Source organism: Armigeres subalbatus, chromosome 3 (assembly GCF_024139115.2).
Source record: "Armigeres subalbatus isolate Guangzhou_Male chromosome 3, GZ_Asu_2, whole genome shotgun sequence".
NCBI classification, from domain to species: Eukaryota; Metazoa; Arthropoda; class Insecta; order Diptera; family Culicidae; genus Armigeres; species Armigeres subalbatus.
Genome location: NC_085141.1, coordinates 122,250,977 through 122,388,395, shown reverse-complemented (window position 1 = coordinate 122,388,395; position 137,419 = coordinate 122,250,977). Strand labels below are relative to the sequence as shown.

The window sequence follows — 137,419 nt, the reverse complement described above, 5'->3', positions numbered from 1 at the left end:
ACTGAAAAAAAGGCTTTGGTAAAGCAGCACCCGACTGCATCCTTTTTCACAATTTAAAAATGAGTTTTCACATTAAGTAGAACAAACTGAAAATGGATACACCTGATCTGATGATAGGCTTCCATTACTACATTCTGATCAGACTTTGATTATGCTAATAATTTTAAAGTGATTTTAAACAGTAATCGCAGCTGTCTTCCAGTGCGGGCGGTTTAATTATGTTATGTGACATTTAGTTAGGCTTCTCCTAATTGCGTACAGTTTGAGAATGCTTCACGATGATCGTTGATTCGCCCCTTCATCACTACTACATGTTTTCATGAATGTCATTTATTTGGCGTTATTCAAGCTAGAAAGAAAACAAATATTTAATATTTTACCATTTGTGGTAGACATGCCAGGCTGTATGGCATAGTTTTGTTTTCAAATCTCCCACCACCTGCTCAATCTCCCTTTGTGGTCAAGGTTTAACCTTTAGTACAATCATTGTCCTTGTTGAGTGCCAGAAACTCAGATCAGAACATGAATGTTTGGAGGGAGACGAGCTGCCCTGGCAGACTCTTGTTACATGTTTATACTAGAAGCAATCTCGGGTTTACCTTGAGCCGACTTTTCCAAAGATCTTTTTTTTTTCTATCAAAGTTCATCAACAGAAAGTTATTAAGAAATTTTAGTGTTACGACCTCAACAGTAAGACCGTCTTCAGAGCCTCGTCCAGTCGAACACTGAAGACGGCCTTACTGATGAGATAATAATCAAGTGGTGGAAATGAATGAAATCCTATGTACTAACTCGACTAACGACAAGATGAGAGTTCATTTTTTCAACTGTATATCTCCAAATTAAGAATGAACTTTAATGCGGATAAGTCCACTTCACATGTATGCTAATTGACGTCTAATTACTGGTGAAGCTTTCTACTTTTGCCACTGTGCTAAAATTTATAGCAATGCTACTACCCGATTTTTGCCTCCGATTCTTTTATTCATCACCGATGGATGTTATTATTTTTGTGATGACATAACTGATCTGATCAAAGTATTTTTTTCCAATCTATTAAATTGATTTTAATCGTTTTGACAGGTCTACAGTTTTATAGCTGCAAGGAATAACTTTTGAATTTATATTGAGAACAGAATCACTTTCAAACTAACCACAACACTTTCATATGAATTTATTTGACTTTCATTTACAAGAAAATGTACTTATTTTCGTTAATAAAGTGCATTACTGAAATTCGGTAAGATTTTTTTTCCGAAGTCTCGGACATTGGAATCTCTACAATTGTACTGTACTGAGGTCGGAAAAATAATTTAAGTGTGCATCCAGTGCATCCAGCTTTCCACGGCCGCCATAATGGTGGATGCTATAAAAAGTTTGACATCAACTGCTTCCAGGCACTGAACTGAAACCATCGTCTAAAGCATTGATGTTCTTCGTCGTCAACGACAACCCAAAATTTGTCATTTTTTCGTCAACAATCTACTCGAGTATTTTACTTCACAATTTTCTCATTTCTCATATGATTACATATTTATTGCTAATGCTTTATTTCAGAAATTTCTGTTCAGACATAGCAGTGTGATGTGATTCTTTAAAATAATTTAGGATACTCTTGCCTGTCATCGCCAATCCATAGGGCAATTTTGTGGGGTAACATTAGAAGCAGTTTGTTGGATTCGCTCTCACTATCGCATGGCAGCTCGTCATTAAAGTAGAGAACCAACATTCTATCTAAAAGAGAATGTTTTTGTTGATTTGATTTGTAACTACTTCTGACCCCGGGAGTTCTGCCTTAGAAGGAGACGTGAAATAAGTTTTTGCCTTTTGAAAGTTTCCTGCCATGCGGTCACTTGGAGCAAACCGCATTACGTGTACCCTAGCATCACTTCCTCGCTGACAAAAGATGCCTATCTCCCATCAATACGGCGTGGTGTGGATAGAGTTGTCGAAGCCCCGGGCCAGCTGCAGCGTTTCCTGCAATATATCTACGCAATATATCCATTAATGACTCGCGACGGTCGGTCTTGAACTGACGAATAGCTCCAGCAAATCTCCAGCGATTCGATGCCTACAAAATCAAACCGCCAAAGATCGCCAGCTATTTGAGAATAACTTTCATCCCCATTCGGGAACTCCCGTCGGATCAATACCATCAGCTTCAGGCTTAGGCACGTCTCCTTCTGGGACGGAGCAGAACTCCCAGTGTCAAAAGTAGTTTCAAAACAAAGCAGCAAAGACCTTCTCCCCTAGCAGCACACATGTTCCACATAGATTTCAGTGACCGATTTCAGTCATAATCAAGTTGTGGCAACCATTTTTGTCTATCTTGTACTGATTGGGTCCCTTATGTGTAATGTTGGTTCCCACTTTACTGACGAGCTGCCATGCAATAGTAAGAGCAAATCCAGAACACCTCTTTTGACGATGCCTCACAAAATTTCCCTATGGATTGGCGAAGGTGTTGACTAGGGTATCCGAAATTAATTTTAAGAATCACTTCTTATTGCTTTGTCTGAACAAATTTTCTGATTTCTGATGCTTTATATTATCAATTAAAATGTAATCATGAAAAATGTAAAATTTGATACTCGATTAGATTGTTGACGAAAAATAACAAATTTTGAGTTGTCGTTGACGAAGAAAAAAAGTGAGTGCATGCTAAGACAATGATTTCAGTTCAGTGTCTGGAAGCAGTTGATGTCAAACTTTTTATAGCACGAGCGTGGAAAGCTGCATACCTCAATCTAAACTCTATGGATCTATTATGACAAGTTTGCAGCAAATCCATGCTCCAAAACGAAAAACGAATTGTGTATGTATCTTCAATGTAACCCCCACTGTCCGGCGGTGGTATTATGGAAGAAAGCTGTCTGTAATAACGTCAGCTTAGACCCGGGAGTTTGAAGTTGTAAGCTCTACTGCAGCTCCAGTGACTCATTTCAGACTGCCTGGTAATTCACGTCCAGTCCGAGGTCACTTTCACTTGCATTGTTTTTGCCACCACTATCAATTGAATAACGGATCCATAAGCAAACTTCCGGATTTTTGAATCCAGCGCGCATTTATTTTTGGAATCATATAAAAAACCACATTGAAACAATCTCACCAAATTGATCCAATTCCGGATAAGTGAACTGAGAAGCGAAGATCACTTCTAGTGTCTACGAACAATTCACTGCACTCTTCCAGAGCTATTCTGAGCAATTCGTTATTGACCCATGTATATCCACAGCATATTTACCCAAAAATATCCCCGTATATAAACTACACAAACGATTTCGCGCACTCAATTAGGAAGTACACTTCATTAAAGGACACCAATCGCATAAATTTCTTGTACGGATGCAAAATATTAACATCAGCCGAATCTACTTTGTGAAAGAGCAAAAATGTGACAGCAAATTCAAAAGCAAGCATCCACTCGCATGGATTGCTGCGATCGTGGTCCTAAATGAAAAACGAATTAGACTAAAAACATGATCAGCGTGTTCAATATTCTTTCACATATCGGTTGTTGGGGGTCATCTACATTATCTGCAGCCTGATATTCATATCGATTTTCGGATAAACTTGACAAATATTTGTCATTAAGACAAACAGTGGACTGCGGGCTTAAGTAATTCAACAATATGGAAATGAACTGGGGAATTTTCAACTGATGCAGTGTTCGTGTTCATAAAAATATGAATTGGTTAAGCTCAAGGTGAAAAACATCAGTAACAAATATCCATATTTCCTTCCAAGGACTTTATATCAACGGAACACATTTAATTTGGCAAAATGTTGAATAAAGTTGTTCAAAAATCAATTTTGCTCCTTCGAACATTTGAGCTAATTTGGACAAAATTTGAATGAACACAATGTTTCGTATTTATGTGATAAAACATGAAACTTATTTTCTGCAACATTTTTGCATCGTTGCACGAAGACGGCCATCGGTACAACAAAGAATGAAAAATGGTCGGCAAGATTGGCAAGCATCGAATGTATCCAATTTCATCCGCCACCATCGAAGCATTTCATTGTTTTCCCATTGAACTCATTCAATTTTCTGTGCTGTCTACTAAACCAACAACAACAACGGGTACTGCTCGATCCCGGTAGGGTGAATAGAACATAATGCCATCTCACAGCAAATGCTGTAAAATGCCCAATATTTTCATGACAATTTTTACAGGATATAGGGCTTCTGATCATTGAATTCATAACATGTATCCATATTAATATCCATAGAAAACAGAGATTCGAGCGCGAACTGTGCTGAGTACGAGAGATAGCAAGAAAAAAACTATGCAGATTAAGCCGAAATGGTCTCTTTTTTTAATGTTATTGATATAGGAGCATGTTATTAATTATGGAGCGAATACCCTATAAGATATATTTTTTCTGACAATTTGCTTTTGTCAGAGTGAGGAAACGCATGGTATATTGTAAAGATTTTGCCTCATAAAGTTATTAGATGTTTCATAATAACGTGGAAAATCTTAGATTTCTGATTTTTTTTTCAAATATGTCACTTCCTAGAGCAGCCTTTTCTCCCCCGGAAGCGTTGGAGTGTTCTTTCCCCTGCATGTCTCGATACTCGAGAAAATAATGTCAGTCAGTATAAACCGATTTCCAAGAATGGTTTTCTGCCAAGATTGACCCCACCATCTTTACGTTTCGTTCAATTAGGAGTATTTTCTTTGTATAAAAAAATCAGATATTGTGGATTGCAGCTCCCGATGATTGTACAATCAATAATAATTACGATTGCATTTTATATAATGTAATATTTTTCAAACATGGTTATTTTTGACTTTATTGACAAAAACTAACATATGTTTTCTATGATAATCATTATTAAAAAAAGATTTGAGGTTTTAATGATCATTTGAGTAATTATTGGCTCTACAATCATCCTCATCCCTATCTAAATTATCTAAATACCAAATAAACCAATTCATGAGAAAATATAATTGAATGCTTCAATATTTCAATGAGCCATAAATCAGTTTAACTTGAGTGAATACATTCTTTTGATATGTTGTTTGCATTGGCAATGAGGCCGTAAGATTTTGAAAGTGCAGTACTGTTTTAGAATATCTTTTGCAAAATACACTTTTTCAACTCACTGATCTGATATGGCAGCATAAAAAAATTATAATTGGCAACGCTTTATTATTGATAAAGGTGCTTCGAACATAAAAAAGTAAACTATCTAAAAAGTCGTTTTGTACTATTTCGAACACACACACTACTGGAAAAATACGCGCTGTTCAAAATAATATTAAATAATTGAAGACATCGTTTCAGAACACAGAAAAATGTGAACCAACACCTACATCACCGATTTGTCATACCAACATAGCAGCACAATTTCAATCGTCCTTAATGTGTATCTGTTCGTTCAGAACGAAGCTTTTATGCTAACAAAGAAGTGGTTCCGATCCGTTATCGTTTTCACATCCAATGATCTTGATGTTAAACTGTTGATTCTGATTGAAAAAGCATCGATAAACTTGTTGTGATTTAGTTTGAAATTAATTAGAGAGAACAGGGCGAGTTACAGTGACTGAGAGAATAGGGCCATCAAACGTTAAAATATCAACAGACACCACCGTTTCAGTTCAACATATTTTCGATTTCCTAACGTACAGAAAACCTGTTGGTGGTGGTACTTTCTTTAAAGATTTAGTGCAACTATGTGAAACGGCTTAAAAAGATTTATCTGACGATTTCCAAAAAGTTATGCTACAAAAGGTACAAAAATGGATGAAACAATACCTTCGTTAAGTTACATAAAGAGTTTATTGATTTAGTCTTTATATAAATTCTGAAGAACTGTTAATACTGATAACCACGAATAAATCAATATGGAAGACATTTAAACTCAATTCGGTTTATTCTAACAAATTGGTCATTAAGGTAAACAAGAAAAATACTGTTTTATTGACAGCTTAAGAAAGAGCCATCTAGAAAAGTAGTTATATGTATTCTGTAGCTCAAAGTTTGAAACGGCAACAAAATTCAAAGGAAAAACATAAGAAACTGGAACTCTTGGCAAACCAATCCTATTATTGTTTGGCTTCTGGAAATACGATATCTGAATAAATAACGCGCTAAATCAAACTAAGAAATATTCAATAATTGATAAAACAAAACAAAAGTTGAAGGGTTGAAGTCATAACGATTGAATGCTATGAGTAGAGGCATAAAACACACTATGATACTGTTATCACCAATATAAGGGACTGAAACGAATGAATCGAAAGAAACGAGTCCATGTTGTAATATAATAAGATAAATGATTCCCAATGTTTGCGAGAAAACAACTTAGAAAAAAAAACAGAGATGTAAAAAAGTGTAAACCAAACCAAAAAAAAACAGAATCTAACACACACACTGGCATTGATGCTAATTTATCGAAATATATATCCAAAACCTAATTGTACTTGTTGGAAACTAATGACAGCTAAAAATGTGCTATTCCTACGAAACGATGCAAACTGAGGAACTCACTGAAATAAACAAAAAGAGAGCAAAATCTGTATTGTATATATACACTTGAAAGTATTAAATAATAAAGTATTTAATTTTTAAGAGCAAAATGTTATTGATTCGACCCAGTAAAAAAAAGTCCCTTACATCATTTGTGGATGACCGTCATCTGCATCTAAAGTAGTTTTTGGTAAGTATTTAATTTACATTTTCAAATATTAAATTGGGTAGTGACCGTGCTGTGAGCTGTGACAATCACGGAGGTAGTAAGAAAACCACAACTTCAACAAAGAATCGGGTCCTTGTTGGATGTACTTTTTTACCACTTCAGTAGCACTATTCACTGAGCATTTTCGAGTTCTATCTTCGAAATAATACTACTTGTCACCAGGGGTGGCATTGCGCACCTCGACTCGAAACGAGCAAAACATGCAAACTGGCATACGAAAGAGCTGTCGAAAGAAGATGCGCAATGAGGCCCCAGATCAAGGGTAAGCATAGATTGCAGTGTCTAAATATTAAAACTCATCTCCTTTCAAACATTTAAACATAAACTAGTGCCATCTTGCACAGATTTCATTATCTATATTTTTCTATATTCTCTATATTCGCTACTAAGTACATGTGACCGGCCTTGCTCGGAATTGTCAATTCGATTTGATTTTATTTTAAAATCGAAAAATGATAAAACCAATCTGCAAACGTCTATTTGTAAAGAAGGAAAAACATTCACCATTGATGATGACCTGGGTCTTTGCCGCGTTGATAGATCTTCCAGCTGGTGCGGTACTCTGTCAGGGCATCCAGGCGTCGTAGAACTCACTACGAATCACAACCATAATAAATGTTGCGTATTTGAAGCCAAAATCACTTAAGAGCACGAAGGAAATGCAATCTTACTCAGGTAGAAGGTGAAGCGAGCATTACCGAACACCAGAGAACTGGTTCAGTGTAATAACAAATTAATTATTTTGTGCCTTCCTTAGCCATGCGGTAAGATGCGCGGTTACAAAGCAAGACCATGCTGAAGGTGGCTGGGTTAGATTCCCGGTCCGGTCTAGAAAATATTCGGGTAGGCAATTTTCCCGACTTCCCTGAGCATTAAAGTATCATCGCGTTAGCCTCTACAAATGCAAGACTAGTAACTTGGATTAGAAACCTCGCAGTTAATAACTGTGGAAATGCTTAATGAGTACTACGCTGCAAGGCGGCAGTGTCCCAGTGGAAGATGTAATGCCAATAATAAGAAGAAATTGATTATTTAAGAAATACAAAAGAAATAGTATCAATAGTAATTTGGAAGATTTCACTAATGAATTATTTTTAAATTATTGTTGTGCCTTCTCATGCAGCGTTTGGTTTAAACACGTAAAGAAGTAAACAAATGGCGGTTTATCAGGCATACCTATCAGAAGAACAATCTTAAGCAGGGTTCGTACTTTTCGTTTCGATGAGACGAAATAAAGCGATTTTTTTTTTGGGTGGGAGGAGTATCTTTCGTAATTTGTGGTGAAAAGCATCTTTCCCTCGCACCTCTTTTATCTAGAACGAACCTGGAAGATAAACGAAAATCGTGGCTACTTGGTGAAATTTTTTATTTGTTTCATCGTTTTTATATCTCACTAACCTTTCGCGAGAATTTTCGAGAAACAATATAAAAAAATGTGACTCTTTTTGCAATTGGTGTTGGTACGAGTGAGAAAACGAGCAAATCAACTTTTCGCGGCATGGGTAGTGAGGGAAAAAATGGTTATCTCTGATCAGACCTGTTTTTCATACCCACAAATCAATTTCTCAGCGAAAATCTGCGCGAATGAGGATTCTCTGCTCGTGAGAATGAGTGAGAAATACAATCCCTGATCCTAACTAACTAAGCTGGTTCAAAATGTAACGACCTCAGTAAGATGGATTATGGGAAAATACACATTTCTATGGAAACGTAGAAGCTCAGTAATTAACAATTTTGACGTTTCGTTTTACAGTGAGGGCAGTGAGCTTGAGCTCTTCATGACTTCTATAAAACCAGCATAAAACCAAAATGTTACTGGGGTTGATTATTACAGGATAAAACCAGTAAAAAAATACCGAGTTAGAATTATAAATTTAAGTGTGTAGCGTCAAGCCAAGGTAGTCGGCCTCATTGTACTATGGGCGGCTCCATACAAGTGGGTGTCCGATGATATTTTCAATTTATTTCTAAAATATGTAAAATGCATGTTTTGCAGGTCATTTATGCTTCTAAGATCTTCAAACTCAATGAAATATAGCAACTCGATTTCTTGCACTAATTGACAAACAAATATTATGTTTGCGTTTATAACCACACGTCTCCAGTAGCCTTGCGAGCAAAGGCGTAGGATTGCCAATCCGGAGATGGCGAGTTCGATTCTCGGTCCGGTCTAGGATGTTTTCGGGTTGGAAACATTCTCGACACCCTGGGCATAGTGTATCCATTGTACTTGCCACACAAGATACATAATCATGCAATGGCGGGCATAGAAAAGCTTTCAATTAATAACTGAGGAAATGCTAATAGAATACTAAGTTGAAAAGCAGGCCAAGTTCCAGTTGGAATGTAGAGCCATTGAAGAAGAAGAAGAACCACCCGCTATAAAGGTTATTAGTCAAATAAGGGATATCTGTACCTCGATGTTCTGTAACTCAATATTTTCCCTTACTCAATAAAATGCCAAGTTCCTTGAATCTGCGTTCTGCGAATCTGCATACTGCGTTCCCTTCGTAACTCGATATCGAAGTAATTTTCTAATACACTTTCACCTCGCTAACTTGATGTTGTCAGAATCAGTTCCCGATGTACACGGTGTCGGGACGTCGAAAAAAAAACTTAGATTGCAAGTGATGAAAGTCGAGTAATGAGAAGTTCATAGTGTAGAGCGAGAAGTGAGGAATGAGGCACTTCTCACAACTCATAAGAAATAAGACGTTAGAAGTAGGTAGTGAATTGAGAAATGAGAAATAAAAGGTGAGGATTGAGATGTGATGAGCGAAAAATCAAAAGTGAGAAGTGAAAAGTGGGAAAATCAAAAGTGGAAAGGAAGTGAGTAGTGAGAAGAAAAAGGAAAAAGTTGAAGGAGAAACTGAGAAGTAAGAAGTGAGAAGCTAAAAGTGAGAGGTAAGAAGTAGGAAATGAATAGTGAATAGTGAGAAGTGCGAAGCAAGAATTGAGAATTAATTAGTGAAAAGTGAGAACCGAGAAGTGCGAAGTGAATGAGAAGTGAGTAGCGAAAAGTGAGAAGTGAGAAATGAGAAGTGAGAAGGATGAAGTGAGAAGTGTGAACCAAGTAGTGAGAATTGGTATATGAGATGTAAGGTACCGTCATCGGGGGTGACAATGGGTCTGGGGGGTGAGAATGGGTCAGCGCCCTCACCGACAGTCTGGAGGTCGGATAACAAAACCGTTCAAAAAGGTCTCTTATAATTTAGTTTTCTTGTCCTCAGATACATTAAATCTATTCCACAAGTATTTTACCCTAGTAGCACAGTTCATATCGAATTGGTTGCAGCAACTCCAATGTGACTGGATTTGGTTGCATATGAGTCACAGTGTGCTACTTGGGTATGTAGTTGAAACAGTGACCCATTGTCACCCCCGACGGCGGTATGACAAGTGAGAAGAGAGATGTGAGCATTGAAAACTGTGAAATTTTTCCTTATTGCTACCAACTTTCTTCTTCCTTTTTCCCTCATTTTTTCTTCTCCTTTCTTTCTTTGCTTATTACCTTTTTCCTTTTCTTCTCTTCTGTTTTCCTTCTTTCTTTATTTAAATCTCCCTTCTTTCACCTTCACTACTCTCTTCTCACTCAGAACATCTCATTTCTCACTTTTTACTATTCATTTCGAACATCTCGCTTCAATTAATAAGGAAACAAATTATAGTTATTCGGCCTTATGGCTTTAGGCGTTCTGCCAAATGACCCTTTCGACCAAATGGCATTCGGTTAAATGACACAAAACCATGTTTCTACAAGCTATGAGAAGTTTTTGACAATTAATTTACAGTGGAACTTCCTTGAGTCGATGCAAGGGAGTGCGTGGGGCAGTACCAGGCGGGTTTTATGGGCGAACGTTTCACCACGGACCAAGTGTTCGCCATTGGCCAAGTACTGCAGAAATGCCGCGAATACCACGTTCCCACACATCATCTATTCATCGACTTCAAAGCCGCATATGATACAATCGATCGAGACCAGCTATGGCAGCCAATGCACGAACACGGATTTCCGGATAAACTGACACGGTTGATGGATCGGGTGATGTGCGTAGTTCGAGTTTCAGGGGGATTCTCGAGTCCCTTCGAAACGCGTAGAGGGTTACGGCAAGGTGATGGTCTTTCGTGTCTGCTATTCAATATCGCTTTGGAAGGGGTAATACGAAGAACAGGGATTAACACGAGAGGTACAATTTTCAATAAGTCCGTCCAGCTATTTGGCTTCGCCGGCGACATAGATATTATGGCACGTAACTTTGAGAAAATGGCATCAGACTGAAGAGGGAAGATAAGCGGATCGGACTAGTCATCAACACGTCGAATACGAAGTACATGATAGTAAGGGGTTCAAGAGAAGACAATGTGAGCCACCCACCTCGAGTTCGCATCGGTGGTGACGAAATCGAGGTGGTAGAAGAATTTGTGTACTTGGGCTCACTGGTGACTGCCGAAAATGATACCAGCAGAGAAATTCGGAGACGAATAGTGGCTGGAAATCGTACGTACTTTGGACTCCGCAAGACGCTCCGATCGAATAGAGTTCACCGCCGTACCAAATTGACAATCTACAAAACGCTCATTAGACCGGTAGCCCTCTACAGATACGAGACCTGGACGATGCTTATGGAGGACCAACGCGCACTTGGAGTTTTCTAACGAGCCTACCTTGTTTTCTGTATACCGTGTGCCACATTAAAAAATATTTTCTGGGCTACTGTGATGGTCCTTTCAAACAGATTTACAAGGATTTTCTGTTCTATATCTCGATATTTCCATGAGTAGATGGTTCCTTCAATATCGACTCATGGCGGTTTATTCCCTATCTCGATACCCTCCCTACTGGGTGGTCCCTTCAATATCGTGTAAGAGAGAATTTATTATATTGTCTATTCCGATAATTATAAATACACTTTGTTTATTGATTAATTCCATTTTTTTAAGTAATCTACTGTTTTATTGTTACATAGAGTTCAATATTCTGTTTTCGAGTTTTCCAGAATATTTCGAATATTTATCATGTTCTATATTTTTCCTATCCCATTGTTTCGAGGACTTTGCACAACATGTTTTCAGCTACAGTCAAACCTCCATGAGTCGATGTTCTACGACTCGATAGGGGCTGTCCATAAACCACGTAGACTCTTGAGGGGGAGGGAGGGGTTTTGAAAAAGTCTACGTTAGTCTACGAAGGGGGACGGGGGGGTATACCAAAAGTCTACGTAGACTTTTTTATTTATTTTTTATTTTTTGGGAAAACAACTTATACAGCAGCTATGTTCACTATTGTTTGATTTTTTTAGGATTTTCCAAGATTTTTTACAAGACTTTTTTTGGAATAATCTCTTGAATTTCTGTAGAAAAAAAAAGAATTTTACTGAACAATGGCTTAAAACTATTTGGATTCCCCCAGAAAATTTTTCTGTTTTGAGCAGGAAAATTCTCCGAAGTATTCTATAAAAACTTTCGTAAAAATTTCAAAATTTCCACTTGGATTTTATTGTAGATTCTACTAGAATATCTTTTGATTTTCGTAAGGAACTTCTTTAGAAACTACAAGTGATTCTTTAGAATTCTCACGAAAAATTATGTCGCACTTCAACGGGGAATTCACCGAAATTTCCGCCAGAAACCCTTCACTGGAGATTTTCTGGGAAGTCCCCGGGATTTTTTTTTCAATTTCGGAAATTCTTAGGAATTTTCGCGAGGAATTCTTTGGGTAGATAAGCCAAATTCTTTGAAATGTCGATGGGAAATTCTTCGTATGTTTCACGGCAATTTCTTCGGAAGTACTAATGCGAATTCTTTGGAATAATCGATGGAAAATCTGTGGAATTTCTAAAAAGGCTATTGAAAAGGTCCACGAGAAATTATTTGAATTTCCCACCAAAACTCTATGAGTTACCGCAAAAAAATTGCAATTTTTGTAAGAAAGCCTTTGTATTTTCAGGAAAAATCATTTGAAATTTTTACGAGAAATTCACCAAAATTACAACTGAAAATTTTCTATAATTTCCACCGCAAATTATTCGGAAAAGTCTTTGGAATGTCTATAGGTTGTTTTTTAAACATCCTCAGGAAAATTTTCCAAATCTGCAAGAACGTAGGTATCCATTCTAAAGTTTCACGGGAAATATTTCGGAATATTTATTTAAACTTAAAATTACCTCGGGAAATAATTCTAAATTTTCACGGAAATTTACTCGGAATAGTTTTGGAATTTAGAAGAAAATTCTTGGGATTTCAACGGATGGTTATTCAATTTGATATTGCTTGAAATTTTCAAGAAAAGCATCGGAATTTTCACGGAGAGTTCTTTGAAATACAGTGAACTCTCCCTTACTCGATATTGAAGGGACCATCGAGTTAGGGAGGTATCGAGATACGGAATATATTTATATTTGGCCGAATGCCATTTAGCCGAATAGTTTAAATTTGTTTCCTTATAAAGTGAATTGAAAAGTGAGATGTTCAGAGTGAATAGTGAACAGCGAGAACTAGGGAGTGAGAAATGAGATGTTCGAAATGAGTACAGAGTAGTGAGAAGTGAGTACTGAGAAATGGAAGTGAGTATTAAGTAGTGTGATATGTACAGTAACATGTGAGTAGAGGGAAGTGATACATGAGAAGTGAGGAGTGAGAAGTGAGATGTGATAGTTGCAAAGTGAGGATAATGTGATACAGTCAAACCTCCATGAGTCGATATTGAAGGGACCATCGACTCATGGAAATATCGAGATGTGGAATAGGAAATCTTTGGAAAGCTCTTTGGAGGGACCATCACAGTAACCCAGAAAATATTTTTTGATATGGAATAATTTGCTTCCACGAGTCGATATCGAGTCATAGAACATCGACTCATGGAGGTTTGACTGTATAAGTAGTTAGATAAACAGAAGCAAAGGGTGAGCAATGAGGGATGATAATTGGGTAGTGAGAAGTGAGATGTTGAGTAGTGAGAAGTGAGTGGAGGGACATAAGACATAAAGAAGAAGGAAGACACAAGAAGGAAGATGATAAAAAAGAAAGAAACAGAAAAAAATCGTTTCTCACTTCTCGTTCCTAGGCTCTCAGATTCAACTTCTTACTGCTACCTTCTCACACCTCATGTCCCATTACTTACTTCTTACTTCTCTCTTCTCACCTCCCTCTCTCCACTATTCACTTTTCATTTCGCACTTTTCACTATTCATTTCTCACTTCCCACATCTCACTTTTCAGTAATACTTCGCACTACAAATGTCGCACTTCTAACTTCTCACTTCCCACTATTAATTCACCACTACTCACTTCTTATCTCAAATTTCTCACTGCTCGCTTTTAACTTGTCACTTCTCACTATTAATTTCTCACTTCTCACTTCACACATCTCACTTCTCACTCCATACTTCTCATTTTTCACTTTTCACTTCTCACTTATACCTTCTTATATTTCACTTCTGACTACTCATTTTTAACTTATTACTTTTACTTCTAACATATAATTTTCCCTTCTTGCTTTTCAGTTCTCATTTCTCATTTCTCACGTCTCGCTTCTCATTTTTCACTTCTTCTAATTTCTTAAAATTTCTTGAAATATCTCACTGCTCACTATAAACTTTTCACTTCTCATGATTCATTTCTCACTTTTACTTCAAACATCTCACTTCTCGCTTCGTACTTCTCATTTTTTCCTTTTCACTTCTCACTTCTCACTTATAAATTCTTATATCTCACTTCTGACTTCTCATTTCTCACTTACCACTTATCACTTCTAACTTTTTCCTTACTACCCGACCAGTTAGTCATAACAAAATTTTATCACAATATTATATCAATATGCGTAACAAAAACAATACTTGCAATAATTTTGTTATAAATTCTCTGTCAAAAATGGAGGAAAGAGAATCTTATGATCATCATAACATGATTATAACATAATGTGTTGTTTATTTTCACCGAAAAAAATTGCTTACATTTTTGGTAGATATCCTATAGATATCCTATAGGAAGTGGAAAAAAACGAAGGTACCACCTCCAGTATAAATTTAACCTACATTCAAAGTTTAACCAGCTGGATAAAGTTAATTGGCTACATTATGGATAATCATAACGTTTTTAATAACATAATTTGTTATAGAATAACCTATTCTCACTACTTTTTATGTAACACATTCAGTTATATTTTTGTTCAATTAATAAAATATTTAGTAATATTTTTGCTAAAACTAGAAGATATTTTGTTACAATTTTTGGTATTTTAACTACTCATGGTACATGTTTTATAACAACCGCTGTTATAAAAATTTGCTGTAACAGAATAACAAGATCTGATATAAATCTGTTACTGTATACTGGTCGGGTACTTTTCACTTCTCACTTTTCTCTCCTCACTTCGAGCTTCTCACTTCAAACTTCTCACTTTTCATTTTCCAATCACCACCAATCACTTCTTACTTCGCCCTTCTCACTCCTCATTTCTCACTTTTCAAATCTCACTTCTCATTTCTCACTTCCCACTTCTCATTCTCACTTCTTCGCTTCGCTTTTCAATTCTAACTTCTTAGTTTATCGTGCATGTAACTGTTTCAGACAACATCGAGTTAGCGAGGTAAAAACACATTGGAAAATTACTTCGACTTAGAGAATATCGAGTAAGGGAGATATCGACTTACGGAGGGAACGCAGTATGCTAAATTCAAGGGACTTTGAATTTCATCGAGTAAGGGAATATATCGAGTTACAGAATAACGAGTTAGGGAGAGTTCACTGTATAAATATAAATATAACCGGGCAGCTTTAAAGCTTATCCAGCGGGATCTTCTACGAAAAATTCCACGAAATACTTATTGGAATGTAGACTTGACATTCTCGAAATTTCAACTCGAAATTTTTCAAAATTCTGAAAATTCTTCGGGTTTCTACATATTTGAACCGGAGTGGTGAATTATAGGTCAGATGCGTGACAGATGTTAAGCAGTGGCGTGCCGATGCAATCGTGTTGACAGCGGTGGTGCACACCTCTAGGAGGAGTCGAATCCAACAGAAATATAATTAATTGACTTTGGGATTTGGTTTCAGGAGCTGAGGATTAAATTTGAATCCGATTTTGATTGTCCAATCACATATGATATTTTGTAAAATTTGGAAAAGTCTACGTAGACTTCAAGGGGGTGGGGGAGGGGTTTCGGAAAAGTCTACGAAAGTCTACTAGGGGCTAGGGAGGGGTTTGAAAATTTGAAATTTCGGTCTACGTGGTTTGTGGACAGCCCCATATCGACTTATGGAAGCAAATTATTCCATATTAACAAATATTTTGTTACGTTTAGTATTGTTTGTAAGCTTTGAAGAATATTATTATGTGATTGAAAATCATTAATACTTGCAATCGACAATAAAACGAAACGCAAGCACCATCCCGCACACCTGCATAACGCACCAACAGTCGGTTTGAATGCGAATCGAAAATCCAGCCCTGCATCAAATATGCGGCGCAAAGCGGCGCGCCACTGCAGCAGTTTGACAGGAGCCACTGACACACGCACACCACGAACGGCAACATCGCAAGCCAGATCGAAGAGGAAATGAGTCTTCACTTTTTTCGGTACCTCCGTGCGAGAAGATCGTCGCCGCCACAACAAGGCGAAAAGTTGTAAAATCCCTTCGCGGGAATCACAGTGCGCGGTTTGTGAGTGATTTTCACCGGTGGTTTAATTCGGGAACCGAAATTCACCCGAAATCGTTCACCGTGAGGTAAATCCGGTTTCGAGACGCCGGCAACAAACGCACCAAAGGTAGGAGTTGTTTGATCGCACGCCACGATGCAGGCATAACCTCACTTCCATCGCAGGTCAGGAAAAAGTTCCAGAATCACGCAGGAAGGTAGACGGTCCAAGGAAGCACGGCACCGAACACAAGTTGACTTCAGTCAACGGGCCGCCAATCGAAGGGTAAAAGGTAATCCTATTGTATCGTTGCGCGACATAAGCCTAACCCCATGCGATTTGCAGATCACCCGAAGGTCAGAACAAAACCACGGGGAAGTGAACCAAACACACATCCGTCGGAGATCGGTTACAATTCCGTCAGAGCCAAAACACCCCATTCGCTGGGTAAGTTGTACTGCAAAAAACTGAATGAGCAAACAATTCATATAAGTTGCTTTGGTAGGGTGTTTCTATGGGAGCTGAGCTGCGCATGCTGAAGGACGATTTGTGCTTGTGTTGATCCGGTGACTGTCGCGTGGAATTGGTGAAAGGCGTGCGGCCTCGTCAGCATCTACTGCCTCGGAGGGATCCCATCCAGTATACGGTCGACTGGACGGCCAGAGGGATCTCCAGCAGAGGAGTCGCGCAGAGAAGGAAGTTTGCCAGCACGAAGAGGTCGGAGGCGCAGTTGTCCCAGTGATCCCGTCGTCGCCATCAAGGAGGGAATTGGCCGGTATTTCCACTGCTATTGCCGCCAGGAAAACCGTCCGTCTTAACCGCAAACGGAGGTCTGGAGACGAGACATCAAGCAGGAGCGATTGATGGCGAATCGTCGCAGATTATGGAGTTGTGCGAGGAGATGGGTGAGGCGAGACTAGCGTGTAAGAAGATGTGAATAGAGAAAGAGTAGAGGAGTTAGGCCCAGAAGTAGGAGGCTAGGAAAGGCAAATGATGAGGGCGGATGCCCTAAATACATGTATGAAAATTTAGATTTGTGGCGTTTTGGTTTTGGTTGGTGCTTTGGCCCTCCAGTTTTGTGCATTTTAGTCCGCTTTGGTAGTTCCGCTCTACCCGCTAACCGGAAACTCGCAATAATTTTCTGGGTTACTATGATGGTCCCTTCAAACAGCTTCCTAATGACTTTATATTCCTCATCTCGATATTTCCATGAGTCGATGGTCCCTTCAATATCGACTCATGGAGGTTTGACTGTATTACTTAAAAATTTGATCAATATTTATACTCAATATATCATATTTGGTTTTTATACCCATTTAACAAGCATTATAGATTTAAAAATTTAATAATTATCATCGGACGAGAATTAGAACATTTTTAAATTAATAGCGACTAGCCTCAAAAAACATGAAAAATGATTCCGAGCTCTCGTTTTCACTAATGTGATTTTTTTTTACTTTTTAGAGCAATGTGGTCTGTATAACCAGTGTCCGTTCAAACCCCAATATAAACCGTACCTGAAAATCGTCTGGTTCTAAAGCCACATCCCTACTAATGATGGTTTTTAATTGAATCCAAGTCCATTTTACACTATTTCGAGAAAACAATTAAAAACTGTTTTTGAACAAATTTGCACCGAATCTTTCGATTTCTTCGATACAGATCAATAGTTTTTGGCAAAACTCAACACCCTGGGGCACTTCAAAATACGTGGACAAATGTAGTTTCTCAAACAAACGAATTTTTTTCATACATTCCTAAACAAAAACTTTTTTTTCGTGTTTTTTGCCAGAAAACGTATTTTTGGACGAGAATTCAAAATATATAAAAATCTCATTTTGGCCAAAAATGTTACATATGCAGTTTTTCAAACAAATTGTTCGAAATAATTTGATTTTTCCGAATTTTTAGGTAATTGAAATAATTTTTCAGCTAGATCTCGTCGTTAATGCGAAGAGATAGCCATTATTGTGCATTTGTATTAAAAATTATATTGATTTAACAGTTATACGTTCATTTCTAGCTAATTTACCAAAAAAAAAACACGTCCCAAAAATAACCCATTCTGTGCAAAAAAAGGTCAAATACTAAAGAACAGGATGTAATCTATGGGAAGCGTTGACATTTTCATGAAACATCAAACCACATCAAACGCTATTTCAATTGCTGTCTTTTTTAGCGTTTTTATAATTATCGGAACGGTATATATGTGTCATAAGAATTCTCATAGCAATTTTTAGGTTATCGCTATAGACGAAGTTTATGTTTGCTACACATAAATATAATGATTGCATTTTTGTCCGTGTATGTCAAAAAATCAGATTTCGCCAAACTTAAACTCGGAATTCCTGAATCGAATCGACTGAAACTATTCATTTTTGAAATTCCGCACACTCTTAGTTGAAAAATAGTCCGCCAGGATTTTTTTCGGTCTTTTAATCTATGGATCAAAGTTAATTGACAATCGTTCAGTTAAGATAAAATTTCCACCCTCCAGTGAGCAAAATGGTTCACGATGAATGCTTCGTAGTTGGTTTTTAGCCTAATTCGTGACGAGAATGGATCCGCCGTCGGTAGTACCTGTCTTAACCCAATGACTGCTTTCCACATTGCTGGGTGATTCACATTCCTATATTAGCAACTGATTTGTCTCATTACGACATTCCTCCCTGCCTATCATCGATTCGAGGAAGTGAGACGTTAAACTTTAGAAAAGGAATTTCTTTTGCGTTCTTCTTTTACTTATATAATTATTGAACATCGTCGTATTGGAGATGTTTCGCAAAGAAGGATGTTCTAGGAACACCTTTAAGATTATATTTCTGACATAAAGTCTTTTTTTCTACATTTTGTATTTTTTCTGGTAGGTGCTCTTTCCATTCTTTGCGGCAATTAAAGTCATACAAGGGTTTTCATCTTTTTCAGAAATAGTTAAAAGTGCTATAAACCAGAAACAACAAACAAGTGCGACATTTAAAGCTGAGTAAATCAATACACGGTTGTACCGTGTCCATAATTATTTGATATCACATAGTAATGCCACTCCGCGCAGTGTCCAGTGTCGGGGGTTGAAATCCGTTTCGAAATCAATTGAGCCAACGTATTTCTGATCCGTTCGTTGGGGCTTGCGGTAAATAGGGCATTCATACAGTCTGGGATCTTTGCCGGCGGTCGTGTTAATCGCATAGATGTAGATCACTGGCATCTGCTCGTACAAAACCTTTGCCTTGGATTCGATGAGCTTACCGGATCGGCGCTCGAGGGACGCTCCTGGTTCAGCCCGGATTTAATGGGCGGTTGTATGGATTATAGAAAATATAAGCAAATTGCACAAGTAAATTAGTGTTTCCGCTCCTATTTGATTAAAACAAAACCTCGCTGAACACAGTAACAAGGAAATAAATGTGTACGGCCAGTCTTTGACCTTTGTCTATTGATATGCTAATTAGCTATAAAAACATTGAACAAATAGAAAAAGTGGTAACATACATACAGAACTTTTTATTTCTTGTTAAGTAACAAAATATTTAGAGACCTCGAACATATGGGTTCATTTGGCTTCGAAGCTTAAAGGAATTGAGTTTTCAACGAAGAAGGCGAATTAAAAACAAAACATTTTTTTTAAACCATTTACTGAATTAATTCTAAAGTATCAACTGTTATGGTATTAGGTTTGCGAGTAAATTTTAGTTAAATGAATTCCTAATCACATAATACTTCAGTGGTAGATCATTTGAAAAAAAAAACAAAAAAACTTAGTTTTCAATGTTTTTTTTTGTAAATAATTGCAATGATGCATAATAATCCCTATTTTTGTAACAGAATAGGAAACAGCACTTTTGGAATAAATAAAATATTTTAAATATTTCAACATATTCAAATTGACTGGCAAGCGTAGTCGTGAGAGTCCAATTTGTATACATACATTGATAGAGAGAAGCCGAACTATTTTTTGCCGCCAAATGACATTAACTAAAACTTAAGAAATTCGAAAATCCTTGTTCATCACTTTTCAAAATGCACATCCCACCGTTGAACTGAAGAAGGTCTCGACAGAAAAAAATATCATACAAATTTTATCGAATTAGCCGCATCTTAAATTGGCCAAATGGATAGGTTGAGAAGGTTCGAGGCCTTTGACGACAACAAATGACCAAATGTATCGGCAAATGATTGCCCACGAACGTAATGATTAATCAAAAATCAAACTCAGAGAGGAGTGTTATATCTATCAGTTACCTTCCAAAAATAGACCGTAAACGTAAACACCCTCCTGCGGTCCGTCGTGGATATCCTCCTTGTTGTAACGGGTTATCTGATTCTGCAGTACCACCGAGTCCAAAGCCCATCCCTTGTGGGCCCGAGTAACTTCCTGCGAAAAAAAAATGAAACGAAAGGATGTTCTTTTAAATATGATGTAAAGTTATACTGTCAAGTGGGATTCTACCCGTCAGTATTGTTGCCTATCGCATAATCGGAATTATCATTCCACTAATCGCCTTATCCGTCCCATTTCACGGCAGACCGTACCAGCAGCATCAGGAAAATCCCAAAGCACTCATTCTCACATACACACCGCACTCAACTCATGCATACTTTTCTCCCCTGAACCCGATACGTGGTCGATATTAATTTTCCTGACGTATATTTTGCGTGAATGAAATATCCAATTCGATATAATAGGTAGACGCTTCCCACGCGTTTCACAGTGGGAATATAGCAATGATATCCGAAAGAACTAGTGCAGGTGTAGGACGCATTTTTTTAACGAGTTCTATTTGAAAAACTGCTCTTCGATACATAGCAAATTTAAGCTTCGGATAGAAAATTACGCAAAGTACGGTTCTGATAAAACTGATCCTCAGTGATGTTCATGTTATTATTTCGACAACTTTACCTTCCGAATGACTCACTTTCAAAGTTTTAAAAACCGATTTCTCAGTGATCCACGAGCTGCAAACAAATAAATTGATAGACCACACAACATGGATATAAATTATGTGGAATCTTCAAAACTTCGAATAATTTTGGAAGTAATCACCTTTCTTCGGTGAGGTTTGAACCTACAAATCCTCATATGCCCAGTTCTCATACAGATATTGGTAGATGTTTTAAAGAATTGTAAAAAAGAATCTCATAAACTCTGTTGCCGTAGGACTACGTAGGTGTACGTAATGAATGAATGAGTTGTACGTAATGAATATTTGTAATCATAGTGTTGCGTTAAACATTGATATTGTGTTCAATCAAAGTTAATTACCGTTATTTCGGGGATTAAACCACCCGGCTTGGACATTAATTTACAATGTTCTGAAAACTCATATATAAATATGTACATTATGTGGAAGATATTGATTTGAAAAATGTATTGGAGGTAACCACTTTCCCTTCGATGGGACTCGAACCCACGACCCTCAATAGGTAGGGTTTTTAGGTAGAGAGTATTTAGTTTCATTGGAGGCATTGATAAAACATCAAAGCACACAAAAGTTGCATGAAGATGTCAAAAATCTTTTAAAAAAAATTTAAAAAAAATATTTACATTTACATTGATTAAAAAAAAAACATTTTAAAAAATAAATAAAATATACCTAAAGTTCTATTTCTAAGTTTATACCTGAAAGTCCTAATCCTTTTCTAAGTGCTCATCAAAGCGTCAGGAGAGAGTGTGAGAACAGCCGGGTAGCCACCACACAAACATAGCCTGCGCCCGTCAGTCTTGAAATTGATGTTGTAAAAGAGAGTCGCTGTTTGAAGTTCAAATTGTCTGCCGGTTATAAGTGTCTCAAACGGTTATTCCGATTTTGTCGTGTCTGAAAAGATGATCAGAAGAGACTACGTTCACCCTCGAGACTCTGCGCTGGCCGACGATCGTTCAATGATCTACGACAATACTTTCACAGTACCTACTAGCAAATATTTGTTGATGCAATGATTTAACATGTAGGCTTCGTCCTTGTTGGCTACGTAACTACATGGACTGTGATCCAGATCATAACGATCGAATAATTTCATCTTAGGGGTCGTACACTTATTAAGTAAGCACTTATGGAGGGAGGGGCGGTCTGCCATTTTCTTACGCTCCATACAAATAAAAAATGGTTTGTATGGGAAAAATCTTACATGGGGGGAGGAGATTGAAAAACCCTAAAAAATGCTTACGTTATTAGTGTGCGGTCCCTTATCATATAAATTAAGAACTACGGAAGTGCACTATTAAACAACAAATTTATCATTGGAATTAAATAAGAAGAGCGAAATTCAAAGGAAAATGTTTCACTTCTTTGATTTTTCAAAAAATCTTTTATCTTTGATCAAAGCTATCTTTGAAAAATTACGTTGAAAAATCGTCAAAATTAAGATAAATCGGGGAATGTGGTAACGCTGGAGGGAAGAGAAATGTACGATCACCATGTTATTGTTACAATAGTATTTTGTGAGCAACTCTCTGATTCGCTCATTCCTCGAGACCATGGCGCCCCATAATGTGCTCGAGTTCTTGGTTTCGATCTTTGCAATGAAGCGCATCTTCTTCTTCTTCTTATTGGCATTACATCCCCACACTGGGACAAAGCCGCCTTGCAGCTTAGTGTTCATTACGCACTTCCACAGTTATTAACTGCGAGGTTTCTAAGCCAAGTTACCATTTTTGCATTCGTATATCATGAGGCTAACACGATGATACTTTTATGCCCAGGGAAGTCGAAACAATTTCCAATCCGAAAATTGCCTAGACCGGCGCCGGGAATCGAACCCAGCCACCCTCAGCATGGTCTTGCTTTGTAGCCGCGCGTCTTACCGCACGGCTAAGGAGGGCCCCTAGGAGGGCAACCAGTAATAGGTTGTAACCAGTAACATCCAACTGGGAGCTACTTTCAGTTTCTTGATTCGGTTGACCTCCGAGTAGTTTGCACAATGCTAATAAATTTAAACAAATTATGATGAAAAATACCCTCCATTTCGTATAGCTACGTAGTCCTACGTCACCTTTGCGTACAACCTGATTGGGCTGCACCTTTGAGTTTTATACGTCCAAAATGTGTCGTTGTTTATGATAGGCTACTGAACCTATATTTGGCGCTGTAGGCATAAAACACGCTGATAAATTTTCACTCAATATGGACATGGGAAAAGTTTTTGTTAGAAAAACTTTTTTTCCTTAAATATGTCACAGGAACATTATTCCCAGAAAAGTTAGATAATTGAAATACCTATCTGCAGAAAAAATTTCATCGATTTCTGAGATGAGGTGTTTTTGTAATATCGATTTTAATTTTTAAAACAATTTTTTTTCAGTGTAGAAATCGGTTTTTTATTTTTTTGATATTTTTCCTAAAAACATCAGGGAATTTCACGACAGTCCGCCATACAACACTTTTTTGTAGGTCTTGTCATTCTAGAGTTACATCGTTTTTTAAAAAATCAATGAAAAAAAGTTAGACCCTTATCAAATGTTACTCTTGACAATTTTTGAAAAACTAAATATGCAGAGTGGTTTAGAAATACCATATCTTTATGTCCACCAAGTTTCATTCGATTCTGAGATGGTGCTGCCAGCCCCATAGAAGGGTTGGCGCGAAATTCGTCTATTTATGAAAATCACGCATAAAATTTTATCTCTAGAATATTGGATTTGGCACCCAATTTCAGGGTTGTTAAGACTAAGCGGATTTCGCGATTTTCGCGGATTTTGCGGTTTTCGCGGATTCGGCGCGGATTTAGATAACGATTTTAGGACTTTGTGCGGATTTACTTTTAGTATTTAAACAAAGGAGTATTTAAACAAATGAAATTCTATATCTAAGGACGTTTATTTGAAAATTAGTTTTATGTCTAATCTAGATGGGCTTTATTCTCGTTAGCAAATGTTTTCGAGAACAAAATTGACGTTTGTAGTTATTTACTAACATCAATTTTCGGATATTAACAAACCCTGTTTGAATTCCTTGGTTACGCTCTTGAGCATTGATTAAACAAATGCTATGAGGAGAGGGGCGCCACTTGTTGTCATTTTTAAACCATTCTGAAGCATTCTGAAACATGTCTGTTGAAGGACATGAACACCCGTCTTGTGCTTCCGCAGAAATTGTTTTTGATGTTGATTTTGAAAAAAAATGTTGAAAATTTTTGAAAAATTTTTCCCGGAAGAGTTTTTGCAGAGATTCCCGAGAAATTCCCGCAAGAATTCACGTTGCGATTTCCTTCGATGTTTATTTAGCTATGATCACAAGAATTTCTGTGAAAAATCTTGAAAATTTAACAACAGATTTTTCGGAAGTTTTTCAGCAGGAAGTCACCAACCAATTTCTGTTAGAATTTCCCAAGCGATTTCTGTAGGAATTAATTAGGGGTGTCAACATACAGTTTCCGAAAATTTCCTGCATGTTGTTTTTGAGGAATTCACAAAAATTTATGAAAAAATGAAATACCGCATCAATTTCCGGGGAACCTTTTGCAAGAATGGAAAATTTTCCACAGATGTTCTCGGAGAAACACCCGCAGACAATTTTGGAGCGACTTCTTAAGAAATTCCAAGAAGGACCATCTAGATGAGTTGTTATATCAACTGCTTTTTCCTTAATCCTATTTTCAATTTTGTACAAACATGTGTAACGTTGAAGTTAAAACATATACTTAAAATCAGTAATATTATAAAAACGAACTCGAAAAAAGACGTTCACTAAATTGTTGTAATGTTCAGCGTAATATTTAACATTGATATTTAACGTGTATTTGCTTAGAATTTAGTTTTGGGTCAAGACTACGCGCAGCAGCTGGAAGTGGCACTCCCAACGGAAGAGCAGCTAGGCGCAGCATCTCTTGAAGATGGCTGGAGAGATATTCGATCCGCCATTGGAAGCACCGCAACAGCTGCACTAGGCACGGTGGCTCCGGATCAGAGAAACGACTGGTATGACGGCGAATGTGAGCAGTTAGTTGAGGAGAAGAATGCAGCATGGGCGAGATTGCTGCAACACCGCACGAGGGCGAACAAGGCACGATACAAACGGGCGCGGAACAGACAAAACTCGATTTTCCGGAGGAGTAGGCAGCAGGAGGATCGAGTCCGTGAAGAGACGGAGGAACTGTACCGCGCTAATGACGCACGAAAGTTCTATGAGAAGTTGAACCGTTCACGTAAGGGCCACGTGCCACAGCCCGATATGTGTAAGGACATAAACGGGAACCTTCTTACGAACGAGCGTGAGGTGATCCAAAGGTGGCGGCAGCACTACGAAGAGCACCTGAATGGCGATGTGGCAGACAACGGTGGCGATATGGTAATGAACCTAGGAGCACGCGCGCAGGACATGCGACTTCCGGCTCCGAATCTCCAGGAAATCCAGGAGGAGATCGGCCGGCTGAAAAACAACAAAGCCCCTGGAGTTGACCGACTACCAGGAGAGCTGTTTAAACACGGTGGTGAGGCACTGGCTAGAGCGCTGCACTGGGTGATTACCAAGGTTTGGGAGGATGAGGTTCTGCCGCAGGACTGGATGGAAGGTGTCGTGTGTCCCATCTACAAAAAGGGCGATAAGCTGGATTGTAGCAACTACCGCGCAATCACATTGCTGAACGCCGCCTACAAGGTACTCTCCCAAATTTTATGCCGTCGACTAACACCAATTGCACAAGAGTTCGTGGGGCAGTACCAGGCGGGATTTATGGGTGAACGTTCTACCACAGACCAGGTGTTCGCCATACGTCAGGTATTGCAGAAATGCCGCGAATACAACGTGCCCACACATCATCTATTTATCGACTTCAAAGCCGCATATGATACAATCGATCGGGACCAGCTATGGCAGCTAATGCACGAAAACGGATTTCCGGATAAACTGATACGGTTGATCAAGGCGACGATGGATCGGGTGATGTGCGTAGTTCGAGTTTCAGGGGCATTCTCGAGTCCCTTCGAAACGCGTAGAGGGTTACGGCAAGGTGATGGTATTTCGTGTCTGCTATTCAACATCGCTTTGGAGGGAGTAATACGAAGGGCAGGGATTGACACGAGTGGTACGATTTTCACGAAGTCCGTCCAGTTATTTGGTTTCGCCGACGACATTGATATCATGGCACGTAACTTTGAGAGGATGGAGGAAGCCTACATCAGACTGAAAAGCGAAGCTAAACGGATTGGATTAGTCATCAACACGTCGAAGACGAAGTACATGATAGGAAGAGGCTCAAGAGAGGTTAATGTAAGCCACCCACCACGAGTTTCTATCGGTGGTGACGAAATCGAGGTGGTTGAAGAATTCGTGTACTTGGGCTCACTGGTGACCGCCGATAACGATACCAGCAGAGAAATTCGGAGGCGCATAGTGGCTGGAAATCGTACGTACTTTGGACTCCGCAAGACGCTTCGATCGAATAGAGTTCACCGCCGTACCAAACTGACTATCTACAAAACGCTTATAAGACCGGTAGTTCTCTACGGACACGAGACCTGGACGATACTCGTGGTGGACCAACGCGCACTTGGAGTTTTTGAAAGGAAAGTGTTGTGTACCATCTATGGTGGGGTGCAGATGGCGGACGGTACGTGGAGGAGGCGAATGAACCACGAGTTGCATCAGCTGTTGGGAGAACCATCCATCGTTCACACCGCGAAAATCGGAAGACTGCGGTGGGCCGGGCACGTAGCCAGAATGTCGGACAGTAATCCGGTGAAAATGGTTCTCGACAACGATCCGACGGGAACAAGGAGGCGAGGTGTACAGCGGGCAAGGTGGATCGATCAGGTGGAGGACGACTTGCGGAGGGTCCGCACGCAGGGTCCGACTGCGTGGTTGTCGAAGTGCAGCCATGGACCGAGCTGAATGGAGAAGTCTTTTATGTGCAGCACAGGCCACTCCGGCCTTAGTCTGATGATAAATAAATAAATTAGTTTTGGGTCGCGCGGATTTGGCGCAGAATGGATTTTCATGTCGCGCGGAAATGGCGTGGATTTGATTTTAGTCGGCGCGGATTTGGCGCGGAAAATATTTCAGGATCTCCGTAACAACCCTGCAATTTCTATCCCGAAAGGAATTGAAAACTTTAATATTGATCTCTATCATTGGCTCTCTGAAGAACCGTTTGTTTTTTGGACATTACATGCTGCATCATATGGCTTTTCTTCAGCCTGTCTCGGCTCATCACCGATGCCGGCCGGTCTCGACTCGACTCTGCTGCTGCTGCCGGTATCTGCTCAGCATTGCTGCTTTGTCGGGTCTGTATGGTGGACTGCTGCTGTACTGGCTAGGTTTCGGCTGATGATGACTTCATTCCCTGCTAAAAGGTGTGAGTGCTGTTCAAGCGATGATGCGGTTGCTTCGCTTGTCCCGGTCAGAATGAGAGGAAAAAATCGTGTTGCGCTATTTTATGGCTTCTCGGCAGACCCAGCGGCTGCTCATTCGCTGGTGTCTGCACCAATCAGAACGTGGTAATGGAATGATACAAGAATTATGCGGTACCCATATTTATAGGTTCCCTTGATCTCAATGTTTTTCATTGAAAACAGTTTCATGCCTATTGAAACAAGTTTTTCAGGTCTTATCAAGCATGGACATGAAAGGCATACTTGAAATCTGTCGATTGAGGGGCTTACCGCAGAAATTCGTCCACTGAGACGAACGCTATTAACGTTTAAAATCTTTCAACACAGCGTAACGCGGTCGATTTGAATATTTTGAAATGACACCCGGTATAGTAAAGAGAGACGTAAGTCCTACGTCAAAAAAATATGTAGAAAAACATTGTTTGATACTGACCGCACACAAAGCGAACGTGACTGAATGATCGTCCCATGTTATGAATTCTAAATCTTGTCACCTGCAATCCCATGTCCGGGTGTTTCCTTCCTTCTACTACTTACAATGTTGTCTCAGAAAAGAACACCCTACTTCCCACCTGAACTTCAATTCTAAGCTCGCTTGTCCGGCTTATTGGCCTGTATCAAGCGAAAAGTCCCGTTAAGAAATAGACGCCAGCAGCGAGCAACAAGCGTAAAAAAGAAGAAGCCCTTCTCGAACGCGTTGATGATGATGACGCTTTGGCTGACAAAGAAGCGGGATACAAGACACTAGCTGATTGGCCCACCAATTGGGAAGCAGAGAAGATTCAAAATTAAGTAGTATAAAAGAAAAGTGCATTCGCTCGCAGAGCATTCAATCTTTTTTATACCATCACTAGAAATTCGCGGTTATTTGAAAAGATCGTTTTCTTACTTTTTGCACTTAGCCGAAGCAAACAGCCTTAGAGGAGTCTCGTTTCAACCGTCTTCTAGTGCGGTTGGTTTTTGCGCTCTACTTTTGTGCGGTGATTCGCCTAAAAGTAGAACAATAGAACCAGTGCAGTGACCGCGGTCGAAACAAATGTGAAGTGTATAAAAAAGTGCTGCAGATCCGGAAAACGTGCGCATGTTTGTGCTTGCAAGGGCTGATCGATTGTTATCAAGGGCAATGCCCTTGCTAATATTGCGATCAAGGCTATGCAAATGCTCAAACATGTTCAGCGTCAGATTTATTGAGGAGAGGTAAGGTTTTGATGATCCGTAAATTTAACACGCACGCACTCACACAAACGCACACACATATTCACATTATACACACATACATATACACAAATACATACATATACTGATGGGGGGCAGCAGGGACTTTGTCCAAGGGCTTGACGACCCCTCCCCATGGCCACTGCGAGTTTGACCGGGACCATCGTCCCTAACCCCTAATCCCAAGGCGTCAAGCGACCCGTGCCGAGGGGATGCATGGCCAGGGGGGTGAAATAATAAGCTTGGCCTTTAACGGAGCCTGTGGGGTACCTGGGCACCCTCCACAGTAATTGTCCCTTACCGCGTCATGCTGGGCTCTGGCGTGGTGGACCTCTTTTCCCGAGCAACTCGTGGGACCAAAATGGAAAACCAAGTCAATTCTTCAATTAGTAGTAGTAGTGTAGGCGACAACCCCTTCGCAAGAGGTGGGTTGTTCAGGTCTCCACCAGGCCAGAGGCAATAGTCGGCAGCTCAGTGCGCAGCGCCAGTGTGGGTCACTCAACCTTCCTCTCGGCTATAAAACGCCGGTAGGGGTTATTGACGGCCTATGGCTTGTGGAGGCGATGAACCGCAAACGCGATGGGCTTTCGGCCTTCGAGGTGGCGACGGAACAGCTGGACGCCATCATCGACTTTGCGTCATCGAAGCATAATATCAGCAAGGACCTCAAGAGGAGCTTGCAGAAACTTCGAAAGTCGATGCTGGACGCCAAGCTGGAGAGGGCGGTCGGGACGGCCAAGTGTAAACCCGTGAAATCGGTGGAGTCGAGGTCTACCCAGACTGAGGCCCAAGGATTCGCGGACTCGGGCAAGGTCGAATCGACCGAAGGCGTGCCAGCGAAGACGGTGGTGCCAAAGTCTACCCAGACTGAGGCTCAAGTATTTGCGGGTACGTCGGGGTGACTGCTCCAACGGAGCAGACACAAAAACGGGGAGACAGTCTCCAGGGGATGAGCTCCCTGGGGCCGCTCCAAAACGCGGAGGGTTACTACCCCGAACAAGGGTAGTGGGGCTGGGAAGCTGAACCCCGGTCAGGTACCTCCAAAACCGGGGGAGGAAGGACCTGGAAAGGTCCGTCCACTCAGGAAAGACGGTGATAAGGGGTTACGGCAGGCTGAAAGTTCTCAGCCGCACCAGACCAGGGAAATAGAGGGGGGTGACGCCTCCTGGACCCTGGTCAAGAACAAGAGGAAACCGAAGACGTCAAGGGCCGAAAAGAAGGCCCAGGCGTATGAGGGTAGCAAGAAGTCTAGGGTAGGCGCCAATCGCTCCAGGGGCGATGCCCTAGTCATCACGGCGGACGAGGCTAAAAACTCTGATGTTTTGAAGGCGATGAGGAGTGACGTCAAGCTCGGTGAACTCGACGCCGACGTACGTCGAATAAGACGTACCCGGATGGGCGAGATGATACTCGAGCTGAAGCGGGGCGTCTCGCAAAAGGGCGCCGCCTACAAGAAGTTGGCGGAGGAGGTCCTAGGCGAGACGGTCAAGGTGAGGGCACTCACGACGGAGGTGAATCTAAGGGTTAAAGACCTGGACGAGATCACTGAAGTCGAAGAGCTCGTCACGGCACTGCGGCGACAGTGTGAAGTGGAGACGCCCACCGCAGCCGTTCGGCTACGGAAAGGTCCGGCAGGGACGCAGGTAGCATTGGTTCGGCTATCTGCAGCGGACGCCTCCAAGGTAGTCAAGTTAGGGAGCGTCAAGGTGGGATGGTCGGTATGCCCTGTGCGCATATACAAGCAACCCGAAGTTTGCTTCAAGTGCCTGGAACCGGGGCACAAGCAATGGGACTGCAAAGGCCCTGACAGAAGCAATCTCTGCCGACGCTATACAATGCTGACAATGCTGCACGAACCCTCCCAATTGTTTGATTTGTTCCAGCAAAGCTGTGAACAGCAAGCACCCCATGGGGGGTTCGATGTGCCCGGCGTTTAAGCGTGCTGCAAAATCAAAGTGCAGGTAACGCAGCTGGCTTGCTCGGCCTCGCCCGAGTGTTTGGTGTGCGCAGGTTTAGAGGAAACGGCGGAACATGTGTTGTTCGTGTGCTCACGTTTTCGCGCAATGTGTGACCACATGCTGCCACATGTGGTCTGGACACTACCCGAAAAACCTAGTTCGGAGGATGTGTAAAGATGAAGTTGGCTGGAACGCCGTTTTATCGGCTATCGCCCATATCGTCTCGGAGCTACACAGAAGGTGGCGCGTGTACTCAAGGATGGCTAGTTCAGGCGCAAATAAGAGGTGGTCCAAGGGATCGGAGTCGGCTTCATGGGTCATACCGGTGGTCATGCTCTGTGGTCGAACTCGATCCTTTTATCGAACAAGTGGCCGCGCGAAGAACAACATGGTATCGTCGCTTTCGCGGCGTCGGTCAACCGGGTGGGTTCCGAGCCCGTGGACGGAAAGGGGTCCTCGTCAAGGCTGGGGCAGGCGTAGGCCTCGCGTCGGCAAGTCCCTCTGTGTGCTGGCGAATAGGCCCTATCGCAGAAAGGTCAATTTGGGGTGCACGCGGCATCATCATTCTTGATACCAGTCGTGCAGAGGGAAGCAGGCGCGAAGTCGACCCTGCCCACCTTCCGAGGACATAGGGCGTGGTAAGGCCACCTGGAAAGCCGGCAATGCGCTGGCACGATACCATGGTGTTCTTCTAAGAAAGCGAGTCACGATGTTCGATGCTGCAAGGACACGCAGCTAACCTCGAGGGTGCGTCATGCACTGGCCCCCCTTTGAAGCATTACTTTCTGGTTGTACCGAAGGGACGATGGGCTTGGCGGCAATGGAAACGGTTTAGCTGGTCGGGGATGCAGTCCTGCCTCCCTCATTGGAGGTGGCCCCTAACCCAGCACTTCCTGGTCAACCCAGGATGTCTGTTGAGCAGATTCCCCCTCCATTGTTTAGGAAGAAAAAAAAATAAAAAAATAAAATACATATACTGATGGACATGAGTGTTCGAATACTTTTGTCTATCAGTGTAGACATATTAACACACATACACACTCATATACACACATACACGCTCATATACATCGTACAAAAAACACGTACACGATTTTTATCATATATTAGGTATCTATATTATTGGAAGCGTTTGGTACGGGAGGTCCACGCTTTCTTCCTTTCCCCTCGATTCCAAGCTATTGAGTGACTTTAGGTATTCCTGAAGTCGCTCAATATCTAGGAGTCATCTCTGCGGTACATACTGCGTAGTTGGCCTGGCCATATGAAAAGAAAAATGACGAAATTCAGAAACCGTCATTTTCCAGGATGCTTTCAAGTATTGGCTACGCATGTATGAGATTAGATTAGATTAGATTAGCCGAAGCAAACAGCCTTATTAAAGGCTCTAAGAGTTAAAAATAATGTTCTCCTTCAGTCGCTATCGCACGGATTAGAAGGCCCTTCAGTGGAAGGGCTGAGATACAGTCTACATCTCCTGCTGAGCCAACTTGTGGTTTATTTCAGGCAGTCCTTCAGTGGGAAGGTTGCCACTGTCGAGGCTAATATTTCGTGACCGAACAGATACTTCCTAAATTTTTTTGATGGTTTTTGTTCGAGGTAGATTTGATTTCTGTGTCGGTTTGATGTGAAGATTTTGCCAAGGAATGGTATGCAACGCCGATTATTTATCCAAAATAGTTGATGTGAGAAATTTGGACATATTATGTATCTTAAAGGCATGGTCAAGTCAAGTCCTACGTCCACTTAGCGGTTATGTCAAAGACATTACCCACTGTTCGTTTTTTTGATAAAAGTACACTGTATTGCCAATTTTCAATATTTTTCAAGCACCTAGGGGGCAGCTCTTGGCGAGTTTTATCAAACTACCAAAAATTAGGAGAATCGGTTGAAAACTAAAAAAACGGCAGCCTTTTCAAAGTGGCCCAGAGCACAGACAAAAGGATAATGTAGTCAATCTATCGAAGGTTCTCTGTAGAATAAGGTTTAAGCAATATCGTTTTTAGAGGCATGTTCAGTTCAAAGATCAGCTTCAATAGTTGACGATTTAATCGAAAACAATAATCCTACGTTGGATACACAAAAACACGCTACAATGATTGTTTTTCGATTTACAAAACTCAAACAAGACAGTCTTCATGAAAAAATCGTAAAATTGTTCATGCTCCCATTGTCCCATTTGCTCCTTAGCGTGCAAGGGTTGCTCTAGCGTAATCCAGCCAGAGCTCATCACGCACAATGAGAAAGAAGCTGGTACCATATCTCCGGTCTAATCATCTCCAACCGGTGCACATGAGGTCGGTCTAGCGCTCTCTATACCAATACGTTCGATAAATCATGCATGAGAGAAGACAGTCTCTGCGGAGATGGCTAAATAAAACGACTGACAACAACCAACGTCGACGATGAAAGCCGAGTGACAGGTCGTTCTTCTGGAAAGGCCTAGAGAGCTAAGACAACCGACTAAATACCATTGAACGATCCTGCTAATTAGAAGGCAAAGCCGTTGGCCTACGGTATGCTTCATACAGAATAATATGCAATGCCATCAGCATCCTATAGGTGAACGGTGGGTGGATGGGGCACTGAGTAGCCCGGGAGCAGATTAGATATGACATCGATGATGATGCTTTGGAGTTTAAAATGATATCATAAAGAGAATCACTAAATTGAATTAACCAGCGAAAATTGAGTTCATTTGCGTCTGTATCTGATAGAGCATATACCTTGTCGATTATGGGCATAATTTTATGAGCAGGAAGTATTTGACATAAACTGTAAAAAATATGCAGTATGAGCAGCTCCTTCTCTAGTTTAGCAAAATTTTTAGAATTACATGTGTATTGGATTCTGAAAAGTAGAATTAATGAATATAATGGAAAAATAAATAAGGCCGATACAAATATTTAAAAACAATTATGTCTTCTCTTCGTTTTTTTTGCTCAAAAATAATTGGAAATAAAAATAAGCTTTAATTTGATCAATCAGGTCTAAAATCTTCTTCTCTTTAGGTCAAGCTAAGGCTGGATTGGCTTGTGTAATACAATGCAGTCATAATATGATAGCATGTGGCACGTGGTCCTTGCGTCAGCGGTTAAACTTTTCATAAAACCTCCGTGTGTTATTTGCATGGTTGACGGTCTCGATGTTTCTGCAGGCCCTTTACTAGTTCGGAAAATCGCGCCAGTTTGTATCGTAATTTTTTAATTCTGTGTTCATCATTTCCTTGCTCTTGCCTAACTTCGAACATGCGAACAAAATGCTTGTATTTTATTGTGTGAGAAGTAGGAAATGCTGAGGTTCACTGAGCTCAACGGTTTTCTGATTATCGGATAAAAAACATGTGCACGAGAAATGTTGTTGCTTTACGGTCATTGCGTCCTCATTTCATGTGATTTTGTATAATAATTTTAAACTTGTTATTATAAGAAGAGAAGTAAGAAAAAATAAGGAAGTAGGAACAAGGAAAAAGGGAGAAGGAATAAGAAAAAAATAATACATGCAAATAATAAGCAAAGGAAAAGGATAGAAAGGAGAAATAAAAGCAAAAGGAAAAGAAAAGGAAAAGAAAAGGAAAGGAAAAGAAAAGGAAAAGGAAAGGAAAAGAAAAGGAAAAGGAAAGGAAAAGGAAAGGAAAAGGAAAGGAAAAGGAAAGGAAAAGGAAAGGAAAAGGAAAGGAAAAGGAAAGGAAAAGGAAAGGAAAAGGAAAGGAAAAGGAAAGGAAAAGGAAAGGAAAAGGAAAGGAAAAGGAAAGGAAAAGGAAAGGAAAAGGAAAGGAAAAGGAAAGGAAAAGGAAAGGAAAAGGAAAGGAAAAGGAAAGGAAAAGGAAAGGAAAAGGAAAGGAAAAGGAAAGGAAAAGGAAAGGAAAAGGAAAGGAAAAGGAAAGGAAAAGGAAAGGAAAAGGGAAAAGAAAACCGTTAGAAAAAAATGGTTGAAAAAACAAGAAACATCATCAAACCATCATCATCTCCTTCGTGATAAAAATGTAGAAACGACTTAGTAAAATTATCACTCTATGTGCTTATTTGAAATAGGCATGCTGATACATTTACAACAACATAAACGTATCTAATACCGGAATTAGCATATCTAAAACCGCGAGGTGATAAATTAGAAAGAAACGGAAGACAAAGAAATAACCCGGTGGGTACTGCCTCCCCTATTCCATCTTAGTAAGATGGAATGCATTGCGAGATAAAAGTTTTTGGAAAAAGCATGGTGATAGATTTCGATTATGATAGAATAGGTGTTTTTTCAAATGTGGAATGTTTTAATTTTAAATTAGCTATACATTCTAGGGTACTATATGCTACATTACCTGTCTCATGGCTGTTAGGAATCCTTGAGGATTGAAGAATCCGGTCATCCAGAAAACCTATAAGTTCAATGATAAAAAATCAGAAAAAAAAAATATAAATCATTTTATTGGTAACCTACCTTTGGACGATCGCTGCTAATCCATGCACGGAATTGTTGATTTCGTTCCAACAGTTCAGTGTACCAGAATCCAAGCGTGGTAGATTCCCATGATATCTATATCGAACAAATCGAACAAACAATCAGATTATCTCGAACAATTATACTACTGATGTATCCCTTCGGCAGAGTGCCACAATCAGAAATCAAGACTATCAACAGATATCTATTTTTACACAAATTGGATTATAATTGCTCTGCACGCTCAGAAGAAAAATTGTTTTCTGAAAATGAAACTAAAGAAAGCTCATCTGATTATCTAAGTAGGATAAATGGATTATATTGCTGCATACAGGTGGCAACGTAAACAACAAGTAATGCAGATACTCAACAGAAAAAAAAAAACTTCTTTGGCTGAAACACAGATAATGTGGGCAACATATAGGTAGCTAGGTGCACTCGCCTCTTCGCCATTTATCAATTAGCGCTGAAGCAGTGGCTTTCGAATGAACTTGAACAAAACATTTGAAGCTTCCCCGCTCAATCCAAGAGTAAAGATTTCTCAACAGAAAAGTGTTACCTTCTGCCATTTTTCAGGAATCCGAGCGTCGTACATCGCATCCAGTGACTGTCGCAGGTAATGGCTCATCACAATCGTCCCGTCGATGGCCAGCTTCAGGTCGCACAGATTGGTGTAGACGGTGTTGATGACGCGCTGCACTCGGTCGATTTCTTGTCTGCAAATTAAAGTAACAAAAGCAACTCAGGGGGAAATATCAGGTTGTGTTCCACAGAAGGCATCATTAGTGTACGGGATGGGTGGATGTAGGTCAGGGATCGGAGGCACCCATTGGGAAACAATTAATAACCAGGGTGTATTGGGGTCGAGAAATCATACCCTAATTGGCGAAGCTGTAATCAGATGCATTGCATTCTGCCAGCGGCCAACGATACGATGGTTGACCTATATTTTGCGATATTGGAATGTGAAATGTTGAAACACAAACCAATTAGATAAATCATAAGACCATTCGAAAAGCTCAACTAGAATTATAAAGTGAATAAGGCTTCTGGAAAAGGAATGTATAAGGCAATAATGGATATGATTCCTAAAAACCATTTTTGATGCTGAACCCAATAGGGACACGGCAGGTATTTTCGTCTGTTCGTCATAGTCTCGAAAACCAATAAAAGAGACGCTTTTTTTGTAAAAATCATACGTACCAAATCGTAAGCTCAGGAAAAGCGTTCTGCTATAGTGGAGTTCTAGCAAATGTACGTTGCTTTCGTTGGGTTCAGCCCCTACGACGATGGACGGAAATACCTGCCGTGTCCCTATTATAAATTTAAAAAACAACTGAATAAAGATCAAAAAATCCTAGAAACAAAAATAATGCGTTTGCCTGGAATGAGGTAGTGGTGAATGTAAATATGTTCCTTCTTCAGGGGCCCCATACACGCTCCGACATGTTGTACATCTTCGCCTCCGTCCCCAGGAAATTTGGTTCGGTCGCAGTAACGCCCAACGGTCAACTGCCCACGGAACAACTTGCCCACAGACGCTCTGACTTTACTCTGACCGAACCAAATTTCCTGGGGGTGGAGTCCAAGTTGTACAACATGTCGGAGCGTGTATAGGGCCCCTTAGAATCGGGTGGGTACCCAAAAAATGAATGTTATTATTCTTTTTAAAATAAGTTGTGTATGTCCGGAATAAGCTAATGGAGGATGTGATCCATTCATTAGAAGAAGGCATTTGCACAAAGTAAAAAAATGGTATATAATAAGCAAAAAATAATATAAGAAATAAGAAAATTTTCGCGAAATTACATTTGGCTATTTGTAATTTTCTCGGCGACATTTGACGGGTTATACTTTTTTCAGAATAATTTTTGGTGAAATGCAATCCATTAAGCACATTTCGCGGAATGTACTTTTTTACCGAAAGTCATTCCGCGGAATGCCATTTGGCAGAATTCAGTTAGAATAATTATCATTGAAATATTTATCGATTTCTGCTTAATTACATGCAATCCGGGCTAAATTCTTTTGAATTGTGATTTAAATAATGAAGGACCTAATTATTTTTTTTGAATGACCGCATCCAGTCGGTATAACACAAAGTGAGAAAACAACGCCTTCTTAACATGGACATGTTTGTTCGGTATAAAGAAAAGCAAAAAGGTAGCCTCTTCTATAAATTAACGCATCTGCCCGGTATAAAGCAAAGGGAAAGGTTATGCCTACTTTGAATGGATGCATCTGCCCTAGAGATGGTCGGGTTTCACATTTTGTAAACCCGAAGCCGATTTGTAAATTTCTTTCAAACCCGGATCCGATCCAAACCCAGAATATTTTCTTTTGTCAAACCAGAAACCGACCCGTACCCGAGAGTTTTTGTATTCGTAAACCCGTACTTAACCCGTACCCGACATAATTTAATTATTCACGCTCACACTAAAGTTTTGCCCAGAAATTCAAACTAGATATTTTCTGATTTTTTTTAAATCGAAAAAAATGTAAGCCCAAACAACGAACAAGTTTAATAATTAACTAAACTGAATAAAATAATTTCCTTAACCCGTACCCGATCCGGACCCGACTTTTTTTATCTCACAAACCCGTATCCGACCCGAACCCGATATTGTACTAATTTTTCAAACCCGAATTCGACTCAAACACGTCGGGTTTGGGTTCGATTGGGGTTTCGGGTTTCAAAACCTGAAACCCGACCATCTCTACCCAACAAACATTTACTTGTTGAACTAACATCAGTGTGATGATTTAATTCAGCGCTGTGTTGAATTATGTCTGTGCTATTTCTTATCACAACTTCTGTTCAAGCTTTGTTCACACAATTTTGGCGAAGTTATACAACTACAACATCCCATTTTGAAAAACAACTTTATTAACTGATTCGTTAAATCTTTAATAAGCATTTTACTGAGCCTCAATTCAGCTAGATGTGAATTCTTCGAAAATAATACCGCATAGAAGGTAACATCAGTAAGATCTCCAATGAACGTATTTTGAAGCAATTGCTATTTTCATATAATCATTTTAAAATTTTCCTAAATCGGGTCTCGAACTGCTGTCATTTGATCATCCGCCGGTAACGTTGTCATCCGCGCCATCCTTGATTGGTTAGATATGGCTCACTCAATGCATAACATAAATAATCTTATAGCTGAATATGAATCATAATTGGACTCTTATTCAATAAGTCGATCTGTCAAACTACAGTTTGTTAATAACTGTTCAAGATTTTTATTTCAACCATTGTTCAGCCAGTCATAACCATCGCACACTAGGAAAAATACGTAAAAATAATGTCGATAAGCGATAAAATAAAATCCGTCCCCAATGCTATTTATGAATTTATGAAAATAAAATCAATGTATATTCGGCCTTCCTCAGAATCTCTTGATAATCGGTTGCGATATGATTGTCAAATGCTAAGATTATTCCAATTTCGCCGCAATAAAGATCAACATCCGTGCGATAATATTGGGATTCCACACATGAAATATTCAATAATTTTCCGATGTTATTCAACGGCGTTATGTTCGGCTTTTAGTAAATTTAGTTCCGCATCAATGCATGATTTTTTTATTGCTCCAGCAGTTTTGTTCGTTATAATCTCCGACAGTTTAATAAATCACGAAAATAAAAAGCATGTCTTGAAAATAAATCATTATTTTTCTATAAATCAAATTTCCCAGATCTAGAATCCAGATTTTCTCTCAAACTGAAAAAGCATCACTTGGTATAAGACGAGTTTGTACAATCCCATTGAATTCCACCACTTAAGTGTTTTAAGTTTTTTTTTGAAAAAGCATGTTTTTTCCCATTGTGCGATAGATCAGATAAATGTGAAATCCAATGGTTAAGAAGGACAAAGGTTAAGAAGGATGTCTAATGCCTGCTTATTAATTTACTATTCAAACTCAATTCGACCACCCTTTCAGAGCATCACATCATAGTCGAACAGAGAACTTTAAAAATCATTAGTTCAGTACATTGTTAAACTTCCCCAATGTGCTGCAACTTCAAATAAAGGTAGTAAACAAATAAAAAAGGCTATGTCGAATATTAGTTAGATTAAATACTGAAATGAAATCTGTCTAGCAAATTATTCAGCATCCATTTTATTCAGCTACAAAGATCACAAATAAACAATAATTCAACCTAGATGCTTATTTGTAGCTTGTCGTTGTTTGTTGGGTAGTCTTCACCGTATAAGGCAAAAGGAGTTGATAATGCCTTCTTTAAAAGAACGTGTCTGTTCAGCGTAAGGCGAAGTGAGGGGTAACGCCTTCTTTAAATGGATGCATCTGCCAGTATAAGGCGAAAGAAGTTGATAATGCCTTCTTTGCAAGAACGTGTCTGTCCAGCGTAAGGCGAAGGGAGAGGTAACGCCTTTTTTTAAATGGATGCATATGCCCAGTATAAGGCGAAAGAAGTTGATAATGCCTTCTTTGAATGGATGCGTCTGCCTGGTATAAGGCGAAAGGAGGGGTAATGCTTTCTTCAAGTAGATGCATCTGCCCGGTATAAGGCGAAGGGAAGGGTAACGCCTTTTTTAAATGGATGCATCTGCCCGGTATAATGCGAAAGGGGAAAGGGGCAAAAGAACGCGTTTGCCCGGTATAAGGTGGAGGGAGGGGTTTCTTCTTCTTCTTCAATGGATCTACATTCCAACTGGAACTTGGCCTGCTTTTTTTTTTAGCATTCTCTCAGTTATTAATTGAAATCTTTTCTGTGCCCGCCATTGCATGAGTATGTATCTTGTGTGGCAAGTACAATGGATACACTATGTCCAGGGTGTCGAGAATGTTTCCAACCCGAAAACATCCTAGACCGGACCGAGAATCGAACTTGCCATCTCCGGATTGGCAATCCTACGCCTTTGCTTGCAAGGCTACTGGAAACATTACTACCGGGAGGGGTAACGTCTAAAGGGATGCAGTCGCCCGGTATAGGGCGAAGGAGTTTATAATGCCTTCTTTAAAAGAACGCGTCTGCCCGGTATAAAGCGAAGGGAGGGGTAACGCCTTCTTTAAATGGATGCGTCTGCCTGGTATAAGGCGAAAGGAGTTCATAAAACCTTCTTTAATAGAACAAAGCTGCCCGTTATAAGGGGAAGGAATAAGTAATGCCTTCTTTAAATGGACGCTACCATTTCTCGGTATAAGGCGAAAGAAAGAAATCAGTACTGGAAAAGGTCGTGATCGTCATAAGACAGAGAGCAAAGCACCTTTTTCTATACCAGGCGACCAAATGAAAGAATCGTGGGTCCTTTGATCAATTTCGCATAAAAGACAGTCATGACAGTTGTGCTTTATTTAAAAAAATAAATTTCTGAGTTATTTTAATAGATACAGGCGAAGAATAGTGACTAGTCGATAAATTAATCATACTTCTTTAATTCACCGAGTTGAAAGTGGTAATAAACACAAAAATAAAGCAGATGTTTCATACTTTCATGCCCTATCACGGAACAAATATTTTTTGAGATTTTTGTAGCATGCCATTCATCCTTCGCGTTTCTATAGATGTTGAAAGGGCAGATATGTAAACATCGTGTGACATCTCTCATTGAAAATGAGAAATTCCAGTACTGGAAGAAATAAATGATTTTTCATTAAAACGTTCATCCGTAACAAAGTAAAGAGAGGAGATAATCTGTTCATTATATCTGACCCGTCTGTCAGATATAATAAAGGATTTGTAAAAGGCAACTGAAATTTTGAAAACAATTTCTACATAGTCTGCACAAACTTCGCAGCCTCCCGCGGAATAGTAGTTCGAAGCACCTTCTTTCCCCGCAAAAATATCCACAAGGCCACATGGAGATCACCTAACCAAGAAACGGAAAACCAAATCGTCCACGTTCTAATCGACGGTAAATTCTTCTCCGACATCACGAACGTTCGCACTTACCGCAGTGCGAATATTGAATCCGACCACTATCTCGTTGCAGTATGCCTGCCCTCAACTCTCGACGGTGTACAACACGCGTCGAAGACGGACGTCGTGGCTTAACATTGGGCGGTTTCAATATGGTAGACTAGCCCAAGGATACACGCAGCAGCTGGAAGTGACACTCCCAACGGAAGAGCAGCTAGGCGCTCTCTTGAAGATGGCTGGAGAGATATTCGATCCGTCATGGGTAGCACCTCTACCGCTGCACTTGGCACGGTGCCCCGGATCAGAGAAACGACTGGTATGACGGCGAATGTGAGCAGTTAGTGGAAGAGAAGAATGCAGCATGGGCGAGATTGCTGCAACACCGCACGAGGGCGAACGAGGCACGATATAAACGGGCGCGGAACAGACAAAACTCGATTTTCCGGAGGAAAAGCGCCAGCAGGAAGATCGAGACCGTGAAGAGACGGAGCAACTGTACCGCGCTAATAACGCACGAAAGTTCTATGAGAAGTTGAACCGTTCACGTTAGGACCACGTGGGGCAGCACCAGGTGGGTTTTATGGGCGAACGCTCCACCACGGAGGGGCCCTCCTTAGCCGTGCGGTAAGACGCGCGGCTACAAAGCAAGACCATGCTGAGGGTGGCTGGGTTTGATTCCCGGTGCCGGTCTAGGCAATTTTCGGATTGGAAATTGTCTCGACTTCCCTGGGCATAAAAGTATCATCGTGTTAGCCTCATGATATACGAATGCAAAAATGGTAACCTGGCTTAGAAAACTCGCAGTTAATAACTGTGGAAGTGCTTAATGAACACTAAGCTGCGAGGCGGCTCTGTCCCAGTGTGGGGATGTAATGCCAATAAGAAGAAGAAGAAAGCTCCACCACGGATCTGGTGTTTGCCTTTCGCCAAGTTCTGCAGAAATGCCGCGAATACAACGTGCCTACACATCATCTATTCATCGACTTCAAAGCCGCATATGATACAAACGATCGGGACGAGCTATGGCAGCTAATGCACGAACACGGATTTCCGAATAAACTGACACGGTTGATCAAAGCGACGATGGATCATGTGATGTGCGTAGTTCGAGTTTCAAGGGCATTCTCGAATCCCCTAACGGCAAGGTGATGGTCTTTCGTGTCTGCTATTCAACATCGTTTTGGAAGGGGTAATACAAAGAACAGGGATTAACACGAGTCGTACAATTTTCAATAAGTCCGTCCAGCTATTTGGCTTCGCCGACGGCATAGATATCATGGCACGTAACTTTGAGAACATGGAGGAAGCCTACATCAGACTGAAGAGGGAAGCCAAGCGGATCGGACTAGTCATCAACACGTCGAAGTACATGATAGGAAGGGGTTCAAGAGAAGACAATGTGAGCCACCCACCTGGTGACTGCCGAAAATGATACCAGCAGAGAAATTCGGAGACGCATAGTGGCTGGAAATCGTACGTACTTTGGACTCCGCAAGACGCTCCGATCGAATAGAGTTCGCCGCCGTACCAAACTGCCAATCTATAAAACGCTCATTAGACCGGTAGTCCTCTACGGACACGAGACCTGGATGATGCTCATTGAGGACCAACGCGCACTTGCAGTTTTCGAAAGGAAAGTGCTGCGTACAATCTATGGTGGGGTGCAGATGGCGGACGGTACGTGGAGGAGGCGAATGAACCACGAGTTGCATGAGCTGCTGGGAGAACCATCCATCGTTCACACTGCGAAAATCGGACGACTGCGGTGGGCCGGGCACGTTGCCAGAGTGTCGGACAGTAACCCGGTGAAAATGATTCTCGACAACGATCCGACGGGCACAAGAAGGCGAGGTGCGCAGCGGGCAAGGTGGATCGATCAGGTGGAAGATGACTTGTGGACCCCCCGTAGACTGCGTGGTTGGCGACATGTAGCCATGGACCGAGCCCAATGGAGAAGACTCTTATATACCGGACAGGCCACTTCGGCCTTAGTCTGAATAAATAAATAATAATTGCTTGAACCAGGCAGATGGGTTCATCATACCGATCAAACGAAACCATTAGAAGAGAGTAAAGAAAGTGGCAGTACAATGGATACACTTGTGCTCAAGCACCATAGGCTGAACCTGGAATCGAACTCGCAAACATCCGGATTGGAAATCCTACGTCTTTGCTTGCATAGCTAACTGGATATCCATCGCTATGTACCGCACACTAAAACAAGAGAGAAGCATTGGGCAATTGTTTTTGGGGAAAATTACATTCGGGGAAATTGCATTCGAGGAATTGGTTTACGGGGAATTATCGTACAATCGCGTGAGCATCTTTCGAAGACTGTCATAGCATTTTTTGGACTACTGAGCTCTGAGCCGTACCGCGGTCATGTCATACCTGCAAGACTAAGCTGCGCCGCATGGCGGACCATATGCTAATTTTCATTAGTCTAAGTTTGAAGACTAAGGACATATCTTTGTATAACATATATCAGATTGAACAGTTTTCTTTCCCGAGTCATTCTTTTCATTCCAGTTTTTTAGTTGCTGACCGCTGGTATGTCGAACAGTATTGATTTTACGCCCGGTGATTTCTTGAGTATTTTCAAAACTTCATTTATTCATTGATTGGAGATTATGTTTACCGATTTACTCCTCGTTCCAGTTCAAGACAGCAGCACGTACGGACGTGTTTTTTGCTCGCGCATTTTTTCCAAGTGTTTTTTCTCGTTCGTTTGCTGTTTACGTTTTCGCTTCGTCGCGTTGACGTTATTTTCTCCCGGACCCGTCATGGGAGACTCGGTGGCCGATTCGGTCGCTGGAAAAGTGCCTAAGCGCACTACTCTTGGAGGCGCGGGTAACCCCTCCAAGCAGCTTTTGCAGAGCAACGTGTTCTCGCCGTTGCCGCTTGATGGCGCCGGAAATCCGCTGAAAAAAAGGAAGAAGCAGCAATCGCAGCTGCCGCAGATGCAACCGGAGCGGAAGGAGAAGTGCCCGCCCGTGTTTGTGAAGGACGATCCGCCTGATTTACGCCCAAAAATTCGCCAGCTGATCGCTAATGGGCTGAAATGTACTTTTCGGCTCTGCACTACCGTTCTACGCATAATTGTCCCATGTTACGTTTGCTGAAAAAATCCAAACTCGAGTCAATTTGTCCCACTAATTTCAGAATCGAATGGATCTTGAAATTGAACAAATATTTTTGGGATGTTATGAGCGTAGGCAATACTATTTCAGGACATAAAACGAATCGCTACTTATTTAAACGGTTTTCAGTCTCAATTACCATCAAATAACAACTTAATTTTTTCAGTGGGACAAATTGACTCGAGTTTGAGATTTTTCATCAAAGGTAACATGGGACAACTATAGGTAGAACGGCAGTGCAGCGAGGGCGTGAAAGTGATGCCGGCAAACAAGGACCATCATCAATCCGTCGTGGAGTTCCTTGAGGTCCACAAGTATGAGTACTACACTCATGACCACCCCGGCACGAAGCCGCTCAAGGCTTTGCTGCGAGGACTTCACGACATGAAGGAGGAAGAGCTCCAAACAGAGCTTGAAAGTTGCGGACTGAAGCCAGTAGCCGTGCACAAGATCGCTCGTCACGACAAGGCAAGGAGATATCGCGACCAGCTTTACCTGGTCCATCTGGAGCACGGCTCCACCACGTGGAAGGACCTGAAGCTGGTCGGCGTTATAAATTACACCGTCTTTGTCTGGGAGCGATAACGGCCAGTGCACCGCGATGTCACGCAATGCACCAACTGCTTCAATTTCGGGCAGGGCACCAGGAACTGCCGCATGAAGCCGCGCTGCAACAAGTGTGGCGAACCCCATCCGACTGACGAGTGCGACAAAATGGAGGTGGCCGATCCCAAGTGCGCCAACTGTGGTGACAAACATCGGGCAACCACAAAGGGCTACCCAAAGCAAGCCGAGTTCCTGGACATCCGGAAGAAGGCTTCCACCAGGACCATTCCGAAGAAGAACCATGTTTCTGTAATCAACGAGGTGAACTTTCCAGCCATCCCGGCACCCCGTCGTGTGATTCCAATACTCCCACCACTACAGTCGCACAAGCGACTGGCAGCGGCAGCTGCATCGGTCCAAGTTCCAGCATCGTCGGCACCTTCCACCAGCGAATGGCCCCTGCTCCCTCCTCATGGGTTCCGTCGGCAGTCGGAGAACGAAGCCGTTCCACCGGAAGAATCTACCCCGCTGTACACTCCGGAGCAACTGATGCCGATCTTCGGGCAGCTCGGCTGCGCGGCTGCAAAACCCGCTTCAACCAGGTCTTCACTTTTGGCATGTTCATCATTGAAAATGGCTGCTAGGGTGGGCCTGGTCAACTGGAACGCGTGCTCGCTAAAGAGCAAAATAATTGAGCTGAAGGATTTCCTTGAGGAGAAGGAAATAGACGTGGCGTTCATCACTGAAACGCACCTGAAACCGGAGGTGAACGTCAACATCCCGGACATCAACTGTCGTCTGCATCCAAGCTTCCAGCTCAGTGTCATCGAGGCCATCGGTGTCGAAATCACCACTTTGGTCGGCACAATCGCGCTCATCGCGGCGTACTGTCCAACGCAAGCCAAAGCCGGCGATGGATCATCGGCTGCCCTTCGGAGGGACATCGTCAAGCTGACACGGAGACAAGGCCAGTATATCATTGCCGGCGACTTGAATGCCAAACATCAAGCCAGGGGCAACAGTCGAACAGCAATCGAAACGGCACCATCTGGAGCAACGACATGGAGGAAGGCCACTACACGATCTTGAGCCCGGATTCCCCCACTCGGCTGAGTCGGTCCGGTGTCCACGCATCCCTCGACCTCTACATAACAAACCTGAGTGACCACGTCTCGCAGCCGGTCGTCTACTAGGAGCTCAGTTCGGATCACTATCCGGCTCGGCAGGTAAGCAACTCCTTAAGCATCGATACACTTACCAAAGATTTGATTCGATTGCGGAATGTCACTCGCAGGCAGTTCCAGCGTACTGGACTGCCTGAACTTAAGGCACGCTGCAATCGAATCACAAAAATTATCCAGGCCAGAATGGTGGACCTCAAAAATAACGATTTCTCAAATAAGATCCGCACTCTCCCAGATTATGCTAAGTCGTTCTGGAAAATGAGCAAAATACTAAAATCCAAGCCTCGGCCCATTCCACCTTTGATCCCACTAGACAATAATGGCTCTAAGGATCGCTTGATAACTCCTGCAGAGAAGGTCGCTGAAATAGGTCGTCACTTCGTCAGCTCACACAATCTTGGGCAGAACATCATCAGTCCACACGAAGCAGCCGTCAACGAGCATGCTAACAACATCCATTTGATTCCCAACGATTTCTCGGAGGAGTTGGAGATCTCAGCTGACGAATTGACGGCCTATATCAAATCATCGAAGAACATAAAGTTCCCAGGCTTCGATAGCATCCTGAATCTCGAGCTCAACCACATGAGTGCTCCGTTCTTTGAGACCTCTCGCTGATCTTTAATCAGTGTCTCCGGCTCAGCTACATCCCATCGTCCTGGAAGTCAGCGAAAGTCATCCCCATCCGGAAGCCTGGGAAGGATCCTTCCTTCCCCAGAAGTTATCGTCCCATCAGCCTTCTCTCAGGGTTATCCAAGCTTTTCGAAAAAGCTATTCATCACCGGTTACTTGAGTCTGCCGAAAATCTCAACATCTTGCGCGAGGAACAGTTTGATTTCCGACGCGGTTGGTCAACTGTACACCAAAAGACTCGAGTTACCAACGTCCTCAGACGGAACAAGTTCGTCTCAAAAACATCCGCCATGGTCTTACTCGATGTCGAGAAGGTATTTGACAATGTATGGCATGATGGCCTGGTGTACAACAACGCTACAATCTTCCCAGCTACCTGGTGAAAATCATCAACAATTACCTGTCGGCAAGGACATTGCGGGTCTCAATCAGCGGAACGAGTTCCAATGCGTACAACATCGTCGCAGGCGTCCCCCAGGGCAGTATCCTTGGGCCCCTGCTTTTCAACCTGTTCACCTCCGACATGCCAGAACCTCCAGAAGGCGGCATTCTGTCTGTTTCTGTTCGCAGATGACACCTCCATCGTCTACAACGGTAGAGTGATCTGAGCGCTAGTGGCAAATCTCCGACGAGGCCTGGATGCCCTGACAGAGTAGCTCACCAGCTGGAAGATCTGTATCAACGTGGCGAAGACTCATGTCATCATTCCCCCTCCCCCCACTCTCTAAATCCTTCAAACATGTACCGCCTGGGGACTGTAGAATCATCCTCAATTTCATGACTGTGAGGCCGACTACCTTGGCTTGACTCTCGACAGCAAACTAATTCTTCGGCAACAGGTTGACAAAACGGTGACAAAGTGTAACGTTTTGTTGAAACGACTGTACTCTTTGATCAACCGCCGGTCGTCATTTTCCCTGAAAAATAAGCTTGCTATCAAGCAAATCATCCTCCCTGTGATCGAATATGGCATGCCGGTCTGGGAGAGCTGCGCTAAAACTCACCACCTCAAACTTCAACGGGTCCAAAACAAATTCCTGAGGATGATCCTCAACACCCCTCCCAGGACAAGAACATCTGAGGTCCACCGTCTGGCCGGAATAAAACCTTACATGAACGCTTTGGTGAGTGTAAAGAAAAGTTTAGGGTCCGTTGCTTGCATTCGGATCCGGCTCCAATTAGGGCGCTAGTTCCAATCTAGGTTATCAAATTTTTATTTTAAATATTAGTGTACACTGTACATAGTAGCTAGGTTATCAAATTTTAAAAACACACTAGCGCCTCCTGAAGGCCGTCATGGTACATTATATTTTAAAATTTAGGTAATAACATAAAAATAATAATGATAATAATTAAAATTCAAGTTGGAGGGCCAAGCCGGCCGATCACTGTGCATGTTTAAAAAATAATTGTAGAACAAAACATGTTTAAAAAAAGAAGAATTTTACTGCTACTACCGATTTACTCGTAGCTGTATATAATAAAACTAATCCAAGTTAAGTATGTTTAACTACACTTCGTTCTAGGTGATGCGATAAGGCTATTGGCAAACTCGAATTACGCGTGTATTACTAGTATGATAAAATTGAAATAAGTAAATAAATTTATTTAAACTTTTAAACCAAAAAAGAATTCAAACAGATCAACTTAGTTGCCCCAGAAGTAACAATCACTTTTGCTTTAGATTTAGTGTCCGATACAAATATTTAATAAAACAATATGCCCCCCCCCCTCGGATTTTTTTTGCCCAAAAATAATATTTTGTGGGGCAACAACAAAATAAAATTCGCACAATTTTAAAGATTTTCAAATCCGAGGTTTTTTGTATTTTTTTAAATATTTTTTTTTATTAGGCGACTTCGCTCGAGTTCCATGTCAATCATTTAGTCGATTGACGGCTTTCTTCAAAACCCATGAAACCGTTGCATTTTGACAATTTTCCTACTTTTTTTTTACGGTTTATCCCAAGACGAATCGATTAGGGAGGAAATCTTGCCAATCGATCCGTCCGTTTGTGAGTTCAATCGCCTCAAAGGAAATGTAAACTCATTTTTATATACAGAAGAAGATTACACTCACCTTAGGAAAATATTCATCGGCAACAACGCTCCCATCCTTGTCAACGACTCCTTCACTTCGAACGAAACGTACTGCGGAGGCAGCTTACGCAACATATCGCTTGCCAGCTGCCAGACTATCGACTCTCTGGTCTCACCAGCCCCACCACCACCTTCCTTCGGTTGCACACTCAGAATAGTATCCAGGATGCCCTTGGCCGTGTTGATTTGGTATGTGATATCTGCGTTCGGATGCAAGCCAAACACCTCCGGAGTATCCGTCGTTGGTAGCTGGTTGATGTAATCGATGTAGGTTTGAATGTTTCGCGAGTTCGGCACTCGGTAGCCTTTGTAGAACTCGAAACTCGGAGTAAGTAGATGTTCCGAAAACCACACCTGGGTGAAGGTGGTCAGTAGGCGTTTATCGAAGTCATCCGTAACTCTTCCTCCGTACATGACTTCGCCAAGCATGTAGCAAAGCGTCTGCCACGACACCCCTTTCTTGGGGTCCATTTCGTCCAAATGGTTCTGAATGAACTGTACACTAGCGGAGAAATCCGCTGCGTTGAATTCGTACGGTATGTTCCAACCCAAAGGTCCAAATTTGCGTCGCTCTTGGACGACGCAGTGCAGAAATGCCACCGTGTACAGCAACGGTGGCCACTGGGGTGCGGAAGTGTAATCTAGATAATCCTGTGTAAAAGTAAGATAACTACGTTTCAAACTGGCTCGAATGCCTTGCGGTGGTTCATTGGTAAATTTGATCGCCATCTGGAGCAATCCAATCGGGAAGTGCTGGTGCGTTTCGGTTGTTATCCAAAGGCGGAATGAATCCGCAACGTGCTCAGTTTCGATTAAGATATCAATAATTTCATTGCAGAATGTTAGGGAGAGGTGGACGTTCTGCAGCAATAGCCATCCTCCTGAGGCCATGCAATCCGTCATCATCTTACGAGCATGATATTCCTGACCTTGACCCATGGAAACTGTCTTTAAGACTATGCCTTTCGACTTAGCAAGTGCCGCTATTTGGACGGTCGGATCGGAACCGATCGACAAAATACAAACCAGAGGAGTTCGCGGCTCCGATTCTGACCAAGTTATGTCCAAATCCAATATGTGCATTTCTCCATATTCCTTTCCAAGGGAAACTTCAATGTAACGTCGGGCTTGCGACACCGTTCTATCTGGACTCCACGATCTGATCAGCAACAGCTTTCTAAACACATCCAACTCGTTTTCATAATCACATGGAATCACTTCCAACTCGGGTCGTTCAGTCTCATACCATATTCTCCAATCTCTTTCATTATATTCTATCTTTTTCAAGATTCCGCTAAATGTTTTCAGTTTACTAATTTCAACCAAGTTCAACCAAGTAATATCCAAAATCCATTTGAAAGGTTTTGCAGTGACTCCATTCAAATCCAACGAGGCACCTCCCTTAACGAATGCCATGAACTCATCATGGCTAATGTTTCCCTTTTGGTAGTCAATTTTAACCGCCAGCATGAGAGTGAATAGCTGTTTATGTCTTTCGTATAAACTACGGCTTGTAAAAGCCCATACCTCGTAGGTAAGGTACCGCAAAATGATGTTAATTCGTTCCTCGGTGATGTTGCTTTTGGTAGATTTAGTGATCGAGTTATCAAAGATAATCAAAAACTGCTTCAAGGAGTTTTGATACATGACATTGACGTTTGACATCTCCACGATCAAGAAATATAAAATAGATCCGCGGGCTGCTACCGCACGGAATTCTTCTCGGGCAATCATAATCTTTTTCTCTGTTACTTCGGCGATCTTCAACTTCTGGTTTACGTCTTCGGCGGTAGTTTTCGTTTCTTGGAGCACCTCTATCAAAGCTTCGTCATCTACCAGGGACCCTTCGGTAGATGTCAGACGGAGAAGGAGATTTGCTTCCAGTTCTTTCATACTGCGTTGGTTTTTCATAACGCTTTCGAATAGCTGCACTCGTTCCGATTCCAGATCGGCCTTCTCCATCAATATCACGCGACCCAGCAGTTGGTCCTCCAGGCCGCGCATGGTTACAGTGAAATCAATAATGGATGTTTTGGAACTGATTTCGGGGCTAAAAGCAGGGTTTGGTAATTTGGTGGTGATATACAACATAAAACCTGGCATCACATCGCACTCTTTATCACCGACGAGCACTTTCTCCATTGATCCAGATTTGATGAAGTTCTTCTCCAGCACATTATCAATGACAGGGTCCAACTCAATTCCAACATCTTCTATCAACAGTGGACGTCCGAGGGACAAGCTGTCCTCTAAATGGGTTCTGAAGTATTTGTGATTGAGCGATGTGATTTGAAGCTCATTTTGGTCTTCCTTACATTTGATCCAGATTTTTCCTTGACTCTGGGGGTCGATCAACAGCGGATAACTACTGGACTTTGTTACAATCAATGCGTTTTGAATAGATAACTCATCGTTTGGTAGACCCTGGAGATTCCACTCGGATATAGTGGCAGAGTCCGTCAACATTCCGATGATACTTAACCCTGTCGTATACGGAATGGTTCGAGTTCTCAAGATGTTCATCCATGTCTTGAATAGAGTTCCGCGGAATTCTTGGTTATATGGGCCACAGTAAGATAAAAATCCAGTTGCTAGGAGAACATCTCCTACAAGTTTTCCAAGTTGAATTTTGAATTCTTTGCTCTGCTGTGTCCAACGGGTTTTCTCCCCACCCAGTCCGTTGATCAACGCTGTGGCTGCAGTCATTTTGCGTAGACAACTGTTCGCCGCATCCGTCAACCGTTGCTTTTCGGAAACGGCTGCATCGTATTGGTCTTTCACTTTTTGCAGGGCAGCTTCGCGCTCAGCCAGCTGGTTCTCCGCCGCTGCCAAATCGTCCATGGCAATCTTCAGACGAGCTTCCTGCAGCATCAGGTTTGCCTTTAGTGGCAGTACTTCCTTGTTCACCCCATGGAAGAATGCCATAGCTTTGGTCCAGGATAGCAATCCTGCGACGTCGCCACACACCCTTCTGGCTGTGTCCATGTTGTAGTCCTCCATTCGGAAGTACGGCTGCAGGTGCTCAATCATTTCATCGTTGATGGTATCTTTCGGGTAATTTTGCAGTTGTAGTAAGAAAGTTGTGCTGGCCATCATCTTCAAAGATTCTTGCCAAGATGGCTTTGGTGATGGCGCACTAGTATCAGCAATAACCGGATGCAACTTACGCTGGAACATAATCAATACGCAGTCCATGATACGCATAATCAAGTGAGGCGGTCTGCCAAGCTTTCGAACTGTGGCTATATGTGCTGGCTTGATGGTATTGAGCGCGGCTTCTGCTTCTTCTAGTGCTGGCTTAGCTGCTTCTAATTTCTCTTCGGCAAATCCCTTTTCTGCCGCAATGTTTTGCACCAATGCTTCGGCCTTTTCTTTCACCACCTGCACTTGGTTTTTGAAGACTTCGGCCTGCATGGCTCGTTCCGTCACTTCCACCAATACGCGCTCGGCTTTAGCGGAAGCCTCAACCAAATCTTTCTCCATAACAGCGAGCTCTTGCTTCAGAATTTCGACTGACTCGGAAGCTTCGGCCAGCTTTTCCAGACCAGTATCCATCTTCTCCGCTCCGTCGCACAACTCCTTGTGTTTCTGAGTGTATATGTTCTTGTACCCTGCTATGAAATTTAAGTATGACTTTGGTGTTACGTGTGTTGCTCGTCGGAATCTTTGGTAGTACTCCAGAGAAGTCTGTGACACAACGTCTTGTATTGTCCCGAGTGCGCTCACCAGTTCATCTTTTACCTCTGGGGTGCACTCGATTGAAAAATCAGTCAAGAAATGTCTGGCGACGGCCACCAACGCATCTTTCGGCCAAGGTTGGAACCAGTCGACCGTGCAACCTGATACCAACGCAGGAAACCGCATAATTCTGCGTCGGAAAGTCTCGCCGACAGGGGAAAAGCAGAATACCACATGAAGATGGTGACATACACGTTGCAGGAAGTATTCCATCACCGTTTCTTGTGTCACGTTCTTCTTCTGGTTCTCCCGCTTCATTGTCGGAGTCAGTTCGGACACGATCTCGGTCTGTTCGTCTCGGTTGAATAAGTTCGATATTACTCCCGATGAAAGTATGTTGTTCAAATATTCTAGGAAGCTTTCTTCCTTTACGTCCAGGTCGGTAAACAGGAAAGTGGTCCCCTTGCCCTGTACTCCACATGAGCGGTATAGCAGTTTCAAATCCTCAAGGAAGTTTGCTACGTTATAGGAGCGTGTTAAACTGATCTGGAAAGTTTTATATCCAGCGATGAACGATGCGAGCTTAGTAAGCGACTGTTTTCCAGACCCGCCGACGCCTACCAGCATCACGTTTCCTCTCGGGTGACGAATGATCCTCGATATTTTCACCAAGTGTAGCATCGCATCTGGGAAGAATACCAGGTCCATCCCAGTTCCACGAATCATTTCATTGAACTGTAGTAGAAACATTTTTAGACGTTCTCGCAGAATACTAAAATCTGACACTGGCTCGTAAACCTTCGGCAATTCCATATCTGTTTCCTCGCCTTCCTCTCCGGTTGGCTCAGGAGCATCTCGCATAAAGTCGACGAACACCGGACTCGGTCCGGCCATCTCTCTGTACTCGGGCCCAATGTCTGTCTCTAGCACCTGAAGCATCTGATTCAGGAACCAATCCGTGTCTGACATCGATACAAAACGATCAGCGAACACCCGGGTACATTCATTCTTCCAGAGTAAGATCAAAACCGATTCGCAGGTGATCACCGTAGACAAGGTGCCGATCATTCCTTGCCATATTCGTGATAGGTCCCTCAAGCTAAATACGTAGTGGAATTTAGCAGGCGTTGGCAGTAGCTGCTCTCTTGTGCGCTGCCATAGGACTCGAGTGAGCGGCACCAGCCGTTTAACAAGCTTGCGCACCTCCAATGAAAATCCTCGTTTTACATTGTAGTGACCCTCGCCGAGTGTTCTGAAGATCGTATCTATCGACGTATTATCCGGAATGTTACAATTGAACACGCTGAACTGTCGTTTCAGGCGAGCTGGTATATCATTTCGACCCCCACCGGGTAAACCCATCGCTCCAGCAAATTGGACGTCCACAATATTTGTAAACTCGCCTGGCTTCTCCAGACTGTAGAAACCTCTCATGTCCATGGTTTGTCTGACGATTTCGTTCGTAATCTGATCACCCCATTCGTTAATCTGGGGCATGTTGATATCGTCAATAAATACCAGAAGTTTGCGACCACCTCCCGGTCCAAACATATTGCCCAATCGTTTTTCCACGTAGCTCTCAATCGTTTTCTGGAAATGATACGGACTCGTAGCTGACGAAAAGTTGAACGACCGTCCCATGTGCGTTTCCGTATTCAGCTTCTTCATGAAGCTCTTCATCATAACCGTTTTGGCCGTGCCTTGTTCTCCGATCAACAGCACGGCTTTCTCCTGCCTGACGATCACGTTGATCAGATAGTCGATGCGTACGTTGTCCACGATCGGAATCAAAATGTTCAAGTAGTCCGGAGTGGAGTGCTCCGGGTATACGTAGGGCATCACCAGAGTTTTCCACAACTGCCAACTGCCCGTTGCCGACACAAAATAATCGTATATCGACGAATCTGGCTTCTCCTCGGCGGTGGGAAAATCCAGATTGCGATACTTGGCCTTGACGTGTGCGTCCAACTTAAGGCGGTCCGCAGAGTTGAGGTACGCTCCAATACCCCACGCAATGGCGAACACGTACAGACGATTTAAGTGCTCCGGGGTGCAGGCTTCATCCTTCGGTTTCGGTACCTCGTCGTCGTTCATATCATCTAAAATTCGGGAAAGATTTTGTTAGTGTATCTGTCGAATTGATGTGCTCAAAGTAATGTGAAATCATCAAATCCTATTCTATTTTCATGATCCTACTATTCTTTTGGAAATTGATCTACCTCTAAGCTATCACTTGCATACCGTCGACAGATGAAAGTATTTAAGGTAAATTTAGGTTTTTCTTACCAGATCTTTCAAATACATTAACGAAAGGCTAAGAACAAAAAATTGATTGAAATATGTTGATCTTTTTTCTATGAAAACCAAGTGAAAGAAACAATTTCTATTTACAGAAGAAAAAGTAGAGCAGATTAGTCATTTCCTAAGCATCGAAGAAAGAAATTGAATTCAGAATTAAGGTTTGAGTGAAGTTTTCTCGCGGTAGAGCGAATTTTCGAACTGAAATGCCTAAACTTGTAATCGGAAAACTATCTCGCTTGCCTCCGTCGACAATCTCTTCAACATGTATCAAGGAATGCATCCTTTAGGTTTCATGAACCCACTATTGCCCAAATTTTAATGTGCTCAAACATACCTAATCTTTTGTTTGGAATCTGGGGCCAATATGACCCCAGGCCACACTGAAATGCTGCCATTTTTTTTAGTTTTCAACCAATTCTCCTAATTTTTGGTAGTTTGGTAAAACTCGCGGAGATTTGTCCTTTTGGTTGACTCTACCACAACATTCATGTTTGCCAAAATTACTACGCACCAAAATACATCAGATCTCACATGGAACCATATACTCAAATATAACTGCTCACTAGCGCCACCTCTTGAAAGAAGTGCTCATTACACTGAGCACCGCTTTGTAGTCCATGATATCCTGAGCAATTTTGGCACGGCAAATGCTGGGTAAAGCGTACCATTGGTACTTCGCGTACCTGAAGGAATAAAATAGACCCCATCTCGCGGTCCTTAGCCTCTTACCCAGCAACTCCTATCCCTACCTCCCCGCGGTGCTGGCCGGGATACGAGCAACCTTAGGGAAGATCGGGTAACCAACCCCGGTGGGAACTATGGTCGTATGCTGACAGGGAAGGGGGGGGTTTGCTCCTCTCCGGAGGTGCAAATCTTATTGAGCGTCTGTTCTCCATGTCAGGATCGGCTCACAACAGCGTCTGTTATCCATGATAGGGGCGGCAGATCATCGTCCGAGTGCCAGCGAGGGACTCTAAATGAAACTGTGCACCATGGTCCACCGGAAATAAGGAGGAATGGTCCTCCGGAAATTTAGGGGGTTTGGTGTCAGGCCCTGCAAGCCAGCAAAAAAAACTCACGCAACGAACAATCAACAAGAGAGTACGGACCGGAACCATCGGCGAAGACCACTGCGACGAAAAGGGACTAGCGATTGGAAACTCGGTTTGTGGAACTGCAAATCTCTCAACTTCATCGGGAGCACACGCATACTCGCCGATGTGCTCAAGGACCGTGGATTCGGCATCGTAGCGCTGCAGGAGGTTTGTTGGAAGGGATCAATGCACAGTGTTCGATTTCGTCGATTTTACGATCAAAATTGAATAACTGTTAAACCGTTGGATTTAGATGTTTGGTGTCTTCTAGAAAGTTTTTGGGCGTGAAAAGACGCATCTTCTGAGGTAATGAGTTTGATGATCAATCCTCCTAGAAGTGAGATGAAAATTTTCTTATCGTCAGAAAAATAAATAGAGAATTGGTTTCTTCAGCAAAGTTGTAGAGTAAGGCATTACGAGAAACTTTGTAGAACATTCCGAAGCTCTATCTATTAAAAGTAATGAAATATGAGCGTTATCTGAGGATGACCCCCTCAAAAACAGTTTTTTCGATATAACTTTTTAACGCAATTTTTTACATTTTCATGATTTTCTACAAAGTTGTTCGGGCCAACAAAATATGCATTTTGATTACGATAGAAAGTTTCTATCTCTTAAGATAACAAAGTTATTCACGATTTTCCATTTTTTCTTGGTGAACTTTCACCTTAAGTAACTTTCTCCGGCGCAAAATGGCGCAGTCAGTTCAGGTGGTATCCGAAAGTCCTAGCTTTCTGCTACAACTGACATGTGAAACTCCTTGTAGGCAAGAGTAGGCAAGGTATGTTACATTCAGAAGAAGTGTCCAATATAAAACCAACAAAAAGGCAAATAACGCAGCTCGCAACCTACATTTGATGCTTTAAACGCATTTTCATTCCATAAAATTAAAAGGAGAACTACTGTAAGCCCATAGAGAAGCACTTGTTTTTTTTTTGGTTCATTAAACACAATAAAATATTATCAGTATTGCTTTTACAGTAAGAATTTACTGAAACGCAAATAAACAAAGATTCTGAAAAAATCAACCCACGACCCCAGTATGCTATACAGATGCTTTCCCTACTAAGCCATGAAGGACCTCATGAAGGACGTCATCTTTTGCAGCTTCGCGGGTACTGATAAGCCCGAATTCCCAACACTATGACTATGGAACATGGCCGAACTCTCGCAATTCAACCAATCAACGAAAAGATCATAAAAAAACTAAAAAACGCTCTCTGGTAGTACATAGTTTCAATTGAAATAGATATACAAATACGAAGCTCTTCACATGAACTGATGGAAGATAATTTATGAGGAAACGGAAAGGGACGAACCAGTGAAAGTGAAAAAACGAGGCATGGGTTTTTCCAAGCCGAAAATGTCTATAGGATCTGTCAAAGTTCGTCATGGGTTCAACCACCACTAAAGGAAGTGGTTACCTCCAATTCATTTTTCAAACTAAATCTTTCACATGTTGTGCATATGCACAAATTGAGTTTTAAAACATGATAATTAATTTCCACTCCGGGTGGCCAATATCCGGAAAGCAGGCAATGAACTTTGATTGAATTTTCAGAATCTTTGTTTATTTGCGTTTCAGTCAATTCAATTCAATATAAAAGCAATACTGATAATATTTAATTGTGTTTGATGAACCAAATAAAACCAGTGCTTCTCTTTGGGCTTACAGTAGTTCTCCTTATAATTTTATGGAATGAAAATGCATTTAAAGCATCAACAGTAGGTTGCGAGCTGCGTTATTTGCCTTTTTGTTGGTGTTATATTGGACACTTCTTCTGAATGTAACATACCTTGCCTACTCTTGCCTACAAGGAGTTTCACATGTCAGTTGTAGCAGAAGGCTAGGACTTTCGGATACCACCTGAACTGACTGCGCCATTTTGCGCCGGAGAAAGTTACTTAAGGTGAAAGTTCACCAAGAAAAAATGGAAAATCGTGAATAACTTAAGAATAACTGTTATCTTAAGAGATAGAAACTTTCTATCGTAATCAAAATGCATATTTTGTTGGCCCGAATAACTTTGTAGAAGATTGTGAAAATGTGAAAAATCACGTTAAAAAGTTATATTTAAAAAAACTGTTTTTGAGGGGGTCATCCTAAGATAACGCTCATATTTCATTACCTTTAATAGATAGAGCTTCGGAATGTTCTACAAAGTTTCTCGTAATGCCTTACTCTACAACTTTGCTGAAGAAACCAATTCTCTATTTATTTTTCTGACGAAAAGTAAATTTTCATCTCACTTCTAGGAGGATTGATCATCAAACTCATTACATCAAAAGATGTGTCTTTTCACGCCCAAAAACTTTCTAGAAGACACCAAACATCTAAATCCAACGGTTCAAAAGTTATTCAATTTTGATCGTGAAATCGACGAAATCGAACACTGTGCAATGGTGCGAACGTTTAGAGGTAATCATAGCATCTACCAGAGCTGCGGCAACACACACGAGCTGGGAACAGCTTTTATAGTGATGGGCGATATGCAAAGGCGCGTTATCGGGTGGTGGCCGATGAATGAAAGAATGTGCAGGTTGAGGATCAAAGGCCGGTTCTTCAACTTCAGCATAATCAACGTCCATAGCCCACACTCCGGAAGCACTGATGATGATAAGGACGCATTCTACGCGCAGCTGGAACGTGAGTACGACAGCTGCCCAAGCCACGACGTCAAAATCATCATAGGAGATTTGAACGCTCAGGTTGGCCAAGAGGAGGAGTTTAGACCGACTATTGGAAAGTTCAGCGCTCACCGGCTGACGAACGAAAACGGCCTACGACTAATTGATTTCGCCGCCTCCAAGAATATGGCCATTCGCAGCACCTACTTCCAACACAGCCTCCCGTATCGGTACACCTGAAGATCACCAATCCAGACAGAATCACAAATCGACGTTCTGATTGATGGACGGCACTTCTCCAACATTATCAACGTCAGGACATATCGTGCCACTATCTGGTGATGATTAAACTGCGCCCAGAACTATCCGTTCTCAACAATGTTCGGTACCGACGACCGTCGCGGTACGACCTAGAGCGACTGAAGCAACCTGATGTCGCCACTGCATACGCGCAGTATCTCGAGGCAGCGTTGCCGGAAGAGGGTGAGCTCGATGGGGCCCCTCTTGAGGACTGCTGGAATACAGTCAAAGCAGCCATTAACGACGCAGCGGAGAACAATGTCGGGTATATGGGACGAAGTCGACGGAACGATTGGTTCGACGAAGAGTGCAGACAGATTCTGGAGGAGAAGGACGCAGCGCGGGCGGTCGCGCTGCAGCAAGGTACCCGGCAGAACGTGGAACGTTATAGACGGAAGCGGAGACAGCAGACCCGCCTTTTTCAGGAGAAGAAACGCCGCCTGGAAGAAGCGGAGTGTGAGGAGATGGAACAGCTGTGCCGTTCTCAAGATACACGCAAGTTCTATCAGAAGCTCAACGCATCCCGCAAAGGCTTCGTGCCGCGAGCCGAAATGCGCCGGGATAAGGATGGGAGCAGCTTGACGGACGAACGTGTGGTGATCGAAAGATGGAAGCAGCACTACGAGGAACATCTGAATGGCGCTGAGAGTACAGGCAGTGAGGGTCAAGGCGACGGAGGAGACGACTACGTCAGTTCAGCGGGCGATGGAAGCCAACCAGCCCCCACCTTGAGGGAAGTTAAGGATGCCATTCAACAACTAAATACTAATAAAGCAGCTGGTAAGGATGGTATCGGAGCTGAGCTCATCAAGATGGCCCGGAAAAGCTGGCCACTTGCCTGCACAAACTGATAGGCAGAATCTGGGAAACCGAACAGCTACCGGAGGAGTGGAAGGAAGGGGTTATATGCCCCATCTACAAGAAAGGCGACAAGCTGGAGTGTGAGAACTTTCGAGCGATCACCATCCTTAATGCCGCCTACAAAGTGATATCCCAGATCATCTTCCGTCGTCTGTCACCAAAAATGCCGTGAATACCAGGTCCCAACGCACCATCTGTTCGTTGATTTCAAGGCGGCATACGACAGTATAGACCGCGTAGAGCTATGGAAAATTATAGACGAGAACAGCTTCCCTGTGAAGCTTACCAGACTGATTAAAGCAACGGTGGATGGTGTGCAAAACTGTGTGAAGATTTCGGGTGAACACTCCAGTTCGTTCGAATCACGCCGGGGACTAAGACAAGGTGATGGACTTTCGTGCCTGTTGTTCAACATTGCGCTAGAAGGTGTCATGCGGAGAGCCGGGTGTAACAGCCGGGGTACGATTTTCAACAGATCCAGTCAATTTATTTGCTTCGCGGATGACATGGACATTGTCGGCCGAACATTTGCAAAGGTGGCAGAACTGTACACCCGCATGAAACGTGAAGCAACAAAAGTTGGACTGGTGGTGAATGCGTCAAAGACAAAGTACATGCTTGTGGGTGGAACCGAGCGCGACAGGGTCCGCCTGGGAAGCAGTGTTACGATAGACGGGGATACCTTCGAGGTGGTCGAGGAATTCGTCTACCTCGGATCCTTGCTAACGGCTGACAACAACGTTAGTCGTGAAATACGAAGGCGCATCATCTGTGGAAGTCGGGCCTACTACGGGCTCCAGAAGAAACTGCGGTCGAAAAAGTTTCGCCACCGCACCAAATGTGTCATGTACAAGACGCTTGTAAGACCGGTTGTCCTCTACGGACATGAAACATGGACAATGCTCGAGGAGGACTTGCAAGCACTCGGAGTATTCGAGAGACGGGTGCTTAGGACCATCTTTGGCGGTGTGCAAGAAGACGGTGTGTGGCGGCGAAGAATGAACCATGAGCTCGCCCAACTCTACGGCGAATCCAGTATCCAGAAGGTAGCTAAAGCCGGAAGGGTACGATGGGCAGGACATGTTCCAAGAATGCTGGACAGCAACCCTGCAAAGATGGTGTTCGCTTCCGATCCGGCAGGTACAAGACGGCGTGGAGCGCAGCGAGCGAGATGGGCAGACCAGATGCAAAACGACTGTGCGAGCGTGGGGCGTATCCGAGGATGGAGAGATGCGGCTTCGAACCGTGTATTGTGGCGTCAAATTGTTGATTCAGTGTCATCTGTTTAGATGTAAACTAAATAAATGAATGAATCCTGAGCAATTTAGCCGAACACAACTGGGGTGTAGGTACGGAGGATCTCAAGCTATTTCAATATTTCACACATGCAAGAATATTGTAACCACACTAGCACCGCCTCTTTGTAAAATTCCTAATCATTTTTTCCGTTACAAGATAGTCCATTCCCACCAGATGAACTTTGCTGAAGACATATTTTTTACAAATTTCAAATTTGTTCGATAGGAATATATATCGGAAGAGCTTGAGCTAGTCCAAAATACTGATTTCATATATACCACCACTTAGCGGCAAAGTTCTAAACTAATCATAGCCTCCTTACTTGTCATAAGAGTTTGTACAATTCCATTTAATTCCACTACTTTATTGTACCTTTGACAGATACGTATTTCGACCTCAACAGTAAGGTCGTCTTCAGTCCAGTCAAATACGAGGAATCTGTGTCAAAAGGTCGAAGGTCAAAAGGTTGAATGTCAAAAGGTCGTAGGACAAAAGGTCGAAAGAACAAAAGGTCGAAGGCACAAAAGGTCGAAAGGACAAAAAGTCGAAAGGACAAAATTTCGAAAGATCTAAGGGACAAAAGGTCGAAATGACAAAGGGTCAATGGAAAGGACGAAAGATCAAAGAGAAAAAGATCGACAGAACAAATAGTCGAATGGACAGAGATTGGAGGTTTCATTCTATTAATCATTGACTCAACCGTCCAAGACGAGTTTAGTACTCTCTATTTAATTCCACTACGTTTTGTTATCTTACGCAGATACGTATTTCGACCTCAACTGTGAGGTCGTCTTCAGTGTCTTGTACTTGACTCAACTCGATTAAATGGAGAGTACTAAAAAGAGCTTAAAATATTTTTTTTGAATCATTGACTGTTCTTACGATTTATGCCTTATTTATATTAAATAAATAAAGCCTAGCAACACTTTGATGAAAATTCGATCTTTTGACCCTTTTGTGCTACAACCATAAGCTCTAACTTTTGTTCTTTTGACGTTCGTCCTTTCGAGCTTTTGTTCTTCGACCATTTGGCACAGATTTTTTATTTCGACCTTTTGACGCGGATACAAATTTCATCTGTTTGCTTCAAAAATATACATGTTTATTTCCAAATTGGTAATATCACAGACAAACAGACGTAACACTGAAGAAATTCCCATCGACCATCATTTCAACGGCCGTTTTAAATTGAATTGATTGTGAGTTCCACATCCAGAGGCGCTTCCATCGTATATCTTCGTGTTTGACATTTCACACTAGCGCCTTCTGTTGACATTGTTGTACTAAACTTGATTTCGTGCAACATGCACGCGAGATGGTGGCAGAGTAACTGACCGATGAATTTTTCAGGAAAATGTTCTAGCTGTTACGTCTGTTTGTCTGTGGTAATATGTTTGAATCAAACATATTTATTTTTAAAAACCAAATTAAATCCCTGTTTGTTTTATACATACACTAGTGGTCAGACCCTCGCTCCCTCTTGCAAAGTAAAAGTAAACAAAAACTCGAGTTCGGATCGGATCCGATCGAAAGTCAGCAAAGGAGTAGAAGCAATAGTAGAAGCATATGTTTTCTTGCTTCCACATTGATGATAAAGATGTTTTTCAGGTACAGAAAGGTAAGTAAATGAAATATGAACGTTTGGAATTGTGAAATCTGGTAGTCAAATGCTACCAGAATATGAAAGTTGATAGAATTGATAAGAAAATATTATGAGTGGTCGAACCAAAACAATAATATCCATGTTTGCTTCAAACATTTAGCTGGTTAAAATAACTTGAAACGCACATTTGATTCAAAAAAAGTTTCCGTTCGCTTCAAATGCAGCAATAAGTTTGATCCAAACATATTTATTTTTGATGCCAGAACAAACTGTATTTAGGTTTGGGTTTACCTAGAATATGTTTGTTTTTAACGTAGTTTTTTTCTGGGTGAACCCTTCAACCTATTGCCCTTTCGACCTTTTGACCTTCGACCTATTATCCTTCGGCTCAGATTTTTCTTTCTGACGTTTTGTCCCTTCAACCCTTTGTTCTTTCAACCTTCGACCACTTGACTCAGATTTTTTAATTTGACCTTTTGACCCTTCAACCTTTTGCCCTTTTGACCTTTTGACTCAGGTTTATTGATTTCGACCTTTTCGCCCATCGACCATTCGACCTTTTGACCTTTTGACTCAGGTTTATTGATTTCGACCTTTTTTGCCCATCGACCGTTTGACCCTTCGACATTTTGTCCTTTCAACCTTTTGAACTTCGACTTTTTGTCTTTCGATTTTTTGTCCTATAATCACTACATCTATTTATTGTTCTTTCGACGTTTAGTCCTTTCGACCTTTTGTCCTTCGACCTTTTGGCTTAGATTTTTTACTAAATTAATGAGTTTTTGTGTGTTACTTCTACGTGAAGTTAAACGATTTACAATGATATGGAAATGCTAATATCATCTTCCAAACTTAGACGTACATGTTCATGATAGAGTTAGAGGCGAAAGTATAGAATTGATAGTTCCGTTAGGATACGGCAGGCATGAAGAATGTTTTTATAGAAGTCGATTTGAAAGCGAACGGAGGGCAATATTTGTGATGGCACATATCACACGACCTTCCTTCTGCCAAGCTCCCGTATGAAGGGGGAGGGAAGAATATCAGTGTGGAAGCTGAGTGGAGATATATCACACGACCTTTTGACTCAGACTTTTTGTTTCGATCTTTTGTCCCTTCGACCTTTTGGCTCAGATTTTTTGTTTCGACCTTTTGTCCCTTAATTTTTTTTTTCTTTGGACCTTTTGACTCAGATTTTTTTGTTTCGACCTTTTGTCCTTTCGACCTTTTGTCTTTTCGAGCTTTTGACCTTCGAGCTTTTGACCTTCGACCCTTTGTCCTACAACCAAGTACGAGACATTGAGGACGACCTTACTGTTGAGGTCGAAATACGTATCTGTCAAAGGTACAATAAAGTAGTGTAATTAAATGCAATTGTACAAACTCGTCTTATGACAAGTAAATACATTCCACTAAAAGCTTAAAATAATTTTCGTATCAACATTGCCTCATGTCAAAGCACACGCCTTCATGCATATCTTTTTGAAAAGGTTGAGTTCTAAATGGGTAGGATTTTCAGATATAAGTAAAATAAGCATAAGAAATAACTGTTATTGTACAGCAATTTGAATTTGTGGTCAATATGACCCCAGAGCACAAACAACGTAGCTCTGGATGGAGTAATACGAAGGGCAGGGATTGACACGAGTGGTATGATTTTCATGAAGTCCGTCCAGTTATTTGGTTTCGCCGACGACATAGATATTATGCCACGTAACTTTGAGAGGATGGAGGAAGCCTACATCAGACTGAAGAGCGAAGCTAAACGGATTGGACTAGTCATCAACGCGTCGAAGACGACGTACAAAATAGGAAAAGGCTCAAGAGAGGACAACGTAAGCCACCCATCACGAGTTTGCATTGGTGGTGACGAAATCAAGGTGGTTAAAGCATTCGTGTACTTGGGCTCACTGGTGCCCTCCGATAACGATACCAGCAGAGAAATTCTAAGACGCATCATGGCAGGAAATCGTACATACTTTGGGCTACGCAAAACGCTCCGATCGAATAGAGTTCGCCTTCGTACCAAACTGACTATCTACAAAACGCTTACTAGACCGGTAGTTCTCTATGGACACGAGATCTGGACGATGCTCGTGGAATACCAACGCGCACTTGGAGTTTTCCGAAAGGAAAGTGCTGCGTACCATCTATGGTGGGGTCCAGATGGCGAACGGTGCGTAGAGGAGGCGAATGAATTATGAATTGCATCAGCTGTTGGGAGAACCATCCATCGTTCACACCACGAAAATGGGAAGACTGCGGTGGGCCGGGCACGTCAGAATCTGGGACAGTAATCCGGAGAAAATAGTTCTCGACAACGATTCGACGGGAACAAAAAGGCGAGGTGCATGGTGAGCAAGGTGAATCGATCAAGTGGAGGACGATTTGCGGACCCTCTGCAGACTGCGTGGTTGGCGACGTGCAGACATGGATCGAACTGAATGGAAAAGACATTTATGCACTGCACAGACTACTCCGGCCTTAGTCTGATAATAAATAAAAATAATAAATCGAAGTGAAAGCTTCTGCGAACTACACTTCTGCTCACAATCTGCACTACATATCATTTATGTCTGCTTTGTGTAGTCAATCACAGAGTAGTAACTACGAATATACTGCTCTTGTTCATAATGAACCTACATAAAATTATTAAATTTGAACGAATAAAAATAAATACCATCTATACTTCCGGTAGTAGACAATGCCACCTCCTGCTCGTTTTCCCCGGTCACAGGAACCAACCCGTCCAGAATGTAGATCATCTGTTGAATGAAATTGCACTGCAGCACGTCCATCATCAGCATTAGGTTTTGCGTAACCCAGGTGTATATTTTGAGGAACGATCCATCGAACAGTTCGTTGAATACTTTTTTCTCCAACGGACTGCGGGTTTTCAACCAGGCATGTAGTACTGTGAAAAGACAGATTATTAGCGTTAAATCAGCTTTCAAAACCCAAAGAATACTCACTCGGTTTCCAGTCCAAGCCTGATGAACTCATATATACCATACCGTTTCGGGAAACGGTAGCCGGAGATGCGTTATCAATGTTGTGCGGTTCGAATATGATTTTACACGTCGGTGCCATTGAAAGACGGTCTCCGTTGGCCAGCGTCAGAGTTTTGTTGTCATCCAGCACTGAATTCAAGTTTTCGATCCAAATACTGTCGACCGGTCCATCGAGTACGAGCCATGTGTGTTCACCTTTCTTCACCTTTAATGTTTTCCGCCAGAGGGCCGAGAAGATACCATCGGTCCAATCGTTAGTAGCTACGTCCAGTCTGCCGAACATCTGTGCGGCTGTGATAGCCTTCGGATTCATGCGCATTTCCTTGTGAATAAGCCCGATGTCAGTCAAGGACTTCATCAATATTCTTATGCAGCAGGTTTTGCCTGCTCCCGGCGGGCCCAAGGTCATGATTCCATGACGAACCTGCTGAGTTTCATACAGTTGTATCAGCTTCAGAATCCACGGAGGATGGTAGATCAAACCCGCTTGTTCGACGCGGATTTGAATGGCTGTCTCCAGTTCTCCGTAGCTTGTTTTCTCTAAGGTCTGATTGGGGAACAAATCCGTCACCAGAGACATGAAGAGTGGTTCATCTTCATCAATCAGCTTTGACAGGTTCATGTCTCTGAGCACACGCATCACAATAGTGCTTTCGCTATCTTTATGATTAACGCGCTTGGCAGCTCCAAGCGTTCTTAGCACCGACAGAATATTTCGTAAACCGAAATCATAATGAACCTGTTTTGTCAACTGCTCTTCGCACAATTTGTACAAGGTATAGAACTTCCTGGCAAGTGTGATATTCTCCAGAAAACCGCAGGAGGCAAGCTTCACCCGAATGATGATCTGACGATCCGGAACCATCATGGCGACGGTTCTAAACTGGATTTTTAAATTCTCAGGCAACTCCTTACGACCTGCGTAGCCGGGATTCATGGTTATAAACACACCAAACTCAGAATTCATTTCGATATCATCTCCATCGGTAAATATGAATCGTTTCTTTTTCTCTTTCTTGGCAGTCAGTATGACTGCTACTTGCTGAGCAGCGACGGACAGTACGGGAAGCTCAATTCGGTTGAACTCATCGAAGCAACCCCAAGATCCGGATTGCGCCAGACCTTTGTAGATTCGTCCCAAACCTCTGTAATCCATTTGATCCGAGCAATTAAACACAACAACATACTTGGCCAATGTTTTGCCCATATCCTTAACCGTTTCGGTCTTTCCAGTACCTGCGGGTCCACAAGGACTTCCACCCATGCTCAAAGCCAGTGCCTGAGCTAGCGTGATGTAGCAACGATCGGTCAACGGTGTGATTACAAGCCGATCGGTGCATCCTAAGTACTCATTTTGATAAACGAAAGTCACGTCTGTAATGTTAATCCAGGTTTTGTCGACATCTTCCTTGAAATAGAAACGACATTGCTTTAACCACTCGAAATCGTTTGCCGAGCGGATGTTCATTCGACACAGGATGTCGAAAATGTCCCGTTGATGGACATGAATCGTAATAAGGGTTTCGAACTTGGTGCGTTCAATCTTCAATAAATCTCGCGTGGTTTGATCGATCAGAGTGTTCAACAGTTCCAAAAATTTATTATTGGTTTCCGACATGACTTTCTTCTCGTGGCGAGCTTGCATGAGCGCCATCTCGGCGTCCCTGGTCCAAATCATCTGGATACCTAGTAGGCCAACTTGGGCGGGAAGTTTTTCCAGGAAGGATAATAATGTAAAGTTGGGATCATTCATCAGATGATATGCCTGACGAATGATGGAATGGAGCGATTGTTGCATCGATTGCAGCAATGACGTTAGCCACGTTTCGACTGAACCTTCTGCCCGAATTGCACGATCCAGTGGAATCATCTCGCCTTCTGAGGAAGTAATCGCCATCATTTTGTTGTACTCGATGTCATGGAATTTTACGTATCTGGTGTTGTCAAAGATCGACAGTAGATGATTTTGTATCGTGTGTGAATCGGACGCCTGTCCGAGAATCTCCAGCAGCGCTGGATCGGACACGAAGAAAAACCTCGGGAACATCATGCGTTTCTTCTCCAGGTAACCACTCAGCGATTTCTGACACAGTTCAAGTTGTTCTTGTAGATGCGGAAGCAGTTGCTTGAGTAAATCATCGCCTACACAGCAGGCAACTACACCCGGAGTCTCGTGGGCGCGCTGCATGATCTTTTGCCAAGATTTGTCAATCTTGGAGAAACGTTTCGCTTCTTTCGGTAGCTGCTTCGCAATGTCACCCCCGACGAATACAGCTTCCAGGTAGACCCACATATTTTGTACGAGTAACCATCTCTCAAGGATATCATTCGAGTTGGATAAATCGTAGACCCACTGTTGAATCTGTTTGCGGAATGGTGCGTTGTATCGATTGGAGAGAAGTGAACTAAGCACCATAAGGCTGTCTTCCAGTTGCCCAATAGTTTCGGCGGTTGTATCACCCCGTAGCAACAGTTCGCCTCTGTTGTTGAAGGTCATGAAGCTGAGTTCGTGAGCGGACCATTCGTTTGTGACCTGCTTTAGTTTCGCCTCGATATCTTTTTCTTTCATTGCCGAAATACAGATATCTTCGATGTCTTCCTTGTGCTTTAGCAAGGGCGCTTCCAGAATGTGCTTCAGCGTAAAACCTTCGCTGTCAAACTCGAAGGTATATTTTGTCACCTCCATGATTCTCTGCCAATGACGTGGTTTCATCGCTCGATTTGCCATAAGCTCAAGCAATGGACACATGTCATTGAAGTCATCAATTGTTCGTTTGAGGGCGTAAAAGGCGGGCCATTCCTTCAGACCCTTTGGTAGCTTGCGGCACCGATTCTGGAACTCCATCAGTTCGTTGTTGATCTCTTCGATGTCGACATCACTCCAAGGAATATCATAGTAGCTGCTGACCCGATCAATGACATCGTTGTAAAGCTTGTACAACTTCTGTAGCAAGTTCAGCTCCTTCTTGATCTGGCCAAGTTCAGGATAGTCTGATTGAGGCAAACCAAACAATTCCTCGCCACTCTGATAAGTCTGGAGCTTCCTCCACATGCCGTCGAATCGATTCTGGAATGGAAGATTGAAGCAGATGAAAAATAAATTTGCAAAACTTCAATCTTCGGATGCTTACTTGGAAGAGCAACAACTTGTCGGATGCTTCGCGAGGCGTCAGGCCTGGTTCCATGGGCCCGGACACCCTGTACTCGGCAACGTAGTCTATCTTGTCCTGCTTAAATCTCTCCAAATTGGCGCGCAGGTCGCTTTGGAAATCTGGTTGCATCTCAAGCAGTTTGCAGTGTACCTCTTTGGCACGAGACTGCAAGCGCACCCAAGTGTAGCGCAGATTGTCAACCTGATCCATTTGCTCGCGATCGACCGGGATCTCGTACTTGTGCATCATGTTGAATGCTTCCTCGATCGGTTCAATCTTCAGCTCCATATCGACCTCCTGCTCGCGGATTTTACCGAGCGTGTCCATAACCGTGCGGACATCGTCCAGGTCGCGGATCTGGCGATCCAGCTTGCGGTCCATCTCGTTGATTACCGCGTACACGTAGTCCATCTCGCGTTTATATTTCTTCTTCATCGCCTGTCCTAGTTTGTGAGTGCAAGCTATAAGAGAATTATTTTATAATTTTGTTATATATGAGGAACACCAGTTCATCAGAACATTCAACGCATATTGCATATTAAGATTTGAAAAGGGATTCGAAATACTTTCGCGAGTGATAGCAAGGAAGCAGGGTTGAGCAGAACAATGTAAACTGCGAATCAAATGCCATTTCTTCAACTACGCTTTCTATGTGCTACATTAGCAGACGTACTTATGTTGTTATATTCGGCTTTGCAGTCCAAGAACTCGGTCAAAACGATAATTTTATGTTTGTCCCTACGTTTCGGCACTGATTAGTACCATCTTCAGGGGAGAATTCATGAGTTTCGTTCGTCCTTAAGTGTCCTTTCTAAGATAATTGTCTGTAGTGTTTTTTGGTAGTTGATACATGTGTTTTGCTTTTTGCCTGTTTTTTTGGTAAATTTTGTCAGCGTTTTTAGAATTTTCATTTGCACTTTCACTAGTTTTTGGAGTATATCGCTAGGCTGATGGGTTTCTGATTATACAGATTAATTAAAGATTAATCAGAAACCCATCAGCCTAGCGATATACTCCAAAAACTAGTGAAAGTGCAAATGAAAATTCTAAAAACGCTGACAAAATTTACCAAAAAAACAGGCAAAAAGCAAAACACATGTATCAACTACCAAAAAACACTACAGACAATTATCTTAGAAAGGACACTTAACGACGAACGAAACTCATGAATTCTCCCCTGAAGATGGTACTAATCAGTGCCGAAACGTAGGGACAAACATAAAATTATCGTTTTGACCGAGTTCTTGGACTGCAAAGCCGAATATAACAACATAATTACAAAATATTACAGTCAAACACTCATCTCCATTTACAGACGTACGTTGTCATCTACTTTAAAGAAAGCTGTGCTGAACTTTATTTTATCAAAAAAGTCATTCGGTTAAACAACCAGCTCGGTATTCAGTCGAATGGCGTTTGACTGACATGTGAAACAAATGATAATCTTCCTTCGGACAAGACCGGCCTTGTGGTAGTCAACGACGATGACATAGTAACGATTCTGATTGTAGAACGGCAAAGAACATAAGATATTTGGTTACAGATTTAATATTTTATTTTTCACCGCACAAAGCAGAACAAAATAAGACGAACCTTCAAATTGTTCTTCTCTCCAAAACGCGTTTGATCGCGCTAACTAATTTTATTTTCAACTGCACAACGCAGAACAAAAAAACGCGGATGTCAAGCTCGTTATACACTTTGAAACACTTACGATCACGCAACGTGAACGTGAACCTCGAGATCGATCTGCACTCCGAAACACGTTCAATCGCGCACAAATTAATTTTCTTTTCGACCCGCAATCAGAACAAAATAACACGAACCTCGAGATCGTTCTGCTCCCCAAAACACTTTCGATCACGTACTAATTGATCTCGAGATCGTTCTGCACTTGCGCAGTATTTAATTTTCTTTTCGACCCGCGAAGTTAAACAAAATAAACGCGGTCCTCGAGATCGTGCTGATCTTCAAAACACTTTCGATCAAGTACAAATTAATTTCCTTTCCAACCGCATAAAGCAGAACAAAATAATGAAGATCGATAATGAATGATCGCGATCGTTGTGCACTCCGAAACACTTTCCATCGCGCACCAATAAGTTTTCTTCTCGACCGCTCAAAGCAAAACAAAATAGCGCGGACCTCATGATCGTTCTGCACTCCAAAACACGTTCGATTGCGCAGTATTTTCGTTTCTTTTCGACGGCACAACGCAGAACTCAATAACGCGGATCTCGATATCGTTCTGCACTCAGAAAAACGTTTGATCGCGCACTAATTAATTTTCTTTTAGATTTCAGGCCGCAAAGCAGAACAAAATAACGCGGACCTCGAGATCGTTCTGCTCTCCAAAAAACTTTGGATCACGCACAAATTAATTTTCTTTCCGCGAGATGAGCTAGCCTAGGGGTCGTACACTTATTACGTATGCACTTATGGGGGTGGGGGTCTGTCATTTTCTTACGCTCCACATACAAAAAATCTTACATGGGACGGTGGGGATTTTAAAACCCCAGCAAAAACAAACCATTCATTCTGCATTACAACGTACACTAATAATTTTGTTCGATCACTCGAAGCAAAACAAAGCGGACCTCGAGTTGGTTCAGCTCTCCAAAACACGTTCGATTGCGCACTAATTATTTTCTTTTCGATCGCACTAAGCAGAACAAAACAACTCGGACCTTGAGATTGTTCTGCACTCCGAAACACTTTCAATCGCGCACTATTTAATTATCTTTCCAACCGCACAATGTAGCACAAAATAACGCGGATCTCAAAATCGTTCTGCACTCCGTAACACGCTCGATCGCGCACTAATAAATTTGTTCGACCACACAATGCAGAATAAAATAACGCGGACCTCGATAGCGTTCTGCAGTCTGAAGCATTTTCGATAGCGCACTAATAAAGTTTCTTTCCGACTGCTACAAGAAAAACAAAACAACGTGGAAAGAAAATGTAAGCGGATTGCACTAGGTATGAACACGTAAAAGATGAAGTATTTAATGGGGATAGACCAGTATAGAATTTCAAAAATGCACCATGGCAGGTTCTTGTGCGACACATCGATCGAGTAGATTGCAACAATGGCCCGGTGAAAATGTTATGGGTTCTGTTATTCAAATCTCAAGAAGATGAGGGGCGCAACTAGAAGATGAATCGATCGATTCGTGGAACTTGCATACGCTACGGAATTCAGCTAGTTAGTTGGAATCGTTCCCAGATAACGTCTGGAATTGATTATTTGCTCTGAACATGTCAACTGTATGCACTGAGCGAAAACCTATTGAAAATAATTATGTTTTAAAATCAGTGTTTAATCGTACTCACACTTGATCTCAATGGTTAATCCAAACTTCAGCTTCTCCGTAGACAAGGCAATGCTTTGCCCAAAGTATTGCATATCTTTTTCCACCAGCAAGTTCATATCCAAGTCCACCAAACGACGAAGCGTGCCTTCGAACTCAAACAGGCTGCACTCCAGCAGCTGTCGGATGGTTTTATCGTTCTTCCACAGAAAGTGGTACGGCTTCCACTTGTCCACAAATTGGTGCAGCTCTGGTTTCATGTTCCGGATGCAGCTCGACAGCAACGACAGCGTTTTGACAACTTCCTTGTTGTCCATCACGTAGCTGTAGAAACTTTTCGTCATGTGTATCATCTTGGGTTTCTCCTCCGACTGCAGTCGGTACATTTTGCGCCGCCGAGATTTATCGTCCAGAGTGGCAGCGCTGGCTTTCGCCAGCTTGGCTGCCGTTGCGGCCGAAGCAAGAGCGGCAGCCGAAGGTCTTGGCTTATCGTCGATATCCTTGCCGGTGTTCCACTGTGCCACGCCCTTGGAAACACCGGTTATCTGTTTACCGGCAATCGTCAACGCATCTTGCAGCTCTTCTAGGTTCGGCCTGATGGTCACATTCGGTATCATCAGCAAGGATTGGAGAATGAAAATCGGTTTTCGCGGTAGATCTTCGCCTTCGACCTCGATGAACCGCCGCCTCAGGCAGTCCAGAGAAGTTCTGGTCACACGTATGAGGACATCGATCACCTTGCGACTGTAGTAGCGTCGCATCTCCGAGACAGCATTGAATACCATGTCTTGCATTCCTTTCGGAAGACCACCGCCATGGTGCGACAGTAGCTGCAATGGGTTCTCGAAGCAGGACCAAAGGATGCTCCAATCCTGCTGCTGGCCGCTTCCGTCATCATTATCTCCCTCCGGAGTGGGGGATGACTTCTCCGATGGTTTTTTCTCTTCGTCAACGAAAAAGTCATTTTCTGCACCGACCATTCTTTTGAAAATTTGAGAAGCACGATGCACCAAATCCAAGACTTCTTCGACTGCCTCCTCGACCATCTGGCTTTTGCGATTCAGCTCGGTCGCCGCTTGACGGCAAGTTTCCTCGGTGTTCTCCAGAAACTCATCCACCGCCCACATTTCGTCGTCGTTTGGAAGCGATTGCAGCTGTATGTCCTGCATGGATGTCAGCACGTGCAAGATTCGATTGGAGTAGATATCGTGAACGCGTGCCACCAGCACATCAAACATTTCGATGGCCTCCTTACAGTTATCGTAGAACTCGATCCATCTAGGGCTGGTCCACTGGAATTATAATTAATTTGATAATAAACGGGAAGTATCTATTCTATTCTGCAATACTAACGTTGATGGATTTGAGCCCAGGTTTCAGCATAGCCGTCAAACGTACAAGTTGTGGCAACAACAATGGTCTCACTTCCAATTTAACCTTCTTGATGGTGCTTAAAAACATTTTGATAAGACTCTGGAAAAAAAAGTTCGTAATTATTTTTAAGTTCTGCGACCCATTCAACTGGTACCTACATTCAGAGAATCCTGTATTGTATTAAAATGTGTCTGCTTGCAGAGTAAGGTGGCGGCGACGATCGGTAGGTCGATTTGCATTTTCGCCATGCACTTGCTTTCACGTATAAGCAGCGGTATAGTAGGATGCAAGTTGACGACAAGTCTGTCCCCTTGTAGAGCCAGGATCGGCTGCACCAGACAGGCGTCCGCCACACTAACATCCTGACTGAGCCAAATTTGGGTCATTTCCTGTTCGTACTCCGCCAAGATGACTTTGGCCGAGCTGTAACGGTTCTCGATATCTTTCGTGGTGGGGAGCGCGGCTAGTACCGGATGAGTGGTCACCGTAGTAACCAGCTCCTCCAGATGGTACTCCAACGAACGACACCACTTTATACGTCCGGCTATTGGTGGGAAGTTTCGCGGTAAAGGTGGATCATCCCGTTGCTTCCGATAAAGCTTTAGTATGCGATCGATTTCCTTCTCGCAATACTTGGACACTCGTTGGTACTTTTCGTCCATAGTACTGAGGGGAATCTTCTCGCTGACTTTCTCGAAGCGAACCAAAAACCGGATTCCTTGGGGTGTCTCCCAAACGCTATCAAAGTTGTGCTCAATCATGGATGCGATGGTTTCTTTCAGAGTGTCAGTTTTCTGCATGAAGACTTGGAAGTCGTTGTTAAAGTCTACGTTGCGTTGGTCTAGGTAGTCGTACTTCTTCATGATGATCTCAACCCGAGCTTCGTCGAAGGTGTTCATGGCGTCTTCTAGAGCTTCGCCCAAGAGCAACCCTTCGAGACGTCTCTCAAATAGGTGGTTGTAGTCATCGATCAAATTAAACATGGCAATTATTTTCGACAGACGATCGCAGAAGGTGTCGAACTTTCCAAAGACGTAGTTTTCCGAGAAGGCGAACGGTATTTGATCCGGGAGGAACGGTTGGGATTTTACAGCGTGATAGGTTTCTCTATAGATGTGATTCAACTTCAAACAGTTTGTGAGCTTGGTGCGAACTAGGTCCCGGTCCTGGGTCCAAATCGTTTCCTTTCCTCGGCAAGTGATGTATGACTTGCACGTTTCAATCATCTGGTTGGTGATTTTCACCATCAGCGTAGACGTACGCTCAGAAGTGTTGTAGAATTGCGACACGCTGTAGATCAATCGGACGGTTTGCAGGAGGCTTACTATCGACTCCTTCATATTTACGGGATCGTCGAGGTAAAGCGAGTGACAACAAGCCTCCATTGCTTGAATAAACTTTGAATTATCGCGAGCTTCATTGTAGCAGAATGTAATTTTTTTGTCGGTCTCTTTCCATTGCTTCAACACTTTTGAGCCAGACTGCGACAGGCAGTACAACGTCCACTGAACTTCGCGTTCCTGTAGATGGGACAGCAGTTGAGAGAACTGCGCTCCACGACGCTTCCAGTACTCCAACTCATCCTGAGGTCCACTAGAATCATTCTCGCGACGTAGCTGTTCGCTCTCCATAAGGATTTTAGCAATGCCCTTGATCCAGTTGTTGACCCGTTCCTCCAGCTCGGCACAGGTTGACGCACTTTTTGACATTTCTCTAACCTCTGCCAGAGTATCCACACGACAGACAATTATTTTCCCATCATCAAACACGTTAAAATGATTGCAGACTTGCTCGCAAACGCGTAGGGCACTGCAGAATGAGCGCAACCCGGGTAACAGTTGTGACTTGATCAGATTACAGCTCATTTCTTCATCTTCGGATTCGATGTTGGGATAGGCTAGAGCTTGCATGAAAACGTGCTCGACGATGCGCTCGATCGATGTCACCAGGCCCACGCGGTGGGCGTCTATGTAGCCACAGTACCTGGAGTTTAGGTGCAGATTGATCGTAAATTGTGCGTAGGAAGTAGATACATCGAGTTTTGAGGTTCTATGGAACTCTACGCAAACTAAATGAAAAGTTTTGGATACTGCAAATAAAATCTGTGGAAAACAAACCAATAATCAAGTGTTTTTGAAATCAAATCAAATTATTAATAAATTCTTCTATACATCTTCTGGTAATTGCGTTTCAGTTGGGCGAGTTTAAATGAGCACAAAGGCAAAGAATAGTATGACAGTTGTTTTTCTGCTTTTGTAGATCGTGGACGTCTAGCAATAGATTGGTTTTGGGCTACTGTTACTGTTGGCAAGGATGTTATCGATCATTTAGTAATTTGCGTTCGATCATTTAGTAGTTTGTGAATAACTCATTCCAGAAGCAAAATATATTGTATGGTGGACTTCTAGTGCGAAGGTTTTTCTACAACTCTGCCTAATGGTTCGTTGTTAGAATTCAACTAATAATGGAGTTTAATCGCTAGTTGCAGTAAGTAAAATTAAATGATTGGAATTTTGTTATCATTTAGTCTATGTTGCTGAAACATAGCTTTAACTCCGTTACTAGTTGAATTCAAACAACGAACCATTAGGCAGAGTTGTAGAAAAACCTTCGCACTAGAAGTCCACCATACAACTTATTTGAAAATTCAGCTTCAGGAATGAGTTATTGACAAACTACTAAATGATCGAACGCATCGAACGCGATCGATAACATCCTTGGTTATAGGTAGCGATATATGGTATTGAGGACGACTGGAAATAGTTTTCATGGAGGTTAACGTTTAATTCTGCCCGACGTTTCGGCCTTTGTATGTGACCTTGTTCACATGATGATCAATTGTTAGAAAGAAAACAATTGACATTTTTTTCCCTTGAAAAAAGCCACATCCAATGGCCGAAACGTCAGACAGAATAAAACGTTGGTAACGATATATTCAGATTTGTTATGCTTTGTTTGTTACTTTACTCAGCCGCGGTACAATAATAGTATAGAGTGGGAAATGATAGTGAATACGGTTCAATTTCGTTTCCCTGATTCTGCTCCCCAGCCAAGTAGAGTTGAGACGCCGGGTTTGTACGGCAATTAGACGTGGATGTATCGTCTATGGATACAGTTTACAAAAGAGCAATGGACAGATCACTGTTCGTAAGCTTTGTTACACTGGATGCAATGCAAGATGCATTATGGGAAAATATGGAACTAAGAAAATTTTGTTATTCTATCGGAAAGACGGTTGAAGTGAATGTGGCAGCAATGCATCCGTGTTCGACATATTTGGGTATTCAGAAGGAAGTTTCACCGTCGTTAGAAGTATTAAATTGGACAGGCAACATTTTTTATTAGGAGCTTCGAAATAAATGTTTCGCATGTCGGAAGGAAGGCCATCGGAAGGACTTGTGCCCCCAATGGAAAAGCAGGAGCCGGGAAGTTCAGGATCATGTAAAGCAAACAGCGAGAATCAGAAACGGTTTTGAAACAACAATAGCGGAGCAATCGTAAGTGGAAATAGCGGAAAGTGACGTAATCGAAATAATCCAACAAGTTGCAATTGAGGTAGACACTGAGCCAATGTCAACAATACAAACAGAAATGGTCCCCACAGATGGGACAGACCTAAACACACCTGACACGACGACCCTCCGACGAGACAGGAGGTTTGCGCAGGCCCAATAAACCGCCTTAATACGATTCGATACAAACGGTAACGACCTAGGCGACGAATAAAGGATCACGATTGGAAGCTTGGAACATGGCACTGCAAGTCCCTAGGTTTCGCAGGTTACTCAACACACAGGATAATCAACGATGAATTATATCCCCGCAACTTTGACGCCGTACCGCTGCAGGAAATCTGCTAGACAAGATAGAAAGTGTGGAAAAGCGGGCATCGAGCGGCTACTTTCTACCAAATCTGTGGCAGCGAATCAACGCAAGGATGTGCAAGCTGAAGATTAAAGGTCGTTTTTTCAACTATAGCATCATCAACGTGTACTGCCCTCACGAAGGAGGACCCGAGCACGATAAAGAAGCGTTCCATGCACAGCTGGAGCAGACATACGATGGATGCTCACTGTGAGACGTCAAAAGTGCCATCGGTAACATTAACGCTCAGGTAAGCAGGGAGGAAATGTGTACACCGGTATTCGGAAGCATAAACTTTGCAGCCTCTCGTGGAATGGTAGTCCGAAGCATTTTCTTCACCCGTTAGAATATCCACAAGGCTACATGGAAATTACCTAATCAAGAAACGGAAAACCAAATCGACCACGTTCTCGTCGACGGTAAATTTTTCTCCGACATGACGCTCGTCCGCACTTACCGCAGTGCTAATATTGAGTCCGACCACTACCTCGTTCCAGTATGCATGCGTTCAAAACTCTCGACGGAGTCGTTCGCCGCGGATATAAAATTGGACGGCTATAAGACAGTAGGCTAGCCCAAGACTACGTGCAGCAGCTGGAAGTGGTACTCCCAATGGAAGGCCAGCTAGGCGCAGCTTTCCTTGAAGATAACTGGAGAGATATTCGATCCGCCATTGGAAGCATCACAACCGCTGTACTTGGCACGGTGCCTTCGGATCAGATTCTCTTGAGGGGAAGGATTTCGAAAAAGTCTACTTTGCCCATAGCCTTTTCATTTTTTTATTTTTGTAGAAAACAATCAATACAGCACCAATGTGCAAAGTCTATTTCTATTATTTGTTTTTTTTTTATTTTTCTAGATTTTTTTTGCAAGACTTAAAGGGGAAAACTAAGGTCTATCTTTTGGCGTAAACATATTCTGGATTTACCTAAAGAAATTCCTCTGTATTGAACAGGAAACATCTAATAAGTTTTATAAAAAATCTTTTGATTTTTTTTCTGTTTTTCCACTTGAATTTTTTTAAGATTTCGTGGGAAAATCTTTGATATTTCCATAGGAATTTTTTTCTAATATCCACGAAAAAATCATCGGAATTACCACGAAATGTTTTTCAAATTTGTAAAGGAATTTCTCCAGTATTCGCAAGGAGAATTCTTCGAAATTTCCGAAGGAAAATCCGCGGCAAATTCATCGAAAATTTCTGAGCTGCCGTAATTTGCCGTAATTTTACGGCAAGAAATTTTTCAGAATGTCCGTGATCAATTATTCGTCATTTCAACGAGAAATAATTAGGAATTTTTATGGAAATTCATTACTGATTGTCAATAAACATTTTTAGGACTTTCCTAAAAAAAATCTTTTAATTTTCCAAAAAAGTTGGCGGCTGCGGGATGCCAAATCCTTTCAGTGGTAGTGGTGTTTACTGTGTGGTAGTGAAAGGGTAGGTACTTGGTGTGAATTATAGAAAAACAATATCCCATAGATTTAGAAGCATCGAAGGAGGCTTTATATGAACCACAACGGAGAACCACCAAAACATTAATCATGGAAATTGTTGGCAATTCGCCATCAGTCAAATGCATGTGGTGAACCTCCGCAGTCTGGAGTGATAGTTTTACAGCAAACTTCCACTTGCCTATTGTCATGATAAGCTCCACATTTACCTCTCTAGAAGGAATTGAATCCATCGGAAAGTCTACTAATTGACTTAGATATCTGGTTTCAGCAGCCGTAGACAGGGAAATTATTTGATTTTGTCTTAGACGAGTTTAGTACTTTCTATTTAATTCCACTATGTTTTGCTATCTTTACAAATACGTATTTCGACCTCAACGAACATTTTGGAACTTTTTATTTTACTTCTCCCAAATTCATGCGCCATTTATAATGGAGAAAAATACGGACTTTATCAAAATCATAAAATTTAGGAATTCATCTGTAACCTCTCCACATCTCGATATTGAAGTATACATACATCTGAGCTTTCTACATCTCGATGACCTCCCTATTTCGATATCTCTCTATCTCGATGCATTCTGATCATATTTTGTTCATGATACACTCTCCTTATTGTCGTAATCTGACACTTATGTTGGTATTTCAAATTTTTAGGACACCAGATCGTCTTTGGACAATTACAAACACATCAAATACAGAAAACGGCATTTATTTTGTTGTCGTTTTTCATAGCAACGAGTTTTTTTGGATCTAGGGCAAAAGTTCCGATAGTCGTGGTTGTTCCTATAGTTGCGGTAGTGTTATTTTTACAAAATCTACAAATTAAACGCAGTAACCCATTAAGTCTATCAATTTGTTGATCTGTCATTACGCGAAATAAAAGAAAACAGGAGAGAAAATACCTCAAAACTGGTAAAGTATCACTATATTACCTTATCTTTTTCTCGGCTTTGCACCAATAGTTGCGGTAGTGTTCCAATAGTTGCGAGTCCCATAGCAAAACAATGGGATTCGCAACTATAGGAACAAGAATTAAAAAATACCGCAACTATAGGAACACTGTACCAATAATTGGAGGTATCATTTTAGGTAACAATGATGAGTTCTGCAGCAATTAGATCACTTCTCGTTTAAAATATATTTGATGAGCTTTCGAATGTGTATCTAAGGTAAGCAAAATAAAGTATAGACGTGGTGTAGGCGAACAAATAGTGATGGATCGTGCTTAGTTCCTCCACTATTGGGTCTTTTACCCTAGTATCCTTTTTAATTTTCCTTCCATTCCTCGATCTCTCCCTATCTCGATGGTCCCTTCAATATCGAGATGTGGAGAGGCGACTGCATAACGTTATCTACCGTGGGGCATCGAAATCCGTACACTTAAGCACCTTAGTATATGAAAAAGTCATTAGAAAATAGGAATCGAATGTAAATAAAACGTCTGTGATTGACACAGGCGCATGAAGCCTTCTACTTTTGAAGTGTTTCACGTTTACTCATTAAAAACTACGAAAAACCTGATAAAATAATTAATTAAATCAACTACTCCTGACTCGAAATCCGTCCACCGTGGACGGATTTCGAATCAAAGGATCATAATCCGTACAGCTATTTCTTAACTAAATATTTAAATTGAAACAGCCTGATTGACTAAACTACCACTGCAAATAGTTCGATATGTACCTTGAGAAGCGATCCCTTCGATTTGTATTCCGCTTATCTTATGTAATGATTTGCAATTAGCAATTAAAACACAGTTACTTTTGGTGCAATTATGCACTACCAGAAAACAAAATGGCGGCACAAACTCCGCGTTTGGTGGGTGAAGATTTGTTTTTGATTTTTGTGGTTTTAATTTCAAAGCCTTCTTACCAATTCTATGCCCTAAAAACTTACTGTCAAGTATCTGAACAGGATAAGATTAATTATTCCTACATTAATTACCTTTGACCACCTTTAATTGATTGATATCGCATGAGGTGGACGGATTTCGGTGCTGTACGGATTTCGGTCCCGCACGGTACCTCCTCATGAATAATTTTTAAACACATTTATGAAAAAAACGGTTCAATGTGGCATTTTTGTATGGAATGTTAGTGAAATATGCTAAATTATATTGAGTAAACCCATTTTTTGTATACATAAAAGCTATAGGATCACTCCAAAACCGAACTTTTGATAGAAGGCTCGGAGACCCATAGTGTTATATACCAATCGACTCAGCTCGACGAATTGAGGTGATGTCTGTATGTGTGTGTGTGTACAAAAATGTGATACACACTTTTTGGTACTTAGCATTATCCGATTTGCTCGCAACAAGTTGCAATCCATGCGGATTGCGTTGTTTCCTATTGAAAATTAGCCCGATCAACCATTGCATTCCAAAGTTATTAAAAAAACATTGTTTTTTTTTGCCAAGGGTCCCCCTTCGGGAAAAAAATTTCAAAAACGATTTTTTTTTTTTTTTCAAATGCATTGCAGCAATGCATACAAATGACCGCAAATAGATATGAATTGATGGAAAAAGTAAAATCTATCCCTCTGAAGTGTCATTTCGACCTCTCTCATGTGTTTTTCTTATTTTTAAATGTGCGAGAAAGGCACCACCAACGCTAGGTGGATTGATCCGGGCTTTTTTTTTTCAATTTTTCGATTGGCAGCGTCCTGGTTTAAGGCATCCCAGGAAAAAACTGAGCACATCTAGAAACACAAAACTCAAGTATTATGAAACTACATGAGACGGGTGAAGGATCAATAGAAAGAATTTGAAAATCGATATATAGCGATTTAAATTTTTAGTTTTCTTCAAATCTGATCTCGCTATTCGGCGTGTTAATAAAGATAATAATAATAATACACATACAGACATTACCTCAGGCCGTTGAGCTAAGTCTATTGGTATATAACATTACGGGTCTACGGGACTCCTATAAAAAGTGTATTTTAGGAGCGAACATCCAGCCCTTTGGTCTTCTTCTTCTTCAGCCTTTAGTTGCTTTGTTGGTTGGTGGTTCGACTTGCTCATATGCCATCGCGTGTACTGTCTCTAAATTTTTAATTATTAGGGGAAATGTTCCGATCTCCATCCCACTGTACATATATCCATCTCATCGCTAAACAAAGAAATACGGCACCAAATTCGTCGCTTCTTTTTGTGAACATGCGTGCTCACTGCTGAAAAAAATCACAAAAATAATAAACAAACCAAATTCCTTTCTATTGCATTGTTTTTGATGGGATGGAAATATGAGCTATGAGATGAAGTGGCGAACCGTTCCCCTACATCAGCATCTAGTTAAATAGGATTTTTATTGCACTGTTTTCTCATTGCGTCCGTCTCGTCGCAACCAACTTGGCTGACTCGTATTGAACAAAGCACAGAAAGGCACTGCTGCTGTACCGTCGACCAATAACAGCTGAATTGATGGATGCCTTTACCAAGGGTAGTACACTAAATTAATGATTTTGTGTGTGCTACTTCTACGTGAAGTTAAACGATTTACAATGATATGGAAATGCTAATATCATCTTCCAAACTTAGACGTATATGTTCATGATAGAATTAGAGGCAAAAGTATAGCATTGATAGTTCCGTTAGGATACGGCAGGCATGAAAAATGTTTTTATAGAAGTCGATTTGAAAGCGAGCGGAGGGCAATATTTGTGATGGCGATCCGCCATTGGAAGCACCGCAACCGCTGCACTAGGCACGGTGGCTCCGGATCAGAGAAACGACTGGTATGACGGCGAATGTGAGCAGTTAGTTGAGGAGAAGAATGCAGCATGGGCGAGATTGCTGCAACACCGCACGAGGGCGAACGAGGCACGATACAAACGGGCGCGGAACAGACAAAACTCGATTTTTCGGAGGAAAAAGCGCCAGCAGGAAGATCGAGACCGTGAAGAGACGGAGGAACTGTACCGCGCTAATAACGCACGAAAGTTCTATGAGAAGTTGAACCGTTCACGTAAGGGCCACGTGCTACAGCCCGATATGTGTAAGGACATAAACGGGAACCTTCTTACAAACGAGCGTGAGGTGATCCAAAGGTGGCGGCAGCACTACGAAGAGCACCTGAATGGCGATATGGCAGACAACGGTGGCGGTATGGTAATGAACCTAGGAGCACGCGCGCAGGACATGTGACTTCCGGCTCCGAATCTCCAGGAAATCCAGGAGGAGATCGGCCGGCTGAAAAACAACAAAGCCCCTGGAGTTGATCAACTACCAGGAGAGCTGTTTAAACACGGTGGTGAGGCACTGGCTAGAGCGCTGCACTGGGTGATTACCAAGGTTTGGGAGGACGAGGTTCTGCCACAGGAGTGGATGGAAGGTGTCGTGTGTCCCATCCAGTGTTGTAAAATGTCATTTGCATTCGTTTGTATAATTTTCCCAGAACTTTTTCCAGAAGGTAGCTATCAATTCATGATGTATGACGAACTTATAGCGCTTAAATGTGCCTACCACTTTTTCTAACAAGACATTGCTGTAAATATGTAATCTGGGGCGTGGGAGGCAAAAAGTCATTCAAATGACATTATGTCAAAAGACACGTGACATTTTGGATAGTTTTGACTCTCCAGCCTCAGATGTTATATTTAGAGCAATGTACCCTTGGACAAAAATATAGCCCTATTCAAGCGTTATGAGTACATCTGAAATTATGGAATAAATTTGGTTTCTAAAGAAAGTTATGAACAAATTAGTCAAATGACATGCAGATGACATTTTACAAGCCTGGTCCCATCTACAAAAAGGGCGATAAGCCGGATTGTAGCAACTACCGCGCAATCACATTGCTGAACGCCGCCTTCAAGGTACTCTCCCAAATTTTATGCCGCCGACTAACACCAATTGCAAGAGAGTTCGGGGGCAGTACCAGGCGGGATTTATGGGTGAACGCTCTACCACAGACCAGGTGTTCGCCATACGTCAGGTATTGCAGAAATGCCGCGAATACAACGTGCCCACACATTATCTATTTGTCGACTTCAAAGCCGCATATGATACAATCGATCGGGACCAGCTATGGCAGCTAATGCACGAAAACGGATTTCCGGATAAACTGATACGGTTGATCAAGGCGACGATGGATCGGGTGATGTGCGTAGTTCGAGTTTCAGGGGCATTCTCGAGTCCCTTCGAAACCCGCAGAGGGTTACGGCAAGGTGATGGTCTTTCGTGTCTGCTATTCAACATCGCTTTGGAGGGAGTAATACGAAGGGCAGGGATTGACACGAGTGGTACGATTTTCACGAAGTCCGTCCAGTTATTTGGCTTCGCCGACGGCATTGATATCATGGCACGTAACTTTGAGAGGATGGAGGAAGCCTATATCAGACTGAAAAGCGAAGCTAAACGGATTGGTATAGTCATCAACACGTCGAAGACGAAGTACATGATAGGAAGAGGTTCAAGAGAGGTCAATGAAGCCACCCACCACGAGTTTCTATCGGTGGTGACGAAATCGAGGTGGTTGAAGAATTCGTGTACTTGGGCTCACTGGTGACCGCCGATAACGATACCAGCAGAGAAATTCGGATGCGCATGGTGGCTGTAAATCGTACGTACTTTGGAATCCGTAAGACGCTCCGATCGAATAGCCGTACCAAACTGACTATCTACAAAACGCTTATAAGACCGGTAGTTCTCTACGGACACGAGACCTGGACGATGCTCGTGGAGGACCAACGCACACTGGGAGTTTTTGAAAGGAAAGTGTTGCGTACCGTCTATGGTGGGGTGCAGATGGCGGACGGTACGTGGAGGAGGCGAATGAACCACGAGTTGCATCAGCTGTTGGGAGAACCATCCATCGTTCACACCGCGAAAATCGGACGACTGCGGTGGGCTGGGCACGTAGCCAGAATGTCGGACAGTAACCCGGTGAAAATGGTTCTCGACAACGATCCGACGGGAACAAGAAGGCGAGGTGCACAGCGGGCAAGGTGGATCGATCAGGTGGAAGGACGATTTGCGGACCCTCCGCAGACTACGTGGTTGGCGAAGTGCAGCCATGGACCGTGCTGAATGGAGAAGACTTTTATGTGCAGCACAGGCCACTCCGGCCTTAGTCTGATAAAATAATAATAACATATCACACGACCTTCCTTCTGCCAAGCTCCCGTATGAAGGGGGAGGGAAGAATATCAGTTTAGTATCAGAAATATGTTTTCGTGGCTTCAACTAGCGCCAACTTTTGGCATAGTTTTCAATTTTGTCCAATTCTACAAAACCAGCATAATTGAATTTTTTTTATGTCCAGTAATCCCTGTTTGATGGTGGAGAAAACATGAAATCTTTATGGTCCCATGACGGTTTCATTAGCAAATCGCAAACATAGTTTTCTATAATTTTCTGTTGATTTATTGAGAGCTGGATCAGGTTGCATTGTAAAGTTTGGAATCTAATGATTGCCATGAACATCATACGCATGTAATCAAAGGTGCCTGTGGTGTGTGGATTGGCGCTCGTTTGGAACCCAAGCTTAACACATGTTGTAAATATGTTTCTGATACTCACATACGACCTAATTTGGTCATATTTCAGTTCTTGCAACCAAATTAACGTGAATTGTGCAGCTAGGGAATTCCAAAAAACACATCCGAACTTATAATAAATCAGCCGGAAACTATACAAAAGTTCATGTATTCATCGTATTATGTTTTGTGGTATTGATCTTTAACATACCTTTGCTGCAATTCTTAGCTCATTTGGGCATACCGAACCAATTTCTGGAACGAAAGTGTGACGGTGGTGTATTTTCTTGTGTATTTGGGCCGAAAACAACATTCAAACATTAAATAAAATGCGCCAGCTTATGCAACAAGCGATTGAGCTGAAAATTTCCGAGATTGATTTTCTAACCCAAAGGGACAATCCTGGTGCCCCGAAGAATTCGACAACTTTTTCTATCCTGGGCCAGTCTAATGACCAAGTGGTATGGCAACCAATTGACGATTAAAGGTTGCATGAAGAAGAAGAAGGCGAAGGATGATATTTGAAAAATATTGCACAGGGAAGCATACGGGAAGTTTTTTAAAACTCTTCTCAAAAATTCTAGGAGAAATTTAATTAAAAACGGTTAACAGTACGGGGTTGGACTTGCCTTCTACTGCATAATAAACGCAATTTTTCGATTTCAAATTTTATTTAATGATATCATACTTGATACACAGTATAAGAAAAGTCCAACCCCGTACTGCTAACCGTTTTTAATTATTTTCTCCTAGAATTTTTGAGAAGAGTTTTAAAAAACTTCCCGTATGCTTCCCCGTGCAATATTTTTCAAAAATCATCCTTCGACTTCTTCTTCTTCATGCAACCTTTAATCGCCAATTGCATCATTCAGAATGTCGACAACCCTTCTAATAGTACTGTTATCGGGAATGACAATGGGTTTCGTCCTTTCAAGTTGTTGAAAAAGTATCCCAGTCTAACTCCCATTCAAACCATTGTCAACCCCATTGACAGTAAAGTAAGTAAATTTCCACCATCAATGAAAGGAAAACGACCATAGTAATGGTATCAAAGGTGTTTATTCATTCATAGTTGGTTGAGTGTTTTCTCTTAGAAGAATGATTGTAGCTTCGTAGACAACTAACCCCACTTATTCAATATTCTACTTCAACGTACCTGACATGTTCAAGCTGTTGTTGAAATCATCCAGCATCAGCAGTCACCATTGGTCCCAAATGCAGTGTACTGCACCATTTCGCTCGAATACTACATTTAGCATTTACGCACCGGCGGTAATTAACGAGTCAAAAGGTCGAAAACTCGAACAAGGTCTGTTTTAATTTTTCTCTGATTGCGTCAACCAACAATACTGGAACATACGGCGTAACACCTCCGCAGCGCGAGTTGTATGCTACTGGTTACGCGACCCTTCGCAGATGGCGGCCTGGATCAAATCCAGCGGTGCGTCTAATTTGATCTTCCGGAAGAAAGTGTGTAAAAATGCGGATAAATTAATTTCATTCCTTCCCATTTCACTCTTCATTAAACACATTTTCATATTTTTAATATGAACCGCGCACCGTCGTCGTGTGGTTCCGGCAAAACACTGGTGATATGTGTTGTCGGAACATCGATGACATCGATTCCAATTACTTCGTTTGATTTAAATTGAAGTTAACAATCAAGTAAGTGCAAGAGTTTGGCGAAAAAAATTGAATCAGCCCATTCTGTCTCAACAGTTTATATAGCTTTTCAAGTTAACGCAGACGTCAATCTGTTAATCAACGAGAGTCACAACGATAAGTCATACTTCATTGCTATAATCAAAATCGACGGCATCGCTATTTAAAGAAAAGTCTTTCAGCTGAGCGCCGCCGCACGCACCGTTTCACAACTATCGTCACTTTGCCAATCAGCCATCAGGTGGACAAAGAGGTGGAAGACCAAAACTAATCTTTATGCAAATTCGTCCGCGACGTGATTTTTCATTTTTCTACTCCGTTTTTCTTCATCATTGGCATCAATTTAGCCAGAACGGATTAGATTATCCGGTACGGCAAAGACCGTATCGGATCCATCCTCTCGAGACCCGCCTCCGCTTTATCTTCTAATAATCAATGAATGTTAGTTATTTTCCACGACTTTGCAGGTAAACCAATTGAACGAAAGAAAAAACAAGCTGGACACGTGCAGGCTCGAAAAAATAATTAAAAACGCAAAGGATGTTCATCGCAAGCCAACACTCACAAATCTTTGTGGAAACCTTCCTCGGGCAGCTGCTTCTGGATGTTGATGCGGAACATGTAGATGCAGATTCCGGTAAACGCACAGCTCCAGCCATCGGTGATGAACAGTTTGTGCTGCTTGTGGTGTCCCGCTCCCGAAGCTCCTTGTGGGGTTTTCGACGAGCTTGAAGCTCCCGCCCTGGACGGGCCGGGCTTGGTTATATCCCGTTCCGCAGGTAGATCCACTTCGTCAACCTCTTGGTAGAACCACATCAGCTTGTTGCGCATGTTCGGCAGGAAGAGCTGGTTGATTTCATCCAGCTGAAACGATAGATGTTGATGATGGGAAGTAGGGTAATGAGTCTTACCAATGACAAATACTGCAGACAGCTGAGTACCATTTCCGGAACAACCAATGATGACAATCGTATGTTGCCAAAACTCTAATTGTCAAATCATTTTCGTATATAATATTCGCCTCTTACATTAGAACTTACGGAGTGGTCAATTAAAATTGAGCTAATTGGAAAATTACTGTTATATTAATTTACTAATTTACAGTCTCTTTTTGTCCAAACTGGTATTTTTCTTCAATAAGCAGATTACGCACAGCAATGTATGGTTGATTTTTAATAGAAAATACCAATTTCACGATGGAATTACTATGGAGCCCCTAGCAGCACCATTCAAACCGTTTTGGTTGCTGCAATTCAAATGTGACCCAATTCAGTTGCATATAGGTAGCATAAAACTCTATACCACATGTGTGTTGCTCGGGGCTTATATGGTCCAATCAATCAATACAATTACGGCTAAACCACATTTATTGCACTTAGATAGGTGCAATAATTGTCGAATTAGCCGACTAAAGAAAAATCATGTGCTGTGAATCGAACTATCACGAGAGTGGAAGAAAAAGACAAACTGACATTTGTCACAAATATTTTATCGGTTAACGGTCTTAGTGCCTGCATGATATAAAGTGCTTGGGAAAATGGCTGTGCTTTGGTGCTTTTCCCAAGCCTGATTGTATGGCAATGGAACAGAGTAATTTGAGTAGTAGAGGACACGCCGTGTGCATTTTAACCTTTTGGCATTCGTTGCAGTATATGCTTATATTCAATTTGTTTTGGCCTTGCACGAATTGAGAAATATAGCCAAAAGTTGAAATTGGAATTATAATTTAAACTTTCCTAATATATCAACTTTAAACAATGTACTTACTACGCCAACTCTACTTACCATGTTACCCTCGAAGATATGATCCATGATCTGATGCCGGGGCAGCCCGGTGGCGTCCATCAACAGCTGGAAGGTGAACTCCAACCGGGGGTCCATCTCCCCTCGACGGGCCTTCCGCTCGCATTCTTCCCGCCGACGCTGCGATTCAGGCGATTCGGTCATGATGTTGATGATGTTTTGACGCAAGACGATGATACGCACAGCGACACGACCGACAACAAAAAACACGCCGCGTTTTTTCAAGATTCAAAAATTCGATATTGGTAGAAGACGAATTTGCAAAAAAAGAAAAAGAGTTCAAAATAGTTTAAGGTCCGTTGGTATGCACCGACACAGACTGATACGCTTTCAGACTGGGTCTATCAGTGGCGATTGTATATCCAGCGTGTGATACAAGATGTCCGTTTTTTATGCTTATGTATGATACACTTTTTATGCACTTGTAGTCCAAATTGGCTGGCTATATTTATCTTACTTTAATAAACTACTTCAGCAGCTATTCACATGCGGCAATACGGAATGCTTTTCAGCCGTGGAAGTAAACTGTTTAGCTGAAATAAATTAGTTTTCGGCTATTAAAATGCAAAACATAAAAATTGATTGTCAAAAACATGAAACTATTTATGCACGCCTAAATGAAAAATATGGAAAACATGCAAAACTAGTTTCAATTCACACTAAGGGCAGGAACTAACAGTTTACACTCTGGAAAGAAAAGTGGCATAGAGAAACATATGTAGAAACAAGGTGGTCAAGATAAAATTAGGGAAATTTTTTTGAATGATAAATAAGATTTAGAATGTTTGAAACAGTACCAAAATACTTATCTGAAGGTAAACTTAGAAAAAAAAATGGGTTGTGCTTTGACAAAACTTTTTACATTACTAAGGTACGATTTTGTTTTGTAGCTGAAAATTACTAAGAGTATATTGCATAAAATTTTGAAACATTTTATCATAACATCATGTGCACCACGGGGGGTCCCGTAGCGTAGTTGGCTACACGTTCGCCTTACAAGCGAATGGTCATGCGTTCGATTCCCAGCCCCTCCACCAAACCCTCGTCAGTCGCCAGATCCTCAGCCCACACGGTGGCGTTTGGGGTACGCGCCTTACCGTCACGGCTGCCTGATGACGACTGACAACTTGTTCTTCTCGGAGGCATTCCTCCAACGTTACCCGGATTAATGGCAACCGAACAATGCAACGATCATTGAATACACGACATGGACAAACGGACACAATGGACTCACGACGAGATGGGCTGGCACCGACAACAATAATGGAAATGGAAATCTAAAAATAGATTATGTGTGGATTCTGCACAGAAGAATACCACAGTAGATCTCGGCACAGTAGCGGTTAAGTAACACAGAGTGCCTAACAAATAAATAAAAGGAAAAAAAAATCATGTGCACCGTATTTCAGCACTGAAATGAGTGTTATAATGCCTTACCGACTCTATTACTTAATTGATAAATTTTGCAAGAATCAATAAGTTGAATTCATTACAAGTGTGCGAAACGCAGCTTTTTTTCCTGTTCGGGTGTGCCTCGCGACCAGTTATAAGATCTATTGTAGCGTTACCCGTATCCTAAGGTCCCACTATTAAGACCCTTCACAGAGAGCAACCTCATTGAAGGCGCGCCCCTTATCAATAAGAAATCCACCCTTTCTTGAGAATACAGAATAGTAATGCTGTTATTTGGCCATGCATCGGAGCTCTAGCCACATCCTTGTCGTGCTTCTAGAATATCACCGGTAAAGCTTCAAACCCGGGATTTTGTTCAATTTACAAAGCCATTTCAAGCTAAAGAGTTTGTTCACTAACAAGAAATTTTGTGTGTTCCTCTCACTACCATTGTTAACAGTTCATGAAAAGTTTTTACGTATTTAAATCCCTAGTTTATTTTTTTGTCTAGCCATAAGTTCAGCCTATGACGATGGGTACCGAGGTTTTTAAACTAATTACTTGTAAAGTTGCTTCCGCTGCATATAGTTTAGCCTCAAACGGGGATATTCGGAGGCCAGAAGAAACTTTAGAGCCCTTTTGTCTTGCGAGGCTTAAAGGATAGTTGAATTCACGGCTTATCCAGAACAATTAGGTGCAAGGATTAGGTATTCAGAATTCAGACTCTATCTAATAGGGGAAAAGGTGGTAAAATGAACACGTTAAGGACCTGCGTTGAATTCAATCATAAAACGAGAATAACTTGCTAGTTAAACCACTTAGACCAACAATTTAACTCATATTCTTATTGCACTGGACATTGTTTTCGCTAATAATCATCGTTTTACATAGTTTTTCTTCGAAATAAAACCCAGATTAATCCACCTAGCGTTGGTGGTGCCTTTCTCGCATTTAGTTAAGACACCAACCTTATATGAGGTTTATATGGTCCGATGTACCATTTCCTTTATAACTTTTAAACGCAATGACCGAATGTTATCAAATTCAATAGTGATCAACAAGGCTTTGTCCCCTGTCGAATGAAACTTGTTGCGAGAAAATCGGTTAAGGATTACTATACGAAAAGTTGTCTAATGTTTTTTATAGCTTTTGTGCACACACATACACACATACATACATATATATAATACAAGGGGTCTCAGAGGCTTCTATAAAAAGTTCGTTTTCGGAGTGAAATGATAGCCTTTCGGTACAACTTAGTTGTACGAGAAAGGCAAAAAACATCGAAATTTCGAATGTACAAAAATAGTGCAAGTAAAATGAACACTTCCTGATGGTAAAATGAACATCGATTCTAAAACCCTAATCTGGTAAGTCTTTTGAAAAGCTCTCAATTATCAAAATAATAAAAAGTAGAAAAAAGTTTTGAAATATCAGTTATTTTGAATTTAAATTTAGATATTCAAAGTTTTATCTTGATTATTTGAATGGTCTGTTCTTGAACTTCCGCTTCACAATTGCACAACTTTTATCATAAATTTGTATACGTTTGATACAAGTGTTCATTTTATCTGCCATGTGATAAATAGCTCTTCCTATAACGATGCAAACCAAAAATTTTACTATTCACCCCTACAACATCTTTGTGAATGTTGTCCTATTTGCCGTTGTAGTTTGAATCAATTTTATGGTGAATTTATTAAGAATTAAAGCTTACGGAAAAATGGTTGAAAATTACATCAGACCCAATTTTCACGGCTTCGTTTGATATTTTGGATAGTAATAGCTATTCGCTCGGTCTCAAAACCAAAATATTAAAAAACTTGTGCATGGTTAACATACGTCTAATTAGTGTTTTAATCTCAATATAGCCAACTGTTGATTATACCACTCCTGTTCATTTTACCAGCTTTTCCCCTAATGATGACTACAGTTTTCAAATCCGAGTTAACAAGGCGAAACCTAACTCCAATTCACTTTCAAACTATTAATCAATGCGGCTCAGACTCAGAGAACTAATTCAGAAAAAACACATTGCTATACATTACATTCGTGGTATGATACATATGTACTCCGACTACAAAGCGTTGACAAGAAGATGACTTTTGCCGGCGAGTTCACTACCTCTCGTCTAATCAGTGTTGTCGGAATATTCCCCGCCCCGTGAATCCGGATGTAGCGTTTCCGGTAAGATCCCGGACTCACCTGTTGATACTTCCATCACAGCGAGTTTGACTACAGGACGTTTAAGCTTTTCTCCTCCCTCCGTTAACCGTCTTCACTACAGCCTGCCGTATTCTTCCATCACGTCCCTGGAAGACTTTTTCAATCTTACATCGTATCCACGTCCTTCTAAACCATCTGCCACGTATACTAAATCTCCAACCTTCACAGAACGCACATTGTCAAACCATTTAGATCTGCGATTAATAGTAGGAAAGTATTCTTTTATCCAGCGTTTCCACAGTGCATCGGACAAATATTGGCTTCTTTCATAACTGCTACGTAAAGCTGCCCCAAGGTCAGTGGAGCTCCATAGTGGTTACATATGAACCGGATCAATTTCCGTATAAAAAATAATTCGGAGTAAGTGCCTCGTCATTCTCACAATCGTGTGGCATATATGGGTGGGGCGGGAATTGATAAACCACTCCGTTTCAGCTAGGACGGTCAACAGAATCTCATCATTGAGCTTACGACCATCATCAAGTGCTCTCATGGATTCCTTCACACTACGCACCATGCGTTCCCACACACCGCACATGTGTAGGCTAGCAGGAAAAGGGTTGAACGATCACGCCGTCTTTGCGTCTGTGAATGTGTTTGCGCAATCCTTATTAATTTGCTTCATCAAGTCACGATTTACACCAACAAAATTAGTACCGTTAACGGAAAATATTTGTACGGGTGATCTTCTACGGCGAACAAAACGACGAATTGTTAAAACGCAAGACTCGGTAGATAGGTCATAGGTCATTTCTAGGTGAACAGCTCGAAAAACCAGACAGGTGAAAACGACGACGTATCGTTTCTCCTTACGCCTTCCAACAGTAACTTCCAGAGGGCCTAGGTAGTCAATACCAACGTAGCTTAAAGGTCGGGTTAATCGCTCTTCGAGTAATGGTGCCATTCGCGGGAAGTGCGGTTTGCACTTTTTTATTCTGCATTGCTGGCAGGTTTGTGAAACCTTATTGATAATTGATCGTAGGCTGAGCACGAAAAACCGTTAACGGACCTCGTTTACAACTGTCTCCTTATTGGCATGTCCGTATTGACGATGGCAATGGTCAATAAGTCGAAACGTGACTGGGTGTTCTTTCAAAAGGATTATAGGAAATCTCGTATCGAACGGTGCGTACCCGGCATTAGCAGTCCTGCCTTCTATTCGTACTTCATTCGTTGCTATCGGCCTTCGGCGACAACGACGATGGAGCTCGTTGTTTGAGATCCAGTTGTGAGGCCACCAGGCCCGAATTATATACTGCAGGCATCTGTTGATGAACACTTGCAGCCGTTGAGTGTTCTCCACTGATACACACCATGTTTCGCTAGCGTTTAACAGCACAGATTTCACGTTAGAGTTGAAATTTCGTGTTTTGGTGCGTTCACTTATCTGCCTGTTTTTCCAGATATTCCTTAAACTCGTAAAGGCAACCGCCCTCTGGCGCCATTTGGCTACCAAGATATTGAAAGCTTTCAACATTCTCCACTGGTTGCCCGGCTACTGTGAAACTGGAAGGAGTCACCGTGTTTACATCCAACGATTTGGTTTTGTTGACGTTGATGACTAAGCCTGCCGAAGAAGAGCGCTCGGCAAGGTCGTTGAGCTTACTCTGCATATCAGAGCACCGTTGAACGAGGAGTTGAACATCATCAGCCAATTTGTTCATGGTCAATCGCACCTACCAGAATCTCGTCGATTACGATGAGGAACAGTAACGGTGATAGAATACATTCTTGCCTCACACCAGCTACGACCCGGATAGGGTCGGACAAGACCCCATTGTGCAGCACTTTATACGAAAAGGCCTCGTACTGGCCGATGATTTTCTCAGGAACCCCCTTGCGTCTCAGGGTACCCCACATATTCTCGTGATTGAGACGGTCGAAAGCTTTTTCGTAGTCAATGAATACCAAGTAAAGGGACTCTTGGAATTCGTTGACCTGCTCCAGAATGATACGAAGCGTGACAATATGGTCCACACAGGATCTTCCGGCACGGAATCCGGCTTGCTGCCGCCGGAGAGTCGCATCGATCTTTTCCTGAATCCAGACTAGGATAACTTTGCATAGAACTTTGAGCACGGTACACAGCAACATAATGCCTCGCCAGTTATCGCATACAGTCAGGTCACTCTTTTTGGGCACCTTCACTAAGATACCTTGCATCCAGTCGACCGGGAAAGTTGCGGTGTCCCAGATATTACGAAATAAACGATGCAGTAGTTGAGCGGATGTCATGGGGTCAGCTTTGAGCATCTCGGCTGATATGCGATCGACCCCTGGGGCTTTATTCGATTTCATGCTTTGGATGGCTGTTTGAATCTCTAGCAGTGATGGAACTTCAGTATTGACGCGTGTTATACGTCGGATCCAAGGCAGATCATGCCGAGGTGGTGATGGCCTGGCTGGCACTTGAAAAAGTTGTTCGAAATGCTCGAACCAGCGTTTCAGCTGGTTAGTTGGGTCGGTCAATAACTGATCATTCGCGTCTTTCACAGGCATCGTTGCATTCATCTTCGTCCCGCTTAAGCGTCGTGAGATATCGTAGAGGAGGCGAATGTCCGTTGCGTTCTGCTGATCCACCATTAACGCATTAACGTTTCTTTTACACGAACAATCCGCCCCTCTTCTACACAACCTTTACCATCGAAAGCTGCAACAATCCGATACACTTCAAGAGCACCTTCGACAACACAAGCAGAAAACCGATGAGAAAACAAATCATTTATTCCGAAAACAAATCATGTTAACTCGAAACCGATAAGAACAACAAATCATTCAATCTGGTACCTTCGACATTACAAGTGAAAACCGATGAGAAAACAAATCATTTGCTTCGGAGCTACTCCAGAGTTCTTAGCTCGATTAAGTCAAACCGATGAGAAAACAAATCACTTATCACGTCACAAGCCAAAACTGATAGGCAAGTCATTCAATCCGGCGCTCTACCACAGCAGCTTTGACATCACATATCGAAACCGATGAGAAAACAAATCATTTATGCTGGTGCTTGACTGTTTAAGACAAAACAGTTGAGAAACAATACATCTTTCAATCAGCCACTTTCCCAGAGCGCCTTCGACATCACAAACCTAAACCGATGAGCGAATCATACAATCCGACGCTTTTCCAGAGCGTCTTCGACATCCCCAGTCAAAACCGATGACCAAATTATTCAATCCGACGCTCTTCCAGAGCGTCTTTGACATCCCAAGTCGAACCGATGAGCAAATCATTCAATCCGACGCCCTTCACAGCGTCTTTGACATCACAAGTCGAAACCAATGACCAGATCATTTAATCCGACGCTCTTCCAGAGCGTCTTCAACATCACAAGTTGAAACCAATGAGCAAGTCATTTCGTCCGACGCTCTTCCAGGGCGTCCTCGAAATCAAAAGTAGAAACCGATGAGCAAATCATTCAATCCGATACTCTTTCAGAGCGTCTTCGACATTACAAGTCGAAACCGATGACCAAATCATTCAACCCGACGGTCTTCCAGAGCGTCTTCGATGTTACAAGTCGAAACCGATGACCAAATCATTTATTCCGACGCTCGTCCAGGGCGTTTTCGACAACACAAGTCGAAATCGATGACCAAATCATTCAATCCGACGCTCTTCCAGAGCGTCTTCGACATCACAAGTCGAAACCGATGACCAAATCATTCAATCCGACGCTCTTCCAGAGCGTCTTCGACATTACTAGTCGAAACCGATGAGAAAAAAATCTTTTTTTTTGCGCTCGACGTCACAACGAAACCGAAGAAAAAAATGTACTAATCACGCCCAAAGGATACTTACAAAACAATAATAGCCAACCAGGAACAACCTGGCAGGATCGCCAAATGTGTGCGAAAAATGCGAATTCCGCCGAACGAGCTATCCGTTTGTGTGATCGCTAGTGTGCTGTCTTATCGAGCGTGCAACTCCGTCCGTTGCCCGACGAGGAAAGAGGCAAAGTCATGGCCTGCTATTCACTAGTCAATCTTGGCAACCGAACCGTTGTACGAAAGACATTTGCATATCTGTCATCAATGCACGCTGGAAGTAGATTACCTATTTTCTAATATATTTCATTCTCACACTTCTCTCTTTCCTGTCTGTCTTTCTCCACCCTCGGCTATGAAAGAACCATAACTTCACTAGCGTCAGCTACTAGAACGTTCATAAATATAGCCAATTCTTTCAAGGTCGGTAAAGCATACGTCCGCTTAAATCGTACCCATTCCAATTTACCGCTGGTAGTTTAACCACTAAGGGCCGTTTTCTTCACCTCCGCTTAACTCGTAAGCGGTGCTTACCCATACGTTTAAACCTGGTTTAAGCACTAAGCGGAGGTGAAGAAATTGACCCTAATTCTCCCATTAACGTTGGATTCGCAAGATGACTTTGCAGATCGGCTGCTATCAAGTGGTCGCTTAATTGCGGCACTGTCATACCGAAGCTGTTTTGGAAATCTAACCGCTCGGGTTTCGGCGTTTCCATCCGACGAACCTTGTCTAGCAAGTTCTCAACCATCAGCTCTAGTCGTCCATACAGTCGCCTTAATGTCTTAATGGTAGTTGACACGCTTTTCGGGAACATTAACTTTGAAATGCCCGCTTCTCTCACAGGTCCTCGCAGACGGATGACGTTCTCTACATCTGAGAAACCGCAAGCTATATTGGCACTTTCATAGCTACTAAAAAATATTGGCCATTCTTCAGGTTCGCCATAAAAAAGGGCCAGACTTGGCGAGCAGCAATTTGAATTGCGGTGAGTTCCGGAGCGTTCATCGATATCGCCGGTTATCAACTGTTCGGGCAATTGAGTCGTGAGAAATTGGGCCCAATTCAACAGGTGTCTGCACTGCCTAGGATTGTCCCTTCGCTGTAGCCGATGCAAGTGCAAGTCCTTAGATTTCCTCACGATCCGATGACTCGGATGAAACATTTGATTTTTTAGAAGGCAGAAATGTTGCTGCCGAACGACTTGCTTTGTTCCTGGATTTTTCAGTAAGACCATCACATGGCTCGTTTTGCTGTCGATGTTTAGCTAACCACTCTCTTGCTTTACGTCTTCTGCTAGTACTCGTATACTGAGAAACCTTTTAATCATATGCTATCTGTTCCAACTCCTGCAATCTGCTTGACAACTCCTCTTGTATCTGCTTCCTGTCATCTCGCAAGGCTCGTTCCTTTTCCTGCATCAGACGATCCTCCACGAGGCGCTTCTCAGCTTCGGCTAATTTCATTTCCGCCAAACGCTGTTCTACTTCAATCTTTGTTTGCAACATAAAAATGCGAGAGTGAGATGCGGTACTCTTAACGGTATCAGCCTTATCCGATATTCCTTTGGGAACTTCCGGGTGCTTCTTCGGAGTTCCCGATGCGTTTCCTGACGTAATCTGACGAATCGCATTGGGCCATCTGCGGGTCGACATCGTTAGGCTGGTCACATGCACCACAGTCGTGATCCTTTTTGTTAACTTTGTGGGATGAATTAGCAGTAGCCATCAGAGTTGAGTGGTATCCTTTATAAAAATTCAGAGACCAGAAGAAACGTAAGAGCCCTTTTGTCTTGCGAGGTTTAAAGGACAGTCTTCTCGGAACTCTTGAATTCACGGCTTATCCAGAACAATTAGGTACAATGAGTAAGTATTTAGAATTTAGACTCTAGCTAATGATGATGATGACCTATAACTCCAATTTACTTTCAAACTATTAATTATCGCGACTCAGACTCAGAGAACTAATTCAGAAAAAAACACATTGCTATACATTACATTCGTGGTATGATACTCCAACTACAAAGCGTTGACAAGAGATGACTTTTGCCGGTGAGTTCACTACCTCTCGTCTAATCAGTGTTTCCGGAACAGGGTGAATTCGAGTCTTTTAACCATCTGCAGGGTAAAGTTAATTCTATTTCACTTAAAAAGTGCTATTGGCAGCGAGGACTAAATAGAATGCATCTTTAATTACCACAACTTATTGCCCTAGCTCGAAAAATGGACTAGGCTAGGGCTCAGTCTGGTAGATCTTACTCCGTAACACACACTACGGAAAATGATCTGCCAACGTTACGAGGCCCTTAACGGATCCTAAGACTTTTCCTAATAGGTAATTGCTCTAAATCTGAAATTGGCGGCGTGAAAGCCGAATAAGTGTCAAATAACATTAATGTCATGATTTTCCGTGACACAAAGTTCTCCGAATCCGAATTCTAAATAACTATTTTTTCGCAAGTTAAGATTGGAATTCAATTGGAATTCATTGTAAGTATTTTCGTTAAAAAAAATTATTCCCGTAAATGGGAATCAAGAGCATTGCGGACGTACACAAAGAATGAATGCTTAATCTGCCCAAAATGTACCTTAGCTGGGTAAAGCAAAATATTGATCTATCAAAATTCAAAGCTTAAAAATATCGCACAAAGCACAAACTATACATCTATAAACATAACAAAAAGTTCGAAGGACAGCTTATTGCGCTTCACAGCAACATGCTACCAAGACATATCTCAAAAACAGTGAAGGTATTCTGTAAGCAAACAGTGCTAGAAAAATGAATCAATACCGGATGAGGCAAAATTCCACTGTAACGTGAATTCCAAAACGCAAATAACAAGTTTGTTTATACAAAAACATGGATGGGAAAAAACGCAAAAATCTCGAGAAAATGTTACATAACATCAACCTGCAATACATTACCTTCAGAAAATTTCGAGCAATCCTAAAGAAAACCCGTTGCTCAAATTTTCAACCGCACACGCGGAATTACCTGCAGTAGATCTTCTTCGGATATTTCCTCCTCGGGTTCTTCCTCTTCCTCGGTATCATGAGCTCCTCCTGGGGCATGTTCGTGCTCTTCGTCATCGTCATCCAAGTTTTCCGCCCCGGACTCACCGGTGGCCTCATCTATTGCGATCTCCGGGGGACCTTCCGGTGGATCCGGTTCACTCACTGGCCCAGGTTCAGCCTCCGGTGCTGGCTCCGGCTCCGGATCTGGCACTGCTTCCGCTTCCTCATGTTGAACCGGTTCTGATTCTACGGGCGGCTGTTCTTCAACCTCCGGTTCCTCAGCCGGTGCTTCCGGATCTGCGAGGAATTACAGACTCAATTCGGAACACAATAATTCATCACTAAGTGGGTGAAATTCCTTACTAGACTCAATTTTTAGGTTTATGTAATTATTCTCAAGGAGCACTTCACGGAAACAACTGTATCCAACAACGGTCGAAATATAAGTGAAAAATCGAAATCGGAATCAACAACGTTGGACATTTCCATGGTATTCAGCCCGGATATGAGGGTAGCAAGCTGATCTATTCATTCCTATTGTGAGGCTCGACTTTTCTTACACATCTTATAAATTGGGTTCGAAAATTCTTTTATTTCAAATGATTTCTTAACCACATGTTAAAAAATATTATTTTTACTGACTACATGTTAATTGATTGCATTAAATCTTGCTATCTGCTCCGAGCAGTTATGATTTTGATATCTATTATGTATTACCCAATAACCGGAAAACTCTTACATCCAGGTTTTTTGCACGGTTTTAATTTAGTCAATTAAGATCTTCAATGAAAAAATGAGTAGACTCTTCGCAAACATTAATTGATGTACCACCATCGGTGGTGACAATGGGTCTGGGGGTGAGAATGGGTCATCGCTCTCACCGGCAGTCTGGAGGTCGTAGAGCGATATCGTTCAAAAAGGTCTCTTATAATTTAGTCTTCTCGTCCTCAGATAATTCAATCTATTCTAAAAGCATTCTAAGTTGTTCAAATAGTGACCCATTCTCACCCCCATTTGACCCATTGTCACCCCCGACGACGGTAACAAAATTAAAATTTAATCAACATTTTGATTAGGTTGAATAAAAAAAAAAGAGTTAAATTCTGTTAGGCCTAATGTCCCCTTGAATATGGGGAAATGTACAAATGTAGTGTATTTATATATAAAGAAAGTGAGATACTTCCCCTCAGATATCTCACATATGTAGATCATATATCTATAGATCAAACACCACGAAAATACGAAAAAGTTTATTAGTCGTGAAGAAATCTGGAAGAATCGTACATAAACCGATCTAGAGTGCAGCGATGTAGGTATAAAAATGACATTTGGAAAGCAAATGTTATGAACCCGAGCGACGTAGGGTACGTTCTGCTTGTCTTTCATAAAAATTGCGATGCGTCCTAATTAGTTTAAAAAATAATCTAATTTTTTCACATATTTTGCGTCAAAAAAATATTTGGCTTCGATTTTAGATTGAAATTATTTGCGCACAGGAAAGCAATTTACAAATAGGTTTTTTTCTAATAAAAAGTCGTCTTGGAAACATGGCTGTAGAATTCATTCAAACTTGTATTGCAGATATGTTCTGTGCAAAAACTTCGGAAAAATATGAAGCAATAAAATCATAGAATTAAACCAATCTTCAAGTAATTCTGGAAAATTCGACATTAAATAAATGTAAACACAGAAATATACTGTATGTTTCCAGTAAGGAACATAAACCAAAAATGTTTATAATTATAGGAAAAGTATATTTGAATGTAAATGATTTTGACGTGAAAATAAAAGCATTCCATATAAAACTATCAATTCTGTCAACCGTGCCACTTTTGAGCATGATCAAATGTTCGTTGCCACTGCAACCAATAAACAATTTTGACATTTTAATAAACACTTTCCCTAGAAACAACTCATCACCATGTGCGCGATTACTCGATATTAATCAAGCGGTCTAAACGCGGATCCGGCGTAGGTACCTACCTACCTCATTAATATCAGTTTGCAAACGCTAGTAACATTCACGAGCCGGCCAGTCTACGGACTAAAATAACAATGTTTCTTTAATTATCGACAAGAGAAGTACCATCAATATTGCCGAATAACGTTTTGCCAGAGCTAAATATAAACATAGTATTAGTTCACAAATTTCAAATTGAAATTGTGTTGCAAATATGAAACGTGGGAAATTGTGAGACATTCTATAGGTTTCCTGTTTATGAGTTGGTACAGCAAATAATGTAGCATATTGGAATGAAAACCATAATTGAAAGGAATCAACATTGTATTGAAACATTATCTGAATCCGAAATAGGTACTCAACTTAGTCTAAGATCCTAAATACCCTACAGTTATCAACGGTTAAGCTAAATGCCATTTTTGCATCTAGGAACTTTTATTCAACTATCATCTGAATATGTCGACGGTTTCGTGCAATACAGCTATAACTTAAAATCTGTAAATGCTCAGAAACGACGTTCCAACAGTTTTGTGAATATTTAAAATTGTATGGAAATTTCTGCATGTATTGATACAAATGGATTAGTTTTTCTGCGTTACAGCAAAATCTTCCGAGAAGTTGTCAAATTTTAAAATTAGCATAACTTTTGATATATTGTGAATTTTGACTTGGATCTTTGTCAGGTGAAACTTCATAGTATTTTCTGTGTTTTGCCATCAAAATGTCAAAAACAAAACGAAAATTTACCAGTATTGCACGAGACCGTCGATGTCATTTTAAGCTAATAATATACAATATAAAGTGCTGGAATAAAATTGATCTGGCGAAAATGATTGTTTTTCAGATTATAGGTTAAGTTTACAGGGTGAATAGGGTTGGTTGTCAATAAAGTACAGGGTTGTTACGGAGATCCTGAAATATTTTCCGCGCCAAATCCGCGCCGACTAAAATTAAATCCGCGCCGTTTCCGCGCGACATGAAATCCATTCCGCGCCAAATCCGCGCGAACTGACTTCTCAAATATACGTGAAATATCAATTTTGGTTATCACAATTAACTGAACATAATCTCTTCAAATTCGTTTTTAATAACATTATTGATATTAAATATTATTTTAAACTTCAACTTTACTCAAGTATGTACCCAATTGAAAATAGGACTAACAAAATCGCAGTTAATATAAAAACTTTTCTAGATGGTCCTTTTAATCACTAGAAGTACTGAAGATAAGTGAACAAAAACTAAACAGCCAAAACTATTTCAAAAAGCACCGCTTTTTAGATAAGTTGCTGGTTTGGGCATGTTTTGTTTAATTATTTTCAGTGGATTTTGACACATAAATAAAGATAAAAAAAATCAGTGGATTTCTTGTTGATCGAACTATACGAGATGAATTGATATACAAGGAATGTTCAGGCCAGATTTGATCATATATATTATAGATAAACTTGGCAAATAATAATAAACCTGCCGTAAAATATGAAACCGCAATTTCTTCTCAAGCATCAAATTATGCAGCTTTTTCGTATTTTTTTTTATCACAAGACATACTTGCGTTGAGATTAGGCAAAATTGTCTGCAAAAATCGCTTTGGTCATTCACGCAGACATTGATTGGTGATTTCCTGCGTAAAAACTTCCGGAGAATCTTTCGTTAAAATCTAGACGCAATTAATGAAGATTGTTTAAAGTAATTTCTGTGATCCTCGCTACAGGAATTTCTGAGAAAATCGCAAAGTGAATTTTTGCGGAAATTTCTCAGGGAATCTGTAAAAATTCTTCCGGAAATACATTCGGAACTTCCTTCATGAATTCCTGTGGAAATCGCTTTGGAAACTTCTGCAGACATTTTTTGGTAAATTCCTGTGGATAACCTTCCGAGAATTGTTCCAAAAATTCAATATGGCATTGCTGCGATTTTTTTACAGTAATACCTGTGGTCAGTGCTCCAAGAATTTTTGCAGAAATTCATCCACAATTTATATCTTTTCGGATTTAAAATGCTGCAGTAATCCTCTTCAGGCTGCATATTCCTCATAGAATCCTTGTGAAAATTCTTCAGGAGGTTTCCTAAATTTTGTGTGAATATTCCTGCGAAAAAATTACCGGAGTTATATGAAAATATCGCAAAAAAAATACTCCTAGAATCACTGCGTTTTTTAAGCAATACCTTTTGAAAATTACATTCCAATGTTTGAACGAATTTCTGCTGAAGTACTTATTTAAATTAGGCATCTGCATCAATAAAGGAACATTTTTGTATTTTCATTTGACCTTTCCCGTCAAAAATAGTATCTCGTTTTATTGTCTTAGTCGATTCTAGGGTTTATACAACAATTGACCTTTCCCGTCAAAAATTTTTATTCGCTCAATCGAATCTTTGGCTTATTTAAGGTCAACTTTCCCAAAGAACGCATATTTTTTACGCCTCTAAGTATTTTGAAAATATAAAACAAATATCAAAAAAGTGCTGTTTTTAAGATTGCCCCAATTTTGAACGAACATCGGGTGAATTTTTCAGGCCGGTTCACACGTGCAGCACTTTTTCGGTTTCTGCTTGCGATTTTAAAAATAGTTGGAGGCGACAAAAAATATGGGTTCATTGGGAAAGTTGACCTTAAATAAGCCAAAGAATCGATTGAGTGAATAAAAATTTTTGACGGGAAAGGTCAATTGTTGTATAAACTGTCGGAGTCTTTTATACTTGAAATAAATCACAATACATTTTTCTTTTTAAATATTTGTATTTTTATATTTTCGAATTTTTCATCACTCACTTTTTCTTCACTTCCACCATCAACAACATCCGTCTTAAAACTGACCCTTCTTCTGTTACCCGATGCTAACAGACTCCCTATTCTTTGTATTCCTCTCTTTCTCTCTTTCTGATGCTCATATTTTTTTTTATTTGACACACAATGCACTGTTAAACATGTTTAAACTAATTCTGAGTAATAAGAAGTAAAGCTTTGGGTTCATTACCCAAATATTAGAATTTAATTTTATTCTATTTCATCTCCATCCTACATAAACCTTTATTCGTTTTTGATGAATGCTATGAAAGAAATATAAAATGTTCAACACTATATCAGAATTCCTGACGAAAAAACTTTCGAAAAATGCTGTGGTTCTTTTTATGATAATAAATCAGAAATTGACAAATATCTCGGGTGCTCATGTCCTTCAACAGACATGTTTTGTATGCGGCATGCTTCAGAATGGTTTAAAAGTGACGACAAGTGGCGCCACTCTCCTAAGCGCCTGTAAATATCCGAAAAATAATGAGAGTAATTGACTTCGAACGTAAATTTTGTTCTCAACAACATTTGCTAACGAAAATTAAACCCACTAGATAGACATAAAACTATTTTTCGAATGAACATCCTTAGATCCAGCATATTATTTGTTACACTTTCACCTAAAACTAAATCCGCGCCAAATCTGCGCGAAGCCCTGAAATCGTTATGTAAATCCGCGCCAAATCCGCGAAAATCGCGAAATCCGCGTAGCCGTAACAACCCTGAAATGTACAAAAAATAAAAAATAAAATTTCGGGCTGAAGGGAACTTTCATTTCTTCTAGCGCACACAAGCTTTCAACTTTTTCGAACAAAAAAGGGGCTGGCACGCACGATGCTAATTCCTAATTTCAAGACAAAATTTTTAAAACGACTTATCTGCTTTTGTTAACAAAGATTAAAACGACGATTTTACGAATCTGATAGCTCTCCCACCCAAACTAACACCATTAACAGGGAGCGGAAAGCTTCACCTACCTATTAATGATGTTAGTTTGCGTGGGAGAGCTGTTAGATTGTCGTTTGAATTTTTGTTTACAAAAGCAGATAAGTCGTTTTGAAAATTTTGTCTTGATTTCAACATAATTTCTTTAATTTTTGGCGTAAATCATATTGAGAGATTCACAGTTCCAGTCTGTTCGATATGCTGCCGCTTATGGTCTGATATATTTAATGCATTTTTTTCACCATTTTAAACGAATAAATAAGCATAAGCGGTATTTCGAAAAAAAAAATCGTTTAAGATGGTTCGAAACGAAAATCCGCGGAGTTTCGCGGAATTTGAGCGTGGCGAAATCTGGAGTGGCATTGCGCACCTCGACTCGAAACGAGCAAACCATGCAAACTGTCATACGAAAGAACTGTCGAAAGGAGATGCGCAATGATACCCCTGATTTATTGATTTCGTTTCGTTTCCTTAATTTACATAAACTTCGCCATTTAAAACTAGCTTTAAACGAAATTTAACGGAATTCCGCGGAATTTCTAAACTTAACTAAACTGATATCATACTTCAAATTATTCAAAATTTCGGCTACGCCGCAGAAAAAAACCATAGAGGCTTTATTACCTATACAATCTTGTATAGGACGTATTTCGACCTCAATAGTAAGGCCGTCTTCAGTGTTTCGTACTTGACTTGACTCGACACTGAAGACGGCCTTACTGTTGAGGTCGAAATATGTATCTGTAATGGTACAATAAAGTAGTGGAATTAAATGGAATAGTACTAACACGTCTTTGAACAAGTGATTACATTCTACTTAAAGTTTAAGATAATTTTCTTACCTCAACTAAACATAAATACTTACAGTCCTTAATAAAGTTTGAAGTTTTGTCATATTGTTCGACTATTTGCAAAATATGTATGTAACATTGCAGAGTTGTGGGTATTTCTAGATCTTTGTATGGAATTTGCCAAAGTCCAGAACGGATTGAAAGATCAGTAGAGTTGCTCAAAGTAAAGACTCATGATTACCTTCAGGTTCAGCTCATACTGCTCACAGCAGCTGTTTCTTGCACTTAAGGGGGAACAAAGATTGGCATCAAACCACTACACAAATCCGTATTTTTTGAATGAGTGTTTGTGGTCTACATTCGCTGCATTGTTAAAAAGAAAGCATTGACGAAGAGAAATCGATCAACGCAGTTACGCCCCTATGATCCTAAGCGCGAGATATACCAATTTCAGAAGGCTAGCCTCCTCTGTAGTGGATCGGTCGATGATCGGATTCGCTATTGAACCTTTGATAGTTCGTGCTGATTGTATTGCGGACACATTTTGCTTCTCTATATGACGATATGGAGTATGCTTTAGCATAATCAATTAATTTTAAGGTGAAATAAGGGAATTTTATTCGATAAGTGCTCATCACGAGCAGAATTGTAAACTGATATAAAACTGATCATATTCGGGGCATACGCTCCACGATAAATTTCTTAGAAACCGCTTCCACTCTATTTGTTGCATAACAGTTAGGCCAATGCAAATATTTAAAAACAATTATGTCTCCCCCCCCCCTCGGATTGCACAAAAATAATATTTTGAAGGAACAACAAAAAAATCGGGTAATTTTGAGGATTTTCATAACATTCTTTAACAAATCCGAGGAGCTTTTTGATTTTTTTCATATTTTTTTTCTATTGTCCCCGCTACTCCCACCCACCCTCGACCTTTCGAAGTCCAGTAGGGTACAATTCAAATTAAATTTTTGTAACGGCCTTATTTGACTTCCAAAAATTTAAATCAAATTGCGTATTTAAGCAATTCAACGAAAATTCCGCGTAAAAAATAAAATTTCGTTTCGTTTCCAAAAATATCGAATTAAATTGAGCTTATTATTATTATCCTTATTTGCGAGGCTTTCAGCCCTAGGCTGGCTCACCTTGAAATTTAACTTGATTTCGTATCGTTTCGAGGTCTCCAAAAAAAATCTATACTTCGTTTCGTTTCGTATCAACATAGATATTTTTAATTTCGTTCCGTTTCGTTGGTGTTGAACTTAATCTAGAATTAAAAAAACACCTAAATAAAGAATAAAAAAAAAAAAAAAAAGTTCCGTTTCGTTTCGCCAGGAAAAAGTGTATTATCGCATACCTTTACGAATAACCATTATTTTGGTTGAATCAAAAGCTAACGCATAAAAAATCATCAGCAATAATTGAGTATTCCATTACTTTACTTTTGAAGAAAAAAATCAGAACCACATGGTAGACGTTGGACAACGCAAGGATATTATTGTAATACAATACGCATTGTAGTTTATTATGGTTGTAGTTTTAGTATTAACTAATCAATTATTGTTTTGTTGGTTAAAATATGAGTATGGTTAAAGTATGAGTATCTGAGACACATTTTGATCAAACATGTTGAGATTGTGGAATATTCACGTCACAATTAGGATGATCTTTATCTTCCTTCTGAAATTCCTTTTCCTCAGTGAAGTTTATTTAGATTGGTGTTGTACTGCAAACAGCAATTGGGGATGTCGCAATCGAAATTGAGAGAGATTTTTTTAAATCAGTACATTTGTGCTGGGTAAGCAACCAAGTACAATCAAATACGCAGAGTATCAATCTCGATTTAATTGAGCAGAGTAGTTCACAAAATGTGTGCAAAATCATGATTTTACACAAATGCTTCTAATCCATGATTTTGATTTTTATTCATTGTTCGAATTGATTGAAAAGAACCTATTCTAGTAAAAAGAATTATTGTCGATCATCATCACTCGAATCACAATCAGTTCTTTAGTTCTTTTAAGGACCGAAGCCACTTAAAGTTTCAGGCACACAAATTGTCTCTTATGTTAAATTTTTGGCCATAAAATTAAACTATTTACTTTTTATCAGACGCCTCCCCAATCACTAAATCAACACTTTCCGTCGTTTCATTTGTTAGTGATTGAAATCTAATAAATCTGAAATCACGAACAGCAACAAAAGCAAAATCAGAATCTTGAGAGAAAATATCACTTGGCTGCAGGGATTGAACTTATCATTTCATTATCATTTAGTATTCAGTCAATAACTCATTCCAGAGGCGGAATTCCGAAAAGTGTTGTATGGCGGACTTCTAGCGCTGATTCCCCTCTACAACTTTGTCTAAGGGTACATTGCTCTATGTCTAATATTAACAGCGTGAAACGCTAGGTTCACTCAATATACTAAATGATAATAAGTGTTATTATCAATTAGTATATTAAATGATACTAGCATTTCCCGCGGTGAATATTAGACATAGAGCAATGCACCCTTGGACAAAGTTGTAGAGGGGAATCAGCTCTAGAAGTCCGCCTTACAACACTTTTCGGAATTCCGCTTCTGGAATGAGTTATTGGCTGAATACTAAATGATAATGAAATGATAAATTCAATCCCTGCTTGGCTGCCACTGACGCCATCCATGCGAATAAATATTTGTAGCACCCTACGATGCGCGCGAGCGATGATTCTGCTACAGACGGCAACTTTCTGAAGTCGTTCTTTAAAAAAATTCGTCTGGCCAAATCTTTTTTTGTATAGAATGGTGACCCTGAGGGGGAGAACATTTCAGCAACGGTGCCGTCTGAAGTACTAACTGAAGTACTTGGCTACCATCAGTGAAAGCAACTCTTAAGGTACAACTTTGGGTGAGACGAGTTTTGATCAAAGTACACATTAATCGCTTGGTGATGGCAGATAGTTTCCTTCCATAGCAGAATCACAAGCGCGTGTCAGAGAAAGACGCTGCAGAAAATTATTCGCATAGATAGCAGCAGTAGCAGTCAAGAGAAATTTCCCCTCAAAATTATAACTTTAGTAGGTAGTCTGCTACTTGTTTCAGGTTTTATTTTCATCCATGCGAATACATTTTTGCAGCTTCTCCTTCTGACGTGCGCTCGTGATTCTACTACCGACGGCAATACTCACTGCTGTCACTAAGAAATTATAATTTGCTCTTTAAACTTTAATCAAAATTCGTCTCGGCTTAAACCTTCGCTTCTACAAAATTGTGATCCTTAAGAGAATCCGCCTTTCCAATACACAGATACAGATGCAGAAACCAACGCCATCGATGCTAAGAAATCTGCGCGCTCTCCGTTCTCGCTTTCCGTGACCACTCACCGTGGATCATCGTACAGACATGACGCGCGAGCGCGAATCATGGGCCATTTTATACCCGGAGAAAATGAAACGGTGGATCACAAGACCCGTAACTTTGTAACCGTTCGTTGCTTCAGCTAGAGGTTTATTAATAACCGGTTGCTTAAGCGCCACTTCCGGGATCCGGAAGACCACCGGTCGAGTTCTTTCGCCCGACTAATACTCGACTTCTCTCCTCAGGGGTCACTCGAACGGTCGCTGGCTGAAACTTAAAATATTGCTTTGCACCAAGTGCTTCTACAACTTGACCACCTCCCAAGATACGTTACTCTCAAACTCGAGAAGGTTGGAAGATCTTCCAACCCGCCAACAAATCCCGGCAGAAATTATGCAAAGCGAATGATCAAAGTAGTCAACGGAATGGAACGGAAAAACTAACAGAGTGATCTCTCAGCGATTACTCCAACTAAAAAAATACTCGATCTTCTTACTTACAATTCATGGGGTTTATTTGTTTCGGGTTGAACACATTTGGAATTGGTACAGAAATGGAAATGTTTATCCACACTCAGGAAAATCGACACACAGTTTATGGCAAAAATCCATGTATTTTGAAATATGCATATCATACGTCGGCACATACTTAATTGCATACCAATTCACACATTACTGGTGGAGCGATGAAATTGCAGCCCTTCGAGCAGCCTGTCTCCGGGCTAGAAGAAAAACGCAAAGGACACGCTTGGCGGAAGTGAGGGAGGAACGCATCGAGCAATTCAAAGCAGCGAGACTGGCTCTAAACAAGGCCATCAAAGAAAGCAAGAAAGCCTGCTTCGACAGACTGTGCCAGAGCGCCAACTCGAACCCATGGGGAGACGCCTATCGGGTGGTGATGGCCAAAACAAGAGGAGCACTGGCTCCTCCCGAGCGATGTCCAACGAGGCTGAAGACTATAATCGAGGCACTATTCCCGCACCACGGCCCAACCCACTGGCCGCCAGCAGCGAGGGTAGCAAATGATGAAGCGGTGGAGAGGGTGACGGTAGAAGAGATATTGACGGTGGCAAAGTCCCTCGACCCGAGTAAAGCACCTGGTCCGGACGGGATCCCGAATATGGCATTGAAGGCAGCCATAACGACTAACCCGAACATGTTTAGGTTGGCCATGCAGAAGTGTCTGGACGAGAGGACATTCCCGGATATATGGAAGAGACAGCGTTTGGTCCTGTTACCGAAACCTGGCAAGCCACCAGGAGACCCCTCAGCGTACAGACCAATCTGTCTTATAGACACGGTAGGGAAGCTACTGGAGAAGTTGATCCTGAACAGACTGTCGCCGTACGTCGAGGAGGTAGGAGGATTATCGAGCGAGCAATTCGGCTTTCGGAGAGGAAGGTCTACTCTGGGTGCCATTAAATCGGTGGTTGACACTGCAAAGGTCGCCATCGAATGCAAGCGGCGCGGTATACGTTACTGCGCAGTAATAACACTCGACGTGCGGAATGCATTCAACAGTGCGTGCTGGATGGAGATCGCGAACTCGTTGCTTCGGCTGGGAGTACCGGTAGGGCTGTATAAGATTCTGGGAAGCTACTTTCAGAATCGATTATTGATCTACGAGACAGACGAAGGCTTGGCTACCGCCCCCATCACGGCAGGTGTCCCACAGGGATCAATTTTGGGTCCATTGCTGTGGAACGTGATGTACGATGGCGTGCTGCGGTTGAAGCTCCCGCCAGGAGTCAAGTTAGTGGGATTCGCCGATGACGTAACCATGACCGTGTACGGAGAATCCGTCGAAGAGGTCGAATTGACTGCAGCCTATTCGATCAGCCTAGTGGAGGAATGGTTGCGCAGCAAGAAGCTACAGTTGGCGCATCATAAAACGGAGATGATAGTCGTTAACAATCGGAAATCGGTTCAGGAGGCGACAATTAGAGTCGGCGGCTGTGACATCACCTCCAAGAGATCTCTGAAACAATTGGGGGTGATGCTCGACGACAAGTTGAGCTTTAAAAGTCATGTCGACTACGCCTGCCAGCGCGCGTCGACGGCGATAGCGGCACTATCGAGGATGATGGCGAACAACTCTAGGGTGTGCTCCAGCAAGCGCAAGCTGCTGGCAAGCGTGGCGGTTTCAATACTACGATACGGAGGACCAGCTTGGGTGTCAGCGTTGAGCGTAAACTGCAACGTGCGAAAGCTGGAGAGTACTCATAGGCTAATGTGCCTGAGAGTTATCAGCGCATATCGCACCGTATCTCGCGAAGCGGCATGTGTACTCGCGGGCATGATGCCTATCAAACTGGTGGTAGAGGAAGACGAGGAGTGCTACGCCCTCAGGGGCACCGATAACGCTCGAAGGAATATAAAGGCAGCAACGGTAGCCAAATGGCAGAGAGTGGGACAACTCGCCTAAGGGAAGGTGGACCCATCGCTTAGTCCCAAGTGTGTCGGCATGGATTAGCAGACCTCATGGGGAGCTAAACTTTGGCTTGACCCAGTTCTTAACAGGCCATGGATGCTTCAAGTGGTACCTACACAGGTTTGGTCACGCGGCTTCTCCCACCTGTCCGCAATGCCCAGACGTGACAGAAACGGCTGAACACATCCTGTTCACATGTCCTCGGTTCGAAACGGAGAGGAGTGCGATGTTGGGGGCATGCGGAACGGACACCAACACCGATAACATCGTCATAAAAATGTGCCAGAACCCAGAACAGTGGAGAGCGGTTGCAAGAGCGACGTCCAGGATAGCCGACATCCTGCAACGAAGTTGGCGCATAGAGCAGCAGCAGGCAGCCGTTACGGATAGCGGACCATGAGTCGTGGAAGTCGTGAATATATATGTCGATAATGGATGGGAACGACAGCGTCGCAACTGTATTCAGCTTGCGGCGAGCGCGTAGCCGCAGAACGTGGCGAAACGGCCGGGTTCGGAGGAGCTCCCGCTTTCGGGGAACTTCTCGTCGGAGTAGGTTAGATCCGCCGTCGGGGACTATCCGAGTCGTTCGCGATCGCGACCGAGGCGGGAGCTAAATGGCTCAATGAATAAGGTGAGAGCTGAATGGCTCAAGGCAAATGAAACTCGGTTATCGGAGTAGGCTAGGTCCACCGCCGGGGTTCAGCTGAGTAGACCGTGGCGTGCGAATGTACCGGCTTCGGGTCGTCGGGGCACCATTGAACTGGAAGTTACCCCCGCGCGGAATCTTTGGAGTGGCCTCGGCCCTCGCCCGGTTACCCGTTGAGACGGGTCGTCGGTTACGGGGAGCTTCCGACGTCGGGGAACTCCCTGTCGGAGTAGGATTGATCCACCGCCGGGGACTATCCGAGTAGTCCGCGACCTAGGTGAGAGCTGAATGGCTCATCGGTTAAGCAAGAAGCTGAAAGGCGCAGTTCATGGGAAATCGGTTAATCGGAGTAGGCTAGGTCCACCGCCGGGGACCAGTTGAGTAGATCGTGCCGCGTGAATGCACCTGCTTCGGGTCGTCAGGGCACCACTGAACCGGAAGCTATCTCCACCCGGAATCTTTGGCCTGACCTCGGCACTCGTCCGGTCACCCGTTGAAGTGAGAATGTGCGTAGGACTTGAGCGGATCTATGAACATGCATACCAGGTGAATGTGTAGTGTTGGTAATGTAACAGCCATCCACGAATGCGGGTCGTCGGTATCGGGGGAGCTTCCGCCGCCGGGGGACTCCCCGTCGGAGTAGGGTAGATCCGCCGCCGGGGGACTATCTGAGTAGCTTGCGAGCACGTTGAGAGCTAAATGGCTCTAAAAATGTAGATGCGTTGCTGAATGGCACAAGGAAAAAAAAAAGTAAAGGGCTTAAGGGCCCACGCTTTTGAGTGCTTGCTGGCACCAATAAGGGAGCCAAAGGGCTCAGACGTATGACAAAACATCGAAGAGAGGCACTGTGAAAGGTGTTGTTTTGGGAGGAGTACTTTTAGTACTGCTTTTCCCCACAGAAGTAATACTGAAAGGTAGTCCCGGGGGGAATTGTGCATTAGAAGAGAGGGTAACTCAAGTAACCTTCTGTTGCTTGGGTGGGTTTAGTGGGTCCGGCGGTCTGGCCTTCTGCCAACTGCGCCAACCCCACTCCCTGAGTGATAATTTCAGGTGTCTGTATGCAGATTTGCCTTCATCCCTCTATAAAAAAAAAAAAAAAAAAAAAAAAAAAAAAAAATACCAATTCACACATGGATGCTATGACCCACATGGATAATATGTGTGAACACTCATGCAATGCATGTGGGCGCATGGAATATATGTGTCGAAACTATGGAATCCATTTCGCTACCCCCATTGCAATAAACCCATATGTGAACTCATGAATATAATGCGGAGTTTTTTGTGAGTGTAGATCATGGCCATGTCTACACACTAGTCACATTCCTGCGCAGGTTTTCTTCTTCGTCGACTTACGGGGTTTCGCTGGCGCGAAGGCGTATTGGCACGTATCGTAATTTGAATTTGAACATTATTTTAATTAAAAAGAAAAAAACGTCAAAAACTACAAATATTAAATTCAACTTAAATAGACGACACGTAAAAACTATTTTCAAAAACTTATTTACACTTGATTTTGCTTAAAAAGATAAAAACGTCTGAAGCTACGAAAATTTACGTAAATTTAAAACGGCAAAAACGTAAAACGTTACAACTTACATCATTCTGATGTCCGTGTTGGGAATGCATGAACGGGATTGATTGGTTCTGATATTTTTACTAGGTAGGACAAGAATTGAAATAGTTTATATCGTAAATAATCAAAAGTTTCAATGAAATTGCCAAATTGCTGGAGAGTTTCGGAGCCGATTGATATATAAGTCTTGAAAATCCATCGAAAGATAAAGGCTCAATTAACGTTCAAAATCTTACATGATTTCTCGCTTAACTTTTCAAAACGACCTTATTAACATTTTTAACATGAATTAATTTGAATAGCGCAATCAACAGAACAACATGAAAGCTATTGATTGCAGTATTGAAATTAATTCATGAAAAATGTTACTTAGGTCCTTTTGAAAAGTTAAGCGAGATTTCGTGACTTTTTTTTAAACCTATTGATTATAAATAACGTAAAAAATTGAAGATTTTAATTCTTTACAAACCCAGTAAAACATCAGAGTCTCACTTCTCGCTACGACCGCTGTCTGATGCGGTTGGTTCTTGCGCTCTACTTTTGCGCGGTGATTCGCACAAAATGTAGAACAATAGAACCAAACCAATGACCGCGCGGTCAAGGCAAAACAGTAGCGATTATGAAAAAGTGCTACATGTGCTGGACATGATCTTGTAAGCAAGGGGTGATTGATTAATAACAAGGGCAATGCACTTGCTAATAACTTGTTACAACCTACACTTGATGGAGATAATTATTAGTAAAATTGCTTAATGCTTAATGCCCCTATGCTTAAGGGCAATTCTAGACCAACATTTGAAAAGGACGTTAACACAAAAACATTGACGAAGAGAAATCGATCAATGCAATTACGCCCCTATGGTTCTGAGCGCGAAAAATTATATTTTATCTATGGGGCCGTCCAGAAACCACGTGGTCGTATTTTTGAAGATTTTCAACCCCCCCTCCCCCCCTGTGGTCTATCGTGGTCATTTGGCAGACCCCCCCCTCCCCCCCCTTTGACCACGTGGTTTATTTTTCAAGCACAAAAATTAAAAAAAAAACCTATGTAACTAAAACATATGGCTAATCCGATCAATTTTGAAGATGGACAATTTCAACTGATTCAAAATCAAACTAAAACCCAGCATGGAAATTATAAATTTTCATTATTTCGAAGATTTTTATGATGTTATCATGTTGTAATGTGTATCAGGTATTAGGTTATCTAGAACTCGCATACCTTCGATGCATCAGGAGGATACCAAAAATGCGGACTCATGAATATGTTATAAAAATTTCGAGAAAAATTTGTAATGGTTTAGAAATTTTCCAAAATATCCCTATATTTTTAATTTCTTTATTGGTGATTTTTTAAATACATAATTGCAATTTTGCTTTTACAAGTGCTAATTTTTATTATTGTTTTGTGGAAAATTTTCAACTGTTTATGGAAATTTTGCATTATTTGCAGTAATTCTATATTTATTTAATACTCATACCCTGATTTCTTTATTGGCAATTTCCAATTCTATTATGGGAATTTTCTATTTTTCTCTGATAAATAATCTAGAGCTGGCTCATCTCTCAAAATTTCTAATTCTTCATTGAAATTTTATTTTGATATTGACTCGTGGAATCCAATGATGCCATACTAAACATATTTTCTCAGTCACTCTGATGTCTTTCGAATAATTTCCCAAGGAACTTCTATTCCATATCTCGAATATGCTTCAGTCAATGGTCTTTTCATAAGCGACTCATAAAAGAATGAATTTATTATAGATCAATTATCATTTTGGAGTTCGGATCATTCGATTTATCCAATTAACCAAATTATGAATGATGTATGATATAATATCCCATTAGGTCCATTGGGTTGATATGACAATTGTTATTTGTACAAGCTACTACACTGCCGTTCTACGCATAATTGTCCCATGTACATAGGAAATCCCAGCAAACATGGGACAAATATGCGTATGACGGCAGTACAGACTTTTTAGTTAAAAAAATTATGTTGAGCTTTTTAATGGAATGTCTTTACTTGTCATAAGACGAATTTGTACCTTCCCATTTAATTCCACCACTTGATTGTACCTTGACAGATACGTATTTCGACCTCAATAGTAAGGTCGTCTTCAGTGTTTCGTACTTGACTCGACTTAGGTTATACAAAACTTTTAGGTTTTAAAAAACGTCCTGGAAGTCGTATTGTTTGAACTACTTAATCATCCAAGTCCGTGAACCCAGTGCTTCTAAGGCCCTACACAAAAGGCATAGTCATTGTGCAGCTTGATGTTGACTCAAGATAATTTTGGGTACCTTGTCTCTTAGATCTCATGTTAATGGAAATTAGGATCATATGCTTATTTCATCGGATTGGGTACATACCGATGATGAGGACATAACAAATGTCATGATTGATCACCCGAGAAGTCGTGGGCTGAACTTGAGAGCAATCACTGGCTTAACGTTCAGGATGACCCATCTTATCTGAGTGTTCAGAATGATTTAAACATTTCAACTTCATTTGCATGCTCTTAGAATCGAAATCTTCCCAAAGTTTCGGATAACTGAGTTTTCAGGGTCAGTCAAATTTGAGCTCCCATATTTTTTTCTGTAAAACCAATATCTAGATGAACAATTTTACTGAAGAAAATGGTGGTCTAGCTCTCTTTTGTGATTTAATAGACAATCTAAAACGCTGGGCATATATGACCCATCCGTCCTGAAAAGGGTTGAGATTTGTTTTGGAATTCAATTTCAATCGTTATTATAACACTATTTATTACCTAGATTGTTTTAGGAATTGGAGTGTTTTTTTCTGGAACACTGCCACTTTTTTTCATATCGCCGGACTCTTCTTAGTTCTAAGACCCTTTTATGAATTTAAAAAGCATTTTATTTAGAATTTCATGTTGATTTTTAAATGCAAACTTCTCTATGTCATAACCTTTTTCATACGCACTACTAGAATTTTGTGCATTATTGATCGAAAATTAAAAATGCACCTAAATGTTCTAATTAGGTTCATTATTAAATTTTTCGATCAATTAGCCTAATTATTCAATATCATAAGAACTAGGCTTCTTAATCCTAAATAATTGCCTACATGTATTGCTTGGATGAATTTTAAATTCCAAGATCTTCCTAATTTTCAAGAATAATTATTCTGGAGTTGCAAGGGAAACCCTTCAGAATAGTTAGAAGAAATTCTTCGGAGTCTCCACGGAAAAATCTTCAGTATCTTCAGGTTCGGTAGAAATTTTGAAGAACTAGAAGAATCCGTAGAAGGATCTTAAATGCATATTTACGATGAAAATTCCAATAAACATCAAATTCCGAAGAACTTCCGGTATAAATTAGAAAAAAAATCCAGCTTACTTTTTTACAGAATCTCTAAAGATTTTTTTCAAAATCCTGGGCAAATTTAATGAATCTTCAAAGGAAATTCTTCTAAATTTCCAATGGAAATTTTTTTCGTTTTTCAAAAAATAATCTTAGAAATTTTCAGCAGTTTTTTTAATTTCCAAAAGAAATTATTTGGAATATACCAAAATATTTCGGATGGAAATTCCTAAGATTTTCCAGTAGAAAATCGATGAAAAGTTCATCTAAAACACCAATAATGAATTTCCCGAGGATATTTCGATGTTTTTACAAGTGGAAATAACGAAAAAAATTGCACTTTTGTAGTACTTGTGAAGGTTGTACTTGAGAAGCAATTCCAATGGGAATTCCTTAGAAAATTAAATCAAAATTTTAAAGATTTTCTGATGTGAAAATTCCTTAAAATTTTTAAATCATTTCTTGTGGTTCTTTGCATGGTAAAGATTTAAAGCAATGTTTAGCTGAACCTACAAAGAAATCAAAATGACTTTCCGAAGAAGAATGAATTTCTCACGAAATTTTGGAAGAATTTATGGTGCAAATTAAAAAAAACACGAACCTTGTGAATTCTAAAGATTTATTCTTTGAAAATCCAAAGTATTTGTTGAAGATAATCTATAAACTCTTCCGTGGAAATTCTAAATAATCCCTCGAATAAAAAAAATATTTGGAAAATTTAAAAAATGTGATAGAATTCACAAAGAGCGTAAAAAATTTCATTTCAAAATTCCAAATTTGAAAACAAAAATCCAAAAACAAAAAATCAACGGTAATATCAAAGTGTTTCATGTGGCACTGGCTATTTAATTTCTCATGAAAATTCAGAAGATTTTTTCTTCTTCTTCTTCTATGGCTCCACATTCCAACTGGAAGTTGGTCTGCTTTTCAACTTAGTTTATTCTTTTAGCATTTCCTCAGTTATAAATTGAAAGTTTTAAATGCCAGCAATTGTACGATTATATATCTTGTGTAGCAAGTACGAAGGATACATTATACCTAGGATGTCGACAATGTTTGACACCCGAAAACATCCTAGACAGGAACGAGAATCGAACTCGTCATCTCCGGATTGGCAATCCTATGCCTTTGGTCGTAAGGCTAACTGGAGACTAAACATTTTGAAGTGCACTCCCCAAAATGTTCGAAAACTTATTTTGAAATGAAATAGAATTTCTGGTGAAGATTCGGAAGAACTTGTCGAAGAAATTCATTAGAATGTAAAAAAAATATGAAAATATGAACATTTTTTTCCAACGAAAATTATATGTATTTCCCAAGAGACTGTTTTGAATTTTCAGACAGAATTCACATAGAAATTTTTTCGGCATTTACACTGGCGATATTTTGTTTTTTTTTTCATGACCAATTTGTAGCAAAATTTACAAGCAAAATTTTCCAGAGAAAATTGTTCAAAAAACATTCTGAATGCTAGCACTTTATCAGGATTGTATGAAGTAAGGTCAAAGTTTTTACAGGAAATTTTTTTACTGGATTTTTCCTGAATATCCACAAGACATTCTTTTGAAGATTTTTCTTGAATTATTGTAAAAACATGAACAGTTTTCAAAATTGTAGCTGTAGTCTGCTGATGCAAAAGTGTCGGCGGCGTGATGCCAAAAACCATCTGCGGCGGAATTTTAAAAAAATATTTTTTCATTTTTCTTTCCCAATTTTTTTTGGTGAAAATTGAGACTGAAACGCAACCTGCTTTTTCGTTTATTTTTTTTAATGGAAAAAGGATCTAAAGCTAAGTTGGCCAAATAACTCAGATATGCATCGGCGTTGCGACCGACGCTGCGTTACCGGATTTTCTCGATGCTTAATGCTAAATTCTTTTTAACACTGAGTTAAAAAGACGCTACGTGGGCATCGGCCCTAAAATGCGCTTTGCGTTTAATGATTAAATCATTAAATTTTGATGATTTGTATTTTTTACACCGCTATTGTTATTTACCAAAAATTTTCGTGTTAAAAAAAACCACGTGGTTCGAGAGCAACAAACCCCCCCCCCCATGTGGCTTATCGTGGTCATTTTCCAAACCCCCTCCCCTATATGACCACGTGGTTTCTGGACGGCCCCTATCTGCAATTATACAATGCTTCCCTATATGACATTGTTCGGTATGCAGGGTGCCAAAACATATCGAGTGCCAAATAAAAACTGCATTTTTTCACACAAAATGAAGTAAAGCATTAATCACATATCATAATAATATATTGATCCTATAGGTACATATATTTGAAGGATATAAACAGCAACAGGTGTATATATTGTAAGCAATAATAATATGTATTTCTATCATTTTCCTTCCCAGCATCAAACAAATCCATTCCAAACCATTCCACCATTCCAAAAAAAAATAACAATGAATGAAGCAAAGCACCCTCTACTTTTTTGGTATCCAAAGCAAAACTCATTAGTAACGATGCAGACGGAACCACGTGTGGATTGTTTGTTATGATACTTTGACACAGCCACCAATCTAGCAAGCTCCCGGCCAGATGGCAAAACGTGACCCTGACCTAGAGCACACAGCCCATACTATTTCCTGCTGCTGACGTTCGGCATAGCACTTCGCAGTTTAGTACCTCAGCAATCCTGATACAGCTATAGATTGAAGAACGCGCAGTCTTGCCTATAAAGTTCGTCTGCGATTGGCAACAAGTTCACCAAACAACCGGGTTCACTCCCGGTTGGTTAGCTGCTGTTGGTTGGTATGTGACCAGGCAGTTTAATCAATAATTCGATTATTGTGTTTTCAAATGCAGCCGGCAATGCAACTACCCGGCAAGGTACTATAATAAAAATTCAACTCGAATGGTGGGGGTGATCGCTGAGTCTATAGTTCAAGTTTTAGTATTAAGGACGGTAGCGGCGAATGATGCCGACGGCGGTAATCGAAATCGAAACATATTTTACGTGCCACAATGTGAAACCTGTTGATTTCCGTTAATATCAATAATGGAATTCGTTGAATGGAGTATAACAAGGATTCAAATAGATCTATAGGAAATAGTCACATTATTCTGCTAGGTCCTATTGTTGCGGTTGTGAGAAGATTTCATCAAGAGATTATCATGCCATCCATCGTCTAAAATGCGTCCACGTTTCACAAATGGGCCTAGGAATCCACCATTTATAGCCATTGCAGAAGACGGCCTCCAGGTGTATACTGTCCGGATGGAACTGCCGTGCCTACGGACATAGCCGAGATGTTGGTTTGGTGGAATGCAGAGTCCTACCCTTGTACACGAGTACTACAGATACAACCAGACTGGTAAAAGAACAAATATATTCCGTACTAAGAGCTGTTAGATTTAAAAGGTTTATGATCTCGTAAAACAGCTGAGGTTTGATAGAATAAGTTGACATTGAAAAGACAGTGGGTGAGAGTATCAAAAAATAACGGAAGTTACTATTGCCAAAAACTTGATTTTTGTGCCATGATGCGCTTATTCGGTTGTGAAGAGGAGATCCAATAAAGCAGAAGCGTAACAATTATGTAGGTAGCTTATTCCCTAAAATTTAATTTAAATATCTTGTGTGTTTCGCTGTTCTTCAAAACATTTTTCCATTCACTTGAAAAAAAGTGTTGATCTCAAGTTAACAAATGTTGTTTATGATTTTCCCATCAGCGTAATAACTAAATATCAATTAGAGATTTTGTATACACGTGTTCAAACAGTAAAAAGTGTGAAACTGCAATATTTTGTTATTGCCGGATGTTCCTTGATGTATGTAAAAAAATCATTCACCGTCATTCTCGGAGAAAGTCAAAATTGTTGACAATAGGAATTCAACTTGCTTGAAGTCATGAACCAAACCATTGTAATTGAATACATTTATTTGCCACTTGTTCAGCTTGTTGACATATATCGGAAGCATGTGCTATGATCCAATTAACACTTTTTGGTAGTGAGTTTTTTTTTCAAACCTGGACCCACAATGATCCATGAAGCAACAGTACTCTAGTTGATGTTGAAGTGATCAGTCCCATAGGTTCCGAATATGTACTTACTTTCGTGTTTAACCGCGTGCATCGTTTGCCTTGGTTCAGGTGCGACAGCAATTAGCAGGTCGCTTTTAGAAAGCAACCACACTTTTGCAGTCGACGAAGGCCGGGCTCTTTTGTTCCCTTCGTTGAGTACACTGCAGGTTCGAGCTACGTTGATTTGCTTGTGATGATCCACCAAAATAATGAAGTTCCATCCATTTCAGTTATCGATATGTACTTCCTCGGGAACACCCCTTTTCATTCCCAAGAAGCCATATCCGTTTAGGCGAATGGGCATAAACATAGGATTCCAGCTGAATTATAATCTCCCATATAGGTTGATGGACTTTTACAAGTTTCCTACGTGGGCCCGCGCGATGGTAGACATAGCAAAAGGACGTTTCTTGCCAACGGAAATCGTCACGGCTAGGGCAGTGCGGAAGAGACGATCAAACAGACAACTGAGTGCAGGAGATGTCTATACGGCACTGGAGGAAATTCTGCAGCTTTCCGGATATGATGAAGATTGTGTGGTCAAAAGTGTGTGCGAGTTAGCTCACAGCCCATTTCACAATTTGGAGGAAGATTTGTATGCTGATATATTACACTTTTTCCTAACGTGAGTGTCTTCTTGATTATCTTCTTCCTCCCATCAAACTGATATCTTTTTTTATTATGAATTATAGGCCTTCTGATCATCAAGCATTTGGTGTACATGAGCGCAAAGTGAAAAACAAGTATGAAGTGGCTGAAAAAATGGGAAAAACTGGAGCAGATTGTAATATTCTGTACCCAAAGTGCAGGAACTCTTTTTTGGAAGATATATCCGGTTATGAGGATAATAAACTACGTATGATGAGGTAGTAATAACTGTTGTCATTATTCTAGAAATAGTATTTTTCATCTGCTAAAACCTTCTTTTTATGGGCACTTAAACATCCTATACTGCCGTTAGTCGCAAGTTAGTCCCATCTGTATATGGATGCCATATACAGATGGAACTGACTTGCGATTCACGGCAGTATAGTAACCAACTAAAAAGATAACTTTGAGTTCCGTCGTCGGGGGTGATAATGGGTCACTGTTTCAATTACATAGAATACTTGTAGAATAGATTTTATCTACCTGAGGGCAAGAGAACTAAATTATAAGAGACCTTTTTAACCCTTATGCGGCCAACAAAAAAAACACACGTCGATGGCCGACAGGGTACCCGTGTTCCACTAAATTGATATTCTCATAACTTCAACAATTTTCAACCGATTTGGATAATTTTGACAGTTTTGGAAACAGAAACTTATATACTTTTTGCTTATTGTCAAGGTTTACAGCTTATGCCCATGGTTATACAAGAAATCTTTGAAGAAAGGCTTAAGAGTCTACACGCGTAACCAAAGGTCATTCAGCCAGTTTCAAATATGCTACAAGCTCTTTGCTCTTCTTAGAATTGAAGGTGTTTACAGTATATGCTTCGGGTAATGCAAAAATCCCTGAAATGAAATCTTAGTCATCCGAGAAATCCCTGGAGTAAAGCCTAAAGATCTACTCGCGTAACCAAAGGCCTATTATGCAAATTCAAACACGATACATGCTCTTTGTGGTACTTAGCATAGAATGCGTTCACAGTATATGTTCCGAGTCATCCAAGAAATCTCTGGAGTAAGGCCTTAAGGTCTACACTCGTAACCATGGGTCTATGGACTTGTCTCAAAAGTGGTACATGCTCTTTGCGCATCTTGAAATCAAATGTGATCACTACATATGTTCTGCGCTATCGAAGAAATCTCTCGGATAAGTCCTCTGGCGCCTTCATTGCATATGTTCATGGTCATCCAAGAAAACCCTGGAAAAGGCCTTCAGGTCTACACGCGTAACCAGAGATCTTTTAGATTGTTTCAAAACTGGTACATGCCCTTTGTGCTACATAGAATAGAACGCCTTTATTGCATATGTTCATGGTCATCCAAGAAAACCCTGGAAAAGGCCTTAAGATCTACACGCGTAACTAAAGATCTTTCAGATTTTTTCAAAAGTGTTACATGCCCTTTGTGGTACATAGAATAGATTGCGTCCATTGCATAGGTTCATGGTCATCCAAGAAAACCCTGGAATAGGACTTTAAATCTGCATGGGTACCCAGAGATCTTTTGGCTTGTTTCAAAAGTGGTACATGCCCTTTGTGGTACATAGAATAGAATACGTCCATTGCATATGTTTATGGTCTTCCAAGAAAATGCTAAAATAGGCCTCAGGATCTTCACACGTAACCTTTCGGATTGTTTCAAAAGTGGCATATGCCCTTTTTGGTACATAGAATATACCGCTTTCATTGCATATGTTCATGGGTATCCAAGAGAACACTTGAACAATCAGCAAGAACTTCACGCGTAACCAGAGTTCCTTCGGCCTAGTTGAATAGTTATACATGCCTTTTAGAGTACGTAGAATAGAATGCACCCATTTTAAATGTTCATGGTCATCCAAGAAAACCCTGAAGTAAGGCATTAGGATCTACACCAGAGATATATCAGCCTGTTTTAAATTTGGTACATGCCTTTGGGGTCCATGAATAAAATGCGTTCATGGCATATGCTAATGGTCATCCTAGAAATTTATGGAGTTAGACTTCTAGGCTTACACGAATATCTAGAGGGTCTTTAAGGTCACTTCTTACGGAATCCAAGTTTCAAAGTGCTCGCGTTTTCGGGGGCACACCACTCGATACGGAAGCAACGCACAACTGTCATTTTTATTATTTCACGCATGCTGCGACGCAGTAAAGCTAAATCAACAAAAAATACAGTTGTGCGCCGCCTCCTCCTCGATTGGTGTGCCCCCGAAAACGCGAGCACTTTGAAACATGGATTTTGTGAGGAGTGGCCTTAATCTAATTTTAATATGGTACATGATCTTTGCGATATTAGCCCGTTTTTTCCCTCACGTTCTCGGCGTGAAGTTGTATCGTTCCAATTTATTTACATTTTGCATTTCCAAAGCATAGACTTCATATTAGTGATATCAATGAAGTTTGTATACTACCTGGAACCAACAACAACAAGACAACAATAATTACTTGAAATGCAAACATATATCAATAGCCTTCCGTTCGTGGGTTGATCTATGTGGAGCTCATAGACTACCTAGTACCATGGCAAAAACAAAAACTACAGCTGGCGTTCGATAACTGCAAGTCATTTAACTGCAATTCGATAGTTGCAACAGTTTTACAGTTATCGGACCGCTAAACTTCAAACCGATGTCAGACTCAATGACAGCTGCATTGCGCTGCACATTTGGATGCATTTCCCTTGTATTTGTCGTTCGATTGACAACCGTTTGACGTCTAGAAGGCGTTGCAGTTATCCAACGGCATTCGATAACTGAAAAGTAAACATTTTGCGGTCATCGAACGGCTACTGTACTAGGAATGCGTATATTCACTCAGATGAGGTTGACCCGATTTTGTCACTGCCAGATTTTGTCTACCCCTGATTTTGCCTAACCCGATTTTATCACGTTTTCGACCCAATTTGCCGCAAACAATAAAGATTTTCATGAAATAACTTTCGCTGCCTGTAGCTTATTATGAATCATTTATGAATACTTGTTGATAAGTTTGTACGTCTCTTCGACAAAAAAAATACGGATTCCATTCACGTATTTTGCCTTGCCTTCATTACGGAGCCCACGACAATGAAAATAACTACTTAAAATACAAACGTATACCAAGAACGAGTCTCACAACTTGCTTATTTTCAAATAACTGCCTCTATTAAGGAGGTTGATCCATCGACCTTGACTCTATTTCATAGACTACCTGGAGCTCAAGACAACAACAAGAACTACTTGTTGGTCACAAAACTTGTTTATTCTTCGACAACTGCCTCCATTACGGAGATTGATCTAGAGAACTTCGGTGGGGTTTGATCCAACGAAACCAGTACGCTAGACAGGTGTTTTCCCTACTAAGCTACGAAGGACCTCCGTCGTCCTCCGCAGCTTAGCGGGTACTGATGAAACCAAATTCACAGCACCGGGCATGTAGCCGAACTCTCGCAATACATTCTCAGAACTAACTCTCTCATATATGTTTTCGTACAATGCCAACCAAGTAGGATGAGTATTTAGTGTTATCTGGCTCCTACACACTTGCTTCATCACCAACGGCGCTCGATGAGGTAGGGTTGTGTGAGATTGGGCCAGTTGGTCGTCAGATCCCAACCCGACCACATAAGCGAAGAGAGATCGCCTTTCGTGTTCAGTACATTCAAAGCTAATTGCCTATGTTCCGGGTATTGAGCCACCCGGAATGGAAATTAATAACTATGTCTGAAACTCGATTATGCATATGCACAACGTGTAATAGATTAAGTTCGAAAAAGGTATTGGAGGAAAACCGCTACCTTCCGTCCCTCCCAGTTATTCTTCAATAACTGCATCCGTTACGGAGGTTGATCCACCGACCTTGACTCTATGGAGTTCGTAGACTACCTGGAGCCCACGACAACAACAAGAACTACATGGAATACAAACATATACCAAGAAAGGGTCACGCTACTTGTTTATTCTTCGATAACTGCCTCCATTACGGAGAGTGATCCGAAGATCTTGACTGTATGGAGTTCGTAGACTACCTGGAACTCACAACAACAACAAGAAATACATGAAATACAAACATATACCAAGAAGGGGTCACACAACTTGTTTATTCTTCAATAACTGCCTCCATTACGGAGGCTAATCCACAGACCTTGAATCTATGGACTTCGTAGACTAGCTGGAGCCCACGACAACAAGAACTACTTGGAATACAAACATATACCAAGAAGAGGTCACAAAACATGTTTATTCTTCAATAACTGCCTCCATTACGAAGATTGATCCACAGACCTTGACTCTATGGAGTTCGTAGACTACCTGGAACCAATGACAACAAGAACTACTTAGAATACAAACAAATACCATGAAGGCGTGACACAACTTGTTCTTCAATAACTGCCTCCGTTACCAATTTCGAACCCCATACCTTGACTCTATGGAGTTCGTAGACTACCTGGAGTCCTCGACAACAAGAAGAACTACTTGGAATACACACATATACCAAGAAGGGGTCACGCAACTTGTTTATTCTTCGATAACTGCCTCCATTATGGAGATAGATCCGAAGATCTTGACTGTATGGAGTTCGTAGACTACCTGGAACGCACGACACAACAAGAACTACATGAAATACAAACATATACCAAGAAGGGGTCACACAACTCGTTTTTTCTTCAATAACTGCCTCCATTACGGAGGTTGACCCACCGACCTTGAATCTATGGAGTTCGTAGACTACCTGGAGCCAACGACAACAACAAGAACTACTTGGAATACAAACATATATCAATAAGGGGTCACAAAACTTTTTTATTCTTCAAACGCTGCCTTCGTTACCGAGGTCGATCCCCAGAACTTGACTCTATGGAGTTCGTAGACTACCTGGAGTCCTCGACAACAACAAGAACTACTTGGAATATACACATATACCAAGAAGGGGTCACGCAACTTGTTTATTCTTCGATAACTGCCTCCATTACGGAGATTGATCCGAAGACCTTGACTGTATGGAGTTCGTAGACTACCTGGAACTGACGACAACAACAAGAACTGCATGAAAAACAAACATATGCCAAGAAGGGGTCACAAAACATGTTTATTCTTCAATAACTGCCTCCATTACGGAGGTTGATCCACCGACCTTGAATCTATGAAGTTCGTAGACTACCTAGAGCCCACGACAACAACCAGAACTACTTGGAATACAAACATATGCCAAGAAGGGGTCACACAACTTGTTTATTCTTTGATAACTGCCTCCATTACGGAGATTGATCCGAAGACCTTGACTGTATGGAGTTCGTAGACTACCTGGAACTGATGACAACAACAAGAACTGCATGACATACAAACATATGCCAAGAAGGGGTCACAAAACATGTTTATTCTTCAATAACTGCCTCCGTTACTGAGGTTGATCCACAGATCTTGACTGTATGGAGTTCGTAGACTACCTGGAGCCCACGACAACAACAAGAACTACTTTGAATACAAACATATACCAAGAAGGGGTCACGCAACTGGTTTATTCTTCGTTAACTGCCTCCATTACGGAGATTGATCCGAAGACTTTGACTGTATGGAGTTCGTAGACTACCTGGAATCAATTACAGCAACAAGAACTACTTGGAATGCAAACATGTTTTAAGAAAAGGTCATTGGATGACCCGGAACATATACTGTGAAAGCATTATATGCTAAGCACCATAAAGAGCATGTACCGTTTTTGAATTCACACGATAGACTTTTGGTTACGTTAGCAGACCATAAGATCTTGTTCCAGAGATTTTTTGGGTGACTTAGGCCTTACTCCAGGGGTTTTTGGAGACCCAGAATGTATACTGTGAACACAGACTATTCTAAGAAGCGCAATGAGCATGATATATATTCGAAACTGGTTGATAGTCCTTCGGTTACGTGTGTAGACTCTTAAGTCTTACTTCAAAGATTTCTTGTATAACCATAGACAAAAGCTGTAAACCTTGACTATGGGCAAAAAGTATATTAGTTTCTGTTTCCAAAACTGTCAAAATTATCTAAATCGGTTGAAAATTGTTAAAGTTATGAAAATATCAATTTAGTGGAACACGGGTACCCTGTCGGCCATCCACGTGGTAAAAAAAATCTGATGCCCCTCCCCACGTCCCTCCTCACTGTATCAACGTGATTTTCTCACAGATGCTACATTTTATGGAGTTCTTAGATGTCTCCGAGTTTCAGCTTTCAGCTATAAAAATTCATTGAAATATCACCACTTGAATTTGAAAAAGGAACACGGGTACCCCGTCGGCCGCATAAGGGTTAAACGATTTTGTTGTCCGACCTTCAGACTGTCGGTGAGGGCGCTGACCCATTATCACTCCCTAGACCCATTGTCACCCCGACGACGGTACATTACTTTAAACATAAAGCAAAGCTTTCCTCTAATACAGCGGTACTCAACCTTTTTGATGAGTGGTACCCCTTGGAGCTTTGTAATTGCATGAGGTACCCCTTAAGATTTTTTCCCTGGAAATCCAACTTTAGCTGGAATTGTAGCGTAATTATTAAGTTACGTGTAAATGCTCAAGGAAACTTACGATTCAATATGGATAAGTATCTGCATTTTCTACTGAACTTTAAAACATAACTTTATTTGAACTATTCGTTATTCAGAGATATTCCTCTGTTTAATTTTAAAACTTATTCTCAGGCTTCTAATAAAACTTAAAAAGTTATTGTATTTCAACAGAGCTGTTGAAATTTAAAAATTAATTGTCGATTTCGAGAAGAAAAAAAATTATCAGTTAAATATAAAAAATAGTATACGATTGATGTTTTGGAATCCTCAGAGATCGTTTTGGACTCAAAATTTATAGAATGAATTGGGCATTAACTTTACTATTACGAAGGAAAATCCGCCCACGCCATAAAAAGAATTTGATATAAACAATTTATGAATAATTTATCTTATCGTTCTCGTAGGCTTTAAAATTGAAACAACAAACAGAGAAAATATCGACAACCAACGAACGTATTTTGATTGCCTGTGGAAAATGTACCAAATGTACTGAGTTTAGTTTCCAAATTACATTAAATAAAGTTAAACTAACGCAGTACAAATCAAAAAGTTTGTTTCTCGATGTGCTGTAAAATTGTTTGCAGTGTCAGTTTAGTCCATCAGTCTGGTTTAATTTATAAATTTAGTAAAAAAAATAACTGTACGGATTTCGACCCCTTGCTTCAACATATGTCCACGGTTATTGAGTTATTTTGATTTGCCAATTTTACTCATGTGTCGATCAAACCGTTTCAACAACGCAAACGGTAAAAACCTTAAATTGTCTTTTAAGGTCACTCCTGACGGAATCCAATTTTCAAAGTACTCGCGTTTTCAAGGGCACACCATTCGATACGGAAGCAACGCACAACTGTCATTTTTATTTTTTCACGCATGCTGGGACGCAGCATAGCTGAAAAAATAAAAAAACGCGAGTACTTTGAAAATTGGATTCCGTCAGGAGTGACCTTAATGTTGTTTTTTGTACAACACTGTTTTTAATAAATTAGATGTATTTTGAAAATCATTTTTAAAAAGGTTTAAAAAACAGCATTGTTAAAATACTGGATTGATATTTACAGCACAAGAGAGATAGCATCTAGGACTCTGGGGGGGCTCGTGCTGAACCGTGGGGCATCGAAATCCAAACACTTAACCTTCCGGGACTCGCACCGTTGTAAAAAGTACAACGCCTTCGAAAAAAGCTCGCTTGTCGTTCACAAGAGGGGTGGGACTACATGAGTAGTCCAGGACCATGCGAGTCCCGGAAGGTTAAGAACATGTAAAAGTCTTCAGAAATACGACGAATATTCGTCGATAATAAAATTGCACAAGGGGATATGGTCAATTTTAACGCATGAAAACCTACGGGAAACATTTAAGAATAATGAACAAAATCAACACTTCTTGAATCAGAATCCGTTCCTCGTGGATTTATTTCGATTAAAAATATTAAAATTTGAACAGCTGTTATTAGACTGAATGTTTGAAAGCAGAGAAATTCAATAGTCAACCAGGGGAAGACACCCAGAAATCGCCCTCCCCCCAGTTTTCGCCCACCTATTTTAAAACTTTAATTTCTCGAAAACTAGTTGTTGGAAACAGTTAAAGTTCAGTTTTTTTCATAATTGATTGATGCTTGTATGGAAAAACTTTAACTGTAACTGTTTTCAACAACTAGTTTACGAGAAATTAAAGTTTTAAAATAGATGGGCGAAAACTGGGGGGAGGGCGATTTCTGGGTGTCTTACCCCACTGTAAATACACACACCTTGAGAAAGGATCCATTTAATTTATATTGCGTTGATCTCACTTTATTAATTACCATTTGCAGTTTAAACACAGTCAGTATAATACAATTATGGTCAACACGCAAACATATGACACCAGAAACTTTGCGTTTACTGGGTGTAGATTTGTGTGTCAATTTCAAAGCCTACTTTTTACTTCAATGCCCAGAACTTTACTGTAAAGTATTTGAACAGGATAAGATAAATAATTTATCAATTAATTACTTCAAACATTCTTCATTATACATGTACATATAGATATCTCATAAGGAGGATGGATTTAGGTGTTGTATGAATTTCGTTACCTCATGGTACTTTCCACTTCACATTGTTTCTGAATCCAGTTATGATCCGATGGTGGTCATAGTTTGATATTCTAAAACTCTAAAACAGAAACATTAATATATTGGCTTGAGAAATGGATTGCGAGTGATTTGACTATGCGTCCAATATGGGAATCTCGAGCTCGTTCAGTAGCCGCTAGGTTGCGAAGGCCGACGGAGGCCCTTCGTAGCTTAGTTGGTTAAAGCATCAATCTATCGTACTGTAGGTTCATGGGTTCGAGTCCCATCGAAGGGAAAGTGGTTACCTCCAATACATTTTCCAAATCAATATCTTCCACATAACGTACATATTCACATATGAGTTTTCATAACATTGTAAATTAACGTCCAAGTCGGGTGGTTTAATCCCCGGAAATAGGCAGTTAACTTTGATTGAACTGAAATTTTAATAGTCAAGTTGACTTCTAATTTTGTCGAATATTTCGTCAGATGTCATTTTGTTTTATTTTGTTTAATTCACCTATCACATTGTCTTTCTTAGTTTTTTGTGTTCTCTACGTAACTGAGTTTAAGTCGATACTCATTGTAGATTATGTTGCATTGTTCCTTCAATTTATTTGTCTAATACTAATCTCCCAGGGTCGTTTCCGCATAGATGAAAAACCTAGTTTAAAAGTTTAATCGCTCGAAAAACCTAGTTTTAAAGCATCGTTTAAAAGTTGAGCGAAGATAATGAAATTTGCCCTACCGTCTTAAATCCTTACAAGCAAGTGTAAAATAACTATCATTATATAAGTCGTAGTCAGCTATAGAATTCACTTTTCGGTGGCAAAATTAAGCTTCATCACGCCTATTCCCTATCTGTTAATAAAATTTATCGAGAATGAAGCCATTATTAGATTGTTTGTATACCATAGTTGTCATGTGTGGTATTTTATATTATGGCTCTTTAATTTGAGGCATAACAAAATAAGAGAGGCACCACGCTCCTAGTCTTGAAAACAAACTTCTACTCAGTGAATCCTATATATGTCAATTTCCTATTAATGTCGATGAAGTTGATTACATTTTCTCTATATATACCTATCTAGCTAGATTTAAGCATCATCAGGGAACACATCAGGAAAGTATTGCAAAAAGAAGGAGATCTCACTTCATTATTACTGAGGAAAGAGGCCCACTACATTATTATTCCAAGCTCCAAGACACGATGTCCGTTGGTTCACATGCACACCGTGAAATCAGTGCGTCAATGCCAAATTGTGACGCGGCATTGAACAAAAATAGTCAACATGTGATACCACCACGACAGGATATGTCTTTGGCAAGATCACATATCCGAGGGGAGGGAAATATAAAAACAAAAATATTTATAATTATATGATAATCTATCAATAATCTAAGCTATTCTACCAGTTAATTTGTGACATTAAAAAGTAACGAGATGTGTGTAATATGCTTCTAGCTCAATTTGCCTAAAATAATGTTTTTCGTAGTAAGGTGTTCAACGTTGCTTTGGAAATATTAGGTTCAGGAAAACGAAATCGCCAACTGGATATTATTCATTATGAATTAATTACAAAAAAAAAACAATGATTACGGTTCTAAACCATTATACAGCTTTAAAGTATTTAAAAAAAAGGATAAAGTAAAGCATAATAGCACATTTTCTTGTCGCTAAAGCAAAAATGACACCACTTACAGGGCTGAAAGTAGGGAGACTAAATACATAAAAAAAAGGACTGCTCCAGTTGTGTCCTTCCAGCAGATTGGTTGCAGCAACGTTGGGATTGGGAGATCATTGAACGCACTGTCCCGGTACTACTGTTCACTGGAATCTTCGCTCTCTCACTCTGTCACTTGAATAGTTCACCAAAATCTTTATCATTTTTTGGGTTTTAAAGGTCTTAAAACAATACTGAATTTTAATATTTATTTAGACTACATAAAATTTTGTTCAAATTGTCTTGGTTTCAATGAGACACATGTTGCTTAGATTGTCGTAAAATTTCTAACAAAATCTAACAATTTCAAGTAGAGGTAACTACAGTTTTTATGTGAAATAATTTCTTTAATGTTAAATAACTTCTTTTGGTATGTTATGTTCTTATGGTTTTCAAAATGTATCAAAGTTTTCGAGAGTCCCAAAACATCTCTAGATTTTTCATTTTAGGGCTGAGTCTCGATAAACATTATTTGAAATGTTCGTCGATGGATGTGGCAGTTTGCGAACAGTATACATGAATTGGGTCGAGTGTTGGGCGAAAAAAATAACTTTGATACAATATTGGAAAATGGCCATAAGCTAATATCTATTCTAAATTGTAACCTTTTCCAAAGTTTTCAAACTTAATTTCAAACATTTGATGAACTTTTAAATTGAAAATAAATAGATATGTATTTAAAAGTAAATTTAATGATAATGATTAATGATTTTATTATATAAAAAAAAGTTCAATTTAAATCTAAATAAACGGAATTCGTTCACGAATCACATGCAGTAGATAGACTCAATATTGCTCCACTGTAATCCACACCAAAATCCAACTGCTCGAAACAACGAAGCGCGCAAAGATCCGAACCCGATGCTCGTTTGATTGATCGTTTGATGGGGTGGACGAACCGAACGGACGACTCAACCCGACCAGCGCCCACTGAGCTCTAAAAGCCCCATCCCAAGGGAGGAAAGGTCTCTTAATCCTGGGATAGCGTGAAGTGAAGTATATTTTCTAAAAGTTTTTGAAAGTGCTAATTGTAAAAGAGTTTATCTCGCAGATTTTGCGGCCTTGAGTAGTGGGTAAGCATATGCGGTATTTCGAAAAATTTCGTTTCAGGTGGTTCGAAACGAAATTCCGCGGAATTTCGCGGAATTTTAGCATGGCGAAATCACATTTCATGATTTCGTTTCGTTTCGTAAAATTACAAAAATTTCGCTAGAAAAAACTAGCTTCTAACGAAATTTAACGGAATTCCGCGGAATTTCGAAACAAATTTAAACTTAAACCATTATTTATATTATCAAAAAATTTGGCTGCGCCGCTAAGCAAAATCGTTAAGTTGTTTTCAAAACTTTAGGTTATACATTTTTTTCTATTAACGCTTACTACATAACCCCATTATTAGTCGACAAATACGTATGTAGTTTTCTTCTATAAAACGTCTTCAGTGTTTCCAAGTTTCAAATTTATATTTTGTGATATTTTTTACTATTTGTACAATATGAATGCGGAATCGATCGTGTTGCTGCTGGTCATGGGACGGCATCTTGTAGATGCTGATCACGCCAGCTAGTGTGGGAGAACGCGAAGTGATAAAACTAATGCCTGCAGCGAAGAGCACAGAATTATTTAGTGCGGGATCAATCGTATTGTAGAAGCTTATTAAACGAAGCACATTGAATTGTGTTGGATTGATTTAAAACACAGTTTTCGTCTTCATGATTTCAAAATAACTTTGTTTACAATAAATATTCAGTCGCTTACCTAGGGGCTTCACATGAATTACCTTCTCTACTAACCAACGATTCCTTTCCCGTAGCGCTCACGGAGATGCAGAGCATTCCTCGGTATTTTGCAACAGCGGTTCTCAACCTGGGGTACATGTACCCTGAGAGTACTTTCGCCGGGCCCAGGGGTCCCTCGGACGAAATGCTTAATGCGGATGAATAACAATTTTAATCCAAACTTATTGATAAAGTTTTGTATTTTTTATTTCTAAACTTTGTCTTGTACATAATAGGGTAAAAGATGTATTTTGGACCACCCTTACGGGGGCTCTTATTTTGGACCACCAAGAGGAATTTGCACTTAGTGGTCCTTCGAACTGTTGGTCCAAAATACCACCCTTATCCTATGCATGGCGATCAGTAAATCATGGCCTATTGAATCCTGTCCTTCACAACCAGTACAATGGATGAAGAGATGTGGGATAAAAGATCAAAACAGCAAAACCTCGAATAAACAAATTTTAAAAATCTTCTATGCAATCTACCGGGTCAAAACAGAATGTTGAATAATATGTTAAGAATATGATTCTAGACTCTACAGATTCGAAAGACTCCATTTGAAAGACATGAAGACTTTTTCCCGAAAAGCCCAGTTGCTTCGTTGCAAGAGAATTGGAAGCATCCTTCTTCGCTTCTCGGAAGCCTCCTTGCAAGCAGCTCGGAAGCCTCCTTTCATTTTGAGATGTTCAAAAACTTTCTCTTAAGAGACCCGGAAGCCAAGCTTTTTTTTCTAGAAATTTCCTTTTATTTCTGCTTCTTTTAAAAGCCTCGGATCTTTTCAAGGTGCTCGGAAGGGATTTTTGAACAGGATCGACAGCCTCATTTCAAAAGGCTCGGAAGCCTACTCAAGAGGGTTGGAAGCCTCCTTTATAGAGGCCCGGAAATCTTCTCTAAGGCTTTTTTCTTTAAACTTTCTTTTTTTTCTTTTCTCCTTCTTTTAAAAGGCTCGGAAAGCTCTTTTCAAAAGGCTCGGAAGGCCTCTTTCTAGAGCCTCGAAGCCCTCCTTTAAAAGGGTCGGAATTCTTCTTTCAAGATGCTTGGAACCGTAGTCTCGAAAGCCTCCTTTCAAGAGGCTCGGAAGCCTCCTTTCAAGAGGCTCGGAAGCCTCCTTTCAAGAGGCTCGGAAGCCTCCTTTCAAGAGGCTCGTAAGCCTTCTTTCAAGAGGCTCGGAAGCCTCCTTTCAAGAGGCTCGGAAGCCTCCTTTCAAGAGGCTCTGCAGCCTCCTTTCAAGAGGCTCAGGCCTCCTTTCAAGAGGCCTGGAAGCCTCCTTTCAAGAGGCTCAGAAGCCTCCTTTCAAGAGGCTCAGAGCCTCCTTTCAAGAGGCTCAGAAGCCTTCTTTCAAGAGGCTCAGGCCTCCTTTCAAAAGGCTCAGAAGCCTCCTTTCAAGAGGCCTGGAAGCCTCCTTTCAAGAGGCCTGGAAGCCTCCTTTCAAGAGGCTCAAGCCTCCTTTCAAGAGGCTCAGAAGCCTCCTTTCAAGAGGCTCAGGCCTCCTTTCAAGAGGCTCAGAAGCCTCCTTTCAAGAGGCTCAGGCCTCCTTTCAAGAGGCCTCAAGCCTCCTTTCAAGAGGCCTGGAAGCCTCCTTTCAAGAGGCTCAGAGCCTCCTTTCAAGAGGCCTCAGAAGCCTCCTTTCAAGAGGCTCAGAAGCCTCCTTTCAAGAGGCTCGAGCCTCCTTTCAAGAGGCCTGGAAGCCTCCTTTCAAGAGGCTCAGAGCCTCCTTTCAAGAGGCCTGGAAGCCTCCTTTCAAGAGGCTCAGAGCCTCCTTTCAAAAGGCTCAGAAGCCTCCTTTCAAGAGGCCTGGAAGCCTCCTTTCAAGAGGCCAGGAAGCCTCCTTTCAAGAGGCCAGGAAGCCTCCTTTCAAGAGGCTCAGGAAGCCTCCTTTCAAGAGGCCTCAGCCTCTTCAAGAGGCCTCAGAGCCTCCTTTCAAGAGGCTCAGAAGCCTCCTTTCAAGAGGCTCAGGAAGCCTCCTTTCAAGAGGCTCAGGCCTCCTTCAAGAGGCTCAGGCCTCCTTTCAAGAGGCTCAGAAGCCTCCTTTCAAGAGGCTCAAGCCTCCTTTCAAGAGGCCTCAGGCCTCCTTTCAAGAGGCCTGGAAGCCTCCTTTCAAGAGGCTCAGGCCTCCTTTCAAGAGGCTCAAGCCTCCTTTCAAGAGGCTCAGAAGCCTCCTTTCAAGAGGCTCAGAAGCCTCCTTTCAAGAGGCTCAGAAGCCTCCTTTCAAGAGGCCTGGAAGCCTTCTTTCAAGAGGCTCCAGGCCTCCTTCAAGAGGCTCAGAAGCCTCCTTTCAAGAGGCTCAGAAGCCTCCTTTCAAGAGGCTCAAGCCTCCTTCAAGAGGCTCAGAAGCCTCCTTTCAAGAGGCCTGGAAGCCTCCTTTCAAGAGGCTCAGCCTCTTTTCAAGAGGCCTGAGCCTCCTTTCAAGAGGCCTGGAAGCCTCCTTTCAAGAGGCCTGGAAGCCTCCTTTCAAGAGGCTCAGAAGCCTCCTTTCAAGAGGCCTCAGAAGCCTCCTTTCAAGAGGCCTCAAGCCTCCTTTCAAGAGGCCTCAAGCCTCCTTTCAAGAGGCTCAGATGCCTCCTTTCAAGAGGCTCAAGCCTCCTTTCAAGAGGCTCAGAAGCATTATTTCAAGAGGCTTAGAAGCCTTCTTTCAAGAGGCCTGGAAGCCTCCTTCAAGATGCTCAAAGCCTCCTTTCAAGAGGCCTCAAGCCTCCTTTCAAGAGGCTCCGAAGCCTCTTTCAAGAGGCTCCAGCCTCCTTCAAGAGGCTCAGAAGCCTCCTTTCAAGAGGCTCAAGCCTCCTTTCAAGAGGCCTCAAGCCTCCTTTCGAGAGGCCTGGAAGCCTCCTTCAAGAGGCTCAGAAGCCTCCTTTCAAGAGGCCTGGAAGCCTCCTTTCAAGAGGCTCAGAAGCCTCCTTTCAAGAGGCCTGGAAGCCTCCTTTCAAGAGGCTCTGGAAGCCTCCTTTCAAGAGGCTCAGGCCTCCTTTCAAGAGGCTCAGAAGCCTCCTTTCAAGAGGCCCGGAAGCCTCCTTTCAAGAGGCTCGGAAGCCTCCTTTCAAGAGGCTCGGAAGCCTCCTTTCAAGAGGCTCGGAAGCCTCCTTTCAAGAGGCTCGGAAGCCTCCTTTCAAGAGGCTCGGATGCCTCCTTTCAAGAGGCTCAGAAGCCTCCTTTCAAGAGGCTCAGAAGCCTTCTTTCAAGAGGCTTAGAAGCCTTCTTTCAAGAGGCTCGGAAGCCTCCTTCAAGATGCTCGGAAGCCTCCTTTCAAGAGGCTCGGAAGCCTCCTTTCAAGAGGCTCGGAAGCCTCTTTTCAAGAGGCTCGGAAGCCTTCAATAGTTCAAACATTTCCTACAGTCAGTCCCCTGATGTAAGAACTTAATTTTAATCGGTAAGTTTAAAAAAATGAAAATTTCAGAAACATTTATGGAGAGCCATATATTCCGTTAGATTTCAGGTCCATTTTTGATATACTTGAAGAGCTACGACTATTTTCATTTACAGCAAAAAAAAGTCATAGGGGGTATCTCAATTAATGCAAAAGTTCGAAGGGTACCTCTCAAGAAAATGGTTGAGAACCGCTGTTTTATAACAATGAGTGTTAAACTAATTTTCCTCTCTTAATCCTAAATTGACTGGACGTGACCAGCATCGTTATTGGTCATGATTTGGAAACTCCGAAGCAAGTATACAATAAGAATAACTTTTTTGAATCCCAAGAATATTATTTAATTGGTGAGCTGTGCATATTTGCTGTTTTCGGACAATCATGATTAGATGTGTACAGTTAATCAAGCTAAGCTCTTGTTTGACTATT

The 137,419-nt window shown here is 41.3% G+C and overlaps 2 protein-coding genes, 1 long non-coding RNA gene and 1 other non-coding gene across 4 annotated transcripts; 3 read left to right on the top strand and 1 right to left on the bottom strand.

Annotated features, from left to right (window-relative positions):
• Positions 1-16,266: 16,266 nt before the first annotated feature.
• On the top strand, positions 16,267-17,335 carry LOC134220670 (uncharacterized). Its single transcript, XR_009982002.1, has 4 exons — positions 16,267-16,482; positions 16,539-16,645; positions 16,699-16,800; positions 16,859-17,335. It is a non-coding gene; the product is annotated as an uncharacterized LOC134220670 (long non-coding RNA).
• A 1,786-nt stretch (positions 17,336-19,121) lies between these two features.
• LOC134221947 (dynein axonemal heavy chain 5) lies at positions 19,122-110,032 on the bottom strand. Its single transcript, XM_062701112.1, has 17 exons — positions 109,890-110,032; positions 99,422-99,504; positions 99,039-99,355; positions 88,642-88,779; positions 87,422-87,720; positions 73,551-75,375; positions 73,372-73,491; positions 72,041-73,310; positions 68,684-69,165; positions 65,514-68,619; positions 65,222-65,455; positions 48,758-54,554; positions 35,846-36,002; positions 35,287-35,382; positions 35,168-35,224; positions 20,593-20,725; positions 19,122-19,623 (listed from the first exon to the last, which is right to left on the bottom strand). Exons 1-17 carry the CDS (start codon positions 110,030-110,032, stop codon positions 19,370-19,372), a joined length of 14,511 nt encoding a protein of 4,836 aa, XP_062557096.1. The 3' UTR covers positions 19,122-19,369.
• Positions 110,033-120,904: 10,872 nt separating this feature from the next.
• Positions 120,905-121,782, top strand: LOC134224869 (uncharacterized). Its single transcript, XM_062704510.1, has 3 exons — positions 120,905-121,073; positions 121,137-121,531; positions 121,599-121,782. Exons 1-3 carry the CDS (start codon positions 120,927-120,929, stop codon positions 121,774-121,776), a joined length of 720 nt encoding a protein of 239 aa, XP_062560494.1. The 5' UTR covers positions 120,905-120,926; the 3' UTR covers positions 121,777-121,782.
• An 8,562-nt stretch (positions 121,783-130,344) lies between these two features.
• Trnad-auc (transfer RNA aspartic acid (anticodon AUC)) lies at positions 130,345-130,419 on the top strand. Its single transcript has one exon. It is a non-coding gene; the product is annotated as a tRNA-Asp (tRNA).
• The last annotated feature ends 7,000 nt before the right edge of the window (positions 130,420-137,419 follow it).

Coding starts and splice junctions, on each gene's coding strand:
- LOC134221947 (XM_062701112.1), bottom strand. CDS start 110,032: ATGGCTGCCTTCAATGCCATATTCGGGATCCCGTCCGGACCAGGTGCT. Junction 88,780..99,038: donor CCGAAGAAGATCTACTGCAG/GTAATTCCGCGT, acceptor CCTGAATCGCAG/CGTCGGCGGGAAGAATGCGA. Junction 19,624..20,592: donor TTACGGTCTATTTTTGGAAG/GTAACTGATAGA, acceptor GGGCTGAACCAG/GAGCGTCCCTCGAGCGCCGA.
- LOC134224869 (XM_062704510.1), top strand. CDS start 120,927: ATGTACTTACTTTCGTGTTTAACCGCGTGCATCGTTTGCCTTGGTTCA. Junction 121,074..121,136: donor CTTCGTTGAGTACACTGCAG/GTTCGAGCTACG, acceptor CATCCATTTCAG/TTATCGATATGTACTTCCTC. Junction 121,532..121,598: donor ATATTACACTTTTTCCTAAC/GTGAGTGTCTTC, acceptor TATGAATTATAG/GCCTTCTGATCATCAAGCAT.